The sequence below is a fragment of the Saccopteryx leptura genome, chromosome 3, assembly GCF_036850995.1.
Source record: "Saccopteryx leptura isolate mSacLep1 chromosome 3, mSacLep1_pri_phased_curated, whole genome shotgun sequence".
NCBI classification, from domain to species: domain Eukaryota; kingdom Metazoa; phylum Chordata; class Mammalia; order Chiroptera; family Emballonuridae; genus Saccopteryx; species Saccopteryx leptura.
The window spans coordinates 105,892,616-106,036,794 of NC_089505.1; positions in this window are offsets into that span (position 1 = coordinate 105,892,616).

Here is a 144,179-nt window from a genome sequence, read left to right on the forward strand (position 1 = left end):
AGCAAGCATGGGAGGTCTGTTTATTGAGTACCTGCTTCCTGTGCCCCGCCCAGCCCGTACAATGTTACCATCCCTGCTGCAGGGTAGGGGACACGTGGCACTGAGAGGTGAAGGGACTCCCCAAGATCACACACGGCAGTAAGAGGTGTGGCTGCGATTTGAACCCAGGTCTGGCTGGTGCAAAGACCCCTGCTTCTCTCTCCCTCTTTCTCTTGCTCTCCTCAACAGGAAAAATGAGCAGAGAAAATCAGCCCAGTCCTGGTGGATGCTCACCAGGCTTTGGGTTCAGCCCGGTTCCAGAAGTCTTAAATATAGACCTAAAAAACAAAAATACAAAAACATTGATTAATTAGTGCAACCAACTGTGTTTACAGCTGCAGGATGCCCCAAAGCACAGAAGCCCAGAGAATGGATCTGAAATGGCCCTCTCATCACCTCTGGGGGCAGCACAGCCCACCTGCCTGAGACCAGCACCACTGTCTCCTTAACCCCTCCCTCCCAGCAATCTCTCTGCTGGTCAGAAGGAGGGACTCAGGGGACAGGAGTCCAAGTTTGTCTTTATTCTCTGTATTTCTGTACCTTTACCATCTGTGTTCCTATACCGTAAAGCCAGGGCCACAAGTAACAAGATGGACAGTGGCCTCTGCTGCCTGCAAATGCACCAGAAGCAGAACCTCCTCCCAGCGCAGAGCTCGTGGGGGCTCAGACACCCTCCCCGGAGGTGAAAGGACTTCCTGGGACAGCAAGGGCAGGTAGTCCAGCCCAGGTCTCACAGAGACCCTGAGGGCAGCAGGTGCCCCTCCAGGTGGTTTCTCTGACCTGCCCTTCAGAGTCCACCCATTAATGCCCAGACCCTGAGTGACCATTCGGGAGAAACAGGTGGAGACCTGGAGGACGTGAGACCCAAATGAGTCACACTTGCACTCTTAGAACTGCCCAAACCCCTTCACGGCAGAGGGAGGGACCATGTCTGTTGACAGCCCAGGCTGGAGTCACACTTAGGGCCGGGGTGTCTGTCTATATGCTGGGAAGGACTAGATGGCAGGATAGAGCCAGCCTGGATACCTAAATGAATGGATGCACTGAGAAGAGGAGCAGGAGAGCTGACAGGGAGAGTACATCACGCCTGACTGGACGCTGTGCAGATCCTGAATGGACAGGAGGGTGAATGAGAGAGCCGGAATGAATGGACGCCTGAGGAATGGAAGACACAGGGACGTCTGCGGTCCAAGGAAGCAGAGGTCTTGCAACACTGTCTGTGCTGTTGCCCCATGAGAGAGCTCCATCATCAACCTCACTGCATCCTGGAGGGACATGAGCCACAGAGAGGTTAGGTCACTGGCCCCACGTCACACAGCTCATGGGGGCAGAACTGAGATCCCAGCCCAGACACGGCCTCTACAATGCACCTCAGGCTGCTTTCCCAGATTGTCATGGCCAGTGCCTTGGCCCAGGCTCATCAGAAGACTTGGCCTCCTTTACTCCCCAGTTGATGTTTGAAGACAACTTAATAAAACCCAGCTCTTTATGTCAGAGTAAAACCTTGCCAGATCCTTCTAAATTGCTCCAGTGTTCCAGTGCTGGGTTTCACCATCGAATCAGCCCATGTGATCAGGGCTGGGAGCAAGCGAATCCTGTCTCTCTAATGATTGTTTCTGACATGTCTTTGTTTGACTTTCCTGCCATGCCTGGTCAACAGGGTCCCAGGAGGCCAGGCGGCTGCATTCTGTCCTCAGACTGAGAGGCCAGTTGCCAAACAAGGTGGGGTGTCTTCACAGGAGGCCCCCTCTACCTGCCATGGCCCCCAGCACCCTCACTCCACCCTGTTGACCAGTGATCCAGGGCCCCACTGCCCCCCAGACCACGCCCAGGGCGTTACCAGTCCTTTCCTCGCGGTCATTTCCTGTCTGCCTCTATCCCTGACAGGTCCTCCTCAAGGAGAGGAACAGACAGAGTTCTTCTCTTGCTCATTTTGGTGCACTGAAGTGGTCAAGGTGAGCTGAATGACCCATTCTCATTCCCATGTCCTGGTGCCCAGCTCTGCCGTGGAGGGAGACAGAGAACTGAGCTGAGCTTGTCCAGGTCAAGCTTCTGTGTCCAGTTTACACTGTCCCATGTTCATCTCTCAGGAGGGACCGACAGAGGGGGGTCATGTAGGAACAAATTTAGGCTCAGCATCAGCAGCTGGATGTGCCCAGTGGTGGGGCAGGTTCCCCGGCAGGTGGTGAGCTGCCCGTCCCTACAAGAGTTCACATTATTATAGGACAGTGAAAGGTGCTTCCTGAATAACTGGGGGGAGTTGGACTAAGGTCGCTTCCGGTGCTCAGATTCTGTCTCCAAGATGTCAGTTTCAACTGCACAGTTCTCCAGATTGACCCTGTGATTACGCAGGCCCCGTGAGCTGTGGGAGAGTTCCAGGTCTTCTCCACAGATTTCTTCATTCTGAGACTCTCGGGCCTGTGAGTCCACAAGTGATTCTGTGATCCCAGAATTCTAGGGTTCTGTGGAAGGGACCAGATGCCATGCCCACACCCTGTCCCCCACCAGTGCCTCTCCCCCAGGCTCCTCTCTCACTTCTCACCGGCCTGTTTCCATTCCCGCTGACCCGCCCTTGTTAGAATGAGCTCCTCACAGAGGGATCACCCTCCTGCAGCCCGGCGCCAACAGCACCTCATTATTCTAAGAATTTCTTCAACTCTCCTCCCTCAACAGTGCCCAGCCAGGGTCGTGTGATACATGTGGCAGGTACTCAAAGCACTGGCTGAGTAAGTGCAGGGGCAGCAGACCTACCGAAGGAGAAGGGACAGAGCACTCGTGTGTACATAAACGTGAGTGCGCCCGTGTGAGAACGGGTCAGCGGCAGGAGCTATGGCTGACAGTGAGACCCTCCTGTCACCCATCCCTGCTGCTGGGTGGAAAGGTGTGTCCAGGTGTGCACAGGGAAGGGAGGGTGTGCCAAAGAGAATAGAGTGGAGGTCACTGATGGCACCCCTGCCGTGAGGGCCAGGCTCTGCCCTAGAGAATGTATGTATTCACTCAATAAGCACTTTGCTGGTATGTGGGATACATCAGAAAGCAAAAAAAAAAGATACCAGCCCTCATGCAGTGGGGCAGCCAGATAATAAACAGTAAACCTAAATAAATTATATAGATTTGGGGGGATGTGGGTGGGGCAGGGCTTAAAATTAAATAAGGTGTTTGAGGAAGACACTTTGAGACGGTAAGGTTTGAGCAAGACTTGTCCTCTTGGTTCCCCTTTACAACATGATGAGAAAACAGAGGCTCAGAAAGGTTGAGCATATGCCCAAGGTCACACAGCATGAGACAGAGGCAGGACTTCTGTCCACTCTGCCACATTCTGAGCCCTCACAGATGTTACATGGCAAGTGGATCTTCACTCCAACACTGAAAGAGGACATTGTTGTCCTCTCTTAACCAATGAGAAAATGGAGTCAGGTGACCAGGGACTTCTGTTCACTACTGGTCACGAGAGTGACACCCTCAGGAAACAAGTCGAGGCCGGTGCCAGCGAGAGCATGGCTCACCGTGGGAGGATCGAGGAAGCCCTTCTGCAGCGGAGCCAGCCCTGCGTCTGGGCTCAGAGGCAGCTGGCCTTTGATCCAGACCCAGACACGGGGCTGCCTCTGATGTGAGAAGACAGACACTGTGTGAAGCTGAGCCGTCAGGGGACAGATCAGACCCATGCAGCCTCATTAGCCCTCTGGCCTGATTTTCTCTTCCCTGCGCTGGGAGCCAAGGTGGCTGCCATAGTAACGGCGCAGACAGCTGAGTCTCCACAGGCAGCTCCTGGGACACTGTGTTTTCACCTAAAGGAGGAAAGGCATCTGAGCCATGTGGAACAAACAGGTGGTGTCCAAGTCCCAGTGCTTCCCACTGCACGCCCCTCCTGCCCTCTGAGCCTCACCTCTCTCTTCCATGAAATGGGCTGTCACTGTGCCCACATGCTGAGGTTGTGAGGAATGCAATGCCAACGGTGGGAAGCACTCAGTGCTAGCTGTCACATTTTTTGCATCACTTAACATACGCTGGTGTTGGAGTTTGGCAACATTCACACTCATGACACACATACTGCATGCGGGTCATAGACCAAGGCAGGCTCATGGCAGCATCTCACTGAGCCATCAGGAGAAGCCCAGGAAGCATTTGCCCACTCAGATGGAAGGATGAGGCTCAGAGGAGGACAGGGAATCCCCCAGCGGCTCCTGTGCCGGGTGCTGGAGCAGTCCCCTCACCCAGGCCTGGGCAGAGGCAGGGTGAGCAATCAGAACCCCACCCCCCTGGGGTCTCTTTGAAATGCTGGCTCCAGGACCCTCTCCATTTGATGAATGAGGATCTCAAGGTCAAGTTCTGGGACTTGGGGCCACAGAGACCACATGAGGAGATCTCTAGAGAGGGATCGGCCGGAAGACTTCCAGGGTCTTCTCCAACCTCCTCTTTCCTGGAGTCTGAATACCGGCCCCCAGTGTCCAGCCAGATGCCGTGCCCAGGACCACGGATGGCCTGGCTTGCTGTCAGTATGGTGGTTCACTGATAATTGGGCCCCTCAGCTTGCATCCTCCTGCACACTCTCCAGACTGTTCCCTGGTACAGCCTAGACTCTGTCCATGTCACCTAGTAGGGCAGCCACTTGCACTTTGCAAGGAACAGGAGAGACAGAAAGGAGCCACTTCAGGCCCTGTGAACCTGAGGGACCCGTGGGAGGGGACACGTGCTGACCTGTTCGTAGGTTTCCATCAGGGAGGGAAAGGCAGTGCCTGATCTGGAAGAGCTGCTGCCTCCTCCTGGAAGTCCTGGTGGGGGACCTGTGACCTGAGACACAGCTACTGGGCCCGAACCCTGGCGAAGATACAGTTCCCGCCTTGAAGACAGATGGGACTCAACGCTGCGCTGGGCACTTACACAGTCTCCTTTCCGTCTCCATGCCCCTGCGAGGAAGGAATGTTCTCCCCACTTCCTAGGTGAGCAGACTGAGACCCAGAGGGGCAGTTCCGTGCCCACAGTCACACAGCACACCAGGGACAGTGCCAGGACTCCTCACCCCAGCTCTTTGGGTTGTGAAGTCTGCCTCCTCTTGATGACACTTTTCTTTGGGGGCAGAGGGGGGGACTCAGACATCTCTCTGTGGGCTTCCCAACACTTCGCCTGCCCTGCCCAGGCTGCAGCGTATCCGTGGTGGCAGAGGCAGGCTCCCGGCACCCCTGCCTGTCCCTGCGAAGTGTGCCAGACAGCAAGGCCTAGCCATCCTCTGAAGCTAAGCGGTTCCTCTGGCCAGTCACATACCCCCAAAGTTGGTTAAAGTGGCTAGTGTGACTGCTAAGTGATTGCTTAGTCCCCAGGGAAGAGGCCTGGCTGCCTTGCAGCTTGCTAAAAATAGTGCTGATCCTTGACCCTGGGTCCCTCGGCTGTACGGCAACTCACGGGGAGTGCAGCCCCCTTCTGGACTCAACGCTTCACCCGTGCACCTCGGGGGAGGGCGCTGGCCCTGCAGGGCCCTCGCTCTCGGCTGCGCTGTGAGTCATCTCCTCTGCTGCCCTGATCCCTCCAGCCTCGCCTCCGCTGCCCTGATCCCTCCAGCCTCGCCTCCGCTGCCCTGATCCCTCCAGCCTCGCCTCCTCACGGCACCTGTGCAGCAGCAGCAAATCGACCAGCTGGCCCCCTTGGCCATCTCCCCTTTCTAGTCCTGCCCATTCCTATGAGGCTGGAGTTCTTCCCTGACAGTTTGACTTAGAGACACGTACTACGTGATTTGAGGACAAAAACTTGATCATTTGAAAATAGGAAGTAGAGAGAGTAGGAAATAGCACATACTTCCTTGGAATGTTCCCACTCAGCTCCCACCTCACCCTCAACCATCAGTCTGGGTCAACAGCTCCCTGGTGGCCTCTGGACTGAGCCCAGGGAGAGCAGAGATGGTTCCGAGGCACCTTCAGGCAGGCATTTAGAGTGAGGGGTTGGATGGGTGGCCCAGCTGGACAAAGGAGCTGCCACCCACTCCTGACATTTTTCTTAGGGAGTGTCTAAAGGGATAGTTCTGTCTGCCCCTGTGCCTCAAGTGACAGGGATGACCAGTCCTCTCTGATCATGCCTGTGCCCTCCTTCCAGTGCCAGGGCCTGGGCCCTCCTTCCTGGACTATGAAGCTCCTCTTCACGCCAACCACTCCAGGCACCACTACCTTCTTCAGGGCAGAGTGCACCAAGGGCCATGACAGGCTTCAAGTTCATCTTACTCACTCTCCAGAGCCCATTGCAGAGACGGGGAAACAGTCTCGGGTTCACCAGGCAGCAGCAAAGCAGGAGTAGAAATAGCAGAAAGTTAGAGACGCAGGGTCTGTCCTTGAATTCCAACTCTAATTCCAATTCGAGGGCCATGGACAAGACCTGCAGTCTCTGAGCATCCTTGAACACCTATAAAATGTTCACAACCTGCCCTCTTCGCACTGATCTGTCTGCCTTCATTCCTCTCTCTGACATTTGGGTCTGTAAAATGACCACTGTGAAATTTAAGTTAGAAAATACATGTAAAGCCCCCAGCCCATAGTAGGCGCCCAAGAAATGGAAACTCAATGGAGGCTCAAGGCTGCCCTAACCCAAATACTGAGCTATTTCCTCCCAGCGAGCAGAGCAGTCCCTTCCCAGGCCAACACGTCTGATGCCCGCTGGGCGCTGGTGGCTGAGCCTCCCAGCTCTAAGAAGGAAGGAGATGCACCCTTCTAGCACAGAAGCCAGCCTGCCCCACACCCCTCTTCTTCTTCTTCTTCTTTATCAACTGCATTTGTATATGAAATAGACGGGGCAGTTGGGTCTCTTTCCCCCTCCCTCATTTTTCACAGAGCATTGGTCCAGGAAATAATCATGCATTTAGAAAAGGAGAAATGCAAAAACAATCCTCTTATTAAGACTGTGGACCGCCCCCCATCTCCCCTCCCTTGTAAATCCACTAATGAACTGTAATTGCAAAGACACATTCCATATTGAAATCTGGTAATCAATTCACTGTGAATCAAGAGACTCTCATTGTCGTCCAAGACCCTAGGAAAGAAAGAAAATATCCTAATTAGTTTGGTCCTGTTTATCTATACAAAAATAAAAAAAAAATATTTTGGTTGCAAAGCAATTTGCCGTCTGCCAATAGACCGTGGCTGCCCTGGGGAGATGCTGGCTTTCCTTTCTCTGAGACTTGTTTATAACCTCCTGTTAATCAAACCCAGATCTGAGAGAGACGTGGGAATTACATGGAGAGGGTGAATTGTAGGACTCGGAGCAGATGTGGGAGAGTTGTGATGAGTTAGCGGCAGGCATTTGGGTTTGGAACACCCCCTAGACGCCAGCCTCTGCCTTTCTCAGAGCCTGGAGACATGGTCCTTTTAGACTGGGCCCAGGAGATCTAGGTGGGGACCCAGTATAGGCTGGGTTCACTAGGAACAGTGAGATGGGGACCCATGGGCAAGTGGCTTACAGAGGGAGCCCTCTCAGGAGGGGGTGCTGAGGAATGTAGGGCAGGGAGGAGAGGAGCCAGGCACTGGTGTGGCCTCACCCTGACCCCTGGCGAGCCCTGGAGCATGGATGGCACTACCTGGCTATGCTCCTTGGGCAGTGAGCCAGGCCTTGTGGACCTGTGTCAGCAGGTCATTGATTGCAGTTTGCCCCACAGGGAGTGTAGCCTTCTAGGCATTACCAGCTAGTCAGCAGTCAGTTCCCTTCAGCTGAGGACAATTCTCTAAAAAGTGTCCCACTGTGAGCTGTGAGCAGCCAATAGTCATCGCAGCCAAAGGATGGGTGTGATGACCTTGGATGGGGTCAAAATTCTACCACTCCCATCTCTGATTTGGCTCATGGTGGATATCTGATGGTTCTGCTCACCTATCTTGTGGATAGGACTTGGTAACAGTCTTCTTCATTTTCCTTGGAGAACCACTGCTCAGCCTTGTCCTAAGAGTCCTGCAGAAGTCAATCCACTCCAGATAGAGGGGTGGGCGGGGCCACCGGCCTAGCCAATCAGAATCTTGCATCGTCTCGCCACAGTGATGGCTTCAGGGAAGACCTAATGAGAGCCAATGGGACTGAATTATGGGAATTTCCACACATTGGAGCCGGCAGGGTGTGAGTGAGAGCTGTGGGCAGTCTAGAGGAAAGGAGCTGCCTGAACATGAGGCCTTCGTGTTAGAGACCAGAAGGGGCCATTATGGAGACCAGAGTCAGGAGTACAGAGAAACTGAGGCCTGATCACGCTGCTGACCCCGCCACCTCCCCCAGCACCTTCAGACATGGGGTCCCATCGATTCTGTTCTTGTGCTCTAGCTGGTTGGTGTGGAGTTTCTGTCACTTGCAGCAGAGCACTCTAACTCACCCTGTTCTGACCCGTGTGCCGTAGTCCATTCTCCCAGGCTGCTTCTCCCTCCAGCTGCTTCTTGCACTGTCCTTTGTGCCCTGAGATTCCTCGGGGAGGGGCAAGGAACCCTCCACCTGTCCCTCTCTCCCTCTCCAACCCCCACAAATGAGTGAGTCCTGGAAATACACACCTCACCACACCCACCCCCTCCGTGTGCTGCTTTCATGGAAAATCTTAAAGCATAGACCTGTAGACCCCTAGACTCCTACCCGTGCACAGCTCAGGACAGCCTGGGGACTGATCCAGGTCTGACCAGGTCAGGATTAGGCCCCCCAGCAGCCTTAGGCCCCCCAGTTCTAACCCTCTGAGCTGTCGCAGCCCCCAGCCTTTGTCCCATGGCCTCTCCTTCGCCTTGGGCTCAGATCTTGTTCCTCTGTCCAGGCCCTCTTGCCTTTCATCACCAAGTCGTCCTCTGACCCAGGCCTGCTTGGGGGGCCTTCACTCCCTGCCCTGTCCCCACCAGCCCTTTCTATAGGATCCAATCTTGCCCCTCTGCCCTCAGGACCAGCTTGGCAGAGCTCCAAGCTGGATGTTGCCCTCTGAGCAGGATCTCTGCTGACCCCTAGGCCTGCTAACTGCCTGGAAGAGGGTGGGGCAGAGAGAGACACAACTCTGAACCTCGGGCTTGGCATTCATTATCCCAGGCACCGGCCCACTGGGCTGGTTAATAAGAGCCTTGGCGTTCAGCTGACTGAGAATCAGACTGCACCTTTCAAAGCTAGCTGATTCAACCGGTCAGTTGGTACTCACTCTGAAGAAGATTCCAACTTCCATGACCACCATCCTGCTGGGGTCTTCTGCAGGAAGAGCTGAAGGAGAGCCCCTCCCCCCTTGTGAGCACTGCAGACCAGAGGGGATTCTGTGGCCAGACTCTAGCACCCTCCCTTCCCTTTCCTTTCTCCTCCCCCCACACCATCCCCGCTCCCTCCGAGGCTGTTCAAGCACATTAAATGATGAAGCAGCCTCATTACTGAAGCCTCCGGCTCATTATCCGGCAGCTGGAGGGGTTGGGGGACCACTAAGGAGAGATGGGGGTGGGTCGGGGGGAACAGCCGATCCCAGGCAGTAATAACAGCTGCACAGCGCTTTATGCTGAGTTTGGTGTTTTCAGATTAGTGTACAGATATCCTGGGCTTTTTCTCTTTTTTAATTACTCATGATCCCATTTGAGCTTCACAACAACCTGTGGCACTGGGCTGTCATTAGAAGAGTCCCCCTTTTAGGCTGTGGATATGGGCACAGAGAGGGGGAATGACTTCTTCAAGGTCAGACAGCTGGAGGCAGCAAACCCAGTCCACAGCAGCCCACATTGATTGAGCTTGTCCTCTGTGCTGAGACTGGGATGTTACCTGCGGTAATGGGTGCTTACAATAACCCCACCATGGAGGGAGCATGATTATCCCATTTTATACAACTAGAGGCACAGAGAGGTCGAGGAGTCCAAACATACCAACTAGGAAATAGCAAGGCTGGAATTTGAACCCAAGTGTCTGACTCCAAGCCTGCTTTCCACTGCCGCCTGTCTCCTTTTCTTCCAAACTCCTGGCGAGATCACAACCAAGTCCTTGACCTTCCCACTGGAAGATATGATCTTCCTGCAGCGAGAGGAGCCCCGGGAACCCAATAGGCACGTCACTCAGGAGAGTTGTGTGCGTGCACGGGGATGGGGAATGTGTAAGATGTGTGAGCATGTACATACAAGAGGCCTGGCCATGCCGTGATCCCAGTTGACAATAAAGTCTCATCACCGCTGTGGGTCATAGCAAAGATGATTTTCATGTAGCCTTTTGGAGTGAATCTAATTACTTTCATCTTCCACTTCAGGAGACTGAGGCCGTGTTCAGTGACCCTCCTGGATCTGACTGATTGGTGCTTGTAGTTCTTCCAAGGAGGCCAGGAGGGCAGGAACAGAGCCTGTGACACACCACTGGGGACTGCCGCCTAGGCTAGTGTCCGCTTGTGATGGGTCCTCCTTGGGCAACATGGTCAATCAGGTTGACCAGTTCTGCTCTGTGTATAATCCTCGTTCTGTCTTCCCTGTGGTTTGTTGGTGTCTGACCTGTCCCTCCTTCTCTCTGTCCCTTGTCCCTTTTATTATCTCTCTCTTCTTGTCATTGTCCCTGTACTTTATTCTTCCCCTGTACCCCTCCTCCTCTGTACTTGCCCAATTCTCTCACCCTCTCTCTCTTTTCCTTCCTTACCTCCCTATTCTTCCCTCCACCATCTCTCTCATGTTCATGGTCAAGGTCACAGCCACAGAAGCTTCTCTTTACCTGTGCCCAAAGGGGTCTTTGGCTGTGCCCTGGGCCACAGTGAGGGTGATGCCCAGAGCCCGTGGTTGGGGCTGGGAGCAGGAGGGAGTGCTGCTGTAGGAATAGGGGTCAGAGTGGCTTCACCATTCATTGAGCACCTGCTGTGTGAGAGGTGGGGACCCAGTGACTGAGAGGGACTGATCTGGAGTCACACAGATCTTAGTCATGTGGCCTGGACAAGTCTCTTACCCTCTCTGGGAGTCAACCACCTATAAAATGGGTTACATAGCACGGGACTGCTGTGAAAACTAAATGTGACCATGCATGTGGGTTACTGGTGCTATGTCTGACTCCAGAAAGAGTGTGGGCCATCCTGCCTGGCATTATTTGTATGAGCTGGGCCCCATGCCAGGAGCTTTTCATATGCGACTTCATTAAATCTCTTCTATTTATGATGCAATTTTCCATATGTACAACAGCATCTGTATTACACATCTATCTGCCTATCCATCTAGCTGCATCTGTTATAAGCCATCAGTACACAACGAACACCAGTGAACCTCAGCTTGAAATTTAGAATATCACCAAGAGCACGGAAGTCCCCCAGGGGTCCTCACCAACCACATCCCTCCTACCTCTCAAGAGGCAACCATTGTCTTGCACTTTGTGTTATTTTTATTTCTATGCTTTTGGAGAAAAAAATAGATAGACTATTTTTATGACTTTGGGTAGAAAAGGAAGTATTTACCAAAAAGTGCCAAACACAGAGGAAATGATGGATACATTTGGTGCAATTTAAATAAGGAGTTTCCGTTCCTCCAATGTCACTGTAAATAAGCAAACTGGAAAATGAGCCGCCTGTGGGACTAGACATTATCACACATAAACAGTTCATGATTCTACCTTAAATATATAATGACTTCCTCAAAAAACTAAGAAGCCAATAAGAAAATGCAGCAGAAGATTAGGTAAAAGACATGAACAGGTATTTCAAGAAGAAACCTGACTGGCTAATGAGCATTTGAGAATGTGTGCAATCTCATTAGTAATCAGAGAAATGCAAATTCTAGAACACTGAGAATTCCCGTCTTACACCTGCTGGTCGGACAAAAATGAAGTTGCCGTCTAGGTGGGGAACAATGAAAACTCTCCCACACCGCTGCGTGGAGCGGAAGGGAGGCAGCTCTTTGAAAATCAATTTGGCACTGTCTCGTGAAATCGAACGCACACGTACCCCCTAATTTAGCAGTTCTACTTGGAGACTGTGCCCCAGAGAACCTTCTGTACATGTGCGTTGCCTTCTTTACAAGATTGTTCACAGCAGCTTCGTTTGCAATAACAAAAACCTAGAAACAACCCAATCGATATGTTTGAGTAAGTGAATGAATCTCTCAAGCCATTTCCAACTCCCAGACAGAAGTGTTTGTAACCCCACACCAGACCTTGTGATCAGTGACCGGTGCTTAGTCGCTCTTACTTCCAATCGATGGGGCTCCCTGCAGACTTGACCACTCAGAACAGACACCAGCTGGCTCCTCCCAGAGCTCAGTGTGGGCCAACAGGATCCATGTGGCTGGGATCAGGTATTAAGGACCCTAGGAGGGGGCAGGGCTCCCCCAGCAGCTATTCCACCAGACAGGTCCATTCCCATTCAGGGCCAGGGAGCCCCAATGTGACCTTCCCCAGCTCAGAGACTCACAGGACCCTCAGAGAACCTTCTCTCCAGCCTCCCAATGGGCAGATGGACATGATGAGGCCACAAGGGCTGGGAAGGAGATCCCAGATTCCTAAGGTTCAATCCAACAGTCTTCCCAGCACCCCATGCCACCACTTCAGGATCCCCAACCCCCTCAGCTGGACCAGATGCCCCCAGGTGAGAATGGGTCCCCACACACACACCAGACTGAGTTTCAGTGACAGATGGGCCCCTCCCACCTCTCCACAGTATCTCCTCACCTCCTCTCTCTTCAGTAACTGAGGATGCTGCTCCCCCTTCCTTGCACGTCCAGCTCATATCAAGAAGCCCCTTAGAAACAACAGTTGGCATTCTTCCTCTTGAGGGACCACCATGTTTTTCCACCTGAACCTCCCAAAGGCTTTTGGCTCGCAGCCAGGCCAACCACCTTCTGCTCTGCCTGCAGCAGAGTAAAAGAGGCAGAGCTTCCTGGGCTGTAGGCAGAGAAGGGGGTTTCTAAATGGCTCCTGAGCCCTCAGACCACAGCCAGAGTGGGGCTGGGAACAAGTCACCATCCTGGGCCATGTCCTGAGGCAGGCTCTACCTCCGCCACCCCAGGACAAGCTCCCCTAGCTGCAGACATCAGATCTCAAGTCTCAACCCCAAACTCTCCCATCCTCCCAGCCAAAGCCCCCAAATTACTCATCCTTCCCCGGGCTCAGCGGGGCCTGATCCTGGAGAGGACTGTGCCTGAACTCCACCACCCAGACCTCCAGGCAGGCTGAAAGTAACACCTGAGAGGGAGCACTCACTTCAATGCCACTAGGGGCAGATCACCCACAGGCCTGGTCATGGAGGACAGAGAGCACCCCCAGCGGAGTCCCCAGGCCTTCCCAGATGTACTTTGTCAGGCAGTGGTCTTTATCCTGAGACCTTCAAGGGCCACTGAGCCGCCTCTACTTGTGGCGGCTTGGAGCTTTTTCGAGAGCAGCATGGGAAACTCAGGCTCTGGTGTCAGGCAGACTGGCCTTACTAGCTGTGAGACCCTGAGTAAATCAGCCACCATCTTTCGGCCTCAGTTTTCCATCTGTAAAATGGGGATGATCCTGTTAGGACCAGATGAAGACATGCTTAAGTGCTTTGCACAGTGCCAAGCAAGGGCTCAGTACACAAACACGCAGCAGAGTTGGACAGGCACACCCCTGCTGGAGATGGCCGGCCAGCTGCCCTGAGCCAAGCCATTCCCAGCCCCAGGCTTCCTCAGTGATGGGACTAGGAGGAGGAGTGGGCTGGCTGATAGGGACATGAGTCATTCCTGGCTCTGTCACAAGCTTGTTGTTTGGCCTTGGGCAAGACACTCCCTGTTTGGGGGCCTCAGTTTCTTCATAGGAACACTGGCTTTATGATGACTGATTCTGTTTACACACTGGCTGGCTCTCTGTGCCTCAGTTTCTTCCTTGACCAGAGACTATGACCTGTTCTAAACTTCCTCATGAGCCTATATTACTTAACCTGAAATAAGAATTTATGCAACAGTCTGACCCCATCAGCCAGGCCACAGCTGGCCTCCCCCTGACCTCTAGGGCTCCCCGACAGTTCAAGAACTGGTGGGTATAGTGCAAATCTGTCCCCAGGTAGGAAACCACTCAGTGCACAGGTCATCGGGCAGTGCCTGGCTCAGGTGGGGCTACTTTCCTCCCCACAGGCTCAGGTGGAGTCCACGACCTCTGCTAAGACCTTCCATGGCTCAGTGTTGGGCAGATAAAATGTATTATGCTCACTTTTTTAAAAATGGCACTGCCCATGTGAGGCCCTCGCCCAGGTGATATTAATGTGTGTTGAGAATCCTTGTAGCCTGGGGCTTGGTTTTGGGATTAAGTCTTTCCCACCCTTTTTGATGTGGGGTGGTACAATCCAATCATGCCTCAGAGAAGTGACTTTGTATTAGAGACTTCCCTGTTTTGTATATTGGATTAGAGGTTGTGAAGCTACAATATAAAATGGGGGCAGAACGAGAGTTTGCTCTCTTGGTTCCTGAGATTATCATTAGAGGAGAGAACAGAGCAGAGAGCAGAAGGAGGCCACGTGGAGTAGGCCAGGAGAAGCAGCCAAGATGGCGGAGTGTTGAGTGAGAGGCCAGTTTGTGCAGAGTTTGTATCTGGGATAAGGAAGGAGATGGGGAACTGAGGAGAATAAGGCTGGTGAGCAGTGTGTATTTTTACTTGCTCACCGGGTACAAGCTAGAATTAAAGAAAATGGACTATCAGTTTTTGGCTCCATTGTTTCTTTGCCGACTGTCCGAATCCAATGCGAACCTGCATGGGCCGGGCTGCTGTGATGGTGGCCCTGGCCCTCGCTGCTGGCTTTACACTCAGGAAAACTAAACAGAGGTGGGAACAGGGCAAAGGCTGCCCAGCACTGCAGGGCCTGGCTTGTGTGGCACTTACTCCACCACATCAAGGAGTTCAGGTATCCTACCTGCTCAGGAGCAAACCCCTGTCCCGGCACCACAGAGGTTAATGCCTATGTGTGACCAGGCCTGGGGATACCTGGCGGCTAGGCCCCAAGCACCAATGGGCTCCTGGAGCTGCCACCTGTCAGTTGGAAAGGTGGGCACCCTGGCGTTCCATACCTGTAAAGCCAGCAGGCAGGGCCAGGGCCACCATCACAGCAGCCCGGCCCATGCAGGTTCGCATTTGATTCGGACAGTCGGTAAAGAAACCATGGAGCCAAAAACTGGTGGGCCATAGCCTTTAATCCTACCTTGCACCCGGCGGGCAAGTAAAAACATACACTGGGCTCCAAAACCCAGTCACACTCAGTGCTTACAAAGCCACTGACTTATCCGAGTTTCCTAGAATCAAAGGTTTCTAGCTCACCAGCCTTCTTCTCCTCAGTTCCCCATCTCCTGCCTTATCCCAGATACAAACTCTGTACAAACTGGCATCTCACTCAGCACTCCACCATCTTGGCTGCTTTTCCTGGCCTCCTCCACGTGGCCGCCTTCCGCTGCTGGCTCTACTTTCTCTGCTCTCTCATGCTAATCTCAGGAACCAAGAGCCCAAACTCTCGTTCCGTCCCCATTTTATAGTGTAGAAATCCAAACCCTTAATCCAATATACATAACAGGGAAGTCTCTAATACAAAGTCACTTCTCTGAGGCATGATTGGATTGTACCACCCCACATCAAGACGGGTGGGAGAGGCTTAATCCCAAAACCAAGCCCCAGGCTACAATGATCCTGTCTGCCTCCAACACACATTAATATCACCTGGGCGATGGCATCTTTAACAAAGTGAGCATAATACATTTTATCCGCCCAACAATGCCCATGTGCACCTGAGTGCATTCCTGCTGCCTCCTTTGCTATTCTGGCTCCCCACCCAGGCTGCCCATCAGGGACGTGTTCCCACGTGGGACCCTCACTGGGAAGGGCATAGGAGGAGGCAGCTGTCAGTGATGGAGCCTCAATGGGGCAGGCGTGCTGTCATCATAAAGGCAATGCTTTCAACAACCCTCTGAGAGGAAGATGATGATGCAGAGGGAGAAACAGAGCTCAGAGAGGGTGAACATTTTGCCTCTATCACACAGCCAGAGGTAGCAGAGCCAGGATTCAAACCCAGGTCTACTCCAGAGCCCATGCTCTTACCCACTGCTCCACAGAGCAGCGTGAAGCCAAGACCAGCAGGGCCTCCCCTGTGGCATCACCGCCTTGCAGACACGAGTTTTGCCAGCGCCTGCGCAGCACACCCGCCTGCACTGTCTTCTTCATTGCCGGTGGCATCATCTGAGATGGGAAGTGCCATCTCCATCTGATAGATAAGGAGACTGAGTCACAGAGAGGTAAGGGAATTTGCTCTAGGTCATCAGCTGGATGTAAATAGCACAGCTGGGACTCCAAGTCTGCGTGACACCAGCGCCCGGGTCTGGGATGATGGGGGCTTGTCCTTGGCCAGCCCTGCCAATCCCTGCTCTGTCGACACTCCTCCACTCCTGCCCCTTCCATCGATGCCCTCAGTTCTCACCAGCCCATGATCTCAGCTGCCCTCTGGGCCTGCTCCCCTCTGGATTTGGGGCAGGGTCTACTGAATGTCAGCTACACTTTCTGCCACCCAGGAAGCATCCGTCTGCCTGGGGGCAGGAGTCCTGTAGCATCATTATTTACTAGGCAGCCCTTCAGATTTCACGATTTTTCTTTTCTTTTCTTTTTTTTTTTTTTTTTTTTTTAATACTTTCTTTTGTTTAAACCACACAGTCTGTGGTATTTTTTTTAAGCTTCATTTATTGATTGATTGGTTTTAGAGAGGGGGAAGGTAGACAGAGAGAGAGAGAGAGAGACATTAATCTGTGTTCCATTCATCTATGCAATCGTTAACTGATTTTTGTTTGTACCCTGACCAGGGATCAAACCTGCAACCTTTGTGTATTGGGGCGATGCTCTCAGACACCCGGCCAGGGCTCAGATGACAGGTTCCTGGAGGAAGAGCAAGCACTTTGGGTGGCAGATCAGAGCAGCAAGAAAAGCCCCCACAGGCTGGAGCCTCAGAGGGAGACTCAGAGGATGGGATTTCATATACAAATGTGAATTTAGCATTCCGTGCAAAGTTCTGAGATGAGATGAGATAAATAAATCAACAGCTCAGGTACAGAGGAGAGACGCAGCCCATGATATGAGAGCTGACAGAGAGCTCGGTATGAGCCCACAAGGTGAAAAGTATCTCATGTCACCTGTCCCTTCACTCCTCCCCTCCTCCCAGTCCAGTCCGTTCCCAACCAAGGCTCATCTGATGAGATGGAATGTCTTAAAACCTGGCTAGCATAAGAACAACAATAATGAATGCTATTGGTAACAATGGAAATAAATTTATCAACAGAAAAAATTACCTTGACTCTGAACATTTTCTAAATGCTTACTCTGTGGTATGTACTCATGTAATCTCTATCTTCACAAGTTTGCAGGGTTGTGTCATTGGCACCATTTATGCAAGAGGAAATTGAAGCTTAGAAAAGCTAAATAATACAGATCTAGTAAATGGCAGAGCTGAGATTTAAACTTTAGTCTATCTGACTTGAAAGCAAACATTCTGTGGACATGGTCTTTTAGACCAGTGGTCCCCAACCCCCAGACCGCGGACTGGTACTAGTCTGTGGGCCATTTGGCACCAGTCCGCAGAGAAAGAATAAATAACTTACATTATTTCCGTTTTATTTATATTTAAGTCGAACGGTGTTTTATTTATTAAAAAAATGACCAGATTCCCTCTGTTACATCTGTCTAAGACTCACTTTTGACGCTTATCTCTTATGTTCGACAATTATATTTAAAAATACCACAGTTTTTACACCAGTCGCATAATTTTATTTTGTGCATTTATCTGTCCCACCCTAAAGGCCGGTCCATGAAAATATTTTCTGACATTAAACCGGTCCATGGCCCAAAAAAGGTCTTAGACCATGTTAATAGAGGTACAGAGTCTAGCAAAAGGGAGGTGAAAATCCTGTTCAACTGGAGGGTTCAGATTCTTCTGCCATTCTAAGAAACAAATGTAGAATGTCATGGATTAGCTGACTCTTGTCTAAAAGCAGGGTCCCTAGTCTGAGAGGGGCATGGGAACCAGGTCTCATGGATTAATTAGTTCATTCATTAATTCAGCAGTTTTATTAGAATCTTATTCTGTTCTAGGCCCTCTTCTAAGCCCTGAAGACATAGAGGGGTGAAGAAGACTGACAACATCTTTGCTTTCAGAAATCCACATTCCAATAGAAAAGACAGTTAATAAATAAATAAGTATATACAGGCAATTATACATTCTATGAAGGAAAACAGTGAATAGAAAAGGACGAGGGATAAGAGGGCTGTATTAGAGAGGGTGGTCAGGGAAGGCCTTTCTGAGAAGGTGACATTTGAGCAGAGACCTGAATAAAGATAAGGTGTGAAGCTTGCTGGTAACTGTCAAAAAAAATAATAATCATCATCATCTCTGGTCACAGAGAGTAGCAGATACAAAGTCCCTGAGGCAGGAATGAGCATCATGTGCAAAAGGAACAACAGAGAAGCCAGTGTCAGGGGAGAGAAGTGAGCAGTGGGTACTAGATAAATTTTGAGGGGTCCGCAGGGAGAAGATCATTTAAGATCTATAGGCCATGGTAGACTTTGAATTTTCTTTTTAACACTGTGGGAACTTAATTGCAGTTTTGAATATGATAGTGACATGTTCTGATCCGACCTAAAAAGATCACTGTAGCTCTGGGTGGAAAAGAGGAATAGCAGGCAAAAGTGGAAACAGGGAGACCAGGCAGAAGGATCACACAAGTCCAGGTGGACCAGGAGGAGCCCGAGGGGAGATTTGAAGGAATCAGATGTTTATCCTAAAAAATAAGAGGTGAAAGCAGGCATGAAAGCTGCCTTCTAACATCAGAAGGACTGTTACAAGGACCAAACAGACCCTTTCTGCATGGACCAAGAGGTCGGGGCCAGGAACAATGGGTGAAGCTAAGGGGAAGCTGGCTTCCCTTTGATGAGGGATACTGACTCAAGATGGAGCATCCTTCCTGGTGGGGGCAGTGACCTCTCTACCACTGGAGGGGCATAGCTGAAGTCAGCTCTCAGAGCTCCAAGGTATAGTGGACACAGATTAACCTTTGTGAGAAGATAGACCTGCATCCAAAATCTTCTTCTTCTGCTAATTGTCTGTGTTGCTTTGGGTACTTCACCTGTCTGAGCTTGGTTTCCTCATCTCTAAATTCCTACTTAATTAGATTGTCATGAAAAGTTAGTGCAATCAAGTACATAAAGTGTCCGGTACTGTGCTTGGCACAAAGATGGCACTCAATAAATACCAGTGGTAATAATAATGGTAATGATGATGATCATGATGATCATGGTGATGATGGTGATGACAATAAGATGGTGATGACAATGCTAGTGAGTATGGCGATGACAATGGTGACGATGGTGACTGTCACGATGGTAATGATCATGATAACGATGATGATAAGAATGATCATGCTGATGATGGTGGTGACAATGAGATGGTGATGATGATGATGATGATAGCAGAGGTGATGAAGAAGATGTGATCAATCATGATGGTCCTCTTGTGTGAATCAGTGGTGGTTCTTGAAGAAGAAATGCGAGCATCAGGGAAGGGGATGGACTAGAAGGCCACTAAGGTAGCTTCCACTTCTAAAATTTGATGAGACAGTGCTCCATAAAGTGGGTCATCGCTGTCAGGCAGGGCTCTCGCTCTATTGACATCATCTCTCCCTTTCCTGATGCCTCCCTGGGAATTCACTAGCCCAGAAGGAGCAGTGGAAGCCCTGTCTGCCTCAACTTCTGGACCATGGAGGGAGCTCAGTACCTCAGCTGTTCTCTGTGCAACTATGGGAACTGGAGAGGAAGTTGAGGGTAAGTGGCGGTGAGGATGTGTGTGGGGAGGGGCAGAGACCCTCGCTTCTGTTGACATTTCCCCCTCTCCCATATATCCATAGAATCATCCAGCTCAGGTTATGATCAGAGATCCCTGAAGTCATGAAAAACCTTAGATTGTCTGGTCCCACTACCCCTTTCCCATTAACAGATGAGAAATGGTCCAGAAAGGGAGAATGATTTTCTTAAGGTCACAAGCGAAGTCCAGGTCTCCTGACTTCCACTTTAACTCTCTGCTTCGCCATGCTTTATTTTTTTACTTTATGTCCTTATAAGTAATCAACACCTACTCTCTTGGCCCAGCCGTCCCAACAATAATACACCTTCTTGCGACATGAGGCTGGTCTACATTTATAGGTAAACAGTCCGGTAACCTAGGCCAGCTTGTTGTATTATTTTATAAGTATTATTTCTTTTTACAGATTTCTCCGCTCGGGTCATCTTAGCCTAGGCCTACTCTCCCTTGTTCCAACAGAAGCTGCTATTTTCTTACCACTGCCGTGGGGAGTTCTGTGCACTGCCTAGAGCTTGCCTCCTCTCCGCCATCCTTGACTGCCCCCCGGTGTATCTTTCAGGAACTGCATTCAGCTACTCGGAACAGGAATCTGAACAATTAGACAAATTGAGAATTATTATTTACATCTCTTGTTGAAGACAATTTGGGACACAGGAAGTCCCCAGTCCGCTGTTAGCTCCACCGATTTTGTCAGCGTTCCTGTCTCCTTTATTTCACTTTACCGTCTGTGGCACATGACCTCATCCTGAAGTTTACCTGTTGCTCATATGATGGATGTTGGAGCCCCTGAAATTACCATAGCATTTTGGACAAGAAGAAAAAAGAAGGGACAGGACAGAGAAGCAAACAAGGTTCTTTCAGCTATGAAGTTCCCATCAAAGAGCTTTCTGGGAAGCCACACTTGACACTTCTATCCATATTCCATCGGACATCCCTATCTGCACAGGGTGGGTTGGAGGATAGTAAATATAGCCCTTAAGCAGGACACATATGCACCTCTGATGACTTCGGTATCTACTGCTAAAGAAGAGGAGACAGGGTTCTGAGTGACAGTCTGCAGCCTGGGCCCCACCCGGCAACTGTAAGTTTTCAGTTAGGACTAGAGATTCTAAGATTTAAGTTCTGGGCCCGGAGCTAAATCCAAGAATTCTCCTGTGAGAAAGAAGGGTGAAGAGGTCCTTTCATACCTACCTTCATTTAAAAACAAATTAAAAATCATCATTTATCAGTAGATGAACACTGCAGAAAAGATTTCAAGCACGGAAAATGTTTTAAATATTAAAATTCTTTGTAATCCCCTATGTGGAGATACCATCAGTCCGTATTTTTGCATATATCCTTCTGGGTTTTATTTTTCCTTTGCTTGTATTAGCAGCAAAATTAGGAATTTTCTTTATGTTCAGTGTTATACTCTGCTTTTATTTCCTGCCTTTGTTTTTCTAAGCACCTTCCCAGCTAATTATCTGTTGAAGTTCTCGCTGTTAATGGCCACACAGCAATGGGTTGTTCTGACAGAGCTAATCCACCAGTTAGGCATCTAGAGCAGTGGTAGTCAACCTGGTCCCTACCGCCCACTAGTGGGCGTTCCAGCTTTCATGGTGGGTGGTAGCGGAGCAACCAAAGTATAAATAAAAAGGTAGATTTAACTATAGTAAACTGTTTTATAAAGATTTATTCTACCAAACTTAGCAAAAATCCGACATAAAGTACTTGGTAAGTAATTATTATTATATGCTTTAACTTGCTGTAACTCTGCTTTATAAATTTTATAAAGTTACTTCCCTACTTTATAAATCACCATTACTATGGAACCGGTGGGCAATTAGAAAACTTTACTACTAACAGAGATACAAAAGTGGGCGGTAGGTATAAAAAGATTGACTACCCCCGATCTAGAATGGTTCCCAGCCTTTGGCCGTTATCAATGACGCTGGATGACTCACAGCATGTAGATCTTGTCTCCATATCTGATTATTTCCTTACGACAGATCTCTTGTCTCACCGAGTCAAAGGGTATGGACGTTTGTAAGGCTTTTGACAAATATTGTAAAATTACCCTCCTGGGAAGATGGCTTGGGGTCCACTTCCCACGACAGGTCTAAGCATGTCCTCAAATGTGTTTCTGACATCTCCCTCCCCTTTTATTCAGTGTCTTCCCAATTCAGCCTCCTGTCTCCCTTGAAAACAATGGGGGAAAGAAAGCTTATATTGTGAAATATCTAAGCATGTATTTATCCTTAAGTACTTTTAAAAGTCAACATAATTATTCGAGTCCCATTAAGCTTAATTTGCAGCAAATTATGCATTGAGCATGAAGTGGGGGTTGTGTTGCTGGTTGGAGTGGAGAGAGGGTCTGGCTGTTTATAACAGGAGCCAGGGATAACAACAGCACGTGGGGAAGCTGCGTCAGGCCTTTTCAGAGAAGTGGGTGTTCCCAGTGGGAACCTCCGGGCCTTGGAGCTCTGGAACTGTGCCAATGCCCCAGCCAGATGAATGTCCCAGGGGACTGGGAGAGGCAGGGAGGAGGGCATGGCTGTCTGGATTACTGGACACACTGCGGTTTGAAGCCCCGGTGTCTGCAGAGCTGAAAGGCACAGGCCGGCTGGTGGCACACGTCATACCAGATCCAATCCTGAAACAGAGATAAGGATCTTGGGTCTTCTCCCAAAAACCAGGAGGAACTGTTGAAGGGATTTAAGCAGGAGTTACCTCTTAGGAAGGCCTCTCACAGCCTTGGGGGTAGATGGGAAGGGCACGAGGGATAGCAGGGAAGTGGAGGGCATGGACTCCTCCCCCAGTGAGGGATGACAGCTGTGGCAGAAGCTCTGAGTACCCACCCCATGTTCCCTGGGCCAACTCTGCATTCACCTGCCCCTGTGGTGGGCAGTTCCCTGGGCATCAAGCACTCCTGGCTCAAGCCCTGCTCCCCTCCGCTTCTCCCCAGTGGGGCTCTCCAGTGTCCTGGGTCTTGGCCAGCTGTGAGCAGGACAGCCAAGAAGTGCCAGGATTTAACAACCCAGGGCCACCGGTCAACCAGTGAAGGAGGGAGTGAGTGAATAAGTACCCCGCTTCCCTCTGAGGGACAAGTCTGAGGCACCTCCCTCACACTTCCACAGGGGGTCCCCAGCAGGACTGAGCCTACAGTGCTCTCTGACTCAGCCTTTAGGGCTTTTATCCCTCCTCACTGAGTCCCTTGGGATCACATCCCACTTAAACCACCTGCGCGTTTGGAGGAACCCAAACTCAACACTGGGTCACACAGAGGGACAGGACGGATGGAGCACAGGGTTGAGGGGTATCAGGAGACGGAGGGCAGGACTGGGATGGGCAGAATGAGATGGTGAGGAGGAGGGAAGGGTCAGTGTGACTTAGATTGATCAACTAGCAAATGATGCTCTTTTCCTAATTTATGTACATGTGCAATACACGTACATAATTTGTATACATTTATCTAACCAATGCCTTCTTAAGATATCCTGTTCCCATTACCCCAATAATATCTCTTAGGCTCTATTGCAATCAGTCCCCCACTCAACCCCTTTCTGTCATTGTACATTAATTTTGCATGCTCAGAATTCATATAATTGGAATCTCATGGTAGACATCTGGAGTCATTTGTTAAGCATAAACTTTGAGATTTATCGAGGTTTCTGACTATTAGCAGGTCATTCTTGCTTGTTGCTCAGTATTAGTTCATTATAGAGAATATATATATATATAATTTATTTATCCATTAACCTGTTGATGGACAATTAATTCCAGTTTGGAGCTATTATAAATAAAGTTGCTGTTAAAATACCCATGCAGTCTGTTATTTACAGACGAAAGTTTTCATTACTTTGGGGTACTTAAAAGTGGAATTTCTAAGTCATAGCGGGGATGTATATTTTACATTATAACAAACTGACCATCTATTTTCCAAAGTGACCATATTATTCCATAATCTCTCCAGAAATGTATCGCATTTTCTTTTACCTTACATTTCTCACCAATACTAGATATTGTCAGTCTTTTAAATTTTATCCATAATGCAGATCCTTGATAAATAATCATGTTGAGCATTCTTCATGTATGTTTGGCCATTAGTATCTCTTCTAATGTGAAGTGTGTATGTTTGAGTCTTTTGCTCCTTATTTTGAGTTTTCTTTTCATGATTAATTTCTGAAAGTTCTTTATATTTTCTGAGTACATGTCAGAGGTATGTATTGTAATTAGATTTCCCAATCTATGTTTTGAAAGTTCCTATTCTTAATGACATCTTTTAAAGAACAGAAGACTCTTACACTGATAAACTCCAATTTATCATTTTTATAGCTATTACGGATAGTGCTTTTTTGTGCACATCTTAAGAAAGCTTGGTCTATACCCAAAATCAAAATGATACTTCCCAAAGATTTTTCTCTTATCTTGTTTTTTAGTTTTTATGTCTACATCTGGTTCATCTGAAATTTATTTTTATATAAGGTGTGCCTGTGGGTCTAAGTTTCTAATTTTTCCATATGGATACTGTTTTTACAGCAATATTTGTTGAAAAGATGGTCCTTTCCCTCACTGAAATCTCTCTCGGTCTTAGCAACGGATACATGTGTGGGTTTACTCTGGTCTCTCTAGTCTGTTTTATTGATCCATTCTATTCTTGCTCTGTCTTGATTATTGCTCCTTCATAATCTTGAAATCAGAACCTGGCCTCCATATCATGTCTAATTTTAGAAATGGCTTGTTGATTTCTACAAAAATACACAGCAAACAAATTTGCCATAGATGAATGAGTATGCAAACAAATGACCTTTGGCTGTGTTCCAATAGAAGTTTATTTATAGACAGTGAAATTTGGTTTTTGTATAATGTTTCATGTCACAGATGGATTGTTTTCTATTGAACCCATTTGTTCTTGGTTTGCTTTTTTATTTATTTTTTATTGATTTAAGAGAGAGAGAGAAAAGGAGAGAGGAATAAAGAGAGAGAAAGAGATCAATTTGTTGTTCCACTTCTCTGTACACTCACTGGTTGTTTCTTGTATGTGCCCTGACTAGGAATAGAACCCGCAACTTAGGCACATCTAGACCACGTCTAACCAACTGAGCTATGCGGCCAGGGTGTCCTTTGTTTCTTTGTTTTTTACACTCCTGTCTTCTTTGAGTTAACTGAGTATTTTTCAGTATTCCAATTTATCTCCTTTATTGGTGTTTTAATTATACTTCTTTGCGTTATTATTAGTACTTGCTTTAGTGATGACAATATGTTGTTTTCCCCTTGGGCTCATTGAAGTCTTACTTGCACATGCCAGTTCAGCGGTCAGCAAGCATCCTTAGTTTATCTCGGTATAACATAAATTAATACAATAGTGCTTTATTTACATCAGAACCTTATAACAGTGCAACTCCACTTACCCTCTTATTCATTGGCTATTATAGTCATATATTTTATTTCTACCTGTGTTGTAAACTCCACAATACCTTGTTATGATTATTCTGTAAAGCAGTAACTAAGTTTTACAGAATTGAAGAGAAAATGATTTTATACTTCCCATTTACAGTGCTTCTTTTTATTTTCAGTCGCTCTGGAATTTTATCTCAACTATTTTCCTTTAGACTAAAGAATTCATTTAGAATAGTTTGTCAGGTTGGTCTGCTGACAATAAATATCATCATCTTTAATTTCTCTGATAATGTTTTTAATTCATCCTAATGTATTAAAAATGTTTTTGTTGGATAAAAATATTCTAAGTTAAAAGTTGGGTTTATTTTTTTTTCTTTCCTAACTTTAAAGATGGTTACATTGTCTTAAGCCCTCCATCTGTTATCAAATCAGCCTCCATTATTATCCTTGTTCCCTGGTTAACGTTTCCTCCTCTGATCTTTTTTTAATCTTTGTTTTGTAGCAGTTGCAGTATGATGTTCCGAGATATGATTTTCTCTGTAATTATCCTTCTTGAGCTTTCTGATCTGTGGGTTGCTGTCTTTTACCAATTTTTGAAATTATTTTTCTAATATTTCTTCAAATGTTTGCTTTTCTGTCCCATTATTTCTCTCCTCTTAAAAGTCATGAAAGACTCTGTTTTCAACATTTTTGACACACACAGTTTTCTCCTCTTATTAACATCTTAATATCGGTATGATCCATTTGTTATAATAAGGAACTAATATTGATAAACATTTTTTTTTATTTTTAAAAGGATTTTATTTATTAAATTTAGAGAGAGGAGAGAGAAATGGGTGTGTGTGGGGTGGGGGCAGGAAGTATCAACTCATAGTAGTTACTTCTCATATGTGCCTTGCTTGACCAGGCAAGCCCAGGATTTCCAACCAGCAACCTCAACATTCCAGATTGATGCTTTATGCACTGCATTGCCATAGGTCAGGCCATTGGTTGATTCTTGTATGTGCCCTGACAGGAATAACCCACAATCTTGGTGTATTAAGATGATATTCTAATAAGGTGACCAATCGTCCTCCTTTAGGGAGGACAGTCCTTCTTTTGTAAGTTCTGTCCTCCCTCGAAAAGTATCCTCCTACATGTCCTCCTTTTTGATATTGGAAGACTAATCTGTAAATGTCCATATTTGATTGATGCAGAGTCAATCCATTGCGTGTGATGTGACATATTTATATTTGACATGACAATTCGTCAAGGATCAGTACAATGCGGTAAGACGTGATTATGAGATGCATGCGCTCCACACAGGAGACCTTGAGAGAGCACGCGATATAGCAAGTGCGCAAATGGCTTTGTGTACTTCTTACTGAAACACGACACGGCACATATGACATTGTAGACTCACGATTATTTCTTTCTCAGTGAATATTCAATCATAAACAGGTAAGCATAATTCACGTAAAATTCAATATGAAGGATATTTCTTGTTCAGATATTTCCAATATATTGTTACAAGATGATACATTGACAAAAAATATTCATTTAATGGAAAAGTACTCAATGGAAAAGTACTCATTTAAATGAGTGATACACAATTATTAACTAAAGTTTGTAGCTTATTGAGATCCTTCGTTTTTTTTCTTTGTTTTTTTTCTTTTTTCTTTTTTGATTTTCTTGTCCTGCTCCAGGGTTCCACTCAGAGCACCACATTTTTATATAGTGATCACATCTCCTTAGGCTCCTCTGGGCTGTGACAGTTTCTCAAACTTTCCTTGTTTTCAATTATGAGCTTGACAATTTTGAGGAATATTGATCAGGTATCTCATTGGATGGCCTTCCATTGAAATCTGGCAGATGTTATTCTCATGATTAGACTGCAGGCATGGGTGTTTAGGAGAGGCAGATCACATAGGCAAAGTGTCACACGTTTCATGTCAATGGTACAACTACTGACATGATTTATGACTGTTGATATTGACCTGCATCCCCTGGCCAAGGTAATGTTTGTCAGGTTTTTCTACTGTAAAGTTACTTTATACTCTTTGGCAGGAAATCATTAAGAGCAGCCCACACTTAAGAAGTAGAGAGTTATGTTCTACCTCAGGGGTCGGGAACCTATGGCTCGCAAGCCAGATATGGCTCTTCTGATGGCTGCATCTGGCTCGCAGACAAGTCTTTAATTAAAAGAAAATAAAGTTAAAAATATAAAATATTCTCATGTATTACAATCCATTCATTTCCTACCACTCATGTTCATGGTTGCGGGTGGCTGGAGCCAATCACAACTGTCCTCTAGGACAACACCAAATTTTTATTTAATAATGTGTAACATACACGGGTCGTTGTGAGGTCAGGAAGTAAACTTCCCTCCTTTTAATCAAGTAATCAGCTAGCTAATTGCAGAAACCCTTTTGATGAAGAAGATGGCTAAAAGAAAAAAAGATGAGGAGTATCGTACTTTTCAGCAGGAATGGACAGAGAGGAATTCTCCTTTGGGAGAGAGCAGGTTCTGCAGTGTGTCTAATATACAATGATAAAATTGCATCAATGAAATGGTCAAATATAAAGTGGCATATCGACACACAACACACTGCATTTGCATCAAAATATCCAGCGGGGGACAGCAGGAAGAAAGCATGTCAAGAGCTACTGTGCAGAGTGCAAGCTAGTCAGCAGCAACTCCGTGTTTGGACCCAACAAGGTGACTGGAATTCGGCTAGCTTTGCTGGTGCTTTAGCAATTGTGAGAAATAGAAAGCCATTCACAGATGGGGAGTATGCCAAAACATGTTGCCAATGAACTTCTTGATGACTTTTCGGATAAAGACAAGATAATCAAATGAATAAAAGACATGCCTCTGTCGGCAAAACTGTTCATGATCGTACCATCATGATGGCAAATCAAACTGAAGCAACACAAGTGAAGTACATAAATGCAGCACCATTCTTTTCTCTCGCTTTGGATAAGTCAACAGATGTAAGCCATTTATCCCAGTTTAGCATGATTGCAAGGTATGCTGTCGGTGACACACTACGTGAGGAATGTCTTGCTGTTTTGCCTATGAAAGAGACAACAAGAGGGGAGGATTTATTCAAGTCTTGCACTGAGTTTGCTAAAGAAAAAAATCTACCGATGGATAAACTTATTTCGGTGTGTACTGATGGTGCTCCATGCATGGTGGGGAAAAACAGAGGATTCGTAACGCTTCTTCATGAACATGAAAAGAGACCCATCCTAAGTTTTCACTGCATCCTACATCAGGATGTGCTTTGTGCTCAGATGTGTGACGAGCAGCTTGATGAGGTGATGTCGCTGGTCATTCAAGTGGTCAACTTTATTGTTGCCCGAGCTTTAAATGATCGCCAGTTTAAAACACACTGCTGGATGAAGTTGGGAATAATTATCTTGGTCTGCTTCTGCACAGCAATGTACATTGGTTGTCAAGAGGGAAGGTGCTCAGCCATTTTGTGGCTTGTCTGAGCGAAATCTGAACTTTTCTTGAAATGAAAAATGTCGAGCATCCTGAGTTAGCTAACACTGAGTGGCTCCTGAAGTTCTACTATCTTGTGGACATGACTGAACATCTGAACCAGCTCAATGTGAAAATGCAAGGTGTTGGAAATACAGTCTTCTCCCTTCAACAAGCAGTGTTTGCATTTGAAAACAAGCTGGAACTCTTCATCACCAACATTGAATCAGGTTGTTTACTACACTTTGAAAAACTGGGAGAGTTTAAAGATGCATGCACAGCAAGTGACCCTGCTCAACATCTTGATCTCCAGCAGCTAGCAGGCTTCACATCTAATCTCCTGCAGTCATTCAAAGCGCACTTTGGAGAATTTCATGAGCGCACTCGTCTTTTTAAGTTCATCACCCATCCACATGAGTGTGCAGTGGACAGTGCCCACCTGAGTTACATCCCAGTGTCTCTATCAGAGATTTTGAGCTACAAACTGCTGACCTGAAGGCCTCAGACATGTGGGTGAATAAGTTCAAGTCACTGAATGAAGATTTGGAAAGACTTGCACGACAGCAAGCAGAGTTGGCGAGCAAACACAAGTGGGGAGAAATGAAAAAACTTCAACCCTTGGACCAGCTGATTGTCAAAACTTGGAACACGCTTCCCATCACATACCACACAATGCAGTGTGTGAATATTGCTGTATGACAATGTTTGGCTCTACGTATGCATGTGAGCAGTCTTTCTCATATCTAAAGAACGTTAAGACCAACCTACAATCACGTTTAACAGATGAAGTCTCAATGCCTGCATGAAGCTTAACCTCACCACATATCAACCAGACTACAAAGCCATCAGCAAAACCATGCAGCACCAGAAGTCGGATTAATGGTAAGAAGTACTTTATTCATCACTGGTTAGCAATAGCATAACAACATTATTAAAAAGAATTCAAGACTTATTGTACTTTAAAAGTGTTGGTCTTTCATAAAATGCACACAGTTACTTGTATTTAGTGTTAAACATATTGTATGGCTCTCATGGAATTAAATATGTGGCGTTCATGGTTCTCTCAGCCAAAATGGTTCCCGACCCCTGTTCAATCTCCTTGAGGTTGCAAAGTATATATATAAATTATATGAAATTCTCTGACCAAAAGATTGGCATCTTCTCCACAGTTTTTTTTAATTTATCTAATCATTTATTTATTTAAGTATAGAACCATCAACATTTGTCTTATACTTTGGGCTATAATCCAATTTGATTTTATTTTGCTGTTCAAATTTTTCAACCTTTGACCATCTTGTTCAAGCTTTGGCCATCTTTTCAAGCTAGCCATCTCTGTAAGCTAGCATATTTGTTATAGTTATTATAAAGTCCTTGTCTGCTAATTCTAACATCAGAGCCATCTGTGAATTTTTTTCATTGGCTGATTTTTCTCTTGACTATAAGTCTCATTTTCTTCTTTCTTTACAGAAATGTCTAGTCATTTTTTATTGTGTATTAGACACTGTAAAGATATTTTCTCGAGATTTGATTTGATTATCTCATGAAGAGTAAAAAGTTTAGTTTTGGCCATCAGTTAAATTATTGGATAATCTTTAACTTATGACTTGTTAATTTTATGCTTTGTTTATTCAGGTCTAGTTCTGTTTTGTTCCTGATTTAAGGATGAATCTGTCTATTATGAGATGCAGTCTTCACCCCTGATGAGTGGCCCCCTACTGAGGAGTTAGTGGAATGCCCGCACACTTGGTTGAATGCAAACTCCGAATTCTGTTTCCCCTGCATTGGGCAGATTCTGAAATCTCTTCTCAGCTATTCGTCTTTCTAGCTATTGTTTTCTGTTTGGGTTCTTGGAAGTGTTGCCTGCAAAACTATCAAGAAGAAACATCTGGTAGCCTGAAGACTGAGAAAGCTGGAAAGCAGACAAGAGAACTGCAGGGGAGAGCAGGCTGGGCCCTGAGTGTGGAGAAACGGTTGAAGTAGACACCCTGTGATTTAAACATGTAAGGTGATGGTGCAAAGCAAAACTAAACTTATGCTCCACAGTCCACAATCTAGAAATAAGGGAATGTGAGGTACATTTTCTTCATTTGTTTTAAAACTAGTCAATTCAATTTAAGGGTTTTTTTTTAATTTTTATTTATTGATTTTTAAAGAGAGAGAAAGGGAGAGAGACAGAGAGAAAGAAACATCAATTTGTTGTTCCACTCATCCATGTGTCATTGGTTGATTTTATTGTTGATTCTTGCCTGGGCCCCAACTGGGATTGAACCCACAACCTCGGCATGTCTGGATAATTTTCTAACCAACAGAGCTACTCAGCTAGAGCCTAAAATAGATTGGTTCAATTAATGAAAGTAAGCAGAAGAAATAGAACTCATGGCCCTGTCTAAGAATTTCAACGTCATCCTGCCATGCCAAGGTTACAGGTTTGATCCCAAGTCAGGGTACACACAAAAATCAACCAATGATGAAATGAATGAGTGGAACAATAGTTATGTGTGTGTTTGTCTGTCTGTCTGTCTGTCTCCCCCTCTCTCTAAAAAGATTTATTTTTAATTTTAAGAAAAAGAAATAGAAATCACCTGCCATCTTAGAGGAATGCCTCCTTAAGGACTGTGTGGCATATGCAAATGTTAGTTTTGCTTTTTCATTCCTGGGTCATGAAATGTACTTCAAAGCTATGACTTTGTTGGCTGCATAATATTTCATCATATAGACATACACTATTTACATAGCTATTCCCCTATTGGGCATGTTTCTGTATATTGGCTGTTAGCAATACCCTACAGTGACCATCCTTGTGTGTGAGCCTGCATGCTCTGCCCTGACTATGTGTCCTGATGGTAGAATTACTGGCACAAAAGTCTGAGCATTTTAAGGTGGGTTTTTTTTTAATATGCACTGTGAAATTTATACACTCAGAAGCTGGTTATTAAGGTCTTTTAGGTGCAAAATTAATCAGAACACAGTGAATAGAGAAATAAAACTCATTATAGAACAGCCCCTGGTGTAACTTTGCATCCTCGGATAGTAACTGGCTGGTGTCTCCCAGATGGACAATTGTGTTTGCGTGTGTGAGTATACACATTTCCCATGCCCCATTTCACTTGTACTATTCAACTACCACAGGAGCTATAGAGGATGTATGTTGTCACTCCCATTTTATGGATGAAGAAACAGGCTCAGAGGGCATGTGTAGTATTATAAAAGGAATGTGAACAGATGTTTCTGGGTTTGAACCCCAGCTCTGACACTGGGCAAGCTTTACCAGTGTCTCACACCTCAGTCCTCTTCTGTATAAATGACGATAGAGACACCCGCCTCACAGGAGGATGAAATGAGAGGACAGATGGGACGTGTCTGGTACAGGCCGGGCACACAGTAGGTGCTCATGCAACGGTATTTGTGGTCATTGTCAGGGAAGTCACATGTCAGGGTTACAGAGGCAGAACTGAACCCACACCTCCTAACCATGAGCAGTGTACATACTCTGAGATTCTGGGTATCATCTGCCTTTGAACCACATGCCTAAACTGAGGAGGGGAGATTATGGATTCATCTCCGTGTGGGGATATTATTGTTGGGTCCCCAGGATCCTGCCCTCTATGACTCCAAAAGAGACAGAGGTCTCCATCTGGGCCAACTTTAAGAATAATATAGCCTATAAAGTGAACAGCTATCAACTTGTGGTCCAGTAAGATTTGGAGGTCCTTTTCCTATTGAGCTAAGCCCCAGCTTGTGCAATGTCATCTCAGCCAGGCATCTGGGCACCCACCCTCAGCCCCTAAATCTCTGCAACTTTGATGACAGCAGAGTTGAAAGACTGCTTTCCTCGTTTGGTTATGTCTCTGGGAAAGTTGTTCCAGCTGTCAGGTCAGACCACCTGGGTAAAACGAGTGACCGCTCTTTACTGCTGTCTAGGACCCCTCCTTAACCTGCTGCAGTGTCACTGAGAGATACAATGTTTGCTCTGTGGAGCTCCTGATGGCCTTTAGAAACTTCAAGTTCAGCACTAACCAGGAAAGGCTGCTTAAGGCTTACCCTCCCCTTCCCGGCACCGGCCAGGGCCTCAGTCAGGTGGGTCTACAGATCGCTGGCCTGGGCCCCCTTTCCAGGCTCTTCTCAGCATGGGGGTGTGAGCACAGAGGGAGGACAGGGAAGAAAAGGGATCCTTGAGGCTCTCTGTTTCAGTGTTTGTACACAGAGGCCCCTCCCCCAGCCCCAATAGAGAGCGAGCACTGGGGGGCCTGTGCCAGGGGCTGGGTGACAGGCCCACTCTCTTAACTTCTTTGTGCCAGGTGCCTACAGGGTGGAGAGGCTGAAGGGGTCTCCCCACTTCAAGGTTCTAGGGTCTGTGTTTCATGGCAAGAAGAGCTTGATGGTCTGCCACAAGAGGGGGGACCTGTTCACAGTCCCCCCAGGTTCCTGCACTGAAATCTGCTGTCCTTTAGGACCACATGTGACCAAGTCAAGAGGCCATCTGTGGGGACAAAAGGGGCCAGGTCACCTGAATGAACTGACAGAGAGGAAGGAAGCCCTGTTACTGAGGATCCTGAGAGCCCAGCACTATGCTGGGACCACCTCCGCTAAACACACACATGCACACACACACACACACACACACCAGCCTCACAACTCAAGAGAGCGGTCTCACCTTGACCCATCTCCTTCCTACTTCCCTGATTTTACACCTGCAGTCTCCCCATCCTAGCATACCTTCCCCTCCTCTGTCCAAACCCTACCTAGCATAAGACCTGCCTTCTCCATGAAGTACTCCCTGATGTCTGACAGCCAAACACCCAGCTGGTCATCTGGTCATTCGATTTCCCAACACAGTTTTAGATTTTGCTGCCACGAGGCCCAGACACAAGCATGAGCTCATTTCATTATCTCACCAGGTAATCAACATTTACTGGGCACTGACTTGGAGCCAGGCACTGTGAGGCTTGCAGAGGGGATGGAACAAACATCCAGGAAGTACCTGCAGATGCCCCCACCCCCATGCCTGGTGGGAACCCATGTGGGATCCTGGCAGGCTCCTCCCCCTGTTGAGAAGATGAGGAATCTGAGACCCAGAGTCAGGGAGGAGGCTGCTCACTTCCCACAGTGAGTCAGGGGCTGGGATTCAAAACCAAGCTAGACTCCAAACTCCGCGCCACCTTGTTACCTGCCCCAGAACTCTTTAAACTACCCCCCTGTTGGAGCAGGATTTGTTCTTTAGTCTTAAACCCTCTGGTCATACAAGCTGGGCTCAGGTGGCCACAGCTGTGTGAAGAAAGCGGGGAGCAGTAAGGCAGGTCCATCACACCACCCCTCAGTGACACGCAGGGCCCTTACCTCATCGCTCTGAAGTGACTCTCAGGAGCCTGTCATCCCTCGGTGACATGCTCATCATCTCTGTTTACTTTCAGTTTGGCCCTAGGGTCTCTGTCCACCCAGTGGCGATTTAACGGTGGGCACAGTGGGCACGCGCCCTGGGCCCCAACCTCTCAAGGGACCCGCAAAACCCCAACTTTACACTTTTTTCTAATATAAGGGGCCCAATATTTTCTTCTGCACCCAGGACCTCAACTGACCTTAATCTGCCTCTGCGTCCATCCCTTCCTCCAAACTGTCCCCAGGGCCCTGCTCTTGCTGAGAAGCCACAGGGTGTAAATTAATCCGCCTTTAGGCTTCTGGCTCCAGATGCTCTTTCTCTGGTCTTCCAGGGCTGGTCTCTCTCACCAGCTAAATGCCCAGAGGAATATTCGGGGAACAGTTGGCGCTGCTGGTCCGGGGCTGTGGGAGGGTGCGGTCTGGCCCTGGGACTGGTGCTCGGTGGTGCAGCCCATCCTCGGAGCTGGTGACGACGTGCCCCAGTGCAAAAGTGGTGTGCATGCCTGTGAGCAAAAGGGTAGGAAAGCCTTCTGGACTGGAGCTCCGCCCGTGTGGGCGTCTAGGGTGAGTTCCCTGTCTGCTGACAGAGGCCTCGCTTGATAAGGAGTGTCACCTTATGGGCATCCTTGGGTGACCTCCCAGACTTTATTTTTTTCAGTCAGCCTTGATTAGAAAGGAGGGAGAGGCTGAGGAAGAGAAAATCAAATTCCAAGATAATCTCAATTGCAAGTGGCTCGGGAAATGGAGTCTGTCTCACTTGTTACAGATAGAGAAACTGAGGCTCTGGGAAGAAGCCAAGCATTCACACTGGTCAGCAGCAGAGCTGGCCTCTCACAGGACAACCCAGGACTGACCATCAGTGCATCTGTATGAAACGGGGTGTGTGTGTGTGTGTGTGTGTGTGTGTGTGTGCGTGTGCGTACCTGTATGTGGACTTACATGTATGTCCATGTCCGTGTGCACCTGTGTGTTCCATATCTGTGCCTGTATGTCTGGCTGGGTGTGCCTGTCTGTACCTGTGTGCCTATGTCTCTGTGTATGTGTGTGCCTGCCTGCCCTGTGGGTGTGTATGTAGACTTTATTAAGGTATGGCTGTGACTGTCTTAAGTTGTATGTTCTCAGGACACACATGAGAAGGTCACATTTGTCCCAGGTTGTGGGTGTGCATTAGTGTGAATGGGTGTGTGAGAAAGAGATGCGGGAAGGTCACCGACCCCGGGGCCCTGCTGGAGGGTGTGAGTGCCTGTCTGAGCAGGGCCCCTGTGCCCTGAGCCATCGGGCTGGAGTGTGACCCTCCCCCTAGCTGATGCCTCCACCCCAGAGAATGTCTGGCTTTTGGCCAGAGCCAGCAAAGAACTCAATTGTTTCTATTTGGTTTTTAGATTATGAAACAAAAATTAAATTTAAACTCTTTGCAAGAAGGTAATTTTTCCTAATCATTCATCCTGCTGCACATATCTCCAAAACTTGATTATGTCTAATTAGATTTAATTGGATGGAGAGTGATTTCTTTTTTCAGAGATGAACCACGAAGAAGGGGACCATTTGAGGCCTGGTGACTCCCTGCCTCCAATAAGACCCCCCCCTACCCCGGAGCTCCAGAGCTTGGGCAGACCCCCCGCCCCCACCCCGGAGCTCCAGAGCTTGGGCCTGCTGAAGGAGAGCCAGGGGAACCGGGCCCAGGGGCTGAGTCTGAGGCTTCCCTCTCTCTGCTTCCCTGCCCTTGTCACTTGCTCTTTCTGTCACAGAGACCCTCTCACTGTGTTTGTCTCCTGTTGTCCCCAAAGCTCCCCTGGATTGGGCTTCTGTGGCCCTTGATGTGAGTCCTGTCACCCTCCCTGCACTCCTTCTCTTGGCCGGGGGATGCCCCGGCGGTTTTCCCTACGTTACTGGGAGGTCGTGTTCACTCGTGTGACGTGGAGGAAAGAGGCACAGTGTGACTTGGTCAAGGTCGCCTTCCATGGCAGCTGGGGTTGAGGTGTGTGAATGGGGCCCGGGGCAGTCACACAGCGGGCAGCAGCCTGAGTACCCACAGAGGGCAGCATGCAGGCCAGGCTGGGCCCCGCCAGCTCTGGGGCCCAGGAGGCTCTGGCTGGATCAGGATATGGGGCAGTTCACAGGGCAGCAGGGCTGGCCATGCTGGGCCAGAGGGTGGCTAAAGGGTGTGGCTGTCCCCTTCTTCCCCTGGCCCAGGCTGAGCACTTCCCTTCACCAGGGCCTGTGGCAGAAAACCCTGGTCCCAGACACTGCTCTTTCCCAAAGTCCTGGCCCCAGCCCAGCACCCTCCGTTCCTCGCATTGCCTGAGCCAGAAAACTGGGTAGGTCCTCATCTGTCACCTTCCTGCAGCCTCAACTGAGGGGTGCCCCAGACCTGCCCTCCCTGCTGTCTCTCCCCCCACCCTATGCCCTGTCTGCACTGTCCTCACCTGGCCCAAAGATTTGGCCTTCATCCTCAGAAGTCGTACACCCCCCATCTCCTACCCCCAGACCCCACATTCAGTGCACTGTCTGTAGCTCCTATGAACACACCAAGCTCCCTCTCAAAGACTTCCCATGGCTCCCCACTGCTCTGAGGACCAAAATCTCAACAGTTCCTGTGGACAACAAGGCCCTCGTGAATTAACGGCTAGGGCCGCCCCAACCCCATCACTCAACCCCCAACCACACTCTGACTCCACAGACCCCACTGTGTGCAGCCCTTTGCATGTGCTGGTCCAGCTTCCTGGAACACCTTTCCCAGCCCCCCCCCCCCCAGCCTGACACCAGCTCTCTTTACAGCTGTGCTCATGGTCAACAATAACGGCTGGTGTACTGAGTGTTTACTACGCTCCAGACACTGTGCTGGGGGCGTTGCAGAATTATCTCATTTTGTACCCCAACAACCTTTGGAGATCATTATTATCCCTATTTTACAGAAGGTGAAAGTGAGGTTCAGAGACATGGAACACTTGGCCAAGGTCACTAGGCTGGGAAGTGGTAGAGCTAGAATTGGAACCCAGGTCATTTGCATGATGTCAACTCTCTCCGTCTCACCCACCTCCTGCCAGGTTAGGGCCCTTCCTCCATACTCCCATTTCCCTCCATACAAGCATTTGCGTTACTGTTTCTCCACCTCCTCTCAGGTTCGGCCAGGGTCTGGCCTGGGAGCTCCTCACAGTCAACCTGGGTCTCAGCTGTCTTTGTTCCCAGAGCCTAGAGTGGAGACAGGCATATGGTGGATGCTTGGCCAGGTTTTGCTGCCCAAGGAGCAGGGGATGGCATCCCTGCTGGTTCCTGGGCCTCTCCCTCTCATGCCTTCCCTTCCCACCACTTGATATTTCAGTAAGCAAAGCCTTCAAACTAAAAAACAAAAAAAACAAAAACAAAAAACAGTTCATTTGACTTTATTACAGCTGCACTTTCTAGAAACTCCCTTCCCCAAATTGTCTCCAGAGAGGCAAGTGACCCACCGAGTAGTCCCCCTTCCAACCTGTCATCATATAGCCCTGGAATCACAGGAGGCAGTGGGCAGTGGGAAGTATGGAAACCTTAGGAATTCGAGTCAGTTGTCACGGTCTGTGCCAGGTGCTGTGATGGGCACTGGGGCAAAGCAGTGAGCAAGACAGACCCAGTCCCCACCATTGTGGAACTCACCGTGTAATGAAGAGACCAACTTTAAACAATCATGAAAGTGATTGTATAGTTGTTGTGCTGTAATAAGTTAATCATTCTAAGTTAATAATACTAACTATACAGCTCTGGCAACTTATTAAACCTCTTAAAGCCTCAGTTTTCTCATCTATGAAATGAAGATTCTCGTGGCATCTTTCTCAAGGGGGTTTGTGAGGACCCAGCCCTTTAACCTAGTATCCAGAACTTAGTTGGTGTTTAACGAACATCAAGGGATGTATTTCTTTGCTAAGGCTGCCATAACAAAATACCATAGCCTGGGGAGCTTAAACAACAGAAATTTATTTTCTTACCATGCTGGAGGTTAGAAATCTGAGATCAAGACTCAACCAAGTTGGCTTCTTCTGAGGCCTCTCTCCTTGGCTTGTAAGTGGCCTTTCCTCCTTATATCTTTACATGGTCTTTCCTTTGCATGTGTGTCTGCCCTTATCACCTCTTTTTATAAGGATACTAATCTATTAGATTAGGGCCCACCCATACAACTTCATTTTAACTTAATTAACTTTTTCAAGATCCTATCTCCAAATACAGTCACATTCTGAGGTCCTGGGGATTAATTAATACTTCAACATATGAATTTGGGGAGGGGATACAATTCATCTCAGAACAGTATATATCCAAGAGAATTTAGTGTATATATCCACAGGTCACTTACATGTCAGTGTTCCTAGAAGTTTTATTTATTTAAAATGTCCATGTATAAAAGAATGGATAAATTGTAGTAGACTGAAGAAAGTGGAACTACACAGAATTTTTTTAAAAAAATGAACAAACTACTAATACAAACAAAAAAATTGTATGAATGTCACAGACATGGTGAGGAAATAAACAGGCAAAAAAAACCCACACACTATACGGTTTCATTAATATTAACTTCTTATCTTAATAGAAGTCAGAATGCCTAGAAATGAAAACAAAGAAACTTTCTGGGGTACTATAGTGTTCTCTACCTTGATCTGGGTAGAGGTAACAGGCGTACACTCAGATTGCAGAAATGGAGAAATAGAATTCTATTCCTGATAGGAGAATCTGAAATGGCACATCGGAAAGGCATAGAGAAAGGAAGGGAAAGAGCTTGTATTTTTACAATCTACCACATGTACACTTAATACCACATGTATTTTACTATATGCAAGTTATATCTTAATATAACAAACAGAAAAAATCTTGGGTCAAATGATTGCAGAAGGTAAGTTTAACCCCACAATGTATCTAGATTTTCTTATATTCTATTCTCACCAATCCCTTCCTTAAGAAAATCAGCATTCTGTAGAGACAGAGGCTGCTACAAGATGTGTGTGGCAGGGGAAGTTCTAGGAGCTTCAGCATTGGCAGCCTCAGTCAGCTTTTGCTCAGGTGGGGTGAAGTAAGCAGATAAGATTATCAATGGACTGAATTGTGAGGAGCTGGGCTTGGGGAAATCAGGCTGACGAATGGGCTGCGGAAGGGCAACTTCCTGGATCAGCTAGTGCAGCTCATGATGGATTGATTTTCAGCACCATGGAGAGTCCCAGTGACAGATGGAAGGCTTTCGTCTTTAAGAGTCCGGGGACCACTCATTTCCCTTTGTCTGATAGGTAGAATTGTCTGGATAGTAAATAAAATTTACTCTTGCAAACTGCCAGAAGTGAGTGCCTGGGCTCTGGAAGCAGATTGAGTTCAAGTCTGGGCTGAACCACACAAGCTGTGTGACTTTGTGGAAGTTATTTAAATTAACCTCTGTGCCATGGCTGCTTGTCTGCCAAATGAGAGCGACCATAGCTGCCTCATAGGTTGTGGCAAGGACTGAATCAAAATAAGAAAAGTAAAGACATTATTAACACAGTAGCTGATACGTGGCAGGAGCTAAAAAGTTGGCTTCTCGTTCTCATTAGTATTATCTCCAAGAGCGTTTTTTTTTAAAAAAAAAATACTATATAGAAAGGATTCAGAAGGCTTCCATGACCTCAGATGTCTGGCAACTTGTTATATGACTTTAGGTGAGCTCTATCCCCAACCTGGCCCCCATTCCCATTCTGCAAAATGAAGCTATTTGGGGTTTTTTTCCATTAGATTTTATCTTTTTACTAAGAGAATGTATTCATATATCACTTGGCAAAATAAATAAAACACTAAAACAAAACAGTAAGATAAAATAGAAAAGATTTTACACTTTGTGGCACTTGTGATCCTTATAAGCACTCTCTGTTCCGAGTCTTCAATTCAGGACTTGGGGAGTAAACAAGATTAGGTGTGGGGGTTAAATGAAAAGTGAGGACAATGTTGCGATGGGCTGAGAGAATTCTGACTCCAAAGAAGGCTCAAAAAGAATGCATTGAGCATGTCAAGACTTTTAGCTTTTACATTATCTCTCTCTCTCTCACACACACACACACACACACACACACACACACACACACACACACACGCGCGCGCGCGCGCGCGCGCGCGCGCGCTCAACTGTGCTCAGGCTCTTGGCCCCTCCGAGCCCTTACACACAGGCACTCACCCTTTCACGATCTTAGCTTCTTAACTTGACCACATTTCTTCTCTCCTTGTAGCCTTCTCCTGTGCCCTTTGCCAGGAGAGAGCAATCTCATTCAGAGTCTTATAAATAAAGACTGAAGCCAGTTTAAAGAAAATAAATAAAAAAGGGAATTAGTTGGTTTGTTCACCTGACAAATCCAGGAGTTGATAGCTTCAGGCATGGCTGGATCCCCAAATAACATCATTTCACAACATGGCCTTCCCATCTCTTCTGCCTTGGCATCATCCAGTCACGCTCTCCCCAGGTGGGAAATGGATCCTGGAAGTGTCAGGCTATGTCACACTGGCTACACACCCTTCTTTCCCAATAGTTTTAACAAAGCTTCTGCTATGATTCTCATTGGCCTGGACTGAGTTATCTGCCCATGACTGAAACATCATTGTAACCAGCAGGCGAAGTTAACTGGGTGGCCAAGCCTGAGTGGCAGGAGCCAAGGGGTGAGCCCCCTCTGGATGGACTGAGAGTGATCAGAGAGTTGTTTTCAAAGGAAAATTGGGAGTGGTCTTGCCAGAAGAAAAGTGATGGACACAGGGCAGGTAAATAAACAGAAGCCCACTACACATTCTTATTGACTCCTTGGTCTCAGCACAGGTGGCACTTCTTCAAAGAAGACCCATCTTATATCAGAACCCACTATCCTTTCCCTTTGCTCTTTAGCTCTTATTATTCAAAGCAGTGCTAAATATGTACATGATCATACACATATTCAATCACACACGTGTGCACTCAAATACTCATTCACAAACACTCATACATGTGTGTACTTGCACATACATTCAAACATGCATATGCAAAGTCACAGGTATGTACAAATCACAAGCACAAATGTGTGAATAGTTCTCAATGCCTAGTTTCTGAACTCTACTGTGAACCGACAGAGTCATTCTTTGTGGGATTCCCAGCACCCATCATGATGCACCATCACTTGGTGTCCTCACTTTTCCAATGGGCAGAATGAGGCTGCCCAAGCCTGTCTTCCATACAAGGGAGGGGGGGCTTTGGAAAGTCAAATACAGACAAATGACTGCATCTTTCCTCTTCCCCCTTCCTTGCTCACTCTCTCTGTCCTTCTCTCCCCCCCTCCTTCCAGCAATCCCTCTCTGTGCCCTCCCCTAACCTATCATCCTCACCCTCACCCTTCTCTGCTTCTATCCCATGACATCACCCACTTCTTTGCATCCCTCTCCACCTTCTGAAGCTAATTAAATGATACCATAGGATGTATTTCATTTGCATTAGGTTCAAAAGAGCCACAGAGCACCAACACATGCTCATTAACTAGCTCTGGGTAGAGAGCTGTAATGAACCAGTTTTATTACAACCATCATGTGGGCCTAACCCGTGAAGCTATTTTGTATTAGTTGGGAAGGAAGATAACCACAAACCTGAGTGCGTGGGGATGGAGCGGTGAGTGGGGAAGGTTCTGAGCCCTGGCTGGGCTATTATTGTGCCACTGCTGTTACTAGGAGCATCAGAAATCCACTGCAGCTATAACTAGAGCTCAGACCAAGGTTCCCAGCCTGGGCCTACAGAATTCCTGGGGGTGCTTGGTGCAAGGGGCCTCCTGAACTTACCTGTGTACCAAGCATTATCTCTCGATGGGATAATTAGCCTGGCACATAACAGAGCCCCATTTTATTCTATGTGCATGCTTTTCATTCCCATGGCAGAAAAACTTGCTTAGAAGCATGTCTGCATCTGTAGTCTCTGTCTAGTGTGCATTCTTCTGATGTTGAGGTCTAACAGCAGTGGTACAGCCAGTGACATAATGAAAACAGCCACCATCTCTTGAGCACCTGCTATGTGCCTGGCACTGGGCTTAGTGATTTACCTGGATTATCTTCTTTAATCTTCACAGCCCCCTTGGAGGTGGGAGATGTCATTATCCTCATTTGATGGTTGAGGAAACTGAAGATCAGGGATTTACATGCTGTGTCCAAAGACACACAGCCTGAATGTGATGCATTGAGGATGCGAACCTAGGTACCATCTCCATAGTCTCACCACTGCTCTCTACCACCTGTTATTTAAAAGTGCAGCTCATCGCCTGCAAGACACCTCATATTTGCATTAATGTTTTTTTTTTAAATCTGTCCTTATCTTCCAAATATTATGACTAACTGGGCTTTCTGTGTGCCCAGTTTTATTCTAGAACTTTACACATATTATCTCATACAATCCTCACAACAACCCTACGAAGGAAGTACTATTATTATTGCATTTTCCAGATGAGAAAACTGAGGCACAAAAAGGTTGGTCACTGCCACAATCCACAGCACTGGAGTGGGCCAGGCAGGGGTGGAGTCCGGCAGGCGGGCTCCCATGTGCATGCCTGGCCCAACTCTGCCCCTCCTGGAGCCAGGACACGGTCTCACCCGTGTGTTAGTTTTTGTTTTTTTTTTAAATAAATTTTTATTAATGGTAATGGGATGACATTAATAAATCAGGGTACATATATTCAAAGAAAACATATCTAGGTTATTTTGTCATTAAATTATGTTGCATACCCCTCGCCCAAAGTCAGATTGTCCTTCGCCACCCTCTATCTAGTTCTCTGTGCCCCTCCCCCTCCCCCTAACTCTCCCCCTGTCCTCCCTCCCCCCACCCCTGGTAACCACCACACTCTTGTCCATGTCTCTTAGTCTCATTTTTATGTTCCACCAATGTATGGAATCATGTAGTTCTTGTTTTTTTCTGATTTACTTATTTCACTCCTTATAATGTTATCAAGATCCCACCATTTTGCTGTAAATGATCTGATGTCATCGTTTCTTATGGCTGAGTAGTATTCCATAGTGTATATGTGCCACATCTTCTTTATCCAGTCTTCTATTGAAGGGCTTTTTGGTTGTTTCCATGTCTTGGCCACTGTGAACAGTGCTGCAATGAACATGGGGCTACATGTGTCTTCACGTATCAATGTTTCTGAGGTTTTGGGGTATATACCCAGTAGAGGGATTGCTGGGTCATAAGGTAGTTCTATTTGCAGTTTTTTGAGGAACCACCATACTTTCCTCCATAATGGTTGTACTACTTTACAGTCCCACCAACAGTGAATGAGGGTTCCTTTTTCTCCACAGCCTCTCCAACATTTGCTATTACCCGTCTTGTTGATCATAGCTAATCTAACAGGGGTGAGGTGGTATCTCATTGTAGTTTTGATTTGCATTTCCCTAATAACTAATGAAGCTGAGCATTTTTTCATATATCTGTTGGCCATTTGTATCTCTTCCTGGGAGAAGTGTCTATTCATGTCTTCTTCCCATTTTTTTATTGGATTGTTTGTTTGTTTGTTGTTGAGTTTTATGAGTTCTTTGTAAATTTTGGAAATTAGGCCCTTATCTGAGCTGTTGTTTGAAAATATCATTTCCCATTTAGTTGGCTGTCTGTTTATTTTGATATCAGTTTCTCTTGCTGAGCAAAAACTTTTTATTCTGATGTAGTCCCATTCATTTATCTTTGCCTTCACTTCTCTTGCCATTGGAGTCAAGTTCATAAAATGTTCTTTAAAACCCAGGTCCATGAGTTTAGTACCTATGTCTTCTTCTATGTACTTTATTGTTTCAGGTCTTATATTTAGGTCTTTGATCCATTTTGAATTAATTTTAGTACACGGGGACAGGCTGTAGTCGAGTTTCATTCTTTTGCATGTGGCTTTCCAGTTTTCCCAACACCATTTGTTGAAGAGGCTTTCTTTTCTCCATTGTGTGTTGTTGGCCCCTTTATCAAAGATTATTTGACCATATATATGTGGTTTTATTTCTGGGCTTTCTATTCTGTTCCATTGGTCTGAGTGTCTATTTTTCTGCCAATACCATGCTGTTTTGATTATTGTGGCCCTATAATATAGTTTAAAGTCAGGTATTGTAATGCCCCCAGCTTCATTCTTTTTCCTTAGGATTGTTTTGGCTATTCGGGGTTTTTTATAGTTCCATATAAATCTGATGATTTTTTGTTCCATTTCTTTAAAAAATCTCATAGGGATTTTGATGGGAATTGCATTAAATTTGTATATTGCTTTGGGTAATATGGCCATTTTGATTATATTTATTCTTCCTATCCAAGAACAAGGAATATTTTTCCATCTCATTGTATCTTTTTCGATTTCCCTTAACAATGCTTTGTAATTTTCATTATATAGGTCCTTTACATTCTTTGTTATGTTTATTCCTAGGTATTTTATTTTTTTTGTTGCAATCGTGAAGGGGATTATTTTTTTGAGTTCGTTTTCTAATATTTCATTGTTGGCATAGAGAAAGGCTATGGACTTCTGTATGTTAATTTTGTATTCTGCGACCTTACTGTATTGGTTTATTGTTTCTAATAATCTTTTTGTGGAGTCCTTCGGGTTTTCGATGTATAGGATCATATCATCAGCAAAAAGTGATACCTTTACTTCTTCTTTTCCAATATGGATGCCTTTTATTTCTTTGTCTTGTCTGATTGCTCTGGCCAGAACTTCTAGCACCACGTTAAATAAGAGTGGAGAGAGTGGACAACCCTGTCTTGTTCCTGATTTAAGGTAGAAAGTCCTCAGTTTTTTGCCGTTTAAAATGATGTTGGCTGATGGTTTATCATATATGGCCTTTATCATGTTGAGATATTTTCCTTCTATACCTATTTTGTTGAGAGTCTTAAACATAAAATTGTGTTGTATTTTATCAAAAGCCTTTTCTGCATCTATTGATAAGATCATGTGGTTTTTGTTCTTTGTTTTGTTGATATGGTGTATTACGTTAACCGTTTTGCGTATGTTGAACCATCCTTGAGATTCTGGGATGAATCCCACTTGATCATGATGTATTATTTTTTTAATATGTTGTTGTATTCGGTTTGCCAGTATTTTGTTTAGAATTTTAGCATCTGTATTCATTAGAGATATTGGTCTGTAGTTTTCTTTCTTTGTGCCATCCTTGCCAGGTTTTGGTATGAGGGTTATGTTGGCCTCATAAAATGTGTTTGGAAGTATTGCTTCTTCTTCAATTTTTTGGAAGACTTTGAGTAGAATAGGAACCAAGTCTTCTTTGAATGTTTGATAGAATTCACTAGTATAACCATCTGGGCCTGGACTTTTATTTTTGGGGAGGTTTTTAATAGTTTTTTCTATTTCCTCCCTGCTGATTGGTCTGTTTAGGCTTTCTGCTTCTTCATGACTCAGTCTAGGAAGGTTGTATTGTTCTAGGAATTTATCCATTTCTTCTAGATTGTTGTATTTGGTGGCATATAATTTTTCATAGTATTCTACAATAATTCTTTGTATATCTATGATGTCTGTGGTGATCTCTCCTCTTTCATTTTGGATTTTATTTATTTGAGTCCTGTGCCTTTTTTCCTTGGTGAGTCTTGCTAAGGGTTTGTCAATTTTGTTGATCTTTTCAAAGAACCAGCTCCTTGTTTTATTGATTTTTTCTATAGTTTTTCTGTTCTCTATTTCATTTATTTCTGCTCTGATTTTTATTATCTCCTTTCTTCGGCTGGTTTTGGGTTGTCTTTGTTCTTCTTTTTCTAGTTCCTTAAGGTGTGAAGTTAAGTGGTTTATTTCGGCTCTCTCTTGTTTGTTCATATAGGCCTGAAGTGATATGAACTTTCCTCTTATTACTGCTTTTGCTGCATCCCAGAGATTCTGATATGTCGTATTTTCATTTTCATTTGTCTGTATGTATCTTTTGATCTCTGCACTTATTTCTTCTTTGACCCATTCATTTTTTAGAAGTATGTTGTTTAGTTTCCACATTTTTGTGGGTTTTTCCCCCTCTTTTTTACAGTTGAATTCTAGTTTCAAGGCTTTATGATCAGAAAATATGCTTGGTACAATTTCAATTTTTCTAAATTTGCTGATATTGTCTTTGTGGCCCAAAATATGGTCAATTCTTGAGAATGTTCCATGTACACTAGAGAAAAATGTATACTCTGTCGCTTTGGGATGAAGTGTCCTGTAGATGTCTATCATATCCAGGTGTTCTATTATTTCGTTCAAGGCCACTATATCTTTATTGATTCTCTGTTTGGATGACCGATCTAGAGCCGTCAGCGGAGTATTGAGGTCTCCAAGTATGATTGTATTTTTGTTAGTTTTTGTTTTAAGGTCAATAAGTAGCTGTCTTATATATTTTGGTGCTCCCTGGTTTGGTGCATATATATTAAGGATTGTTATGTCTTCTTGATTCAGTGTCCCCTTAATCATTATGAAGTGACCATTTTTGTCTTTGAGTACTTTTTCTGTCTTGTAGTCAGCATTATCAGATATGAGTATTGCTACACCTGCTTTTTTTTGGGTGTTGTTTGCTTGGAGTATTGTTTTCCAGCCTTTCACTTTGAATTTGTTTTTATCCTTGTTGCTTAGATGTGTTTCTTGTAGGCAGCATATAGTTGGATTTTCTTTTTTAATCCATTCTGCTACTCTGTGTCTTTTTATTGGTAAGTTTAATCCATTTACATTTAGTGTAATTATTGACACTTGTGGGTTCCCTACTGCCATTTTATAAATTGCTTTCTGTTAGTTTTGTATCTAGTTTGATTCTTCTCTTTTCTTTTTCTATCATTTGTTTCTGTTTGTTTGTGTTCCATACTTCTTTCCTCTGTTGCTACCTTTTTTAAGTCATGTGTTTTTGTGGTGGTTTTTTCTAGGGTGGTTACCATTAAGTATTGAAAAGGGTACCTACCATATTCATTGTAGTACCCTATCTTATAAGTATTTCTGCACTTCATCGTCCTTTGCTACTGTTAATCTCCATTCTCTCCCCCCTTTTTTTTTTTCCTTTGTTGTCACAGTTTAAGTTTGGTTTTATTGTGTTCTTGGTGGAGCTGTTACTTGTGGTGTTGTTTTCTTTTGTTCTTTGAATCTGGTTGGAAAACCCCCTTTAGTATTTCCTGGAGTGGGGGCTTTCTGGTGATAAATTCTCTCATCTTTTCTGTATTTGTGAATGTTTTTATATCTCCTTCATACTTGAAGGATAGCTTTGATGGGTATAGTATTCTTGGCTGAAAGTTCCTCTCTTTCAGGGCTTTAAATATTGGGGTCCACTCTCTTCTAGCTTGTAGAGTTTCTGCTGAGAAATCTGATGATAATCTAATAGGCCTTCCTTTATATGTTGTACTCTTCTTTTCCCTGGCTGCCTTGAGAATTTTTTCTTTGTCATTGGTTTGTGTCATCTTTATTATGATGTGCCTTGGAGTGGGTTTGTTGGGGTTAAGAAAACTCGGTGTTCTGTTTGCTTCTTGAATTTGAGGCTTTAGTTCTTTCCACAGGCTTGGGAAGTTCTCGTCTATTATTTGTTTGAGTATATTCTCCATTCCATTTTCTTTCTCTTCTCCCTCTGATATACCTATTATTCTTATGTTATTCTTTCTGATGGAGTCAGATAATTCCTGTAGGGCTTTCTCGTTTTTTATTATTTTTGAGTCTCTTTCTTCTTCTCTCTGTTGTGCCTCAAGTTGTTTGTCTTCTATTTCACTAATCCTATCTTCAATCTGGGTTGTTCTGCTAGCTAAGCTTGTTACCTCGTTTTTCAGCTCGTGAATTGAGTTTTTCATTTCTGTTTGATTTGTTTTTATAGTTTCAATTTCCTTGGTAATATATTCTTTGTGTTCATTGAGTTGTTTTCTGATCTCCCTATATTGCCTTTCCGTGTTTTCTTGTATATCTCTGAGTATTTTTAAGATTTCTATTTTAAATTCTCTGTCATTTAGCTCCAAGGCTTCCAATATGTTAAGTCTTTTCTCCATAGATTTTTCCACATCTATTTGTGTTACCTCTCTTTCTTTTGTATCCATAATATTCGATTTCCTCTTTCTTATTGGCATCTGAGGGTGGTCTTGTTGATAGCACTAATTAGAATTAATAAAGAGTAAAAAGTAAAAAACAAAACACAAAAAAACAAAAAAACAAAAAAAACAAAAACAAAAACAAAAACAAAAAACAAAAAAAACCCCCAAAAAACAAAGGGTAAAACACCCCACAAAAAAAAAGCAGTAATAATTTATTATTTCCCCCTTTTTTTTTTCTTTGTTCTCCTTCCCTTCTCTCCCCTCCTCAGGGAAATATCGTGCCTATAATGGAGGGCCTGGTTTGCGGTGTAGAGTTCAAGGGGGCAAAAAATAAAAAAAATAAATAAAAAAAAATAAAAAATAAAAAAAAAGGAAGAAAATCTTAGACAAGCATAAGTTGATCTGCCTGCGGGTGACGGTCAACCAAGAGATATAATGAGAGGGACAAGAGGGAACCAGAAAAAAAGGACAAAAAAAGGAATAATCAAGAAGAAAAAATAAAAATAATAAGTAAAAATACGTTGTATTAAGTGGAGCAAAGACCAAATACAATGGAGACCTTGGGTTTGGAGGACCCAAAATGCCACAAAAACAAACCAACCAGAAAAAAAACAAAAACAAAACCGAAAAAGAGAAACAAAGCCAAAAAAAACCTTGAGTCCCAAATTAACTAATTTGTTCGTGATTGAGGATTAAATGGGAGGAAAGTAAAACGAGAAAAGAAAAAACGAATAGAAAGGAAAAAATAAGAAAAAGAGAAAAACGAAGGAAGAAATAAAAAAGGAAGAGAAAAAAACAAAATAAGGCAAAAAAAAACAAAAGAGGAGAGAGTGAGAATTAAGTGTCCTGGAGTATAACCCCAAAGGAGGGTGAGGATGAAGAAGAGAAATAAAATGTAACACTTATGGGTAGTGTAGTTCAAGAAAAGGGAAGCATAACATGGGCAGAGAATAGAAGGACTGAGGTGGAGGAAATAAAGGCAATAAGATAGAAGGAACAAACAACAACAACAACAAAAAAAACAAACAAAAAAAAAACAAAAAAAAACAAAAAAAAACAAACAGTGGAACAAGCTGCAAAGTCTGTGGATTTTTCCTGATTTTGAGATGTCAACCTCTTCCTCCTTCTCCTCTCTCCCTCTTCCCGGTCGGCGACTCTGCACCCCAGGCCCTGCCCCTGCGCCACACCCAGGCAGGGACTTGCAATTGATGGGGTTCTATGGCAATGTCACACAATTGGCTTTAGTCTTGCTGGTAGTCAAGGCCTGCCGGCGTCTCCAGGGTCTACCGACGAGAGAGTTCGCCTTCGTGGATTCTCTCTCCCAGTCCCCCCTTCCCGAACCAGCAGCCTGGCGATCCAGCCACAAGGCTGCCACTGCTTCTGTCTGGGGAGTAAGAGGCTCAAAGAGCTGGGAAATCCCCACTCTATCCCCACTCAGTGCAAGGCTCTGGGAAGGGCTCTGACAGTCAGGGCCTCCAGTGTAATCAGGCGGGGGTGGGAGTCAATTGTTGTCAAGGTGATTGTTCAGCGCCTAGCATTCCGTTGGACCTCTCAACCCAGGCTTTCCACACTTTGTAGCCTGTTTTGGCCGGTAAGAAGAGGCACTAGTCTCTGCTTGCGACTAGTGTGCTATAGATCTTATTATCTGCCAAGTCCTTCTTGTTAGCGTTTATCCCTGAATATGGAGGCTCTATCAATCAGAAGTTGCCCCCGCCCCTTTAGCGAGAGGCACCAAAAAATATCAAGCCTCTTGTCTTGGGTCGGTGAACTGAGAGAGATCTTATCAATTAGAACCGAGGGTGCGCAGATTTCACGGGTTAAGTTAATTTTAGTAATTGGGTCGCAGCTGTGCTCCCGAAGGTATTTCAGGCTGCCTGCGCGCGCCCCTCCCCCAACGCTTGATTGTTAGCTTGAATGGCTGGGTGAGGTGCCCCGCCCGCGGAGAGAATCTCCCAAGTAGGGAATACCGCCCTGGGGCCTCTCCCGCTCCCCGTGCGCGGGCCGCTGGGAACCTTAGCGGTGCTCGGTCTGCAATGCTCGGTCTGCAACCAGACCGGGAGCGCGCCAGCAGCTGCTCGCCGCTCGTTCTGCAACCGACCCGGGCTGGCGGCGGCGGCCGGCGGCGGCGGCGGCCGGCAGCGGCTTCCGAGATGACTTACCACAGGCGCACTTTCTCGCGGCTTGAGTGAACGTCCCTGGGGTAGCTTCCTCCACACCCTCGTCTCTCAGATTCGAGTGATAACAGTCCTATTGCTTTCAGTTTGCTCCGAAGATAAATTTTCCTGTTTCTAGTTGATAAATTTGTTGTGATTTTGGGGAGATCTGTCGGACGCGCTGCTCACGGCGCCATTTCCGTGACGTCACCCCATGTGTTAGTTTTATGCTATTCCTGTAACAAATTACCACAAACTTAGTGGCTTACATAATACACACGTATTACCTTACAATTCTGGAGATCAGAAGTCCAAGATGGATCTCACCAGGCTTAAATTAAACTGCCTACAGAGCTGTTCCCTCTGGAGGTTCAATGAGATATAGGAACAGATCAATGTTTCTTGACTTTCCAGCTTCTAGAAGCTTCCCACGTTCCTCAGAGTGTGGCCCCTCCTTTCATCTTCAAACCCAGCCACAGCAGGTCAAATTCTTCTCATCACTCTGACTCCTTCTCTGCCCCTTCTTCCACGTTAAGGCCCACTGTGATAAATGGAAACATGTTGTCCACCTAAATAATCCAGAATAATCCCCATATTTTAAGATCAGCTAATTAGCAATATTAATTCCATCTCCAGCCTTCACTCCCCTTTGCCATGTGAGGTAGAGTAACACATCCACAGGTTCCTGGGATTAGGACATGGACATCTTTAGGGTGATTATTCTGCCTACTTCAATGGAATCAGTTATCTTCTGTGGACAACACACGATATACAAGGGCTTTCCTCACCACATAGCAAGTAAGTGAGGGAGAGATCACAACTCCCACTTTCAGGTGAGAAAACTTAGGGTCAGGAGAAACAGGGGCTTCCAGGATTTCTCAGGGGCCAGCCACTTGTTTGGGGTCCCCTGGGGTCTGACTGGTCTGACTACAAAACCCTTTCTTCCCTGCAGTCTACTGTGAGAATGTAGTGGAGATTTATTTTTGCTTCTGATCAGATTTGGGAATGCCAAAGATGCCTTCAGGAGAGATTGGAGCTGCGTGAGTCCCTCAGCTCAGTTACAATACATCTTGCTCACGCCCACCCTGGTGGTCACACCCCAGCCCAGTTGGACCCAGGTCATCTGAGCGAACTAAGCCAGCGCCCCTCCCTCACCCCACCCGTGTCCCTCTTTACTCTATTAGAATTTAGATGCATTAAAGAATTCTGGCCCTAGCCAGATTGCTGGGTTGGTTGGAACATCGTCCCAATATGCAAAAGTTGCAGGTTTGATCCCTGGTCAGGGCACATATAGGAACAGATCAATGTTTCTCTCTCTCTCTCCCTCTCTCTCTCTCTCTCTCTCTCTCCCTCTCTCTCTCTCTCTCTCTCTCTCTCCTTTCCTCTCTCTTTCTAAAATCAATAAATACATTTTTTAAATACTTTTTAAAAAAGAATTATTATCACAGCAGAACATTGGGGCCCAGAGGCCCCTTACTCCGCCAAATGCCTTTTCCAGAAGTGAAATGTGTTAATTCATTAGCAGGGAGTGGTTACTGCTAACAACCCCTGGGCATATAAGCCATCTGTGCCTGGCATCCTGGTATGGGCAGCTGGGCCATCATACCAGTAGGGCTTCCTCATTTGAGCCACAGGGTGGTGGAACCTGCGAGACTGACAAGGTCTACTCTCCCTGAGGACAGAGGGACAGGTGCTGATGGCACTTGGAGAAAAGCTATGGTAGAGTTCTGGAGGGGGTGGTCTGGACAGGGAAAGGGAGGTGTCAAATGAGCTAGAGGGGAGAATTCAACTTTCCTGAGCACCTACTATGTGCTAGGCATTTGTCTAGACCCCTTGCCCGAACCTCATCACTTTGTACCAACCCCATTGTGTGATTATGTGCATTTTGTAGATGAGGAAATTGAGATCAAGAGAGGTTAAGGTAAGGCAGGGATTCAAACTCAGGCCTTTGATGATCCCTAAATTCATCTTCCTCCTCCTTCTATGCTGTCTACATTTATTCATCACTCTGTGAAGGGTCCCCATTGCTCCTCCACCTCTGTTGTCCCTCCAAAGCCAGTAGGTAGGTTCCTGGGAAAGGAACGCTTCAGCAAATCCCAGCTTTCAACTGGAGGGGCAGGAGGAGGGGCTGAGAGGATAGCCCCTGAGAAACAGACATTTCCTACTGAGTGAATCACCAGCCTCTTAGCCACTGCAGGTGCAGACACCACCCTCCTTCCCCAGGAAGTCTGTAAATCAGAACTGAGATTACAGAACCCGGATTACAGGATCCGCTGAGGGGTGAGTGAGACAGGAAGCAGGGGAGAAGTGCGAGGAGGAGAGCAGCACCCCAAGCCAAGCCCTGGGGGATTCTAGGATGGAGAGGAGGGGCACAGTGAGCAGCTGCTGCTCCCCGCTGTGCCCCCAGGGGGATGGACCAGATGCTGCCTGGGGCCCCAGCCATCCCTGACATTCTGTGGGTCCCTGACCCCGGTGTCTGGGGGCAGCTGGAGCAAGGAGGCTGGGCTCAGGGAAGAGGCTGGAGAAAGGGCTTAGGAGTTGTCAGCAGCTCTGAGCTAAGACCTGGGCAAGGACGACTGGTGGGAAGAAGAGGCTGGTGGTCACAGAGGACTGGCCCAGGGTAGAGGAGCCCAGTAGGAACCCTGGGTCAGGGAAGCTGGGAAAAAGCCAGAGGGGCAGGACTTCCTGGGTGGCAGTCAAGAGCTGGGTCAGTTCTGGTTCGGCTGCTGCCTGGTCACGTGACTTTGGGCAAGTCTTGTGGCCTCTGTTGCCTCACTTGCCTCACCTGCACGGTGGAGGTGGTTATTCCTGCCCTGCATGCAGCACTGTTGGGAGGACTAAAGAGGTAAAGGTAAGAAAAACCATTCAGGAAGGGCCATCTTGTGCACAAGGGGCAGCTTCTGGCCACTCACCTGCGCAGGGTCCAGCCCCGTTCTACCTGCCTCTGCTCCCAACCTCCTGGTAATTGGCCAGACACTGGAGTCCCTGTGCTGAGAGCCCAGCTGATTGGAGGAGGCAGAGTCTTTATGCAAACGAGGCTGCTCCCTCCCTCCACTCCTTTCTCCTCCAAGGTCACCATCACTGCAGCCTCACATTTTTCAGTCTGAGTTTCCCCAGGAAAAGCTGGAGCCTGTAACACGTTGGGTTTATTGTCTGAATGCACAACAGCTTGGCTGTCTCTCCCCAGGGCCCGAGCTGCAGCACAGCCCCGCCCCTGAGCCCCCTTCCCAATCCCCGCCCCCTCACCAGCTCTGTGACTTTAGGCAAGCATTCCATATCTCTGAGCTTTAGTGTCCACTCATTATTTTTACACATTATTTACACTGTGTATTTGCACACTCTTGTAGTCCTTAAACAGTTCTAGGGAGCCTCCTGTGTACCTGCACCGACGCTGGCCTGAACAGTGAGGTGGCGGTGGAGACGAGCCCCCACTCTCTCGGAGCTCTCATCATGGTGGGCTGTCAGGTGGCAGCAGGGAGGAGCTGGCCGGGAAGGTATCTGTAAGTAGTCAAGAGCTGAGGCGATGCAGAGTGAGCAGGTGACACCCAAAGTCACAGGATAAGTCCTCAGCAGAGCCCAGGCCAGGCTAGCCACTGAGTCGACACATAACATTGTGTGAAGGGAGCCACCATGCAGATTTCCAGACCCGCAACCCATCACGGTCACTTCATAGTGCAGGGGAGCCCTGGTCCTGGGGCAAGGCTCAGCGCCTGGTGGAAGTTAAGACCTCCTGGGCCCCCTTGTCTCCTTGGGGCCGCCCAAGGGCTCACAGGCCATACAGGCAAGGGGCATCTGGTCAGGTGGGTCCCCCTGGAAAAGAGTAGCCCTTGGCTCCCTCTTTCTGTGCTCACTATCCTCCCCTCCAGTTTCAGGACACCCAGCAGGACAAGGCTGGAGCGGGCGGTTGGGAGCTGGGTCTCATTATCAGACGCTCTGTCTGTTCACCATCTGAATCAGCCTCTGCGGGGGCAGCACCTTCCCCCACCAGAGCTGATAATAGAATTTTTAATTGTTACAATTATCGCCTGAACTATTGGGTCCTGCCACAAATAATTAAAATGAGGCCCATCTCCTCCTTGTCCATTTCTCCTCTCAGCTTTAAATCTGATGGTGACTTTCAGAGCACCGGGAAACAAGAGTCACTAAGAAAGACATCCTTACAGAAAGGAGGCTGTGGATGCACACCTGGAGATAGGAGGCACCATGTGTGCGTGTGTACACATAAGAGTGTGTGTGTGTGTGTGTGTGTGTGTGTGTACGTACATGCTAGAAGAGTCGGCACCTCGATAGCACTTGAAATGAGATGTAGTGAGTTTATTCAGGATGAGCTCAGGAAATGCCACTGTCGCCATTACTCCTGCCCACCGAAGCTGGCTGGCCCCTGACCTGGGTGCTGCCTGCTGACCCAGCCCCCTCCACAGCACCCCTCCTCCTCCACCCAGGACTCAGAACCCTGCCCTGTCCCCTCTGGATCCCACATCCTTAATCTAGAAAGAAGAGACAACTGTCAGTCTGAGCTCCCTTCCAGTCAGCACTAATTAGCATTCAACTCCACCTGCAGCAGCCCTGAGCTCACCTGTCCAGCAGCTGCGAGGTAGCAGCTTCCCACCTGGGCTGGCTCCCTGGGGCAGAGACAGAAGGTGATGGTGGGGAGGAGGTGGATATGGGGCAAACCAGATCAGGCTGAAAGCAGGGTATTTCTGGCTCCAGAAATGTGTGGTGTTTGCATCAGGAGGAAGCATTTAGATGCTCAAATCCATACCCCCACTTTATTCACTGGAAAGACTGAAGTCAAAGAGGGCAAGGAACTCTCCCAAGCTCACAGTACAGATAAGCAGCAAAGCGGGCTCCTTAGGCCACCCTGAGCCAGGAAATGGAAAGACTTGTTTAAAGGAGAATAAGCTGATGAGTTTCCTGTCGTGTGAGAGAGGGCTGGGAGGGGAAGCGGAAACTATAATTTGTAGTCCCTAAATGCCAGATTGGGGAGTTTTAGTATGAAGGTAAGTGGGAGCTATAGATATGTCTGGATTCCTTCTGCTGCTCTCCGCCTGCACTGCCCACATCCTGCTGCAGGCCCGCAGCTCCCACTGGGACACCTGCAGTGGCTTCTGCCAGGTCCCTCTGCTCCTTTTTGCCCCTCAACACACCATTATCCACAGCAGTAAGTATGGCCTTGTGAAAACGCACATGACTGTGTCGCTCTTTTGCTTAAAGTCATTCAGGAGCTCTGCTGCTCCCAGAATCAACTTCAGAATAAACATGCAAGTCCTTGCATGGCTGCGAGATTGTCTGAGAACTGACAGCCGTCCCCAGCCACTTCCATGGCCTCTTTCCTGTCCTGCAGTTCCTTGTGTACCATGGCTCAGCCACCCAGACTTCGATCATTCTTAGATGGTATGAGGTCTTGGTGTTCACTGTCCCAGTGCTTGGGACATCCTTCTTGTGGCTGCAGGCCCACAGATCTCAGCCTCGAGTCTTAAAGCCTTCTGAGATCCCCGGGTAAAGGACCTCCCAGCCCAGGCGCTCTGTACACATCATCCTGCTTTATTTCCTTTGCTGCATTTGGCACTTTCACAAATTGTTGGGGACCGAAATATAAACAGGGTATGGTTGCAATTTTGATATATCTAGGGGACAGAGGTGCTGGACCCAACCCCCATCTCCCCATCTCACCTGTTCTGTTAACAAAGAGCTATGCCTGATTCTCGCTTGTCCTCCCCCCCACCATGTTCTCCGGAAGAGACTGGAAGCTAGTTTCTTATTGGTGTAAAGTTAGATTTGAATGGTATGGTGGTGGTGGTCTTTGAGTTGTCTTGGAAACAATTGAATTGCTAATGGACCACGTTTTTTCCCTGAATAAAGACTGATGTGTCTTTGGGAGCAGTCTTGTTAGGGCTCAGGAACAGTAGAGACTGTTCTCTGTGCCATCCTCCCGAACCCATCTATATGTATATATCTTTCAGTTTCTATCTATCATTTATTCAATTTCATACCTTTTCCCGTTTGAGACCCCGTAATAGACTCGTCGCGGCTGGACCGTGACAACAAATTATCCTTATTCATTCATTCGTATGTTTATTGTCAGTTTCCCCACAGGCTGCAAGCTCTGTGGGGCAGGGACCTTGTTTTCTGTTGTGTTGTGGGGGTTTTTTTCGGTTTCGGTTTTTGTGCCCTGCTGCATCTGCAGTGCCCTGCAGGGTAAGGTGCTCAGGGACACCTAGTGGGTGGATGGATGGATGGATGGATGGATGGATGGATGGATGAGCCGGGCACAGACCTCCCCCTGTTCCGGATTATTGAGGGGAAAGTGGGTTTAAACAGGGTCAGGGCTATAGGATACTTCTAGGAGTAGGACCCCTTGGGCTCTGGTCCCCCAGCCATAGACTTCCCCATGTGTCATTCCTGCCTCCCCTAGAAGTCTCCCCGGCCTGGACACGCTGACATGACCTCTGGCCCTTGCTTCCATAGACTCTGCCTCCCTGGGACCCAGATAACCTGGTGGGAGGACTCAGCAGTGACGGCCAAGGGGGCAGGCTTGTCCACAGGCCCGCCCTGAGGAGTCTTATAGGGAAGTCAGGAGCCTGTCCTTACAAGACACTGGCCTGCTGGCGGAGACAGTTCTGCCTTTAGAAACATCTAGTCTGACAAGGGAGACCTAGAATTCTCTGAGGTCAGGAGTGCTCTGGGACCTTGTTTTCAGAGACCTGGCACTGCTGAAGAAACCCTGGTCCCTGCAGACTCACAATGGCGCGAGCTCTTTCTGTCCCAACAGAGACCATGGGTAAGGTGGCGCCTCTCGTAGGTGGGCACTGCCTCCCTGAACGCTGGGTGTGAAGCACAGGGACACACTGCAGGTGAAGAGGCAGTGCTTGGGCCCCCAGCAAAGCTCCCTCCAGAGACACATCAGAATCTCCCCCTGACCTGGTGGGGGCAGGAGGGAGGCGAGAGCCCAGCCTCACCATGCCCCCAGCATCCTGTGTCATCATGGATGGACCCTTCCCCTCTCCAGGCCTCTCTCTTCACCTGTGACTTGAAGGCTGGGCCAGGTGACAGCTAATGCTGCCTCTGGAATCTCCTCTCTCATCTCCCCATCCCCTTGCCCCTGCTCCTCTTACCCCGGGTTCATGATCTTACAATTTTAGAAACAAACCTGGCTAATTTCTTGGCTAATTTTGCCCAATGGGGAGGCCAGGTGGGCACCCTGCTTCCACTCCATCACCCACCCTAATGCATTGTCTGACACTTCCAATTTATTTTTCAATTCCTCTACCATCAGAAATGACGATTAAATTTCCAGCATAAATACAGCTTTACCAAACTGAATTAATCTCAGTGAGGAGAGGCAGACAGGCAGCCCTCCCCTCAAAGCCTCTCAGGCATTAACCCTTCAGTGCCCACAGAGGCCTCGCAGGGAGCCGGACGGAGGCTCAGGGGGCCTCCCTGGAAGCTGTCACTCGGAGCCTCGCTGGGGCCACCTGACCCTGCGCCTTCGCCCTCTTGAAGCCCCTTGCCTGTGGGGAGTCCAGAAGAGCAGTCTTGTCCCAGGTCACCCTCCCCACCAGGGCAGAGTCAGGAGACACCAACCCTTCATCCCCTAGCCTAGCTCCTTCCTGACACTCTTGCAATCCTCCCAGGGTGGGTGCTCCCCACTGAGAGAGGACGTGATGTGGGGCATATCCAGGGTTTGACATTTTCAGACCATATATGAGGCCAGGGGCACAAGAGCAGAGCCCCTGTGATCACAGAACCTGGACCGGTGGGGCAGCTCACCATCCCCTCCCACATAACCATCTCCACCACCTCTGTCTGTCGTGGCCACTCACATCAATCCAACCAGCAGCCGCATTTAACCTGGTCGCCCTTCTCCTCCACATCATTGAGCCAACCCTAGCCCAGCACCACCCCAGTGACTCCCACGGCCTCCCCCATGATCTCCCTACTTCCACACCTGCCCCCCTATCCATCCCCTACACATCAGCATCAAAATGCGAGCATTGCCCCCATCATTTCCTGGCCCAGAACACTTGAGTGCTTCCCTCTGCTCCCAGATCAGGTCCCCGCCCTTTAAGGCCACGGTAGCGATGGGGGTGACCTGGCCTCCATGGGTCCTCTGCCTCCCTCTTCCTGGCTGGGTTAACTTATCCTTATCATTCAAGCTTTTCTTTTTAAACCTCACCTCCTCCTAGAACTTTCTCTGATCACCAACTCCCAATCTAAATTAGTTTCTCCCTCTGAAGATTCTCTCTCAAATCCATTTCTTTTTCTTTAGAGTGCTTAACATGAGTTATAATTACACACTAATTTGTGGGTTTGTCTAAAAGAATGTTCCAGGGAGGAACCTGAGCTCACTGGCTCGATGCTGCAGCCCCTAGAACTGTGATGGTGAACCTTTTTATAAAAACCGCCCACTTTTGCTGTGCTGGTCAACCTGGTCCATCCCGTCCACTAGTGAGCGGTCCAGCTTTCATTGTGGGCCAATCACAGCACTGTTTGGTGGTGGGGGGGAACAGGAGGGACCCGTGAAAGCTGGAACACCCACTAGTGGACGGGATGGACCAGGTTGACCAGCACAGCAAAAGTGGGCGGTTTTTATAAAAAGGTTCACCATCACGGCCCTAGAACATGGCCTAGAATGTAGTTGAATGCTTAGTACGGACTTTTGAATGAATGAGGGAGCAAATGAATGAATGAAGGAAAGAGTAACAAACCCTTTTTGTGGCCACATGTGCCAAGCTGAGGCTGGACCCTGAGTCTGGAGTGATGGGTGGGCATGGCCTCCCTAGCTGGGCTCTCAGGAATGAGCAGGGGGTTGCCCAGTGTTGAAGATGGGATTGGTATGCCATGTTCGGAGAAGCCCATGTGCCTCTGGTTGGCCCCTTCCCAGCCACCCTGAGAGGAAACCTTGGCCCTTTCGAGTGATTGATTCCAGTGGTTCAGTTCAATGGGTGTTCCTATGAGTAGGTAAGAGCCCAAGCCTCAGGGTCAGCCCTACCTGGGTTGAATCCTGATTATACTGTTGACACTATGTGACTCTAGGCAGGTCACTCAGACCCTCTGAGCGTCCACCTCCCATTCTGTGAACAGATGACTCCTTTATCGGTGCTCACTCAAAGTTCCATTGACCCTGAGGAGGTAGACATGCCACAGTGTCTCTCCTCCAGGCGGGGGAGACACACTCAGGCTCAGCCAGCCAGCTTGGGGCAGAGGTGTCCCCCCGGGAATGGGAGTTGTGGGGGGTCAGAGTAAGGGCACCAGGAGCCCAGCCCAAGGGGAGGTCAGGGAGGCCTTCCTGGAGGAAAAAACCAGTCAGAGTTCCCCGCTGCTCGCTCCTGTGCCTCTGTGCGTGTGCACGCACATGTGTTTGTAAATGCGCGCTTTTCCTCTCCTCCCGTTCTCTCTCCCCAAGGCCTTGCTCTGCCCATTTCCTCACCTCGGTCTCTCTATGCCCTACAGGAGGCCTCAGGGACACAACCCTGTTCTAAAGAATGGCCTGCAAGCAGGCCCAGAAAGCCCCTCTGTATGTCTTCACACACGCCTCCCAGAGCCCGCGGCCCCAGCCCAGCCCTGGGCGGCAGCCGCGCAACAATGGGGGAGCTGGAACCAGGATCAGCTGAAGGAGTTAGAGCCCGTGTTCCCGCAACAGCCTGGGAAGCAGCAGGGAGCCTGCAGGAATGGACCCCTGTCCCTGCCCGGGGGGCAGGTCAGGGGTGGCAGCAGCCCTGGGTGTCACCAGCCTTGAACCTCTACCTCCCAGAGGCTCCTTCCCAACCCACCTTGGCCCAAAGAGTGGGTCAGTTCCCTCCTTTCTCTGAGTCTCCCTCTTCTTATCTGACAAATAGGCTCAGTGAGGCTTCTTCTGAGGGTCGAAATAAGACAAAGAATAAAAACAACGTGATTGACAGAAAGGATTTGCAAACGTTTGGGTGTCGTGCCCACATCAGGGCACTGGTGATGCTGAGGGAGGAGAGCTAACAGACTCAGTTCCAGGCCCAGCTATGTAACTCAGCAACTGAGCCAGGTCCCCTTAGTCCTTCCTAAACTCACCAACCTAATCTAAAGATCTTTATTAAGCACCTACTGTGAGCCATGCTTTGTGCAAGAGACTAGGACACCGTGGTGAGCGGAGCTAGACCCGAGCCAGCCCCGGCCTCAGTTTCCTCCTCTGTGAGAGGGGATCACCTGGATGACCCAAGGACCTCAGCTAGAGTGACTCGCTGGGGCCAGGCCCAGGGGCAGCCAGTGTAGCCTGGCCTGGGCGGGGCCTGAGCAGGGGGTGGACAAGAGACTGCAGACTGCAGAGCGGCTGGGCAGGACTAGTGAGTCTCCAGAGAAGAGGGCATGTTCCCCACCCCCAGCCTCGGCTCCACTGTGACCTCCTGGTCAGTGGCTGGTGTGACCTCATTCTCCTCAAGGAGCCCCAGCCTTGGGAAGGAGCCCTGGGCCCACCATCGACTTGAAGCCTGATCCCATGTCTGAGTGTGAGCCCCCTTATCCCTCTGTGTTCAGTTGGGGAAACTGAGGACAATAAGGAAACAGCTTGCCAAGGCCACACAGAAAACTTGTAATGACTAGTTCCCACTGATGCGCCTGCTTCTGATGAAGAAACTTGAAATTATCATCATCATCATCATCATCATCATCATCACCATCATAACCAGTGCTGGACACCTACTGTGGGCCGGCACGCTCTGAGCACCTTACAGGTGAGATTTATTTCACCCTCACTACCTGCCCGTGGGGTGGATGCATGACTGGCCCCATTTTACAGACAAGGAAACAGGTGCAGAGAGAGACGGAGCTGGTCCAAGCTCACTCCCATTGAAGCCCTTCCAACCCCCCCCCCATCCCCTGCAGCACTTTTCCAGTGGCCATGTCTGTGTTATGGGTGATTATTTTAGTCACACCTACCCTTCCTGCTGGTCTCTGACCTCCAGTGGTCAGTGGCCATGTCTGTGTCACTCCCATGATTCCTCAGCCCCAGCATGGTGCCCATTAGGTAGCCAGCATTCAATAAAGATTTATGAGAGGGGATAATGAGAACTCTCAGGGAAACCAAGTCACCCAGAGTCTGCCCCTCCCTGTCCTGACCTTGGCATCGGGCAGACCCCGACCCCCGCTCCTGCTGGCACTGCCCCCCCCCACTTGCCCACATCTGTTGCTAAGGGACTGGCTGACTCAGAAGGAGTTAACAGCCCAAGTCGCAGGATCCCGGGCCTGCCTGGTTGGCTGAACCCCTTGAACAAACCCTGCACAGGGACAGCGGCTGCTAGAGGGTGGGTGGTGGGCAGGCAACCTTCTCAAGAGTCCTGTGCACTCTAGGGAGAGTCGAAGTGAGCTCTTGCCTCTCCAGAACCCTGTGCACTGACTGGTTCAAAGTGCCCACACATCCTTACCTCCTTCAAAGCAGCCCTGGGGCAGGCTGCTGTTTACACAGGAAGAATAGGCCCTAGAACAGAACTGATGGTTGGGGGAGAGGGAGGGGGTGGACCGACCGAAGGTCATGCAACAGTTTGGTGGTGGAGCTGAACCCTGCATCCCTTCCTCTGATTCTGGCTGCATCCTTCACCCTCCTGCCAGGTCTGTGGGGACAGTAGAGCACAACTAGGCTGTTAAAGTACCTGCGTGCTCCCCACTCGCCCGGCCACTCTGCGGGGCGCTCTGCCTGTCCACCAGCACAGATGCGTCGGTGAGGTTCCCACCAGGAGATGGAAACCACACGGGAATATGACACAAAGATGCTTAAGTGCAGCCGTGAATCAGAGTAACAAGGGATGGGGTGCTAAGCGGAGAGAAGGCTGTAGTGTGCAAGAAAGCGAAGAGAAGGACCAGCTAGCTACCACCTCTCGGGCTGAGGCAGGGCGCCCAAGCAAGCAGCCCCCGGGCTGAGATCCAGGCCCTGACCTAGGGGGCAGAGTGGTGGCTCACTGAGAGCAGGGAAGTCGCTGGGTTGCGAGAAACTTGTCAAAGATTCACTCTTTGGATGCCAGGGAAAGTTGTTTCTATGGAGGTGACTTGCTGGATGCATTCTGCTATGAAACCATTTTAGGGGTTGTTGGGAGAAACTGCTGGCCGCTGGGTGCTGTGGACCACTGTGCATTGCCAAGGTGGGGTCCCCAGGGAAACATCTTAAACTGCAGGAGTGGGGTCCTGGCGAAGCTTGGTCTACAGCAGGTGCATGCTGGAGAAGCCACCTGTGTGTGTCCCAGGGGCTTCCTTTTACTAAAACATCCGTGTGCCCAGTGAGACCTGGGCTTCCCCAGAGCTTTCGCAATAGCCTGCTGAGCAAAGCAGTACCCCAGAAATAGGAAGGAAACTACCCTCCACTTGATGTGTGTCTCCACTGCCCCCTACTGACTAAATTTAACATTACACCAACTGGAAAAGAGAAAAAATATTCAGGGTGGGGCGCGTTTCCACTTCCACAGATCAGTCAACAAAGAGTGAATTGGAGCTGACAGGCAATAAATTGTAACCAGCATGGTGCACACTTCAGATACTCATCTTCTGTATGCACACTTATACACATCTCTAAATTCCCTTACGACAGCAAAAGAACTGTGCCTCTACCTAACAAGAGGCAGATATGTGTCTTACAAGTAAATGAGATCTTTCTCCAATATAAGGAGACCCACAGTCCCCAGACTCATTGCATCCAGCGCTAGTTATAACTTACTCCTCAAATTCATTCACAGTTCACTGACTGTTGTTACCAGAGACTAAATTGCCAAGTTAACTTGAAACTCCTTGTATATAAAATTAAAATTGGGCAAAGGGAAGAGAAGGAGAAAGTGGCCAGCATACATAAGTAAGAAGGAACATGCAGTCAGAGCTGTGATGGTGGTGGGCCTGGGTGTCTGCTGGGTTTGTTGCCCACACTCTAGCTTGGATAGATCTGACAAGAGCATTAAAGGACTCGCTACGTCCTGTTTCTCAGATCCAGTCAGCACGAGTGCAGGGGACCAATGTGTCATTTTGTGAAGACAATCAAGTTCTCCATAAGACTATCTGCGGCACATCAGGGGGACTCATTCAGACTATGAAGCTGGTCACCAGGCCCCAGTTACTCCCCTCCCCCCCCCAGGCTTATGAAGGGACAAGAGATTACGGAAGTTTTCCCCAGAAGAGCTGTCCCCAGCAAAGCCTATAGAAAAAATACATTAGCTCATATCCCAGTTCTTGTATTTCCCAACTTTTCATTGATTCATTCACTCATCACCCATACTCCCACCCACACATCGCTGGACCGCGGTGGCTGTGGCCGGGCCCTGTTCTGGACATGGGAGCCCAGCAGTGGGCGGAAAAGACCCGGCCCTTTGCCTCATGGGCCCACTCAGCAATGGGGAGAAGTGACAGACACAGGCCAGGTGATGACGAGGGGGTAAAGCTAGCCCCAACCACAGAAGAAGAGAAGAGGCCCAGGGATAGTGTGGGGACAAGAACAGTGCCGAGCCAGTGCCTAACTGGGGGTGGGGCCAAGACTTCAGGGCAGGCGACACCTCTGAGCTGAGACCTGAAGTGGAAGAGTTAACCTATTCAGAGGCCCTCGAATGGGGTGGGGGATGTCATTCTTAGAGAGTATTCTTTGTTATCTCAGTGAGAGGACAAAGCAGGTGGGTGGTCATTTCTCATTAGGGTTAAACAAGATCATGTCCATAAAATCCTAGTTTGGGCCCAACACACAGTAAGGGTTCAGTACACAAGAGCTGTGATATCATCGCCATTGTTACACTTGGGTTATTATTGTCTAAACACGCAAGTGCTTCCCATTCACCTCCTGTCCTGTGTCTCAGAAACCACCACCGACAGGTGCTTGGGGTGAGCGCTGCCTGCCCTGGAGGGCCCTGCCCCCCACCTTCTGCACCCAGGGCTGTCGTTGTGACTGAGCACCCTGAGCTCCCGTGGGGGAAAGCGCTTCTCCCTCATCCTTGCAGACTCCGCGGGCAGCACCTGCCGACAGACTGCCATGTCAGGAATCTGGGGAAGGTCTAATTAATTATGGTAATTGACACCTTTGCCAGATGTCTACCACATAAAGCCTGCTCTGATGATAAAAGAGTTCGGATCATTCTGTTTGAACAGCACTTTCCAAACAATACATTTTACATTTGAGTCACCAGGAAATGGTTTCTTTTCGAGGACATTGCCTGGGGTGGCCTGGATGGTGCGTGGCCCCATTTGCTCCCATCCTGGAGTGTCTCAGAGGGTCCTGGAGCTGAATGATGGCCGGGCCGGCCCTGAGGCTGACCTCGGGGCAGGAGGCCTGGCTGTATTTATGAGGATCAGGGAGAGCTGAGATTTAGAGAGCACAGACTATGACGTGAATCTGAGGGCAGCTGGTCCACACTCATTTCACCTTCACATCGGGTCCTGAGGGAGGACGAGTCTTAGCTCTGACTTCTCAGGTCAGGAAAGCAAGTTTCAGAGGGATTTACCCAGGGTCACTCCTGCCCTGCCACCTTCACCTGTCACATGCTGGACCCTTGGCCCCTCAGTGTCTTCCACTTCTAGCTCAAAGCCTGAGATGACACTTCAGAGCCCCCAGAGCAGGGGTCCCCAAACTACGGCCCGCGGGCCACATGCAGCCCCCTGAGGCCATTTATCCAGTCCCCACCGCACTTCCAGAAGGGACACCTCTTTCATTGGTGGTCAGTGAGAGGAGCATAGTTCCCATTGAAATACTTGTCAGTTTGTTGATTTAAATTTACTTGTTCTTTATTTTAAATATTGTATTTGTTCCTGTTTTGTTTTTTTACTTTAAAATAAGATATGTGCAGTGTGCACAGGGATTTGTTCATATTTTTTTTATAGTCTGGCCCTCCAACAGTCTGAGGGACAGTGAACTGGCCCCCTGTGTAAAAATTTTGGGGACCCCTGCCCCAGAGTGTGGTCAGCAGCCTCCTAAATGGGGGAGGAGCTTGTTAACATGAAGAAGATTCCCCAGACCCTCCCCAGGCCTCAGAACCAGACTTCTGGGGTGAGGTGGGGGCCAGGGAATCTGTGTCCACCCACTTCCTTGGGTGAGTCCAAACTCTGGGAACCACTGCCCATGTTGGTTCACTCCTTTCCCACTGCCCCCAAGCCCCTGCTCTGTGCCAGGCCCGGGCTGACCTCCACCCCACCTGCCCCGTGCCATCGCCCCAGCAGTGCGCGGCCAGAACCCCACTGCCCCGCGTCAAGTGAGGCCCAGAATGGAATGACTTGTCCAGGCTCTGCCCTCGGCTCTGGCCCTACCCCACATCCCTCCCTCAATCCTCAAACCCCCGGGACCAAGAACACAGCTGGACACAGTATTTAGGGGTCTTGGGTGGGGGGAGCCTGGGGCTTTCAGCTTCCAGTCCTGCACCCACAAGAACAAACCCGGAAACCCCTCAGGTGTCTGTCACTCGACTGACCTAGCGGTGCTGACCCGGTCCTCAGCCCCTCCCTGTCCAGCCCCAGGCCACAGGGTCCCAGCAGACCCGTGGGAACCCTCAGTCAGGGCTGGAGGGCAGCTATTCCTTCCATGACACTTCCCACCTTCCCCTCAGGGCTCCAGATCCTGTTTGTGGTTCAGGGAGAAACAAAATTACCTGCCAGCATTTGTCTCCTCACTTTCCATTACCAGGAGACTGAGATCTGATAGAAAGTTCTGGAACTCCAGTTCGAGGTCCCTGAAAGCTGACTTTGTGCCAAGCACACAGACTTCATCTGCCTCACTTCATTGACCTCTCACAACAGCCACACGGGGTATTGTTACTCATTCCATGTTGTGGATGAGGAAACTGAGGCACAGGAGGTCTGAGGTTTGGCCCACAGCCCCACGTGGGTGTGCTGGGTGCAGACAGTGAGCCCTCACCGCCCGGTGCTGTCCTCTGGCACCCCCGCTCTGCCCAGGCCCCGGAGCCACCACCAGCTCCTCAGTGATCACGACACATCTGGGAAAGAGGAACCACGTCCAACCGCCCGATGTGGCCGTAGCTGCAACGTGGGTCCTGGCTGCTGGACGCGCTCCAGGGAAAGGTAATTCAGAGCCGCTAAATCAGACCCGCGGGCTCCGTGTGAACCCGGTAACTTATTCTAATGATCGTGCTGTACCTACTCTTCCCTGTGTAAATTTTGAAGTGGCCTTTGGCCAAAAGCAATAAGACTCTGACCCAGAACAGTTAAAAGGAATGTGAGAGTCCGAGCCCGAGCCCAGGCCTGACGGCTGGATGAGGAAGGAGGACCGCGGCGCAGAGGAGAAGAGGGAGAAAGCCCAGCAGCAATTTCCCTCCGCCGTCCCCTCCCGGCTCCCATTAACCTCCCAGCCCAGCGCCCTGACCCGCGGTGGAGCAGGAGACGAGCTGGGCCGTGGCGGGAGCGAGCCCGGCACCGGGAGGGGCACTCGCGGGGTCACTTTGCCCTTGAGGACTCCCAGCCACTTCCAGCGGGGCAGTCCTTCGGCCACGCGGCCCAGAGCGGAAGAGCTAAGGGCAGCTGCTGATCCCCCAAAATCTTGGACTCCAAATGCTGCTTCTCTACGTATTGAGGGTTGTGCCACCGTGGAAATTTTAGCTGCCCAGTTGAAAATACCCAGAGCCTCAAAGACCACCAAGTCTCCCCCACACGGGGCCCCCATGGTTACATCTCCTTAACAATACCACATTTTGCCACATCCAACAGAGGCCGCTTTCCCATTGGTGTGTTGATCTCTGCTCCAAATCTTAACGTGAGTACCCCTCCTGCTGCCTCGATGGTGCCACTTCTCTCTTGGTGCATCAGAGGCAGTGACAGGAAGTGGAAGACAGGGTTGTGGGGTAGGGGCCAGGACCCTGGCACCAGTGGCTGTCCACTCAGTGACTCAGGCCTTGAGGATGAACCTGATTAGCAAGGTCTCCTCCTGTGGGTTGGGGGTGGCCAGGAAGGTGGTAGGAAAGGTCCTGCCTCCTCCATCAGTCACATTTGCACCTGTCACTGGTGCCTTGCTCATAATCCCTTGGCACTCACCATTGAATGGCATGAGAATAGGCGCTGCTGTAAGCACTGGTGTTTCCCACTCGTGGGGCTGGCTGGAAGTGCTGGGGCGTCAGCAACCCTGGGTGCAGCCTCAGTCATACAGATGAGAACTTGGAAGAGACACCCCATAGATGGGATGAACCTGAGGGTCTCCTTGGGGGTGACTATCCCTGCACTGGGGGCCTTTCTGAGTCTCAGAACTTCAAGCCAAGGGTTTTGGACAAACCATTCACATCTCAGACATGGAACTTTGAGGAAGTTTGGGTGAGTTTTTAGCTCCTCATTTACTCTGGCCTAAATTTCACAGTTCCTGACAGAAATGCTTCATATTGCATGAATGAAGTTGTAGCCGATTTCTGTTCTAAACAATAAGGGAAACAAACACTCCCCTCCCTATTGTTCATTCTACGCTGTCTTCCATTTGTTTTTGAGAGAGTGGAATTGTGTTTAAGGACCATTCTCCATTATTTCACCTGGACACCAGGTGCCTTCTCATCCATGAGCTCTTTCAACCCATTTCAACTCAGGGAAGTGGCAAGGCAGTATCTCCTTGGAGCAGACGGCCCAGAGCCAGAGAGTAGAGCAAGACTGCATGGCCACCAGTGGCAAGAGCAGGCAGCATTCACTGGGCCCTGTCCGACCTCAGGGACAAATCCTAACATGTGACCTGGTGGGTTTTGGCACATGCGGGGCTTCAGCAGGAGTGGCAGGGGCAGGGCACTCATTTCCTACCTACTCACTCTTGTTGCAGACATCACTAATCAATCACAGAACTCTTCCTTTCTGACCTTGAACTCAGCCCCAAACTCCTTTTGGAGGCTGCATATCGAGGAAATACAACCAACCAATGAGCATGTTTTGTGAGATGAACCTGTTCCCCTGACCAGTACTATGAACCCTCCAGCAACACAAATGTTGGTTATGGAGTCAGAGAGCCCTGCTTTTGAATTCCAGCTCTGTGAATGCTCAGCAGAGTGGCTTTCGACAAGCGTTTTTGTCATTCTGAGCCTCATTTTTCTCATCTGTCAGTTGGGATGACTGACATCAAGTAAGGCTGTTGAGAGGATTATATGAGAAAACTCTGATCCACCATGTGGCACACAGCAGGTGTTCAATGACAGGATTAAACTGAAGGGAGGTTCTTCTTTTGCCACATGGATGTTTCTTGATCACCTGATGACCTGGTTCCTGATCACACCCTAGAAGGTCACTGTCAGTCCTCATAGAGTTAATGGGCACAGACCTGTCTCCAATTTAATGCAAATCTCAGCCCGTCTTAATGTTCAGAATTCCATTCATTTGTACTTTCTTGGTGACACAACCTGTCCCTGTCTCCAATTGAGTCTCTAATCCCTGCAATTTCCATGGTGCTAGTAATTATGAAAAAACATCTGAAGCAGAGAAATTCTGCACCCTATCTATGAGATTACACACTTTAATGGAGTTTATTAAATTTATTTTGCAGTTACTGAGGAGATTAAACTCACTGTACAACTTCAGAGGACAAAACAAGGACCAGTGGCAGAACCTTCCAGAAGGCAGGATGGACTCCAAAGGGAAGAAGCCCTTTCTGAGGGTCAGAGCCAGTTGCACTGAGTGAGCCCCAGGAGGCTGAGGGGCGAGTCCAGGAGGGTCCTTGCCTGGTATGGTCACCGTGGAGGGTGGTGAAGAGGAGGAGACACGGGTGACACCTGGGACCATTTCCCGAGCCCCAGTTCCCAGGGCTTTGGGAGAGTGAGTGGCTTTTTCTAAATCTCCGATGGTGACACCATGCCTTAAAAACAAAGTGATGCTCAGTGCGTTGTCACGCTATTATTTTGTTATACAGAGCTGGAGGAAGCTTCCTTCAACTTCTAGTGTCCGCAGGAAGGGGTGCCCCCAGACGCTCTGGCCTCCGCCTCCCCAGAGCTGGGTGGACATGAGGAGGAGCAGGGCCAGTTGTCTAGGTGCCACCCTCTCACTCCCTGTTTGGGAGTCTGGCTGCCCACGGGGACTTTGCTGGCTTACCTGCTCTCCAACATAGACAGAGGTTTATACCAACAACCCCTAATACCCTGAACGTGGGGAAGCCTGTGGGAATCTAGTGCTGCCTCCAGTGCTGGGGTCGCTCCTACCTGATCCTGGGGTCTGCAGCAGGGGTTCCATATGCCCTCAGGTATAATCCCCATCTTCCAGCAACAGCTCTGTCAGTGACAACAGGCAGGCTCCTCTCTTATCCGTCACATCCTGCGTCCTCTGGTTGGTTCAGAATCAGGGCAGCAGATGCTGCTGTCAGACCTGTACAGCTCAGCGTTATCATCTGAGAGTTTGAGACATCGCTGGCAAAGCAGCTGACGTCAGGTCTCTGTGTCTAGCACATCTACTCCCCAAAGGCAAGAACCGTGTCACACATCTTCACCGCTGTAACTCTGGCCCCAGCAAGTGCCCAGCACACTGTAGACGTTTGATAAATAATGCTGAACAAGTTCATTTTACCACCATGACAAAGATATGAATATAGGGCTCTGGAAACACAGAAAGGAGTCTCAGACCTCATATGAGGGGACAGGGAGGACAGCTCCTGAGCAGAAATCGTCAAGGAGAGGCTGGAGAAACTGATCAAGTCAGAGGTGACAGTGAAACCAGGTGTTTAAGAAACTAGAGGACAGCTTCAGGGTCAGAAGTGAGAGGAATGAAGTGGAGAGTCTGCATGAGCCACGTGATGAGGAACAAGGAAAGCCAAGCCAAAGGGACTAGCGTGTTCCTGAGGCCAACGGAGCGCATCTCCCTAATATTTATGGAATATGTACTATGCACCAGACACGGTCCTATGTACCTTACCTACATAAATGCATTCAACAAGAAGCCTTGAAGGTAGGGGTCACTAGCCTCTTGGCAGATGTGGAGACTGAGGCAGAGAGAGCTTAGGTACGTTACCAAAGGCCACACAGCCATTGGGTGGTGGAGCTGAGATTTGAACCTGGGTGTATAGATTCTGGAACCCAAGCTGTCAGCCACTACAGTAGGAATAATACAAGGGCCAGGAGTGGAGTGCAGAAAGAGCACTCTGAAGGCCAGTCTAAGGACCTGACTTGAGCGTCAAAAGAACTGAACCCATTGAGCCATGCATGAGTGAGTGATTTTCATCAGGAGAGAGGACAAGTGGATCAGGTCTGACTGTGGAGCATCGAGGCAGTAGCCTCCCTGGGGCCAGAGCTCTTTAGAGATTCTCAACATCCCACTGAACCAAAATCTCATGTCAAGCTTCTTTATCCCCAAAGGCCCGGGACTCTTCTCTGCAGCTCACAGGCACCAGTAATGGAATTCCACCACCTCCCTCTCCCACCCAAAGACACCTCGCAGTCCACCCTGTGTCTCCTCGGTCATTCTCTACAGAGACCCCAGTGGGAACCATGGAAGCATCAGAAAAATAATTTTATACTCATAAAATAGAAGAATTGGGACAATTCCTCAAAAACCTCAAACTACTTGAGCTAAACCAAGGTGAAAGAAATAATCTGAATAACTCTATAGTCATCACACATATTAAATTCATAATTTTTTTAATTCCTGAAAAAATGGTTTCAGGAGAGTTCTGTCAAATATTTAAAGAAGAATTAACAATAATTTTATGCCATCTTTATCAAGAAAATAAAGGACATTTTTACAAAACCTACAGCTCACTTACTTAGTGGTGAAACATTGAATGCTTTCTGCCCAAGATTAGAAACAAGACAAGAATGTCTGCTCATCTTTTATCCCACGTAGTATTGAAGTTTATAGCCAGTGTAATAAGGCAAGAAAAAGAAATAAAAGGCATGTAGTTTGGAAAAGAAGAAATAAAACTATCTATATTTGCAGATATGTATGCAGATATGTTGTCTATGTAGAAAATTCCAAGGAATCTACAAAATATCTCTCCCAGAACTAAGTGTATTCAAGAAAGTCTCAGGATACAAAATTAGTGTAGAAAAGCAATCATATTTTCATATTTCTATAAGCTAACAAAACAAGCAGAAACCAAAATTAAAAGCACAATACCATCTACAATTATAACAAAGAAAACAAACTACTTAGCTCAGCAATATACTTAGCAAACCATGTCCAGAATCTATATATTGAAAATTATAAATTACTGATAAAAAGATATGTTAAGAGACCTAAACAAATAGAGGAACAAACTGTGTTCATGGATGCAAATACTCAACATGGTCAAGATGTCATTTCTCACCAAACTGATTTACAGATTTAACACAATCCTTATCAAAATCTCAGCAACTTTTTTTTTATTACAGGCAAGCTTATTCAAAAATTTATATATATATAAAAAACACAGACCCTAGAGGAGCTAAAACAATCTTGACAGGGAAGAAAGTGAGAGGAATCACTCTACCTGGTGTTAAGGCTTGCTACGTAGCTACATTAATCAAGAAACCCAGACGTTAGTAGGGAGATAGACACATAGATCAATGGAACAGAAGAGAGAATCCAGAAATAGACCCACATAGATATGCTCAATTGATTTTTGACAAAGGTGCAAAAGCAATTTAATGGAGGAAGGATAGCCTATTCAACAAGCCTTGCTGGAGCAATTTCACATCCATAGGCAAAAAAAATTAGCCTTGACACATTCATATATAACTCAAAATGGATCATATACATAACTGTAAAGCCTAAAACTTTTAGAAGAAAATATAGGAGAAAATCTTCATGATCTAAGGCTAGGCAAAGAGTTCTTAGACTTGACATCAAAAGCATGATTTATAATATATTTTTAAATGATGAATTAGACCTCATTGAAATTAAAACTTTGCTTTTGTGAAAGTCCATGTGAAGATCCTCTGACAATGTGAAAAATAGCCTTTGTTGTAAGGAAGCAAACTCAGGAGACACAGAGTGTGAGCAGGGACAGTGGGGACTCTTCAGGGGATGGTTTGTAGAACTTGAACCAGGCGAAACAGAGGAAGGCAGAAAACTTTTCAAGCCGCACCTGGATGAAAGGTTTTCTCTCCATTGCTTAATGAAGAAACACTGGAAATTCATGTAGAAATAATGAAATTCATCATTTCATTCATTCATCTCTTCATGCATCATGTATCTATTGGATACCTTCTGGGTGCCTCCTCTTTTTCTATGTGTATGGACCAGAAATTGACAAGGTAGATAAACAAGGTCTGTCTCTCCCGTCTGGGTCATGTGGCCCTTGTAGTAACCACTGCAGAGGGACAGGAAAGGAAGCATCACACCCACTCTTAACTGCCTCGGGCCAGAAATGATCCATGTCACTTCTGCTCTCAGTCACATGGCCAGAATAAGTCCCATGGTTACAACTTAACAACAAGGAAGGTTGGGAAATACAGGGATATTAAATGTATTCTGTCTTGGACACAGCTCTGCTGAGTATTGTTCAAAGTTTGTTGCGCTAAATTACCCATATGGTGAGTTGTCTGGAGTTTTCTTTTAAGTTGACTTGACATCATCTTCTCAAAGAACTCTTCAATCTCTTTCTTAAATCTCTGATTCAAGAAGCCACTGCAGGTAATGTCACACGCAGCCATATGGATTAGCCAGGTACCATACGGTGATCACAGTTAAGATTCCTTCAGAAACACAGCCCCTTAGAGGAGAATTTTACCTCAACAAGGCTTAACTCTTCCCCTGGCTGCCAGACACCTTGAATGCCACTTTCTCCCAGATGTGACAGGAAGGGCGAAGAGAAACAGGATTGGGGGAGGGCTGGAGTCTCTGAGAAGAGCCTCGTGAGTGGGAAGGATTCCAGTGCTCACTCTGAGTGTGGGGCTTGATGACAGTGACTGAGTGGCCAGGCTTGGAGCCTGCATTCAGTGTGACAGCAAACAAACCAGGAGACACGGCCAATTCTTCACATGTCCACACCTGGCGGAGGGGGGGGGGGGGTAACGTTTCTGAGTGACCTTCTCAGGAGGCTGAAGGAACCAGGAAATCAAACAGCAGAGTCATGGGCTGGCAGGAACCCCAGAACAGTAATCAGCCTGGGCCCTTCAGCTTAACAATGGCTCACGACTGTGCTATGCTCACACATTCACTGCCTAATTATCTAAAAACTCAGGTGAGGGGTGTTATAGGTTGAACAGTCCCTTAAAATGATACAGTGAGACCCTAACCCCAGTACCTATAAATGAGACCTTATTTGGAAATAGGGTCTATGCAGGTGTAATCAAATTAAGATGAGGTCATTAGGGTGGGCACTAATCCAATAAGACCAGTGTCCTTGTAAGAAAAGGGATATTTGGGCACAGAGCCGACAAGAACACCATGCGCAGGTGTTCAGAGGCTGGGCTGATGCGTCTACATGGAATGCCCAGGGCTGCAGAAGCTGGAAGGGGCAAGGGCAGTGCCTCCCCTAGAGGCAGCAAAAGCAGCACAGCCCACTGACTCTTTGATTTTGTACTTCTAGCTTCTAGACTGTGAGACAATACATTCATGTTGTTTTAAGTCTTTCGGTTTGTGGTACTTTCTCCCAGCAGCTCCAGGAAACTAATACAGTACACAGGTTGTTGTGCCTACTTGTTAGCCAAGGTCAGCTGAGCCACAGAGAGGGCAATGCCTGGCCCAGGATCACACAGCCATAAGTGAAGGACCAGGCTGAGGAACCAGCCTGAGGAACTTCTAGGGCTACTCAGCGAGTGTGGGCTCCTGCAAGGACCCAGATGCGATTTTGTCCTCGCCAGAGCTCTCTGCTGTGAGAAATGGATCTGTTCCCGGGTACAGAGGTAATTCTAGCACAGTTTAAAGGCTGATATCTCACTGACTACTCAAGTGGGGGTCGCAGGTAGGTGACTGAGAATTCAAGGCTGAGGGAGGAGAGCCACCTCGAAGGTCCTCGGATTCCTGGGACAGACCCTGAAGCATGCAGAGGGGGGAGTGGTGGGCTGACCACAGGTCTCCTGCTGAGTACCCCTCATCCCCGTGGCCACTACCTAAGTAAGCCCCAACCCTCCGCCTTCTGAATATGTGTCAGAACCTCCCAGTTTCTACTAACCACTTCCTCCTTCACCAAACATTTATGGAGCATCTACTGTATACATGAGCATGTGCTTGGTGCTGAGGGGCCAGTTCTAGGCAACACTGAGCTGGGTGGGGTGAGCATCCATGAAGAGGGGCGCTGAACTCAGTTTTGATGCTTAGGAGATATAGATCAGAAAGTGAAAGAGACAGGGGTGTTCCAGGTGGCAGGAACAGCACGTGCAAATGTGCGGAGTCATGACCAGCATGCTGTGTTGAGGAAACCAGGCCACGGTAACAGATTCAGGGATGGATACCTGACTCAGGCCTGACCAATGAGATTCCATCCTGGAATTTGTTGAAATGCTGGGAAAAGTGCTCTTTTCTGCTGCAGTTGCTGGAGGGCTCAGGGAAGAGAGGGGCTGGCCACTGAAAGAAAGCTGAGCCAAGAGATAGGGTGTGATGGGTGCCTGACAACCTCATCTCAGGACCTGGATCCAGCCATACCTGAATTCCCTTGAACTACTCAGTTACATGAGCCTAGAAATTCCCTTTGCTGGTTTAAATGATTTCAATGTCTGTCCCTTGTAACAGAAATGGACCCAATTAAAACAATTCTTATCCCCATTTTGCCACCCCACCATGAAGTAACGTGCTGGCACTGATACACCAGTCAGTTACCGCCCAGGGATACAAGCCCAGATCCGGCTGTCTCTAATGGAGACGGTCTTGGAGCAGAGTTTTAGGAGATGGAGTCTGAGAGAAGCACAGTGACAGGTCCTGCCGAGGGTCAGGGGAAGAAGAGTTCGCCATGCAATTTGCAGAGCCTGAAATCGCTCACCAAGGCAATCTAATTTGCGATGGCCCACGCTGCAGACAATCTCCACGATTTCCGGGAATCCTCATTGCTTACCTCCTAAGGACAGTCTGACCGTGACAGTTCTGTTATCAGGTTTGGCAGGCCGGAGATGTGGCTTTGCCCACCTGCTAGATCAAACAAGGGGGAGGAGGAGAAGTAATTTGTCTTCCAGCATACCTGGGGCATCGAGCTGCTCCTCAGCTGCCATCAGGACTGTCGGTGAGGAGGGGGGGGGGGTTAAACCTAGACTGATAATCAGTCCCCAGCGCAGCAGGTAGCTGTGATCAGCACTTTCTCCTGGCTGGAGAAGGAAGTGGCCCTGTCTCTGCCGTCCCGTCCCCGTAGGACTCTGGCTTGGGAACTGTTTAAACCAGTGCGGGAGAGGTGAGGCACCTGAGTGCTATGGGATCCTCTTTCTGTTACCGTCCAGGATCTTCCACCAAAAGGCCCTTCTACATTGGTCTCTGCTCACTGTTTGAGGGTTACAGGTCAAGATGAAAGCAATGTCTCTCCTTCTACACCAAGAACTTCTGGGAGCAGAAATCAAATCTCATTCATTTTGGATCCCCACAACCTGGCCTGGTACAGTGCTGGCACATTATAGGGGCTTATTACATATTTCTTACATAATTGGATAAATTGCATTTATAACCAATGGAGGGACAGGGTGACACATGGGTCATGGAGGTCCTTTCAAGGCCTTGAAAGAGCAGCATGGGAAGGGGTCACCCACTACAGGGGAACTGGGGGTAGAATGCTTTAGCTAGTTTGGGGGAACCTTGCTGGAGGAGATGGTTCTCAGCTGGACCCCTCAAGTATGGGGAAGATTTGGGAACCAGAGAGGAGGAAGGAACGCACTCTAGGTGTGTTCTAGGGGTGTGTGCATATATGCTGTGTGTGTGCATATGTGTGTGTGCATGTATGTGTATGGTATGTGTATACATGTATGTCTGTGCATTTGATTAGAAAATGGTAGAATTTGTAAGGTAGGTGGGTAATGGGGAATGGTCATGTGGGGAACTCAGGCTCTCCCGGAAACTTTGGCTAGGACAGCCCACAACCAAGTACGCCAAGAGAAACTTCCCAGGAACCCTTTGGAAAAGAGCGACACCTCTGTTGGCCAGTGAGATTTCACCACGTCATATTAGCTTGACCACCCTAGGGACCCTTTAAATCTCTCTCACGTGGGTCACCCCTTGTGACTTCCTTGGCCTCCATATTTCCTCAGGGCCAGGGAACCTCATCAGGCGGGAAGCAGTCTGTACTTAATAAAGCCTTTTATTATTCCACACTTCATGGCTCCGGCCCCTTCCTTCCTTCTCGGTGGGGAAAAATACCTTACAGAATTGACCTGTAGGAACAAAAATGAGATGCTAAAATTTAAAGGGACCCACTAAGTTCTCATAACAATCCTGGGAGAAAGGTGTCGTTATATTTGCTCTGCAGATGGGGGTGCCAAGGCTCAGGGAGGTGGCTGATCCACCATAAGTCAGGCAGTGGCAGGGCCCAATCTGACTAAGGTCTGAACAAGGTCTGTCCAGCTTGTCCCATGTCCCCACACTACCCTTCCTCACCCCAGTTTACCCAGGAAATCAGGCCCGCTCTCTGCAGAGGCCTGGAGGAGTCAGCTTCTGGGTGAGGAGACAGGTCTGTGCTCTGGGCGCAGGCGTGGGGCTAGCCTCTCCCTCTCCCCCGTGGAGAGGGAAGGGAAGAAATGGAAGAACTACAATCTGTGATGAGGTCCAGGATGGGGCAAGGCAACCACAAGTCCCACTTAGCCTGAGATATAATTATCCTATTTCTCCATGGATAAGACATGCCTTTTTTTGAAAAATTTGGGGTCCAGAAACTGGGTGTGTCTTATACAGCAGTTGTAGGTTTTTTACAGTGATTCATCATCAGACACAGATGAGGACAAACTAACGGATGGAGTTTTGACAGTGATAAGTAAGGAGTTGACTATGAATTTTATGATGAATAAAACTTGAGTTCAATAATTTTATGTAATACATTTTTTTTCAAATTTTAGGCCCCAAAATTAAGGTGTGTCTCATACATGAGTGTCTTATACATGGGGAAATATGGTAAAAGCAGTGTCCACTTGAGCTCTCCAATGTCCTGGCTGGGATGATAATCATAGAAGCGGTTTCTCTAAAAGCAAAGGAGCACTAACACTGACTGGGTTCCGATCAGTGCCCAGGGGCTCTGACACAATTTCCATCACTTAATCCTCACAAGCACCTTCAATCCTCCAGGCTCTTCCCACACCATCCACTGTCAGATGATAGGTGATAGATGTTCCAGGAAAGAGCCTTTCTGAGCCAAGTACACTTTTCATGTGCTAATATGCACAGCAGGATGGAAGAAAACTCCGTGCTTGGGGCCTGCTGGAGGGCTGGTGGGAGATAACCCTTTGCAGAATTCTCCTTGGCTTGCACAGATAGGTTGGGTGTGGGGGGTGCAGAAGGTCATCATGCTGGAGGCAAAGCAACAATAATAACGATAATAATAAAATCTCAATAGAGTTTTGTAATACTACTAAAGGATGCAAACTCAAAATAGATGGCCCTTTATTTAGCCAGGCAGGAGGGAGGGCTGGGAAATTTGAGCCTGGATACTAAGCTTAGTGCAGGGTGGGCGGAGAGAAACAGCATGGGAAGGAGAAGGATCACATTCAGCTAAATCAGAAAACCAGATGCTTAGAGAGCCCCCCCCCCTCCAGACATCCAAGGGAGTGGGGCTCAAGCCAGTTCACATATTAAAGAGAAGAAGTCAGGAGGACGTGGGGACCCCACGAGACACCTGGAGCCTGGGGCCTCGTAGATTCTGCCAGAGGCACTGAGTCTGCAGTGCTAAGGCAGCACATGGGGTTTGTTACCGATTTCTTTCCCCCCAGCCCCCCATGTGACCTTGCAGACAAGGTGCTGCAGGAGGCAAAATGCATTTCCTGGGCCCTCTAATGTTGGGCGCGGCCATGCGACTCGTGTTGGCCAATGGAGCATGGGTGGAAGTGACGGCTGCAAGTTCTGAGGTGAGGCCTTAATAGGCATCGCTCACTCGTGCACTTGACCTTCTTTCATCTCAACTGTGGGGCCATGAGAAGAACATGGAGCCACGGGTTCCAGGGGTGGCCTGAGGAGCAGCCACGGAGCTCAGCTGAAGCCAGAAGCAGCCCCGCCCAGCGGCGGCCCACAGACCAACGGGCGAGAAAGAGAACTGTGTGCTGCCATGTGCCCCTGAGATTTTAGGTTGTTATGAAACAAACAAAAAAGTAAATTAATGCAGTTCCCCAAGCAGATTTCGCAATGGAATCCTTTTCCTGGAAGCATCTGTTAGCACTTCTCAGCACACAGTATCCCTCTGAACTTCCTGCTCTCAGAAGAGTAGTTTCTTCTCTTTGTAATTAGAATGTCTCAGAGCAAGAAATTAAAGGGCCATGTTCATATCAGATGATAGCCCTTCACCTGCCCGCTGAACAGACCTCACTTTCTGCTTCAGTCCCCACCCCCACTCCCGCCCCGTTATATCTGGGCAGGACTCACGCTCAGGGTTCTGTTTGCCTTCCACCATTCTCTCTGTTATTTTCATGGACAGACCCTAACAGGTCACCAGCCCAGCCTTCCACCTCTGGCACCAGTGTCTCTGGAGGGGAGCGCCACCCCATGGATAGAAGGAGCGAGTACAGGGAAAGATGGAAGGCAGAAAGATGACAGGCAGCACAGAAAGAAAAGTGAGGAGAGAAAAAAGATTCACACAGAGTCGGGGGAACAAAAACAAAAAAAAAACAAAGAAAAAGAGACACCTGGAGGGAGATAAAGGCAGAAAAATACACATACAAAGCAAGATACAGAAGTACATACACAAGAATGCATGTGCACAGATAAAGAAAGAGGGCCTTTGGGAGAGGTTTAAAAACGGGAGTGTGACAGAGGCGATGAGATGATGAGAAATGGCCTCGCACCCCCAGCGCTGCTCCAACACACCCAGAGAGAGATGGAGGGAGCGAGATACCGTTCCGACAGGCGGTGGGGAAAATGGAGTGTAGGGATAGAGAAGAAAAAAAAAGAGGACACAGATACCATACCAAGACAGCAAAAAGATAGGGAGAGATTAATATGCCGAGAGAGAGAGAGAGAGAGAGAGAGAGAGAGAGAGAGGCAGGAGGGAAGCTGGAGATGAGGGAGCCCGAGGGAGGCAGGAGCTGGCGGCCTGAGCATCCACGCGGGAGCCCGCACCCCTCTCCTCCCCCGCGCACCTCTTTCCTCCACCACCTCCTAACTTGTTCCACAAGAGCCCCGAGTGGAGAAGTTGATTCTCCCCGGCCCAGTTACCCACATGCACTCTGCCTTCGGTCCGTGTGCCCTGAATGCAAAGGGGTTGAATGGAGTCCATCTGCATTGAGCAGGGGGTTTTCTCTTCCGTCTTTACCTTGAACCAGATGCACTGATGGAAGGAGAGAGAGACCTGCCTGACATTTGCTCACCAAGCCCAGGCCTCAGAACCCCTTGGTTCTCTCAGCTGCTTCTGAGTCCCAGAGACTGGAGGTGGGCATGATCCATATTCCCTCAGCCAGCCTCTGCCAGGTGCCCACCATGAGCAAGACGTAGCTCCCGCCCAGGAAACCTCACGTGGGCAGCAGGCAGCCCCAGCTCAGATGCCCAGAACTGGCTGTGTGACTGTGCTTGGTGAGTAAGCTCTCTAAGCCTCAACATCCACCTCTGTGAAATGGGGACAATTGTCCTACCTCTCACAAATGCTCCTACTCCTGGCTAAGCAAGAACAGGAGGAGAGTTGTTAACTCACCTCTTCTTCTGGGATTAAAGAAGAAAAGAGTCAAATATCCCATCCAGAGTCCCCCAAACCGCATCCCCAGAGGGCCCGCCTGCCTGGTGTTTTGCAGGGCAGCAGGCTTCTCAGATGCAGGGAACCAAGGCTGAAAACATATCAAGCATCCCCGTTATGGCCAATTCTGTCTTTGTCTTTGTTGTTTAATTCTTCCTGGAGAACAAAGATTGGAACGACAGTGCTAATTTAATTTGCCAGAATGAATGAATAAAGATAGGTCAGTAACAGAGAGTGATGAAGTGCTGGGAACACATAATTCACATCCCGATACCCCACGCTGAAGCCGATGGAGCCAGAACCACCTCCGTCTGCTTTCTCCCTCTGCTGAAGGAAGGCTGGCTCCCCGGCCAGGCGGCGGGTAGGAGGGAGTTTGCAAGTAGGCATATGAGATCAAGGGGGGAGGTAGGGCAGAGGTCAGTGGGTCTTCTGGTGTCATGGTCCCCATGGTAATGTCCCCATGGGGCATTCAGGGAACATGTTGGTAACTGATCGTGTCGCCAAACGGCCCCCTGGGCCTGGAGGGAGGCACAGGTGGAGGGTGTTATTGGGTGTACTTGCAGGTAGGTCTGTCACTAAATCCAAAGGCTGTCCTAACAGGCTGCATATGGAATACCTGGTAACCAGGATCAGTAATGTTTGTGGGGAGGGTGTGGCTAGAACAGACAGGGGCACATGCATCCTGTGCTCCTGAAGGTTTTTCATTAGAGTACATAGGGATGGTGTCATGGATGTGACGAGGAGTGTGTCCTTGGAGCCACGGGCAAGGCTTGTTGATATGGAGACCCCGGGTACACACAGGGCTGGTGCATCAACATGCACAGGGGTGTGACATGCTTTGTTGCTTACTAGCTGTGTGAGCTAGGGCGAGCATCTTACTTTTCTCTAAGTCTCAGTGGCTTCATGTGAGGAGTGGGGACAGTAACAGCACCCACTTTACAGAGGTCCAGGGAGGACTGAGAAATAGTGCCTGGAAGGAGCCCAGCTCAGCGCCCGGGGCCACAGGAAGGGCTCCCTGATCACAGTTACCACCCATGTGATGACTGTGAGGCTTGCACGGCTCCTTCTCAGGTGATTGTGGGGCACATGTTCATCTGTGAACGTGGGAAGTGGGCTCTCTGCACTGGTTCACGCACTGCATGAACAATGACACTTATGTCCATAAGGGAGACCTTTCTGTCACCTCCAAGGTGCCATTTCACCTTTCTTAGTGGCTCAGACAAGGACGTGGTGCCTGGCTGGGAGGAGGGGAAAGCAGGTGGAAAGCTGTCCTCCAGGGCCAGAGAGTTTGGACTTTATGTAAAACTGGAGATCTGCTTTGCTGGAACCGAAAACAATTTGCAGCAACACAAAAAGAGGCATTAGAGAGAGAGAGAGGTGGGGCCCCAGCAACAAAACGGGAGAGCTGATTGTGCAAGAGCAATCTCAATGCAGCCGAAACCTGGGCACATCTGCCAGGACCGGACCGGGCTTTCATCTACGGGAAGGAAGGCTCCACAGGCAGGAGCCTTGCCCGCTGGTGGAAAGGGAAGCAAACCCCCCAGGGCTGTCGAGACTCCGTAGCGGGGCCACCAGAATGAGTCTGGGAGCTCATGTCCCTTGTTGTACAGTCTGCAGTGAGAGCAGCTGGGTCTCTCTATCATGCCTGTGTGTAGGGCTGGGGGGTGATGTGGGCACTTGGGGTCTGGGACAGAATAGAAAGGGAAACTGAGTCATAGCCAGTTTCAGGAAGGGCCCTGGAGCTGGGAACCAGGCCAGCCTCAAATTCAAGGGATAAACTGAGGCTGTGAGCCCAAGAGCATGTCACAGGCTTCAAGGCTGCAGGGAGGGGGTGGAGAGGCCAAATGGAACAGGATGGTTTAGAGGAAAGACGCAGGAGAGAGACTGTGAACAGGACAGGACGCAGTGCCTCCTGGGAGGCGGGCGTGCCAGCAGCTCAGAGACACAGGAGACTGGATCTCAGGCCTCTCCGGGCAGAGCTGTGGACCCCTGACCTCTCAGGGGTCACGGTCATCCTGAATTGTGAAAATGTAATGAAACCCTTGTAAAAGGCCAGGGTCTCATAGGAAATTGGGGCTGGGAAGGCTCCTGAGAATAACCCAGCCTCATCAGCTGCTGTCAGCGATACGGAGGTCTGGACAGTGGTGTGGCCTGTCCCAGCTCCCCCAGCAAGTCAGAGGCTGCGCCGGACCAAATTCCGGGCAGCCCACGGAGAATAAAAGACTCTTCTGTGCCGCCTCTGTCTCCCAAAAACATGAAGCCTGTAACAACATGATAGCTGAAGTCTCACTCTAAAGAGGCTGTGATGGACACTCCCACTGCATGGGCACCTTCGAGAGAAACCCTGTTAGAGGCCCAGGCTACCTGGAAGGGAGCTGCCACCCCCCTCCCTGCACTGTCAGCCCTGCAAGAGGTCATCTTAGACCAGGCAAATCGACACTGCCTCCATCCGTGGCAATCAGAGGCAAGCCTGGAGGAGGCAGCTCCTGAGGGCTGGGAGTGGGGAGGAGGCTGGGAGGGAGCAGGTGCAGGCACCTGGTGGGCATGCGTCTCAGGGACCACTCTCCTGCAGGACGGGCTCTTGGGTGCGGGGTGAGCATACGGGACTGAGTGCAGCCTGCTCCAGGCACACTTCTCTGTGACCCAGGTTGGTGGCTTCACTGCTCTGAGCCAAGAAAGGAACAATAACACCCCCCTTGGGCTGCAGTAAGGAGTCATATGTCCCAAAATGTGAAACACACCCAGGCCAGTGCCTGGCGATGACCATCCCTGATAGACGGGGCTCTCCCCGCCTCGCCCCTGTCAGGTCACACAGACCAGGGACATGGGCTCTGTCGTAAGATTTCTGGGACCTAAGTCTTGCTTCACTGCCTCCTGGAGGCATGACCCTGGACCAGCCCCTCCTCTTTCCTGAGCCTCAGTGTCCTCATCAGCAAAATGAGAATAATAATAGCCCCTTCCTACAAGTCGAGGGGAAGACGCAGTGAGACAACCCTCGTAAAGTGCCGGGCACAGACCTAGCACAGAAGATGCCCTGGATCAGTGGCAGCAGGTGTCGCCTCGAGACGGCGCTCTGCAGGGGCCTTTTAGACAGGAAACCCTGGACCACAGGAGGGCTGTTCATGCTTACACTATCATTAATTCCAAATGTCCTTTTCAGAATCCCACATGGCGGGGTCTGAGAGCGCCCCTCTCCGGTCCTGTCATCTCATGTGTCTGCCCAACTTTGAGAGGGCAGTCTGGCCTGAACTCAGGCTACAGAAGTGGATTCTCTGTGCTCATGAAACTGCCCCATTTACCTCGAGAATCTCACTAAAAGCCTTATTCCCCTGCACCTGCTTAATGACAGGACATGAGAGTCTCAGCATTCTTTCTCTAGGCTTTTATGAACAAATAGTGGTAAGAGGCTCATCGCCAGCTATCTGGCCAAATGTAGCACTTCCTTTTAAGCCACATTATGTTAAAATCAGAATTTCCTCTCTACTCGCTGATAACCTTTTCCCCTTTCTTTTCTTTTACATGAAAGTATCACTCGTTCATTCTCGTGGAAGATCCATTAAGGGAGATAAATCTAGCAAAGTCATGAACTGCTGAGAAGATATGGCTCTTTACGGTGTATTTATTTGTGGAATGAGTGTGAGTGTCTACAGCATGGGTCTTACAGGGCAGGATGAATTGTTTCACTTTGAATGAACTATAGATCTGTCTGCAAGTACCTGCTCCTAACTGGTGCTCAAGCTTCTGTTTCAAGCTGGGATACTCAAGGAAGTGGCCCTGCAGGCTGGTGAGACAAATAGGTCCACCTGGACCTTCTCACCTGGACAGGTGGAAGGCTGACGGACACTTCAGTTCTGGATGCTCCTCCCTAATTCCCATCTGCTTGAGCACAGGCCCCTTTCTGACCACTTCTGTCCTTACCTGGTGACCAACTGTCTCAACTTGCCCAGCACTAAGAGCATTTGGGGAAAACCAGAATGAGTTGTTCACCCTTTCCCTTGGGGCTCTAGGCCCTAAGTCTGGTGCTGTCTCTGGATATCGGTCCATGGATTTGGCATTGGGTCTGTGAGTCTCACTCTTTGAAGTGTCTTGCTCCAGCCTTTGGGTCATTCCCACTGCAGAACTGGGCAGGCTGGGTGGCAGGTAGAACAGGGCTGGACTTCATACAAACCTCTGACCTGGGCAAAAGGCTGCACTTGGGGTCTTGCACTTCAGAGGACCCCACTCTGGCCCTCCTCCTTCTGTACTACACCCACGGGGTGAGAAGTCTGACAGGTAAAGAGCTGTGTCCATCTAGGTTCGAGCTCTGTCATTCCAGACCATGGTTCAGGTACCCGGGATCCTGCAGTTCCCCACCCAGATGGCCTGGGGCCCACTTCCCAAGTCCAGTGAGGGGCCTCTTCCTTAGTTTGTCCTCCTGAGCATGGACTCTGTGCCCATGTGAGCACCCAGGCTGCAGCTGGCAAAGGTGTGGCATGCGTGTGTGAGGGCCCTCGTGGTTTTGGGGGGACCTGGGGAGGAAAGGAGGAGCCAAGGCTGGCTCCGCCCATGCCTCTGCACCCCAGGGAGGAACTTTTAGGTATTAGAAGCTTTAAAATCAAAGCTGGCTTTTTGGGCAGTTATAAAATTATAGTCATCAAAGTCACAGAACAGGATATCTTCTATTTATCAACACGTTCCAGTTTTTAGATATTCATACGGTATACAGACAACTGATTGTGATCCTGTCCGGGGTCCAACCAACGTCTGAAATGGCCTGACGCATCTACTGTGCGTGGGCAACGTGCTCAGCCTGGAGTCGGAGAGAAGGACCGAGGTCAAGCAATGACAGCCTGACACGGTCACCAGTGAGCCAAGAGCTCTGAGGAGGGGTGGGCCCATCTTCACCTCTGCTGCCCCGTGCTCTACCTGCCCGACTAGCCCGGTGCAGCGTTTGTTGAGTGGCACGCTCTGGGGGAAAGCAGCGCCCAGGGGGAGGCGTGGCCGGAGCCTCGTGGCTGGGTTCACAGGGCTCCTTCCTCTTCCCGCACTGTCTCATTGATTCCTCATTCCCAGGAAACGACACGGAGGCTCGGAGAGGTGAAGGCACCTGCCCCAGGTCACACAGGCCGCACCTGCACCCCCACCCTCGACTGCCTCCTAAGGCAGTTTCTTAGTCATTCCTTGGGTGCCCACACTATTTCTGGCACAAAATGAACTCCCACGAGGCAAGTACTATTCTTCGTCCAAGTGTCTTCATTCACTCAGCACACACTGAGTGATTTACCGAGAGGCAGGCAGCAGCCTGGTTGATGAGCACCACCTCCCCTGTCCCACAAATGGGGAACAGACTCAGAGAGGGAGGAGCAGCAGGAAGTGGGGAGCCCACTGGGAAGTAGAGAGATGGGGCATCTGAAGAAGCAGCTGTGACTGGAAATGCAGGGTGGGGCTTCCCCAGAAGCAAGAAAGCGTTCAAGGTCACAGCTTTGCGCAATGCCCCCAGCCAACTGGAGTCCAGTTGGTGGAATTCATTTGTATATTGAATCACAACTGTGTTGCATTGGATATCCCACCCTCGGCTATCAACAGCCAGCTCCTGCCCCTCTGTCGGGGCTCCGACCTCGCTGCCGATCTCCAGAGGTACCTCATCCAGACCACCCACAGCATGGCCGGCAGTCTCCACAGAAACTCTACAGACTGCGGCCCACACTTAGATGAGCAGGTCCACTCCTGCCCTATGATGGCCAATATTGTGGGGGGAGGGGTGATAGGGCACAGGAGGTGAGGGAGTGTGTGTGGGTGATGCACTGTGAATCCAGTATCCATGGCCACTATCACAGCAGCCTGGCCCATGCAGGTTCACATTAGATTCGGACAATCGGTAAAGAAACAACGGAGCCAAAAACTGGTGGGCCATCATCTTTAATCCTAGCTTGCACCCGGCGGGCAAGTAAAAACACACACTGGGCTCCAGAACCCACTCATTCAGTGCTCACAAAGCTACTGACTTATCCTAGTTTCCTAGAATCAAAGGTTTCTAGCTCACCAGACTTATTCACCTCTGTTCCCCATTTCCTTCCTTCTCCCTGCACAAACTCTGCACAAATTGGCTTCTCCCTCAGCACTCCACCATCTTGGCTGCTTCTCCTAGCCTCCTCCACGTGGCCTTTCTCTGCTCTCTGCTCTCTAATGCTAATCTCAGGAACCGAGAGAGCAAGTTCCCGTTCTGCCCCCATTTTATAGTGTAGAAATCAAAACCTTTAATCCAATATACAAAATAAGGAAGTCTCTAATACAAAGTCACTTATCTGGGGCATAATGGGATTGCACCACCCCACATCAAAAAGGGTGGGAAAGGCTTAGTCCTAAAACCAAGCCCCAGGCTACAAGGATCCTGCCTGCCCACAGCCCGCCCCCAACACACATTAACATCACCTGGGCAACCACTTCCACGTGGGCAGCACCATCTTTAACAAAGTGAGCATAATATATTTTATCTGCCCAACATGCACACAGAAGCCAGGACAGCCTACAGGTACAGGGAGAAGGGCTGGTGCTGCCCAGAGCCTCCGAGTGTCCTGCTCCCCCTCCTCCAAGGCTCCCAGCACCCAGCCAGAGCCTGGAACACTCTTGGTGGCCAATATATATTATTTGAATAAATACATATCATCCATTCATTAGGCACCTACTATGTGCCAGGCTCTGGGGGTGCAGCACTGAGTAAGACTGCAGGCTCAATACCCTGGGAAAGGGTCATGGCTGTATACAGAGCAGGGCAGACAGTCCGGCATGGGGGAGTCGGGGCTTCCCGGGGGAAGCGGTGTTTCAGGCAGGTCGGGAGGATGAGCAGGGGTAGCCAGGCCACAGGAGGGGAAGCCTGGGAGGACAGAGGAGGTCAAAGGGTCCAGTAGAGTCTGCGTCAATGAAAATTCCAGGAACTAAGCTGCCCCAAGGCTGGGCAGCCTGAGCTATTTTACCCAGAAGGAAGCCAAAGGTCAAAGAGACTAACAGGCTGCCCAAGTCATCTGGAGCCGGCGATGGCATGGCTGGGCTGGAAGCCCACCGCCCCGGCCCCTGGCCGGCCTCCTTGGCCTTGGATTTTTATCTGCCTCCCGGTTCGCTGCAGCCTTTGTCTAGCTGATCATTTTTCCTTTTCACCAGCAATTTCTCTTTCACCTTTTACATTGGTTCCTGAGAGAATTTTTCAGTGTCCAGCTGAAGGGATAATACTTATTGGATGTGATTTAAGTAATAAAATACTTGCTGGTCAGGTCAGTCAGGTCCAGAGAGCTGGGAACGTCAGGGCCCAGCTGCAGACACAGGCATCAATCTCACTGCCTTCCTAGAAAGAGACCTCAGAGGGGCTGATGGGGGCTTCAGGGCCAGGCGGTCCTGGGCATGGATCTGCTGTTTCCTGTGGGAATCTGGGTATCTCACTTCACCTCTGGGAGCCTCAGCTCGCTCCCACCTAAAGTGGGGCACCACTGTGTCCCCCATGGGGGGGTCACTGTGAGGACTGAACACTCTGGGAAGCCACAGCACTGCCTGCATGAGAATCCTCCTCTTCCTGGGGTTACATTGTGGCTGCAGCGGCCCCAGTACTGGCATCTGGTTGGCCGAGAGGTCATAAGACTCACCACTGAAGCAGCCTCAGCTGGCTGTGACCTGTGGCCAGGAAGGTAGAGGTCAAGATCGGGCAGAGAAAGACTAGAGACACAACATTCATGGGGCTGGGTCTTGAGGAGTGAATAAGAGCTCACCCGATCAACAGGGATTGCAGAGCATTCGAGCAGAGGGAAGGGCAGGTGCAAAAGCAGGAATAGGCACTTGTCTGGTGGGTACCTGGCTAATGTCCCCGCCTCTGTGTGGGTGCTGCAGGGCTGAGGCATATGAGCTGTAACCCAAGGTCGCTGTGGAGCCTAGGAAGGGTTTCCAGCAGGGAGGGACGCAGTCACCTTTGTGCTGTGGAGGGGACAGACGTGAGAGCAAAGGTGCTGTTAGTGCATAGAGCTGAGGCATGCGGGGGGTTAGCCAGAGGACCAAGGTGGGGCTCTGTGGTGAGGATGGGCCCCAGGTTAGCTTGGGAGAAGCAGCCAGGCCAGCGGGTTTGACATGGAAATATCTCTGCTACAGAACAAGCCTTCTTCAACTCTCAACTCACATCAGGGTCCCCCCTCTGTGGGCAGAGCTGCACTGACAGGTGCAGCTTGGTGGCTGTGGAGTCGGAGTGCTGGGGTAGAGAGAAGGTCAGCCAGGGCATTGCCATGCAGGAGGGAGTGGGGGGCGGGCCTGAGAATGGAACGTTCCATCAACCAGAACCGGCCCGGGGAAAGCTGACAGGACTAGAGAGAAGTTTCCTCCCACCAGAAAGTCAAAGGGGAAACACATTTGTTTTCATGACACATTTGTATTTTTCGAGAGACAAGGAGATTGTTTTTGCACCAGAAAGCCGTGCACGGAAAATTCCACCTGCCTCCTCCAGACGCTGAACAATAAAGGAAGCTTCTGTCCCCAGATTCCCGGTGCCTGAAATTCCACCATTGGAGCTTCGTTCCTATAGCTTAAGCTTTGTTCTTTGATAAGACAGAAACATCTTCCCAGAAGTTATATCTTCAACACAGACTTATTTTCATTAGTTCAGCAAATATTTATTGACTTCCAGGTAGCAGGCAGTACCTAGAAGCTGGGAATGCAGAGAGTAATTAAGACTTGTCCATTACCTTCAAGGAGCTGGCCAGCTCTGTGTGTATGGGGGTGACGCTGGGATCAGGGTGCTGTGGGAGCCCCCGGCAGAGGTGGCTCATTCCATAGATGCAAAATGTTCCACCGTCAGAGCTCAGGGGCCTCCTAAGTCTGGAATTGTAAGTGCTGTGCCTTTCATTTCTTGGCTTTTCTTCCTAAAAACGTCTACAAAATGTGCCTAGTACATCCTTCCTCCCAGACGGCTTTCTAAGTGAAGGCGTTTCAGTGGGAGAAGCAAAGTTGTCATGGCCTCCCGGGATGTGACCTCCAGCACGGCTGCTCCTCCAACAGTCACCAGCAGCGCGTGGGCCACATTGGGTGCACAGCTCTGGGGTGAGCCCCACCTGTGCAGCAGGCCTTGTGACCGTCCTGTTCCGAAGAGCAGGAGCTCGGTGAGGTGCAGACACATGCCCAAAGTCACACAGCTGGTGACTGGCAGGCTCGAATTCAAGGGCTGCAGGACTCCAGAGTCCCATAACCTGACCAGGACATCCCACGGACTGTCAGCTGTCAGGACCTCAGAGACCAGCCCCACTGAGGTGCTCAAGCCCCCGGGCCTCCAATTCTCCATCTGTACAGTGAGGCAGTTGATGTGACTCAGTGGTTCTCAAACCTGACTCCACATCAGAATCTCCTGGGGTTTTTCAGCAATATTGAGGTCTGAGTCCCAACTAGGTGTTTTTTTTTTAAAGTATCTAGATTCTTGGAAGCCCCACCCCATTCCAGGATATTCTAACTCAACCCGCTTGTGTGGCGTCACATTGCCATCAGAGGGTCTGGAACCTGCACCCCGTCTCCGGTGAAATCTCAAGGTACGTATTTATAGAACCCGTCACCAGAGATGAATGAGGAGGCGGAATCGGCTGTTGCATCCATGGCAGCCCAGAAGGGGGTCCTGTGAAACATAGCGTGTCCCGTGTTCCCACCTCGAGGCGTCTTTTGCCCCCTCCATCTTCCTCAATGAAGTTCACCCCCATCTAAGCCAGGCTTTGAGGGACGATGATGGATCGCTGCTGTCCCCGGCTGCAGATGGCTCATCCACCACCCTGTGCCAGGGTGCAGATGGCGGCTCACCTTCCCACCCTTCCGAATGGGAAGAAGATGGGGATGCCTGGGGAGGGGGCGCTCCAACTCAGGGATGCCACAGGAGAAATGCCAAACCAGCTTCTTCTTGTGGTCTTTTTAGAGGTCTGGTGCTATGGTTTTCTAATGATCAAGTGAAACACACACGCACTCACACACATCTTTGTGGCCTTTTCTTCCCTAAGGACAAAGTGGATTTAGAGGAAAAGAGTTTTACCCCCTGAATCTACAGGCCTCGGACCTGGACCCTAAGGAACAAACATCCTGCCCCGTGACCCTCCTGGTCTCCAAGGAAATGGGCTTCTGAGTACCTGTTCTTCTGGTGCCCAGACCTGAGGCCTCCCTGGACCAGGACTACAGAACTGGGCAGTGGTCAGAGCACAGGAGCACCTTCTGGGAGCCTCGGAATCTGCAGAAAGCTGGAGGGGGAGGGGGAGAAAGGGGGGGAGGGGTAGACACAGCAGAGGGAGTGTGGCTCCAGTCAGGTCCACATTACCTCTGATGTTAGTCCTGACTCGGCTTCTGGTCCTGGGCATGGTCAGGCTAGTAACTCTGGGAAAACTACTGAGGACTGGGGACAGAAGGGACTCAGACAGCCCCGTGGGCACCTGATAATGACAATGCTGCTGATGTGACCAGGATGGTGATGATCATGTGTGCCCAGCACTGAGCCCACTCCACATTCTCTAGCTCCCCAATCCTCACAACAACCCCAGAAGGAAGGGTCCCATTTTAGATAAAGAGAGACTGAGAGTCAGGGAGGAGCTGTCACTTGCTTGTTCCCAATTTGGGTCCCTCTCGGCTCTGGAGCTGCCTGCAAATGCTTGCTGTTCATCCCCCTTTATCTGTACAATGTGAAGTCTGCCCGTGTTCTGAGGGCGTCATGGCTGTGACAAGTGTCCCCTTACAGAACAAGTTTTGGAGGCAGGTGTCAGCGAGGATGGAGGATTGTGTCCTCCAAGACCAGCCTTGTCTGAGGTGCCCATTAGGGAACAAATGTGGCCTGGCTGCACAGCGGCTCGGGAAATTGCTACAAGGACAATGGAGTGAAGGGAGAATCCATCAGCCTGGGCAGGGCGGGGCTGCCCACAGTCTCAGAGCCCTGCTTGCAGGGGTGAGGGGTGAGGGGTGAGGGGTGAAGGGTGAGGGGTGAGGGGAGGACAGGGCCTCTCAGGGACTCTTCCTAAGACAAGAACTGCTGGGTTCAGAAGTGTCTCCTGACTCAAATTTGTCCCATGAGATCCAGCTCCAGGTCTTAGGACTGCTGGCAATAATCTCTCTCCTTCTTGTGAACTCAGAATGGTGAGGTCGGTCTGGAGCTGTGGGCGTCTTCGGGAGAAGAGCTGCCTCAAGGTCAAGTCTAAGTGGACTGGGACACTGAGCTTACTTGACATTGCCTCAGTCAGGAGGGCCAGCCCCTCATCTGTCCAGCCACCCACGCCCGCCCTAGCTCAATGCATCGTGACCTTCCCAGTCCCAGCTCCTCCGACCTCAGAGCCCTCGTGAGTCCCAGGGCTCGAGCTATCTCCCTCCTCGATCTGTGTGACTTCTCACGTTTGAGTTGCTCTTGAGGTGAGACAGAGCTTGGTATACTCGGGGCAGAAAGAACAGGGTTCAAATCCTACCTCCTCTCTGTACCAGTTGTATGAGCTTGGACAAGTCATTTCACCTCTCTGAGCTTTGAGTTTCTCGCCTATAAAACAGAAATGACCATATGGATCCTACACAGTGTTGGAGGCTGAAATGTGACAAATGGTAAACCCTGTGTGCATAGTAGAGGCTCAGTAAATGGTCATAGTGCTGTCAAAGCAACCACAATTATAATGCATTGGTCCCCCTCCTGTACTGCAGGCTTCTAAGGGCAGAGACTGCACCTGGTTCAATGCCACATCGCCAGGGCCTAGCTCAGGGCCCAGAACACAGTAGGTGCTCAAGAAAGATGCTTATTATACGGCCAATATATTCCACAAAACAGAGATTGGCAGGCACTCTCTGAGATGTGGCAATGCAGTGATAAATAAAACAGACACAAATTCTTGTTCCTGAGGATCTAGACAGCTCTGGAGGAAGAACCTGGAGATGAGTTGCCTGGAGAGGCGTGAGAATCCCAGAGTGTTAGAGTGGGGCAGGGAGTGGAGAATTAGGAGACGTAGCCGAGGCCCCTCAGGACACACCTGAGCCCACCTGCAGCTGCACCGGGCAGTTCCCAGAACCCTCCAGCCTCCTGCTGCAAGTAGCGTGTTGCTTTCTCCAGGCTGCCACGGCTTTCTCAGCCCAGAAGCCTGCTCAGTCCAGGAGCAGGGCTGACTGGAGGGGGCAGGCTCTGATGCTCATAAATGGGGCCCTCAACCAAATGGGGGCAGGAGGCAGCCGAGGCATGAACCACATGGTTCCTCGGAGGGTCCCAGCGGAGGGACCCCATCGCCCAGAGCAGTATATGTCCTTGACATAGCTCTACCTGCCCTTTCTCTCCTGCCTGGCCCTCCTTCTGTACACTTACACATTCTGTTGTGAGATCATCTCCCAAACAAACCACAAGCAACTCAAAATCTTGCTTCCAGGCCGTGGCCGGTTGGCTCAGTGGTAGAGCATCAGCCCAGCATGTGGAAGTCCCGGGTTCGATTCCCAGCCAGGGCACACAGGATAGGCGCCCATCTGCTTCTCCACCCTTCCTTCTCTCCTTTCTCTCTATCTCTCTCTTCCCCTCCCGCAGCCAAGGCTCCATTGGAACAAAGTTGGCCCAGGCGCTGAGGAAAGCTGCACATTCTCCACCTCAGGCACTAGAATGGCTCCAGTTGGAGCAGGGCAATGTCCCAGAAGGGCCAAGCACTTCCCCCTGGTGGAAAAAACAGCTGGATCCCAGTCGGCCGCATGCGGGAGTCTGTCTCCCTGTCTACCTGTTTCTAACTTCGGAAAAAAAGAAAATCTTTCTTCCAGAACTAGTTGGAAATAGCCATACTAAGAGCCCATCTAAGTCCAAGCCCACCATTGTGCCGATGAGAAAACATGTTCAGAGGGGTCCAGTAAGTCACTGCATTCACACAGCCGCCTGAGGCAGACTGGCTCCCCACCATGACCACCCACCGTGGCCACCACAAAGGACAGAGGCCTCAAAACCAACCGGGGTTCAGCCTTCCCTTCCTTGGGCCACAAGCTTAGCATTTAAAACTTCGTCTGTTTTGCAATTCAAAGATTCAGAGACCAGGTGATGGGGTTACTTTTACACAAAAATGTTCAGGACCTACGTGTTCGCAGCCACCATACAGACTCAGATGGAGCCTGTGTTTGCTTCCAGAGTCCCTTCCCGGCCATCAGTCTGGGCCGCTAAGCTGTGCTGTACCCTCCGCCACATCCTGCCCTGCTTTCCAGGGGACCTGGGGCACTTCCTGCGGGCCTGGCCTTAGCAGAACATTCAGGTTTCATCAGGCCCCACTGCCTGAGTCAAGAAGCAGAGGTGTGACTTTCTCTGTCCTAAAGGGTCCATGGAGGGTCACGGAGGGGCAGCGACTAACCCAAGGTATACAGAAGGTGGCCGGGGCAGCGGACAGCGTGCAGTCACGGGCTCCTCAGGCTTCTGGCCTCAATGTCCCTCTGTCCTACTGCACAGTTGGAAGCCAGGCCTCACTGTCCCTCAAACACACACTAAGTGCATTCCTACCTCGGGACCTCTGCGCTCGCTGTTCCCTCTGTCTGGAATGTTTTGGTTTTTTTAATGCTTTGCTCCTTTTCTCACTTAGGTCCTGCTGAAAGGTCTTCTTAATAGGATGATGAGGAGTCACGGAAGGCTGCCCTAAGGAGGTGGCCCCGGGATAGATCAGAAGCCTAGAGGCCACTTGTTGGAACATGGTGGAGGAGACTCGGGGGCTGGTCAAGGGTCTGGCCAAGATAATGATTAAATCTTAAAATTCTGTGATTCTGACTTGAAATACTATGGTCTTAAGATTCTATTAAAGCCCTGTCTGATTAGCTCAGTCGGTTAAGAGCACTGTCCCAAAACAACAGGGTTGTGGGTTCGATCCCCAGTCAGGGCACACACAGGAAACACCTTAGGACTGTTGAGCGCTAAAGTACTAGCATTGTCACATATGGACTTTTGTTACTGGAGAAGGGGCTTCCCTCTTCCTTCACCCTCCCTTCAGCACGCCCCACCCCCACCCCCACTCCCCGGCCCCTGTGCTGCATGAATGAAGCTTTGGTGACTTAGAGAATGCAAATTTATCCTGGTTCCAGTGCTGCCTTATCTGCATGTTCCAGTCTCCAGAATAAATGTTAGAAGACAAGTAAGCCTGCGAAGACTTTGTGTGTGTTTGCAAATTAATTCCTCCAGCAGGGCTCATTGGGATGCAGATCTTAACACAGGTGCCCTTCCTGCACTCCCTGCAAGGCAGGGCTGGTCCTGGGGCTGCAGGGAGTCCCGCAGAGAGAGCTGCCTCCCTGACCCCCCTCCCTGTGTCCCTGGGAAGGGACTGAGTGGGAAGGTTCCTCGGAGTAAGAAGGTTCTGGAGAGGTGGGACAAGGCACGAAGGAGGGAGAGTGTCCCCCAGCGGGTCTGGGGCATAGATGGCCCTTCTTCACTTGAACACTGGGTCTGGGCTCATAGAGTAGTGCTCTAGGAGCCTCCCCAATGGGGTGGGAGGGAGAGCAGCACCCACCACAGGTCAGACACTGCTCTGGGCACCGGTTGGTCTCCGAAGTCAGACAGATGGGACAGATCTCAGCTCCCTGCTCACCAGCTCAGCCCTGTGACCTCGAAGAAGCACTTCACCTCCTGGGATTCAGTTTCTTCAAAAGGACCAGTGGTCTTACCACGGCACCCTCCTGGTCTTCTGAGGATTAGAGGGACCCACAGGCTCGGGGCACCCAATCAGCATCAATCCCAACAACCATTCCCACAATGCTTGTGGGGGCCAGGCGCCCTTGACTCACTTCGCACAGCCTCACCGTTCACGAGTTGGAGTCCCCCCTGGCCTCATGCCTCATGCCATTTCCTCTGCCCTGGGGTGGGTAGAGCCTAGACAGTGTCTGTCTCCTGGTTCTGAGAATGTCCCTCCTCCAGGGCCGGATACGTCTTGGACCGCAGAGACTCAGGCCTCTCCACACAGCTATCAGAGCTGTTCAGACTAAACCAGACTTGGGAGCCATTGTAGACATCTCAGGCCAAAAACCATTCCTTTCCCTTCTCTGTCCCCCCCATATGGCCCCCCATTGCCCGCATCCACATGCTATGTACATCACCTGCAAACCCGACGATGCTGAGTGCGGACAGGTCTGGACCCCACAAGCAGAAGCACCATAGGGGACTCACACTCCGCCATGGCACTTAGCAATCCCCCTCCTCTCTCTGGGCCTCCACCTTTTCACAGTTGAATGAAGGGCATTTCACCAGATGATGTCTCCAGACTCTAACATTCTGTGATCTCTGAGGTGGGTGATAGGTGATAATAACGTTGTTCTTAGTACTACGATGATGATGATGGCAGTTCTGGGTGTTGGTGGAGCACAGAGTTGGCTGGCACGCACCAGGTGCCTCTTGCACGCCTTCTCGTACCACACAGCAGCCTGTGCAAGAGGCTCTTCATCCCACCTGCCAGGTGAGAAGACTGAGGCACCGAGAGGTCGAGCATCCTGAAAGGTCACACAGTGCCAGCCAAGGAGGCTGCAGTGCTCCTGCGGCCCATGCCTCAACTCTTCCAGGCTGGCGTTATCCAGACACATTGAGACCCCGGCCCTCGAGCCCTCTTCCCTGCCTGTACTTGGGCAGAGAATGAATGGCTCACTGTTGACTTCCTTGAAACTGATCCAGTTTTGCCTGCTGGGTGCTGGGGGCTCATCTTTCTCTCGGCCTCAAATACCTTTCGTGTCATGCTTCATGTCACATTTAGTTAAGCATCCAAACCATGGATAGGACACGCAGTGATCCTGAGGGCTCGCTTGGCATCCTCTTCACAACTGCGTTGTCATGGCTGAGGTGGCGAGACTGCTCTGGGACCTGGGCCCAGGCGGGGCACAAATGAGAGGCCCCCAGCCCCATCTTGTCCCTGCCCGAGCCCAGGTGCCTGGGGCCTCCTCTGACCACAGCCAGAGCAGCCTCTGCTCCCAGAACACTGCCTGGAGCAGAAGGCTACTTAGTAAATATATGATATGATTAATAATGACTATAACCTTCTGTTAAAATGAAGTTATAAGTAATAGCAAGAAAGGAACCCTTTCAGAGATAAGCTCCTGCCCTCTTAATGGCCAGCTCCGAATTTAAACGGCCTGCCCCAGCACTTTCCCTGCAGGGACACGTTTGGGGCTCCTGTCCAAGCAGGACTCTTGCTGTCTCCCTTTTATTGGCTCCTCCTTCAGCTCTCCCAGCTTAGTGCACAGCCCCACCCCCCACCCCCACTAACCTAAGCCGGAGCCCTGGAGGCCCCTGTCCTCTGTCCCCTTATCTGACCTGTCAGTTCTGAGGTTCTCCCTCCAAAATATACCTTACTCTGGCCATGGCTCTTTATCTCCCGACTGCCCTGGTACAGGCCTCTCTCTTCTCTACACCCCTGCTCACCTGGCCCCGTGCCTCCGCCCCTGCCTGGCCCCAAGCCGTTCTCCCCACAGAGGGGTTGGAGACATCACTCCTCTGCTTAAAACTTACACATTGCCTCCCACTAAACTTAAACTAAAACTCCAGCTCCTGCCACATGGCCCGTGGGGTAGGGCCCCTGCCGGCCTCTGTACCCTTTTGCCCCTGCCGTTCCCCCTTCTCATTCAGATATCAACTCCAATGTCATCTCCACTAAGTTATCTGTCCCCAGCACAATGCTGAATTAATACTGCTCCCCTGTGCTGGGGGGTCCCTCATGTGCACCCCCAAATTCTCACTCCACCCTTGTCCCCTTGCTCTGTGCTCCAGAGGATTTGACCATACCAGCCACATCAAGGGGCCCCCGTGCCCTTGTGACTTCCAGGTGGGCTCAGTCAAGGGGGAGCCCTAGCAGGAGATCGGAGAAGCCGAGGAGGAACGTCACGGTGTTTATTCCGGGGCTGGCTCTGCCCCAGTGGGGAGGTTTCAGTTCCCATCAGGTAAGCCCTCCTCAGACGGCCCCTCCGCCCAGCAATCTCCTTCTCTGGGTTCCAGTAACTGCTCCAGTTCTTGCCCTGCTGAGACTGAGGGGGCAATGCAGCCCCTTTTCTGGGATTTCCTTACTCCCTGCCCAGCCTTCATAAACAGTCTCCCTCTCAAACTCTCCTCAGCTGCCTGATTTGACTGTCATGGCATCTGTCCCCTGCTGGGACCCCAGCAGATGAGCTAATTCTCTCCTCACTTCTGCTTTACAGTTAGATTTCCCCACAGAACTTCCATTGCCTGAAATCATTGCCTGTTCATTGTCTGTGTTCCTTCTATCAGAATCCAAGTTCCATCTGAGACGGGAAATTATTACATCATATGTCAGAGGAACAGAGCAGGCGCAAGCTCGCACCACCAACACCATGCTCACACTCTCAAGAAAGTCCAGCCAATTCTGCAAAAGTTCCTGGCTAAATCACACTGACTTTTAAATGCCTTCACATGACATTTCCCGAACTGGGATCAGGTGACACTTATTTTAGAGGTGTTAAGAGTTGGCAACCTTATACCGACAGTCGATAGTGGCCTGATTTTTTTTATTTCACTGTCAGCCTGCAGAAATGTTGTGCCAGGCTGTCATGGCACCAAGTCGATCCATCGACCCCAATCAGGACAAGGAGGCCCTCATTCATGGTGCCCTCCAGGACCCCGGGGGGGGGGGCAGCATGGTCCGTTTATTCCATGGGCTTGATTTCATTACCCTCTACCCAGATCCGCACCTCCTGCCCAAACTCGCCTCTCCCTTGCCTCTTCCAGGCTTGGGATTCTGGACTATGACCCAGACCTGAGACCCATTAGACTAAGGCAGAGCTGAGAGTATCAACCACAGGCCAGGAGTTCAAATCCTGATCTTTGTTCTGTCACCAACTCATCTCAGGCAAGTTGCCTCCTCACTCTGGGCCTCAGTTTCCCCAGCTGCTCTCACCGTCCGTTCTATGTGGGATTCCTTCCCAGGTGGATTCCTGAGCAGGGTGGACCATATGCTCTCCTCACACCCTCTCTGCTCTGGTGGTGAGATCTCGCCCAGTGACACGGGTCCTATCAATGCTCACCTCTCTCTGGGAGGTAAGAAGAGAAGGGGGAAATGTCAGATTCTTATATGTAATTACTTAAAACCACTCCTCTTCTCCCTTAATCTTATTTCACTCTAACCAAGCCTTACTCTGTGGGGAATCCTTCTGCTGTTCACTAGGTGAGTAATAAACTTTACTTCACATCCATTGGTACCTGTGTGTCATTTGTCCTAACATTCCTAAATTCTTGTATGGGAGCATCCATTATGGCAGGCTGAGTGCTAAACAAAGCAGGATTTTATTGACTCGATAGATTAACATAGGGAGAATCGACATTTTAACACTGTGGAGTTCTGACCCATGAACACAATATTGTTCTCCATTTATTTAGTTCTTCGATTTCCCTCAGCAAATTTTATAGTGTTAAATGTACAAGTTTTTTACATCTCTGACCAGATTTCTCTTTAAGTAATTCATGTTTTTATGCTACTGAAAATAGCATTTTTAATTTCATTTCCCAATTGTTCACTGCTACTATAGATGGGAATACATTCATTTTTTTTTTTTTTTTTTTTTGTATATCAATCTTAAATCCTGCAACTTTGCTAAAGTCACTAATTAGGTATAACTTTTTGTGGATCCCATTAGATTTTTGACATAGACAATCATTTTGTCTGTGAATAAAGACAATTTTATCTCATGTTTTCTCATCTAAACATCTTTTGTTTTTCTTGTCCTATTGTATTGTCTAGAATCTCCAGTGCAATGCTGAATACAGGTTGTGAGAGCAATTTGTTTCACATTCCTAATCATAGGAGGAAGGTATTCAATCTTTTACTATGAAATATGTTAGTTGTAGGTCTTTAGCAAATGCCCTTTAGCAGATGAGAAAATACCATTCTACTCCCACTTCCCAGAGAGATTTAACCAGATATGAATGTTGGCATTTGTCAAATGCTGCTTCTGAATCTCTTGAGATGATTACATGTTTTTTTCTTTTTTAGTTTGTTTTGAAAACTAATCTTCAGATGGTACATAACCACGCATTCCCTATATAAACCACACTTAGTCATGATGATAATATGCCATTCTTATATATTTTTGGCTTCAACTTGCTAAAATTTTATATAGAAACTTTGCATTTGTGTTCATGATAGCTACTGCTTGTAGCTTTCTTTATCTGTAAAATCTTTTTCCGGTTTTGGTGTCAGAGTGATGCTAGTTTCATAGAATGCGTTTGGAAGTAGCCCCTTCCTTTCAATTTAATGGAAGAGTTTGTTTAAAATTGGTATTATTTCTTTCTTAAATATTTGACAGAGTCACCAGTGAAGCCATATGGGCCCAATGTTTTTCTTCTGAGAAGCTTTTCAACTACTATTACAATTTTGAAAACAGAAAAGGGCTACCTTCAGGTTATATATTTCTTCTTCACTAAGCTGTAGTAGTTTATGTCTTGCAAGGACATTGTCCATTTCATTTAAGTTATTGAATTTAATGGCATAAAGTTACTCATAATGTTCCCTTTTTATGCTTTTAACATCTGTGAATCTCAGATGTTTCTTCCTCCAGGAAGCTCTCCCTGATCCTCAGGGCCAATTGCCTTTCTGTTTTGCTTCCATAGGCCTTGAAGGTGTCTGTGGATTGTCAGTGCTGATCCCTGTGCTGCCCCTACCCCCCACTCCAGGGTCCCATGAGGGAGCCAGACTCTAGAGGTCAGGTGGATCACATCTTGACCTTCTGTCATCTTCCTCCCACAGAGGAGGCTCTAAGTTACTTCCCTGGACCAGAACCTTGCGGAACTCACAGCAGAAGTTGTGATAGAAGGAAGAAGGGGCAGGGAGACTAAAGGGCCGTGCTTCAGAGCCACCAGAAGTGAAGTGCAGAGAAGAAAACTAGAAACTAGTAGGTTGTGGGATCGAGAAAATCAGAAAAGATTCAGCATGAAAAAATGGTCACATGGTGACCTGTGACATTGTGCTTACCCAGGTAGAACTTGCTCTGCACCCCAGTACATCTGAAAGGTTTCTGGAGCAGAACATTCCTTACATTTCTTGTGCTTCGTGCTGAGCTGGACACGTCCCAGATTCCAGGAGCCAGAGAGAAACCCCAGCACCCGGGTCCGGGAGAGAGCAGAGGCCCCAACATGGGGTCTGAGCACTGTGCTCGCCTCACAGCCATGTGAATGTTCATAGTTCCTGTCTAGCAGACAGTCATCCCAGCATTGGTGGAATCAGAGAGATGGATGTAGGACCAGAGACACAAGGTCTGTGAACGTTGGAGCTCAGGAAACCTCTATGGGGTATAGAATGACAGCAGAGATGGGCCCAATGTCGGAGGTCTCAGAGGCCCTGGCTCACCTCCTGTCCCTCACTCCTTGCTCCTACCTTGAGGGTTGGAGCTGCTCCCCCACAGACATAAAGAAACTGAGGCTCAGAGAGGTCAAGTGCATTGCCCCAGGGCACACAGCTAACCTGAGAGGCCCAACTCATATTCTGGCCCCATGTTCTCCCATGACTCCAGACTGCATTTTTAGCCTCACAGACACCTACCTTCTGAAGCCCTGGGGGTCATATCCCTGCAGGTCTCAAGGGTCTTCCTGGCTGTTTCACATGACCTTGAGCTCGGCTCAGCCAAGTTGCCAAGCTCTTTTTCCTCCCGAGTCCGACCCATCTGCTACAAGAAGGCAGATTGATCCCAGCAGGTCCCTTCCTGGCTATGTGACTTAGCCAATTTGTTCCTCCTGCCTGGAGCCTCAGTCCCTTTCCCTATAAAACTGGACAATTTGGGGACTTACTTATCTGTTACAATGCAATACCAATGTGTCCCTCTGGTGGGGCTACTGGGAGGATATGATGATATAACCTGTGTCCACTTCTGAACAGAGAGCCTGGCACATGGTCACTGCTCAATATTTGGGAGTTTTTAACAACCTTAAAAACAATATTCCTGCCTCACTCCATACAGCCTTAGAAGTAGGGCTTCCTTGTTGTCAGATGTCATGGCCTCAGGCTCCACTCACAATCAAATACATTCTGGCATCAAGGGTCACATATGGGCTCCCCCAATCCTGGTCCCCTTTTTCCCTCCATTGAGTATTCTTGAGCTTCTGTTGTGAGTTTTTTCAAGATTCTGGATGAAGCTTAACAATGTGTGCACTATAAAGAATCAATGCAGCCCTGGCCGGTTGGCTCAGCGGTAGAGCGTCGGCCTGGCGTGCAGGGGACCCGGGTTCGATTCCCAGCCAGGGCACATAGGAGAAGCGCCCATTTGCTTCTCCACGCCCCCCCCCTTCCTCTCTGTCTCTCTCTTCCCCTCCCACAGCCAAGGCTCCTTTGGAGCAAAGATGGCCCGGGTGCTGGGGATGGCTCCTTGGCCTCTGCCCCAGGCGCTAGAGTGGCTCTGGTCGCGGCAGAGTGACCCCCCCCCAGGGGCAGAGCATCGCCCCCTGGTGGGCAGAGCGTCGCCCCTGGTGGGCGTGCCAGGTGGATCCCGGTCGGGGGCATGCGGGAGTCTGTCTGACTGTCTCTCCCCGTTTCCAGCTTCAGAAAAATACAAAAAAAAAAAAAAAACAGCAAAAAGAATAATTCCTTAAAAGAATCAATGCTTAAAGATTCCAATCCATCATTGCAGAGCAGATACTGAAAGATAAATTTTAAATTGAGAGGCAACATATTGACAACTGATACAGTCCACTCGTTCGGCTGCTCAGCTTCCATAAGTTTCTCCCCACATTTGAACATCACACTACAACTAACTGACTACTCTCTATTGTTACCCGGTAAGACATACCTCTCCTTGGTTTTTAAGTGAGGAAATGCTCACCCTTCCCCACACTGGGAAGTTGTGTAATCCCCACACTCATTGTGTTCATCGCTAGCAATATTAATTGCTGCTGAAATTTAGTGATGGTTTCACTGAATATTCTCTGACCTAAAAAATTAAGTTGTAAAGTTAACCTTAAACAGCTTGTATATAAAATAAAAAATAGGAAAAAAGGACGTCAAAGGAGAAAATGTTTCATATTACAAATAAGCACACACATAAAACAAACTAGGAAGAAATATGCAAAGTTACTGGAGTCCTCCATTCTGGAGTTGATCATGGGGCTGTCATTGATATTTATGGCTTCCTTTTCCAACCTTTCATTTTATTTTTCCGTTGCTCTCAGTTAAAATCTCAGGGCTCTTTACCTGGTAGTGTGTCCCAGACCTTAATTTCTGAAGGCTCTGAGATCCATTTAGTCCACTTTTGTGCTTGTTGTATTCCATTAACTTTAGCTATTGTGCATGTAAGTATGAAAAAGCACCCCAGAGAATCCCCTGGGTTGCAGACATAGTCCTTCTTGTTTTTGCTCTGTAGCAACAACCCAAATTCTCCTTGGTAACTGGGATAAATAAAGCATCCCAGATAGCAGATTAACCCTCTCTTGGAATGTTGGTTCAGTAGCACAGGGAGCCTAAAATGACCAAGTGAAGTCTCATCTTTTAATTCAGTGGAATCACTGTCATTCTCCTCCTTGTTCCCGCTTCATTTTTCATCGCTTGAGGACTAACCTCTTTAAATCAGAAAAGCTCAAAGTTGCCAAGACTGGAAGCAAAATCTCTGTGAGTGGTTATTAAATGCAACAGTGGCAAGAGCCTCTTTCTTCCACATCAACCCACGCGTCCCAGCCTTGGGGCAGGGGCACAGCCACAGATAATGGTCTCAGATCCAAGACATATTCTGCATCCTGTAAGAGAACCCCTCATCTTTCCCGGGTGTGGTCTCCCAGTTAGCTCCGCCACAGTCTTCAGTACCAGTGCACGTTTCAGGTAGGCCTGACTTCAGGGATGTATATAGCAAGACCCGTTGATCCCGTGGACACCGCTGATGACTGCATTCCCTTGCTGTGGCATGAGTTCCCTGGTCACAGATGCTGCTGCTGCAAGAAGAGTTATGGGCAGGAAAGACAAACCCAAATCCAGAATGCGTGTCTGTTATTATGAGGATGCACCTCTGACACAGACACCGTGCCATCCAGCCCGCACGCTCACGGGAGCATCGGATACCCTCTGTGTGCCTGTCCCCCAACCTCAGCTTACCTGAACCCCAGAAGGCTTTTCCTGCTTACTTGGGAACTGCGGTGAACAACCCAGTGAACGTCTCTGCCACCCGGTGGCTCCAAACACACCTTCTCCAACGAAGTCTGAAGCCCTTCACAAAGGAGGCCCCTTCCACGAGTCTCCTTGCTTGAATACTCTCCCAACAGCCCTAGTGGACCTTCAAAGTCACCTTTTAAACTTTATAATTACTCCCTTGTTGGAGTAAATTATTTCCTGTTTAAATTACTGTGCGGTTTGTTCCCTGATTGGACCCAGACGAATGTAGGTCCTTGCCTCACAGTGATACGCTGAGGAAAGAAAGAAGTGACTAGGCTCATGGAAATCACTCAGCAAATATTTGCAATTTCTATCTTAAACCAAAAAAAATCTATTTATTATGCTGCAGTGTATCCAGTGGGTCGGCACTTGGCTTGTTTTTGTTTTGTTTTGCTTTGTTTTCTCTGTAAGAAAAACCATTGAACCATGGCCATGGAGGATGGTGGGGTTTAGAATGGGTTATTTTCCTAAATAGCCCAGGGCCTTCTGGGAGGGAATATACAAGCAGATCAATTCCTATTCTCTGAGATTTTAAAACACATCAGGAAGGTCCAAGTCACTCCACTGGAGACCTGGTGGTAAGAGAGACAGACCTCACTTTGGGGAGAAGGGGGAGCTAGCACAGGCTTGCCCCCTAAGGCAAATCACATGAGTGGCTAAAGACGCTGAGAGTGGTGAGTGTGTTGAGAAGGGATTGGGAAGAAATGAATGGCCCCCCTGTTGGCAACCTTGTATGTTCTGAAAGGTGCCGTGGGGTGGTGCTGAAGGATTGCCCCATTGGGAGCCCACATGGGTCAAGAGAGAGCAGCCTCTGCAGTGAGCAGGAGGCCACACTCATGGATGTGTCCCGTACGACAGAGACTGGACCCTGTGGTTGTTCAGGGTTCAGCTGCCTTCAACTCTGGGATCAGAACCCATGACCATTGCTCAGATGAAGACATGGAGGCTCAGAGATCGGAAATAACTGAGCAAAGGCCACTGAGCAAGTTAGCCATAAACCTTGGGCTCAGCTTTGCTGTTCAACTCCCATGCAGGCCAGGCAGGAAGAGGGGTGTGTTCAGAGGTTTGTTGGGAGCAAGATATTTTTAAATGCCTAAATAAAACTTCTAAAGAGGAAAAATTCATTGTTCGACGTGAACGATATATGGGGTAAGGTTAACCGCAGAAGGAAGACTAGTGGACTCAAAGGCATAACAATAGAAATTAGTCAAAACGAAAAAATTAGAACTATGAACAGTGCATCAGTATTCTCTGAGACAGCTGAAGCCGCCTCGGTAGAGTTCCCCCAAAAGGAGGATTGGAAAGAAAAAAATACGTGAATAAATATTGATCCAAACTTCTCCAGAGTTGATAAAAATAACTATAACACCACAGGCCCAAGAATTGGTGAGACAAAGCAAAGCACAAGAAGCAGGAAAAAAACTATCCCAGGTCACATCATAATCCACTTGAATTAATTATGGTTTGGGGGACAGCACACTGAAGATGAATGACACTGTGTTTCTCAGAACACAGACCTATTCATCTGACACGGACCAGGCATGATAGAGATATCTCTGCCAGTCAATAGGTATCGCTCCTGGTCCACTGATGTGGGCATTGCAGACATGGTTGGCCTCTTGCTCTGACATAGAGCATCTTAAGACACTGAGACTCTAGTCTTTCTCAGGGTCAACACCAAAGACCTTCTGCTCAGATCCCAGGGCTGCCAACCTCACCCTGAGCGCGTGGCTCTACTCCAGCGGGGCGCCGCCCTGCATCGCTTCTTTTTCACACGCCTCTCACTACTTGTGGGAGCTTGGCACACAGACGGGGAAGAGAGGAGGGTGGGAGCAGGCACACTGATTCAGCCTGAAGGATCTATTTTGCAGACAGGGAGCGGATGACAAAGGGAACGAACTGGCAGGGACAAAACGACAAAAAGGCTTATCAGGGGATGCGGTGGCCCCGTTACTTCATGGTGGATGCCAGACATGAGGACGCGAAGGCAACGCTCCTGCCACACTCACTGCTGCCTTCTCCTTCTCCCCGGAACAGGGACTCAGGCCGGGAAGCCTGACGTCATCTTCCAGTGGGAGGGCCGGGGGTTGCTCTCACCTTCTCTCTTCACCTGCTTTTATTTTTCAAAACATAAAGAAGGCTCCTAATGTCAGTTCTCCAAAATGTCTCCATTCTATGGTTTCTACTATTATGTATCTCTCACACGTGTCCTTTTTTCCCCCTCTCTTACCATCTTAAATGTCAAGGATCTCTTCTCTAGAAGCACTGAACTGATGAAGATTAGGGGATATTTTCATTCCTTCTAAAGATAACCTGGAGCTAATGGGAGTAAACACACCCACTGGGAGGATTCACCTCATTTCACTTCTCTCTCCTGGCTCCAGCCCTCCCCCTTCCTCAAAGGCGCCCTGGGGGCTCCTGACAGGGAGGGTTGAGTGCAGCCCCCAGGACCTGCTGTGCAGGCGTCCTGCTCCCACCTGAACCCGCATCAGAAGTGAGTCACAACAGGCTCTGGTTTTCTGGAAAATTGAAGGACGGGGCCTGGTGGGCAGAATGAAGGCCTTTGTGCCTTGAAATGGAATTCCTGCACCAGCTCCTGGGTGGCGACTCCTTGGAAGACAGACACCTCCAGACCCCTTGGGGCCACCTGAGAAGATAGCGCACTTGGAATGGGTCAGCAGCAGGATGTTAAACTCAGCCGACAAGAGCTCAGTAGGATTTTATTCACTTTTAATGCAGAGCAGACAAGCCAGCTTAAATATTTAAAAGTTCAATTAATCACTTGAAAGGCCAGTTAGGGCCGCAGAGTGATGTCGGTCTTCTGGGACCTTCAGTACCAGGATTTGAGCTATCTTGCACGAAGTGCTCATTCAGAATAATACTTTTTATTTATTGAACACCTACTATGTGCCAGGCACTATGTGATACACTTTACATGCACGATTTCATTTCATCTCCACGATAACTCTGAGAGGCAGAGACTGTTACCGGTTTCGTATATAAGAAAATCCAGGTTCAGAGAGGCTGAGCGGCGTGTCCAAGGTAAGGAAGTAATAAAACATTCCTTATAGGGAAATCTGTACCTTTAATTACTTAGGAGAGTATTAAGTGGATAAAATTAATGACCACAGTTTCTACAATAAAAGCTAAAAGGGAAAGAAAAAGTAAATTAAATCCAAAATAATGAGAAAAACAGAATAGATATGAAAAGAAATTATTTTTTTGATGACAGACATAGAGAAAAATTAATAAAACCCAAAACTGGTTCTTTGAGATTAATAAACTGATAAATGCTTAGGTAGATTGATCAAGAGAAAGAAAGAGAATTCCCAGATCACAAGTATCAAGAATGAAATGAGGGACATTACTACAGATTTATCAAAATTAAAAGGATAATAAGAGATTATCACGAATAATAATAATGTCAATAAATCTGACAAGTTAGGTAAGATGATTGAATTCTTTTAAAGACACAAACCACCAAAGAAGGGGGTGCAGTCTAGGCAACGGGAACAGCATTGGCAAAGGTGCAGAGTGTAAAAGCCGTGGTAGGGAAGGAAGTCGAAGGAGCTCGTGGGGGCTGGAGCACAGAGTATGGGCCAGAGATGGAAAGGCCAGGACAGGAGATAAGGAGCAGGTTAACAAAAGGTACTTGTTAGCCTGACCAGGCAGTGGCGCAGTGGATAGAGTGTCAGACTGGGATGCAGAGGACCCAGGTTCGAGACGCTGAGGTCACTAGTTTGAGCGCAGGCTCATCTGTTTGAGCAAAAGCTCACCAGCTTGGACCCAAGGTCGCTGGCTCAAGCAAGGGGTTACTCAGTCTGCTGAAGGCCCACGGTCAAGGCACATATGAGAAAGCAATCAATGAACAGCTAAGGTCTCGCAACGAAAAACTGATGATTGATGCTTCTCATCTCTCTCTCTGTTCCTGTCTGTCTATTCCTGTCTATCCCTCTCTCTGACTCTCTCTCTCTCTGTCCCTGTAAAAAAAAAAAAAAAAGGCACTCTTTAAACTCTCAGATAAGGAGGCTAAATTTGTTCCAAAGGCCAGAGGTATGAACTGAGGTGCTGGCCTTGGCCTTGAGATGCCTAAGGAGCCAGAGCAGTGGGGAGGGGAAGGTCAGGGCCAAGTTGGCCCCTCCTCACTTCCACCTGGGAAGCCCTGTTGCTGTTAGTTCTGGGTCTGGGGGTTCCACCTTATTTCACATTTGGGGGGAAAAGGAAAATGATCCTTAGTAATACTATCTAGAGTGTGGGCACACAAGATGCAGGGCTGGGGTGACCAATGACCTTTACCCAGGTTCCTGAGCATAAGATGAATGCCTTCGTGTAGAGCGGTGGAGCCGGGAGACAGGCACAGGGCATAGAGACCGACTAACTATTGATTAGAATCTCACCACCCCCCCTGACCAGGAGCGACTGAACACGGGCTGCTGGATTATACTGTGCTGAGAGACAGGCAGTGTCCCTTTCAGAACCCAGCACCCTCTGGGCCAGAGGAGATCCAGTAGGCACACTGACCATAATACCTGGCTGAGGCTTTGGATGGGGCTCAGCCCATCACTCAGTGGAAGCTCAGCTCCCACGGGGTGGGCCCAGGATCAGTGTTTTCATTCTCTGGGGCCCTGGGGCTTCTCCTGCCACTGCCTCAGCCACTTACACTGGGCAGAGGGCTCCAGGACCCACCCTCACCGCGAGAGGCCAAGGGCCTTTGTAACAGGGAGTTTCCCGTAACTGGAAATACCTGTAACATGTGGAGTGGGGATTATTAGTCCCAAAGCTCCTTCTGTGCCTATTTCATGAATATCTGCTGCAGAGTGAACCCCATTTTACAGACAAGGAAACTGAGGTTCAGGGCAATTATGTGGTTCAGCTTCTCAGACTTCTGGGTCCCCCTGCCAGAGCCAGATCCAGCTCCCACATTAACCACAGGGTACCTGTGGACAAGTCAGCTCACTGCTGTGTGTCTCAGTGTCCCCACCTCTACATGGAAACCATAGCACCTGCTAATTCCAGGCTTGGTACAAAGAAGGGGCTCCAAAGCTGGTGTGGAAAATTGTTAGTCCTAGGATTTGAACTCGGGTTCTAGGCAGAGCTAGGCCTGTCCCTCTGCCTCAGCTGCCTGTGTCTCTGCAGCAAAACCCACACCGTTACTATCTTCCTGACACTCCCATGGGGAAAAAAGCATAGTCATTATTCATATGAGAATATGACCAGGACAGCTGACCAAATAGCCTTCTTAAAACATAAAATGGATAAGGCAAGATTTGGAGCTTCTGTGTGATATGTGATGTCCCCACAGGGCAGCTGGCTCTGTCTCAGAACTGCTACTGCCAGAAAAAGCCACACTCAGCCCCAATCTGCATATACCTTGTGTCAGGCACAGTGCCAGTGGCTCTCACTTAATAGGTACAGCAACCCTAAGATGGAGAAATTGTTGCTATCTCCACATTACAGGTGAGGAAACGGGCACAGAAGAGTTCGTTCGGTAAGGTTGCCTTACTCAAGGTTCCATGGCAACAGATCTGCGATGTAGGCCATGTGCCTCGTGCCTGGTACAAACTACACACGTACACTCAGGAGGCCCCACATGCTCGAACCCAGGCTGCCCAGCTGGCTCCTGGTGGTTTACCCTCCTCCACCTGCTTCCTACATGGCACATAGGCCTTGTCCCCAGCTGATCCAGTTCTAAGCTCCCACGGAAATGTTGGGTCCCGAAAAGCGCACGTAGTTTGGTGTCAGAGAGACCTGAGTTCCAGTCCTCATACTGGCTCTTCTCAGCTTTGAGAGTTCAGTGGACAGAGATCTCTTAATGTCCCTGAGCCTCTGCTTCCTTATCTGAAAAACGGGATAAGGAAAGTTTCTTTGCACTGTGGTGACTGAGAGAACACAAGGTCAGGGAGGTGATTTACACTCCACGGGTGTTCCTTCCCTGGTCCACAAAGCAGGGGAAGGCTGGTTTGGGGTTGTCCCTGGAGTGGACTAGGCAGGCACAGGGCCTCAGGGATCTTTTAAGTGAGGTTGATGAATTCGGACAGACTGCGAGAGAGAGAAGTTAAGGAGCGATTCAAAGTCACCACCTTATTTGAGCACCAACTTTGTGTCCAGATGGTGATAAGCACTTAACCTGTACTATCTCGTTTAATCTTCTCAGCAGTTCCACGAGGTAGGTTCCATTATCTTGATCCGACCCAGGATGGGACTGGAGCCAACAGACACACAGTGACTTTCCCCAGGTCATCTTCTGATACTTAGTAGAGTCAGAATTTGAACACAGGTCTGCATAACTCGTAAGCCTGTGGTCTTACCTCCTCCACTCCTCCACTCAGCTATCTCCATCATCCTTCACCCAGTGCCTGAAATTCTACTATTCATTTCTTTGAGAAAAAAATAATAAAAAGTGTGAAAATGCAACCCAAGGCCTGGAACTTAACAAATCCCCCACGTAAGGCCTGGTGGATTTCATAATGTGGGCCAAAGAGGCTTGTGAGCCGCATCGGAGGTTACAGACTCATGACTTGTTGGTGAAATACAGCTGAGACCGGGGGAACCCACCTGGACAAAGTCTGCCCTGTGACTGTTTTGTGGCCCCTCAGGACTCCCACCCACACCTTTGGTTGGCAGAACATATGCAGCAGGTCAGGCCTTGTGAGTTGAGATGGTGTTTGAAGGGTCATTTCTCTTAAGAAATGAAGACCACCTGCCTCGATGGGGGACAAGTCTCTGGCATGGCTCACAGAAAGCGGGGCCCCATCTGTTCCTTAACAGGCAGCATTCTGAGATCGGTTGAAGTCAGTGCATTTTCATTCTTTGAAACCAGGTTAAGTATGTCAGCTAAATAAATCTGGCACATTTGTTGGATGGGAATGTAGAGTAGCAAGTGCCTACTATTTGCCTTTATAAAGCAATATGAATACAAAATGCATTCATTAGCTTGGATCTGGGGTAGGTTTCAATCCATCACTGCATTAACATGTATCAATTACTACATACAAAGTTAAATTCAAAGCCTCAGAGGAAAGAGTTCAGCTCCCGAGAAAACAGCAAAAGCTTAATAATGTAAAACTTTACAGAATATCAGCATTAAAACAGTACCGATTGACAGTGACCCTTGGAAGCCGCCCTTACAGACATAAGGAGAATCACAGAAGTTTTGGGTATTACCAAACTGCTTTAATGGCCTTACAGATTTGGTGATTCACAATGAAACATTTCCATTCCACAGTCCATCCTTTTTCTCTAAATTTATGAGGTGAAATTGATTCTCATTTTCAAGGTAGAGTTTTAAGAGTCCATGTTCCTTAAACCCTGATCTGTCCCCTAACATTGGCTGTTAGCTCTTCCTTCAGCCTCGTATGCAATTCCTGCGGACTCACTATCATGCCAAACTCTTCAGGTGCTCTTCCATCCAGTTTGATGTCCTCAACATTGCATCGATAAAATATGGAGTTGTGTTAGTAGACTTGATATTTTCCTTAACACTGGACATCCAGAGTTATTTGGGTTGAGTTTTCAAAGATGAGTTGGGAAAACGGAAATGTTTCTTGGCCTGTGTCTCTTAAAAGTAGAGATGGAGAAGAACGGAGGCGAGGGAAGCCACGAGGACACTGATTGTAGACTGCAAGGCGTTGTCACTGCTACTTTCACTGGTGGCCGGGGCGGCACCAGGGCTGGCAGGTTTGGCCGCAGTAGGATTTGAATAAACCTGCTGGAGTACGAGCAGGGTCAGAAGCAGTAGTCCCAGCTGCAGCGTGATCAACATCCCTTTTCCCATGTCTGCTCTCTCTGTGATTGGAGCTCTGGAAGCTGAAGGACCATGAGCCCCAAGAGACTGCAGGTGAAGTAGCAGGTGCGATCCCCACAGGGGCCTTATATTCCAGAGTGTCACAATGCAGTGACATGGCGCTCAGCCATCAGTGTCACAATGCATGACATGTCACTCCAGAGTGTCACAATGCCCTGACCTGATGCTCACCTGCCCACCTACCTGCCCAATACCTTGCTTTTGAAACAAAACTTTTATAAGGTTGTTTAGAGTGCCTGGGCTCCACTACTTAGAAATGTACATTTCCCACGGTCTTTCCTCCATGTGGCACTATTTATTTCCTGATCCTTAAGAGGGATGCATGTTTATCATTCAGACTTGGCAGTACAAGATAGGACAAGAGGTTTATACCCAGAGATAATCCCCATTGATATTTGGTATGTGTTTATACAACACACACAGAGTTTTCACTCAGTAGAGGTTTGGGGCCCAGAAATTTTGCTCAATATTTATCATGAACATTTTCCTGTTATTAAAATCTTTTTTAAAAAACATGGTTTAATTAGTTTCTTTAAAAGACAGCACTGAACTGTATATGTGGTTAACCTTATCTTGTTTTTATACTTCTGGATTTATACAAAGAATACAGCATGGTATTCATCTTGGTTGTTTGTAGTGATTTGATCAGCAGAATAAGATTTTTCTACACTAGTTATATCTACAGAGGTTGAACTAGTAGTTTTGGGGGTTTGGTTTTGGTTTTATTGAGGAGTAGGGTTGGTGAAATTCACATTAGAATAAGTGGAAGTGGAAATTGCTTCTTAGGAAGACTGTAGAAAGTTGATAGTAAAAATTACAGAAAGTGACAAGAGCTTCATGGTAAATCATGGAACACTTACAGTCTGAATGGGAACTGATCCTTTTGAGAGGCGAGAGTAGGTAGCAATAATACATTTGACTGACGTTTGGAACAGAGTACGACATAAATGAAAGATTTAACAACCTTTGGCTTGGATTCTCTTACGAAGTTGAAGAAGAACTTTAAATTTATTCAATATCCTGTTTGTCCCTTGTTTTCAAGAATATAAAAGCTTTATATTCTAGAAAATGAAAACTTACTTTCTTTGTGTGGACTAGGCTACTGCTTCTTGCTTCTTCAGGAATCTGATTTCTTCTTCTTCTGAATTTTTAGGGGACCGCCTGAAGAATTCTCTCATCAATAAACAACTAAGGTGCTGCAACTATGAGTTGATGCTTCTCATCTCTCTCCCTTCCTGTCTGTCTGTCTGTCTGTCTGTCTCTCTCTCTCTCTCTCTTTCTCTTTCTTTAAAAAAAAAAAGAATTCTCTCATTCCTTTCTGCCATTTGGGAATTGAGCCCATGCAAACTGGATTCCCTCTTCCTGACTTATTTTTATGGAGAACTGTATAGAGGTAGTCCAGACGTGGAGAAAGCAGGAACCTTCCTGGGTGCTGGAAAGGCCACCACATCCTGGTAGGTGTTTGTGTACACTTTGGTCCACACCATTGTCAAACAATAGGAGATGAAGGCAAAGAAGAAATGTTTCAAAAACAAAGACCCTCATGATAGTTGGGACCCTCCCCAGCCCCAGCATCCTTCACTTTTCTAACAGCTCATTTGGAACCATGATGCAGATATCGTCTAGGGGTATTGGTTAGGATTGTTGACCATAAAAATAAATTGGTCACTTATTTTTACCAGCAAAATGGGTTTATTCAAGAACAGCAAAGAATTGTGATTCTAGACAAGCTATAGGAAAAGCCACAGGCAAGTCCAACAAACAAAGGAGAGGAATGTTATTTTATGAAGAAAAAGAAGGAAGTTGGGAGGGGTTGTTTTGAATGAAAGTCCATTGGAGAAAAGTGAAAGCTTTCTCAATGGTTAGTTGCTGGAGTAGTTGATTTTTTTGTAGGAGATGCAATGAACTTTTTTTTCCCATTGGGACCACCTATAATTGCAGATTCTTGACTTGTGAGGATTCCACTCTTGGGGTCTCTGACAATGCTTCCTGTAATTGACATGGAATGGTACTGTGTGAGAGCTCCCCCTGCTGGCCCCTGGACTCCATTTTAGTGAAGTTTCCTTGTATTCATTTTCACAAGATAGAACTTCATGCTGTCTTTCTGTTCCAACCAAACAGAGGGACTCCCCAAATGTGTCTGGAACTTTTTCTTCCTGCACGAGGGGGTTTGCGACCTCTCTGCTCAAGTGTCCTCCTTTAACAATGTGGAGTAAGCATCTAGCATTGTTGGTGGTCACCTAGCAACAGAATTGTTTATGGAATTCCCTATTTTGAGAGAGAGAACCTAAACATGCCAGGGGCTTTTTTTTCCAAACTCTTTTCCCAGGAGGATGCAGTCATGTGACAAGTTTTCTCCAATCAGAGGCACATCAGTCTCCACTTTGTAAAGAAAGTCCCTGACAACTTTTCTGCTAAATTGACCGGAGTGAATTTGTATTGTATGATATAACCCTGTGGGATAGTTACAGTTTTGCCTATTCAAAAATTCCCTGCCTGTTGGGCAAATAAGTTTGTAAAATGTGATTTTTATGCTCTCTTTGTTTAAAATGGCGCTGCCCACATGAATGATGCTGCCCAGGTGAAATGGCTAATCACCTTCCTACTTGGGAAGAGCCATTGTTATGCTAATGTGTGCTGGAGGAGGGGTTTTTGCGCCAAAACATTTTAAGAAGAAAGGAGAAAAAGGAGGCCATGTTTTTGCAGAGAAGGCAGCCAAGATGGCAGCGTGCTGAAGGAGAAGCATGTTTGTGCAATGCTTGTGCAGAGTTTGTGCAGAGAGAAGGAGATGGGAAACCAGAGGGGACTGAGACTGGTGGGGGGCCTTTGATTCTAGGAAAAACTGGAAAAGGTTCTCCTGGTTGTGGAACCAGAGAGCATGTGAGTGGATTTTGGTGCCCCGTGTGTTTGTGTTTACTCACCAGCTGGTTGTGAGGCTAGAATAAAGGTATGGCCCCCCAGTTTTTGGCTCTGCTGTTTCTCTACTGTCTGACTGAATTTAATGTGAACCTACATGTGCATGGCCATGATGGTGGTGGCTCCTGGCCTTACACTGCCTCTTAGGACTTAGTTAAAATGCTGCCTCCTCAAGGAAGCCTTCCCTGATGCCAGAGTCAGAAATGATCTCTCGCTTCATCCAGTTGGCCTGTGGATTTTTACTTCATGGCATTGAAGACACATTAGAGCACTAGCTTCATAGTTACCTCCTCAAATAATGGTTAAGAGCAGGAACTATTGCATAAGTTTAAGCCCCAGCTTTGCCACTACCTTGCTGTGGACCTTGGACAAGTTATTAAACCACTCTGTCTCATCTGCAAAATGGGGTGAAAATAGAACAGACCTCATAGAGCTGCTGTGAGGATTATTACATGTGCCCATGTAAAGCACTAAAGACAGTGCCTATGTCATCAACACCATGCAAGTGTTTTCATCACCTTCCTTCACATCTCACCACTGTCACTTGCGGTCCCCAGGCCTATGAAGTGCTCCCCACCGCATGGGAGTCATCCCTTACAAAATGGCCTTTCAGGGACATGATTATCTTTTCTGCTGGTGGCCTGTAGAGCACTTGACCAATGTAGTCAGCTTTTTCCACACTACCTGTCCCCTGTGATGTAAACAATGCTAGGCCCTTCACTGGCCCCAAGTCCTCTCAGCCCCCCTGGGGCCACTCTTATCCGCTGACCTCCTGCCATCTCCATCGAGGCTGCCCTGCTCTCATCTGCACCTGAACAATGGTGGAGGCCTCCTAACTGATCTCTTTTTGCCTACATCTAAAGCCTCCATCAAAGGCAGGAGGCACATTAGCTGTGCCCTCCTCAGCTCCTCCAAAACCAGCTCTGTTAGCTCTTTAATGAGGAGCCCAAGAGTGTCCACACAGCTTTCAGGCTGGACTCAAATCACAGTGATTATTTGAGTTATCAGTCATCCCCTTCAGAGGCTCCTGGGTCCTCAGGTAACACCGTGCCACATGTCAGCGCCTCCCACACCCGCCACAGCTCCCTTCTTCTTGGATGGATGTGGACTAGTTGGCGAGGGAGCAAACCATTCTGAACCAGGGCCAGCAGGATGGGCCCAGGGCAGGAGACAAAGGGACTTCGGGTCCATGAGTGTCCTGGGCCAGGCAAGATTTTACTGCCATGAGTAGCATGTGACCGTGAAACACAGACTCGAGGAAGAAGTGTCTTTGTCAGTTGTGACAAGTTGTGGTGGTTTGCATCCACCACCCAGACCAGAGGCTCATCCTGACAGGCCTGGGTTTGAAGCTGGTTCTGCCATCTCCAGGCTGGGCTGACTTGGGCTCATCTGGTGGCCTCTCTGAACCTCAGTTCCCACGCACAGGACTCTGTGAGCAGGGCTGGAGTGGGCAGGGCAGGAGCTGGGCCCCACAGGGCCTTGAAAGCCAGGCTCTAGGTTGAGTCTTTGCTCCAGGAGCAGTGGGCCCTCCGTGAGCTCTAACCAGCTGGAGGACAGGAGGTTTGCATTTCAAATGAACCAAGGGCTTTATCTCAGCCCCACTGTGGGTCGTGGAGACAGAAAGATCAAACGTTGCTGCAGAGCTGAGACCAGTGATGGCTCAGCTGCATTCTAGGAAATAGCAGCAAAGGTCATGGGGGTGGGAAAGGTGAGACTCAGCCGTGGCTCTGGACCGAGGTCACTCCCCTTCAGGCCCCAGCACCCATCTCCGCATTTTGTCCTCATAGCCTCAAGGAGGAGGATATCATTGACCACCCCATTTTACAGAAGGAGAAACTGAGGTTCAGAGAAAGGCAATAGGTTGCCCAAAGGAAGCAGCCCTGATGAAACAATTAAATGAAATATATCACACAAAACCCCTTGTGTCTGGGATTTGTCATGTCTCTGAGGTTCAATAAACAGCAGTTTCTTCTTTGCTTCCCTCGAGTTGCAGGTTGAGAGAAACGAGGACATGGCTTCTGGGCACCAGTGCCACTGTAAGGCCAGTGGCTTCCACCATGGCCATGCAGATTCTCATTGGATTCGGGCAGACGATAAAGGAACTGTGGAACTAATAAATGGCGCCTGGAACTGGAGCGATCTACGGGTTCGTGAGATGCAGTTTGTGGTGGAAGTTGAATGTTGGCAGCAGCAGCTGTTGAAAGAACAACTGTGGGTTCAGCTTCAGGCCGAGAGCCGGCAGCCACCGGAGCTGAAGGTGGAGCTGCGCCGGGGGAGTGGCTCTGAGTCGGCAGGAGCAGGCGTTTCCAGCTCCTCTTCTGCTCACTAATAAATGGCCATTCCATTTCTTCAAGTCTTGTAACAGCAGATGAGCAAACAGGCAGGGCTCCCAAGCCCTCAGCATTCTGGACTCACCCGGACTCATAGGCCCCCACCAGCCTCAGCAGACTCAGCAGGGCTCCCAAGCTTTCCTCTCTCTCTCTTTCTCTCTCTCTCTCTCTCTCTCCACTCCCCAGAAAAACAGGCTGGGGTGGGGACCTTCTCCAGCAAACAATGGCCCCTCTCAAGCAGGAAGGCAATCCACAATTTACAACCTGCTGCCCTGAGGACAGACACCCACAGCCTTCCATAGACTGTGCACACATGGCGCTGCCCCAATACAAGCAAGCAAACCTAAAAAAAAGCACTTGTTTACCCAACATTCTACCCCTTTCGCCTGTTTCACAATCTACACCTCAGGTATCCCTGTGCTTGGAATGAGGAAACAAACTATAGCAACAGCACAAGTTATGTAATTGCAACAATTAGAAAGGTGCCCTTCACAATGTCTCTCTAAGCACTCTGCCCAAAGCATGAACTGGAGGCCCATCTCTAGCCCCCTACCCCACGGTAGGTAGGAGGGCCTGTATCATCCAGGGCTGTGTCCATGAAAACCTTAAAGTGTCCTTGGTGCAGCTCTCCAAATGGATGAGAGCAGCTTCCCAGTGCAGGAAGGCCTCTATCAGAGCTTCCCCCCAAATCAGGGTCTCTCATACTGTCCAAAAGTGGCATGTCCATTCAACAAGGGAGCCGGTGCCCTCTCTGGCTGCAGTCCAAGAGTCTCAATGATCAGTCCACGATAGACAGCCCAGCTGTCTGTGAAATCACCAAGGTAAAGGTCCATTACAGGCAAGTAGATTCACATAGGGCCTCAGGCCTCCCCCCACCATCCCTGCCATCACGGCAGCTCTGAAGATGCTGCCCCAAGGAGGAGCACATGGCAACCTCTCCACCTCTGCTCCAGAGAGCATGATGCCATCCACCCCTAGGTCCCACAATCGCAGCAAGCCTACCAGGGGCTCAGTAGGTACTCTTTGCTGCTGGGTTTCTACCTTCTGAATGACCACTGGCCAAGCTGAGTGTGCAGATGGCAGCTGCAGCCTGAGCCTCCTCACCCTCAGAAGAGGAGCTGGAAACGCCTGCTCCTGCCGACTCAGAGCCACTCCGCCAGAACAGCTCCATCTTCAGCTCCGGTGGCTGCCGGCTCTCGGCCTGAAGCTGAACCCACAGTTGTTCTTTCAACAGCTGCTGCTGCCAACATTCAACTTCCACCACAAACTGCATCTCACGAACCTGTAGATCGCTCCAGTTCCAGGCGCCATTGGTGCTCGACAGCTCTCACACCCGGTCAGCTTCCTTTTCCAGCGCTTGCTCCAGTTCAAGCCATTGCTGGTTCTCTGTTGATAGCTCATTCTGGAACTCTCGACCTTGGGCGGTCTCTTGGCAGGGCAGTAAAAGACAGCCAGCCCACAGTCCCCAAAAGGAGTGCCATGGGGAACCATAACAACAACCAGTCCTACACCACCCCTCAAGGGTGGCTGCGGCTCCATACCAATCTAACCTGGACCCTGCTCACTGCTCCAGATGTAAGGCCAGTGACCATTGCTGTGGCCATGCAGATTTGCTTTGAATTTGGGCAGACAGTAAAGGAACAGCGGAGCCGGAGGATGGTGGGCCATCCCAATTTATTGAAGATTCCCCAAGACAGGCAAGCCAAAAGAAGACAAAGGAAAAAGGAAAACCCTGTTTTTCACATTGGAGGGCAAGGGATCAGGGAAAAAAACCAACCTCTCAGTGACAGGCACATCTCTCTTATCCTCCCTGAGGGGAAGTATTTACATCCTTACAAGAGTGCTGTCACGTGCTCCTGCACTGTTGGCACAAAGGGCTTGCACCAGTAAACCTATGAGCAAGCTTAACACAGCCGTTTTCCCCACGGCCACTATCCAGCCTCTGACTGGGACTGAACCCTCTCTGACACAGGTGCGAGACAGTTCTCCCCCAGCCAGAGTGAAGCCTGGCCCATCCACTGCCTGGTGAAGCAATGGGTTGAAGCATAAAGAGAATGGGTGTGGACTGTTTTGTCTCAGGTGGTCAAGAAGGACCTCTTGGGGAAGCTGACTTTTGAGCTGAGATAGTCGTAGACTTTTAGAGCTGATTGTTGGGCAAACCAATGTGTTTCAAGTGTGAAACGAGTGAGTTAGGTTTGCTCGCTTGTATTTTGCATTGTATTGGGGCAGCACCATGTGTGTACAGTCTACAGGAAGGCTGCGAGTGCTTCCCCTCAGGGCGGCAGATTGCAAATTGCAGATTGCCTTCCTGCTTGGGAGGATTGTTTGCTGGAGGAGGGTTTTTTTTTTTGCCCAGCCTGTTTTGTCAGGGAGTGCAGAGGGAGAGAGAGAGAGCTGAGGGGCTTAGGGTGCCCTGATTTAGTCCTGGCTTGTTTGGCTGGGGAGTGTTGTTTTGCAAATGTAGGGGACCGAATCTAAGCAGAGAGCCTAAATGAGGCTTTCTGTGGACAAGAAGCTGCCCACCTCCAGCCACTGTCCAGGCAACACCCAGTGTGGCCAGACCTCCCAATTATTCAGGCGGAAAGGAAATCAGATTTTCATGTATAATATCCCAATTTTTAAACTGTGGGCCTCCATCTCCACTCCCTGTTTTCTCTCCCACCTCCCTTTCCTCCCTTTCATGCAGAATGTTTATTTTCATACATTTTTTCAAGCCTCTGACATTTAAAGTTTGAAATTAGAATATTTTCTATTTCTTTTCCCCAGAGTGAGGCTGCTGAGCGAGACTTTCCCGGAACTCACGCCTGCCCTTCTGGAGGTGAAGGACCAGGGCAGCGCTGGCTTTGTGAGCCAACCACAGCCTCCGATTCTCGCTGAGCACCTACTGCACACCGGGCCTCCGCTCCTGAATGGTCGGTTTCACCCACTTCAGCAGAACCCTGCAAGGTTGGTGTCACCATCTGCACGTGCCTGATGGGCAAACCCAGGCTCAGAGCCGTTAGGGAACAAGTCTGGAGAGCCACGCAGGGGTCCCCAAACTTTTTACACAGGGGCCAGTTTACTGTCCCTCAGACCATTGGAGGGCCGCCACATACAGTGCTCCTCTCACTGACCACCAATGAAAGAGGTGCCCCTTCAGGAAGTGCAGAGGGGGGCCGGATAAATGGCCTCAGGGGGCCGCATGAGGTCCCCGGGCTGTAGTTTGGGGATGCCTGAGGGGTGGAGCACACACAAAATCCACTGTCTCTGCCACAAAGCCTTTTGTTTCCCCTGTACCAGTAGTTCTCAGTGGTAAGGGGAGGGGGGGGGAGGGGATTTGGTGATTTTGTCCCTCCCCCAGGAGACTTTTAGAAATTCCTGGAGATATTTTCAATTGTCACAACTCAGGGATGCTACCAGCGTGTAGGGGGCAGAGGCCAGGGATGCTGCAAAACATCCTACAATGCCTCGAACAGCTGACTTCCCATTAACAGCCTAACATGTTCATAGAGCTGCGTCCAAGAAACTCCAATCTAAGCTTCAAGGTCTGTAAGCTTACAGGGGCACTGAAGGACATGCAGCACTTGGATGGGACCAGAATTTGTGAGGGGCCATTCCAGACAGAGATAATGACACAAGCAAAGCACAGAGTAAGAAATAGGACACGTTGAGGGGCCCGTTCGTGGGTCTAAGTAGAAAGCTCAAGTCCAGGAGCAGGAAGGGACAAGCACGGCTGGAGAGGCTGACTTGGCCTGTGGGGGTCAAAGCTCTGCGGTTGCAAGTGACAGAAAACCCAGCTCATTCTGGCTGAATTTTAAAGGAAATTCACTGGCTTCTCTGAGTGGTCAATCCAAGGGTGGACAGGCAGGGATGGGAGGAGGGCCTGACCAAAGGAAAAAATGTTAACTAGACAAAAAGAAAAACGATATGCACAAGGGTCAGCACACAGTCAGAACTTAAATGCATCGGACCCTGTTCTGGGCATTCTGAATGGATTATCTCATTTCTCCTCACAACAATCCTATGAGGTGGATATTATTATTTACAGTTTATAGATGAGGAAATTAAGGCTCAAAGAGGTTAAATACCATGCCCAGGGTCACACAGCTAGTAGTAGGTGGCAGAGACCAGATTTGTATTGGAAGCCACAGTTTGGGTCCTAACCACTATATGCCCTGCCCTCCTGCTGACACAGGTCTGATCATGGTGGCTTGACCCGTGAAACTAAGTGGCTTATTCCCTTAAGAAATGAAGAGTTAGCAAATGCAGTAGGGGGTGACACCATCAGCCTGTGCTTTAGAAACACACTCAGATGCAGTACAGGGGCTGTCCTGGGGGGGATGAGGAGGACAGGGCAGTGTCCAGACAGGGACCTGGGAGGCCTGACTCTACAGTGGGGAGGGCAGGGGACACCATGTAAGATGTTCACTAAAATTCCCTTGGCCACTTGGCCCGTGCTGGTGAAACAAGTGGTGGGTAGAGGGCGGGGCTCGTGGATGATTGATGACCTGGCTCTGAAGGTGCCTCTGGGTTTGCGTCATTTTCCAGCTCATCTCCCTCACTCCGGCAGATGGAAACTAGACATGAAGTCATCCATCTCCTGCTGCCTGAAGGGGGGTGGGAGGGGTAGGTGTTGGTGGCAGGGAAGGCCAGGGCGGCTCCTTTCCCTGATGCATTTGGGGAGCAGCAGGCTGTCATCCTTCCTCATTACTGTCCTGCAGGAATTCTGGTCCAGGAGCTTCTGGAGGCCAAGATGCCCAGGAATCAATAAGGGCTATTGGCCAATGATGTCCCGTTCCTTCGTCTTAGAGGGGCTCTGGAATGCCCGGTTCAACCTCGCTGCTGGACTCAGCTGTCCGCATCCTATCCCCTCAGATCAAAGCCCCACTCCTCACTGCCACCATCACCGCCCTGGGGCTGGCTGGCGGCCAGGCACAGAGTCACAGCCCAGAGTCACAGCCCAGCTCCATGACTGACCTGCGCCAGGAACCGGGGAGGGAAGGCAGGAAAGCAGATGCTCCCGCACCATCCACCGCCACTGCCCCCTCCCAGCACCAGGGCCAGCCCCTGCCCTGTCCCAGCTGAGAGCCTCAGACACTGACTCAATGAGACCAGCCTCACAGAGTTGCCTCTTTAACAACCACGTGCTGCTCCACGAGGCTTCATTCCTTCCTCCCTTCACTCCTTTTCTTTCTAACCTCCCTCCTCCCTTTTTTTCTTTTTCCAGAAAACTCAGGGTGAACCCCATGCTGTGCTGAACCCTGAGGAGCACAGTGAACTGGACAGACCAAGGCCTGTTCTCAAGGGGCTCATGGTCCAGCTTTACCCACAAAGGACTCAGCGCCCACCGTGGCCCCTCCCCTCCCCTTCCCACCCCACTCCTCCTCCTGTGTCCCCATCTCATTAGTGGCCCTGTCAGTCAGCCACCTAACCAGACCCCAGGCCCAACACTAGCAGTCATCCTCACTTCTCCCTCTCCTTTGAGATCAGTAATGAAGGCCATCGACTCTGAATCCTAAATGTTCCTGAAAGCCACCCTCCCCCTGCCCTAGCGCCGTTCTCCACCACCTCCTGGGGAGCTGGGCCAGTCCCTCTCTGGTCTCCTGCTTCCAATTTCTCCCACTCCAGAGCCAGAGCATTCGTTTTTATTTTTTTTATTTTTTTATTGATTTGAGAGACAGAGAGAAGCATTCATTTTGTTGTTACATTTATTTATGCATTTACTGGTTGATTCTTACATGTGCCCTAACCAGGGATCAAACCTACAACCTTGGCACATTGGGACAATGCTTCCAACAAATTGAGCTACCCGACCAGGGTCCAGAGGCTTTATTTTAATTCAAATCTGACCATATGGTTAAAACTCTTTGATAGCCACTAATGCACAAAGGATAATTCACAAACTCCACCATTTCGCACAAGGACCACTTCAGATTCAGTTTCCACTCCCTTCTCCAGATTCACTCTTGTTTCTCTCCTGTGACAAGAATCACTCAACTCCACTGAACCTCTTCGGGTTCCTAATGCATCGTGCCCTCTGCCTGTGGATTTCCCCCTCTTCTTCCTGATGGTGATCTAACATCTTTTTCAGCATTCAGCTCAGGCATCCAGCCCTCTGGGAAGCCTTTTCAGATCCCTAGGCTGAGTCAGACACCCCCCCCCATTCAGGCACTCACTCACTGTCCCCAGTGCCCACCTCTAACAGCGCCAGCCAGCAGGTGGCTTTCCTCCTGAGGTCAGTCAGGGCCCCAGGCTCCTTCCGTCTCGTGGCTCCACCCTCCTCCAAGGCCCCTGCTTCCAGCTGGCCCAGGGAACAAAGTAGTGGAGAAGAGGATTATTTATTTTTTGTTTAGAAAATTAAATTTAACAAGGTGACATTGATCAATAAGAGTACATAGGTTTCAGGTAAATGTTTCTGTAGCATTTGAACTGTTGATTGTTTTGTCTGCCGATCATCCAAAGCCCAATCATTTTCTGTCACCATGTATTTGTTCCTTTTTACTTCCTTCCCCCCACCCTCTCCCCCATGTTGCCCTCCCCACATTCCCCTCCCCCTGGTAACCACTTCACTTTTTTTTTTTAGATTTACTTATCCATTTTTATAGAGAGAGGATAGAGAGAAAGAGAAGGGGAGGAGTAGGAAGCAACAACTCTCATATGTGCCCTTACCAGGCAAGTCCAGGGTCTCGAACTGGCAACCTCAATGTTCCAGGTCAATGCTTTATCCATTGCACCACCACAGGTCAGGCCATTTCGCTTTTATCTATGTCCATGAGTCTCAGTTTTCTATCCACTTATGTGCAAAATCATATAGTTCTTAGCTTTTTCTGATTTACTATTTCACTCAGTATAATGTTCTCAAGGTCTATCCATGTTGTCATAAATGGCAATGTGTCATCATTTCTTATGGCTCAGTAGTATTCCATTGTATATATGTACCACATCTTCTTTATCCAGTTCTCTCCTGAGGGACACTTTGGTTGTTTCCATGTCTTGGCCACTGTGAATAATGTTGCCGTGAACAAGGATTATTTCTTAATCACCTTGGCCTAGAAGGGACACACTCATCACTACTCCCAATCCACTGATTAGAACTGGTTGTATGGCCCCACCTATATGCAAGGGGAGCTGGGAAATGTAGTCTCACCTGGGCAGCCCCTTCCCAGAAACATCCTGCACAGCCCCTCACGGTCATCACCACCTTGTCTTCATCAGCATTCCCGTGGCCCCAGCACCATTGTCTTAGCATCTAACTGTGGGGTCCCGGAGGAGGGTGGAGGATGGTTAAGTGCCCAGGCAGAGGTGGTTTTAAATCCTGGCCTTGTCCCTTCATGGCTGTGTGGATTGGGCAGGTCCCATCAGCCCCTGAGCCTCAGGTTCTCATCTGATGCCCATCAACAAGGTTTTCTGAGGTTCTGACGCAGCACCTCCTGGATGGTGGTCAGTGCAGGGCCTGGGCCTTGGTGACTCAACACTTCCCTCCATGGGAGTGGATGTCATGGGGGAGACCAGCTTACTGTGGGGCGGGAGAGGGGTTGGGAGGATACTGAGGAAAAGGTGTAAGCTTCAAGTGTGGCCTCCCCAGCTGGAGATTTATGTGGCATGGTTTGCAATTTGATTCAAAAACAAGAGGATTTTATGAATTCTTGCTGTATTGGCCAAGAGTTTGCTTAAAGGCTTTAATCACTGTAAAAAAAAAAAAAATAGAAGACTGGATAAAGAAGATGTGGCACATATACACCATGGTATACTATTCAGAAATGATGACATTGGATTACTTACAACAAAATGATGGGATCTTGATAACATTATACGCAATGAAATAAGTAAAGCCGAAAAAAACAAGAACTGCAGGATTCCATACATTGGTGGGACATAAAAACAAAACTAAGAGACATGGACAAGAGTGTGGTGGTTACGGGGGGGGGGGGGGGGGCGGGAAGGAGGGAGGGGGGAGGGGGTGGGGAGGGGCACAAAGAAAACTAGATAGAAGGTGACGGAGGACAATCTGACTTTGGGTGATGGGTATGCAACAGAATTGAATGACAAGATAACCTGGACATGTTTTCTTTGAATATATGTACCCTGATTTATTGATGTCACCCCATTAAAATAAATATTTATTAAAAAAAAAGCAAGAGGAAAGCCTCCATTGAAATGGGAATATATTATGACAGGTAATACAAGAGAGAATGAAAACTGTGCCTTCCTTAGGCAGGTTTTGTATCTCTCCCAGAAGAAAATCATCAGTACAACCCACATACCCATCAACTGATGCATGAATACACAAAATGTGACATAGACATCCAACAGAATAGTATTCAATCTTAAAAAGGAACAAAGTTCTGTTATGTGCTACAACATGGATGAACCTTGAAAACTTTATGCTGCCTGACCTGTGGTGGCGCAGTGGATAAAGCGTCAACCTGGAACGCTGCAGTTGCTGCTTCGAAACCCTGGGCTTGCCTGGTCAGGACACATATGGGAGTTGATGGTTCCTGCTCCTCCCCCTTTTCTCTCCTCTATAAAATGAATAAATCAATCAATTAAAAAACATATGCTAAGTGAAAGAAGCCAGACAACAAAAGGTCAAGTATTGTATAATTTTATTGACTTACAACATCCAGAGTGGGCGAGTATATGGAGACAGGAGTAGGCAAATTGCCTAGGGCCGGGAGGAATAGGAGGAATTGGGATGCAGGGTTTCCATCTGAAGTGATGAAAGTGTTCTGAGATTTATGGTGCTGATGGTCGCACAATTCTGTGAATACAGTGAAAAGTATTGAATTGTATGCTTTAATGGGTGAATTATATCTCAATGAAGCTGTTACCAAAAAATATAAAATCTATTTTATATAAAAGCAGCCCCAATACTAACTGAGCCGATGGAGAAGAGAGAGCATGAAGTCTGGGTGGAACGATGCCAACAGGGATTGTGGCCAATTGCTGTAAATCCTGGGGACTTGGCTGAGAGAGGGTCTCACGCCAACAGTGGGGACGGAGCCTGGAAGGAGCAGGAGCCCTGCACTGACTTGCCCTGGGGGGTCATTAGGGACTCCGAACTCCCTTTCCTCACTTGCCTCCAGCAGCCACAGTCTCCCCAACCTCCCTCCAGTGGGGAAGGTAAAGGGCCATGGGGTGGGCCATGTGACTGTGCAGGAGATGAGGAGCCACTGGGGACTCGGTGACATTGCAGGAACCTGGGAAGCAGTCAGATGTCACTCCCACAGGTGTTAGCTCTGGCTCCCTGCGTCCCTGTTAGAGGTTCTGGTGCTCCCCCAGACATTACCACCCAGCAGGCAGCTTTCCTCCAGGTAGTGTTTCAGGACCAGGGACCAGGGCAGCCTCTTCCCTTCTGACAGTCCCTGTAGGAAACAAACAGCAAGTCTGCAGTTCATTCTGTGGGGAAGGCCTGGACAGGAGACTCACAGTTTCACAGGAACCACCCTGTGCATTTCTCCACACAGGGTAGCTCATCCATCCCTCACAGCAAACCCACACTATCTCCGTTTTACAGATGAGGAAACTGAAGCTGGTTAGGTTATGTGCTCAAGTCACACACAGCAGGAGAGTGGAGGGCTGGGGCACAAACCCAAAGCCGGTTCTTGTCCTGGCTCACACTGGCCCTCCTGACGAGCGGCCGTCTCCCTTCCAGCCGATAGTCTCTTTCAGGATCACAGCTCTGCTTCCTTCAACTCTGAGTCCCTGTTGTGCTGGTTCCCAAACCCCAGGCCAAGGAACCCCTGCATTAGCCTCCCTGGGAAACTCATTCAAGATGCAGGTTCCCGGGCCCACCCACAGCTGCTGCATCACCTCTCTGGGGGTGAGGGCCCCACATCTGCTGCATGAACTCTAGAGCAAGATGGCTTGTGTCCAAATCTCAGCTCATTAACCCGGTAACACTGAGCAAATTACTTAACCAGCCTAGGTCGCAAATACCTTGTCTGTAAAATGGGGGCATCATAATGGTAACAACAACAGCATGTATATGTAATTTCCAGCTGTGGGCCAGATGTGCATGGTGCTGGGAAGGGAAGTCAGGGAATAGGTAGCCTAGCTGAGCACTGAAAAATGACTGGGAGTTCACCAGGGGAAGAAAGGAGCAGAGAGCATGCTGGTAGAGGACACAGCATGTGCAAAGCCCTATAGTGGGGACCAGCACAGTGAGGACAAACGAAGGCTTTACATCCCTGTGACTGTTTTGCATGGGAAATATAGTCAACCATATTGTAATAAGTATGAATGGTTCCAGCTGGGTACTTGAAATATCAGGGGGATCACTTTGTAAATTATATGATTGTCTAACCACTATGCTGTATTCCTGAAACTAATATAAGTTATGATAATATTGAATGTCAATTATAATTGAATACAAAATTTAAATAAAAAAGGAGGAAATGCTGCTGGGACAGACAGCACACGGAAGGAGTGAGAGAGAGTGAGGAAGGTAAGCTGAGGCCAGGTGGGGTCTGCGGGGCCATCCTGAGAAATTCCCTCTTCATCAGATCAGCCACAGAAGGCCTTCAAAGGTATGTGGGCAGGGGAGTGTATGGATCACTCACTCAAATGCTACGCGACCTTGAGCAAACTCCTTTGCTTCCATGAACCTGTTTCCTCGTGTGCACAATTGGATAATAACAGCCTCTAGCTCCCAGGTTGCCATGAGGCCCAATGAGATGATCTGCGAATTTCTCTATATGGCACCAAGTGGGCAGTGAGCGCTCAGTAAATGCCAGCTCTTATTAATGTTGATGCCTCCATGTGGTTGTCTGCAGGCTGTTGGTGACTCCCCTGGTTCCTGAATTTCCTGGTTCCACTGGCTCCTGAAGGAATGAACAAGGCTTTTTAGGAATCGTTATTAGTTCCTGAGTGTGGATACAGCACTCTCAGGAACTAAACTTGAAACTTTTGGGTGGGTTCCACTAACTTGGCATATCCCAGAGCTAAACTTTTATAAGCAGAAAGCCAAATTAGGACAGAAGTAAAGAATTACATCAGTGTCAAGGCTGAGAAAGTGCACAAGAGCAGAAAGAAGACTCTGAGGAGGGAGGCAAGAAAAATAAGACAAATGGACCCATCTCCTTCCTCTTCTCACTACCAATTCCCACCTCAATTACCAAAAAGACTATGGCAGAACCAACTTATTGCCCATCACTATGCACTCATCTTCCTTTGATACCAGAACCTCAAATCTCAGTTCATTACATGGTTCCAGATTCTCTTTTAAACTACATTTCCCAGCATCCCCTGAAGCAAGGCAAGATCATGTGACTAAGTTTGGCCAATGGTATGTGAGAAGTCATGTGGATGTGTACAAGTATGTGTGCATGGGTGTATGTGTGTGCGCACACACGTGAACCTTTTAGGTTGTGTCCTTGCAAGCAAGGGTCCTCTATGTCCTCTCACAGATGAAATGTGCATGTCCTTTCATTCTCCCCTCCTTCTGGCTGAAATGTGGTTGAAGAGGTGATGCATATCTGATCAAGTGAATAGGATAAACACTTCAGGAAGTCAAAGTAACAAAATGGAAGGAGCTTGTTCCTCAACATAATGGAGTCATCACATTAGCCTTAAAAAGCTAACACGAGGGATTTACCTAAAAAAGAATTACACCTCTACCTTATCTAAGCCACTGGTGTTTTGAATCCTATTAGCCTTCCTAATATGCTGATCAGGGAAGGAACTTGGCAGCTTTGCGCAGTAATTGCGCTCTCAGGAAAACCTATGCCAAGATGCTGTGTGTCAGTTACCTACTGCTGCAGACTGAACTGCCCCAAATCTTAGTAGTTTAATTAATTATTTTTATTTATTTTATTTTATTTTTTTACAGAGACAGAGAGAGAGTCAGAGTGAGGGATAGACAGGGACAGACAGACAGGAACGGAGAGATGAGAAGCATCAATCCTTAGTTTTTTTTCGTTGCGCATTGCAACACCTTAGTTGTTCATTGATTGCTTTCTCATATGTGCCTTGACCACAGGCCTTCAGCAGACTGAGTAACCCCTTGCTGGAGCCAGCGACCTTGGGTCCAAGCTGGTGAATTTTTGCTCAAACCAGATGAGCCCACGCTCAAGTTGGCAACCTTGGGGTCTCGAACCTGGGTCTTCCGCATCCCAGTCCAATGCTCTATCCACTGCACCACCGCCTGGTCAGGCCCAAATCTTAGTAGTTTAAACAGCAGTCTTTTATTTAGTTCACATTTCCAAAAGTCAGCAATTTAGGTGGGGTTCAGCTGGGCAGTTGTCTCCTGCAGATTGGCAGGGGGGTGGCTGGGACAAATGGGCACCATGGTTTCTCACCCTCCAGCAGGCTAACCCGGGCTTACTCTCTGAGCAGTGACAGCGTTTCGGGGCAGGGAAAACATACACAAGGGCACATGGGTTCTGGCACCTCACTATTTGCGCTATGTTCTATTGGCCAGAGCAAGTCAAGGGATTGACAAGAGACACTACCTCTTGATGGGAGGAGCCACACACTTCCTTAGGAAAGCCTTCCATAATCTAATCTGGTCCCTGTTCTCAGAGCTTCTTCACAGCCCCTCTTGCAAAACTCTTTGCATTTTACTATTATGACTTTCCATGTTCTGTCTTCTTTGCTTGACTCTGAGCTTCATATATGCAAAACTCTTGTCTTCTTCACCTCAGACCCACCAATTCTCACCTAAAGCCAGATTTGTAGCAGGCACTCAATGTAGCCTTATGAATGAATGAGTGAATGAATGAGTGAATGAATGAGAGCAACAGGTACTGCTGCTTGGCCACGCCTCCCCCACTATGGACACAGACAATGGGCTGTGAAGATCAATGCTCAGGAACTTCCACTCACACATTTGTTTTTCCACTCTCCTGCAGAGGGGTGTGGGTCTTCTGCCTGAGCTGGAATTCCAGGGAGGCCATTTCTTGTCTCTGTATCCTTGGACATTGGGGCCCCCCTGTCTGTGCCTGAGTTCCAAATTGGAAAGGAAGTAAAATTATCTCTGTCCACAGATGAAATAATCTTGTATGTAGAAAACCCTAGAGATACTACTAAAACAGAAAAGCTGTTAGAAGTAATAAATAAATTAATCAAGTTGCATGATACAAAATCAACATGCAGAAAATCGATTGTTTCTATACACTAACAATAAACAATTTGAAAAAGAAATTAAGAAGACAATTCCATTTACAATAGCATCAAAATTAATAAAATACTTTAGGATAAATTTAACCTAGGAAGTAAAATACTTGCACACTGAAAACTACAGAACACTGATGAAAGACATTAAATAATACATAAATAAATGGAGAAACATCCTGTGTTCAGGGAATAAAAGATTTAATATAGTTTAAATGTCCATACTACCCAAAGCAATCAATAGACTCAATGCAATCTTTGACAAATTCGCAGTGACTTTTTTTTTTCAGAAATCGGAAAACCCATCCTAAATTTCATATGGAATTTCAAGGGACCCCAAATAACCAAAACAACCATAAAAATAACAAAGTTAGAGGCCTCACATATTCAGATTTTAAGACCTATTACAGAGTACAATAGTCAAACAGTATGGTATTGGCTAAACATAAGCCTCTTAGAAGAAAAGCTTTATAATATTAGATTGGACAATGATTTCTTGGGTATGACAGCAAAGGCATAGGATACAAAAGCAAAAATATACAAATGGGACTACACCCATCAAACCTTAAAACTTCTGCCCCTCAAAGGAAACAACAGAGTGAAAAGGCAGTGTACAGAATGTGAGGGAATATTTGCAACTCATATACCTAATAAGAGACTGATATCCAGAATATATAAATAACTCCTATAATTCAACAACAAAAACAAATAACCTGATTTTTAAATAAAAATGATCAAAGGCGTTGAATGACAGTTCTTCAAAGAGGTATACAAATAAGGCAATTCTACTCCATATTGAGGTACTCCTAACATCCTCACTTCCACCTGTCTTGTCTGCACTCAAGACTCATTGCCCCAAACCCATTCTGAACAAAAGACAAAGGAAAAGAGATTAAAAAGGAAGGAATTGCAGCCTGCCCCGTGGAACCACAATCTTCCAAATCCAGAGACATAAGTGGGTTCAAAAACGGGGTGAATGACCTTGCGGGTGGCATACATTACAGGGAATATGCCTACTTGCTGGGGGGCTGCAAATCTCTAGAGGTGCCATCACTCCTCGCCTGCCTTCTCGGGTCATACCTGCAACTCATGCTCGCAGGCTTTCCTCTAACGATGGGGACACGAGCGATGATGGGAAAAGAGAGCGGAAGAGCTGTTGTCCTTCCCCTCCTCCTATCGCAGACCTCCTGGCCTCCCCACCAGCCTGGGACTGCAGGGGCACCTCTCCAGCCTCAACTGCTGCTTGGATCTGGGGACAATGCTGAGGGTTTTGCAGAGTCACCCCTGACAACAGCTTCCCAGGCACATTTGTCTTTCAGAGTCAGCCTGTGAGAGCACCACAGAGTCCATCTCCCTTTGAGCCTGGAGCTTAGCCATTGTTGCTCCCCAGCCGTACTCTGCACAGTGCCCAGCACTTAATAGGAACTGAGAAAAATATTGCCTGAATCAAACAGAACTTGAAACAGAAATTGAACACGGCTTTAAGGTTGCATCGGAGCATAGAAAGAAAATGTTTGAAAGCCCAAATCCACTTCTGTTGCTCCCCGGAGAGCCGGCACTTCAAGGGAGCCTTTGGCAAATCCTTTTGTAAAGGGCAGAAGTGTAGACTTCTTTTGTACAGTAAACACCCCTCACTCGTGACCCTGTGTAGGTATGTATGCATATGTATATATGTGCGTATAATATTAATGTTAATGTTGAATATAGAATATTAATGTATACATTAATATTAAATAGTTCAACAGTAAATAAAGTATTCGATGACATATGAAACCTTTCCGGTCCCACCCCCAGGATACCCACTATTTGTCTTAGAGATTTTATTGAAGATCTGCTCAGATTAAAAATAGTTTATCCTCTCAGAATCAGATAAACTTTGATAATTTTTTTTATCATGAGACAGAAAATTCAGGAAACCAAGAAACAGAATCTGGCCCCAAGAATTTCTCTATCCTTCTATTCCCTAGGAAAAACAGTGCCTAAAGTATATGGCTGCTGCCCCACGGTTCCTGCGCTCAGTCTATAGCGGGGAGTTGCCATGTATGCAACTGGTCTGAAGCCCAGAATCGCTAGCTCACATCACAGATCGGGGCGGAGGATGTAACTGGGTAGGCAGCTACCTTGGACTGGTCCTCTGCCAGCAATTTGGACAACTGCTCTCAGAACAGGGGTTCTGACCACGGAGCAGAAATGAGGCCCAGGTCCACATCGACTCAAATCTCTCTTATCTCCTTTGGGACACTGAGAAGCAAGAATTATCTCATTTTCCAACCTTCGTAGAAATGTTAAAAAGCAGGTAGGCCCTGGCCGATTGGCTCAGTGGTAGAGCATCGGCCTGGCGTGCGGAAGTCCCGGGTTCGATTCCCGGCCAGGGCACACAGGAGAAGCACCCATCTGCTTCTCCACCCCTCCCCCTCTCCTTCTTCTCTGTCTCTCTCTTCCCCTCCCTCAGCCAAGGCTCCATTGGAGCAAAGATGGCCCAGGCACTGGGGATGGCTCCTTGGCCTCTGCCTCAGGCGCTAGAATGGCTCTGGTCGCAACAGAGCAACACCCCAGATGGGCAGAGCATCACCTCCTGGTGGGCGTGCCAGGTGGATCTCAGTCGGGCACATGCGGGAGTCTGACTGCCTCCCAGTTTCCAGCTTCAGAAAAATACCCAAAAAAAGGCAGAGAGACACTCCAAATTCTGTAGAACTTTGCAAGAGAATGATATATGTGAGCTGTGGCAGTTTTAAACCATGTCTGCCAATTCCCTGACACTCCTCCCATTGAGAGGTGGGTCATATGTCCCTTTCCCTGGATCTGGGCTGAGCTTTGGTGAGTGGTCGACCAGTAGACACTGGCAGAACATCCTCACCCTTCCCTAGTTCCCCAAAGGCTCATGGAGGATGTCATCGAGCTCAAGGCCCAGGATCTCCTTATCTAAGGCAGTTCCAGGTGCAGATGAGCCCCTCAGGTACAGCTCAGTGAGTACAGGTATCCTAGGGCAGGAGGAGGGGAGAGGAACCATGTAGAAATTCTTTCAAGGAACATGACTATAAAATGAAGAGTGAGATGAGGGTGTAGCAGGACTGAGTTTTCTTGTGGCTGAAGAATGAATGACATGCTTATGCACTAATGGAATTGACCCCACAGAGAAGGGGACTTTGATGACTGGGGAAGGGAAGTGTTACTACAGCCAGGTCACTGAGCAATAAAAAAGGGGTGGAACCTTGTGCACAAGTGGCCTTGTTGGGTCACAAATAGCTTCTTTCAGAGAGTCCCTGACCCATGACAGATTTTCCCCAGGGTTCCCAACACAGGAGAACACGCTTCCTTTGACAGGAGGCTGATTTTAGCTGGGAAAGCACTGGCCAGTTTGGGAGCCAAGTGAGTATCCATCATGCAGAGCCATGTAGACTTGAGACCGGAGCTGAGAGAGGACTTAAAGGTCATTTAGTTAAAGCCTGTAGTTCTGCAGACATGAAGTTCAAGGCCCAGGTCCCACAGTGACTTTGAGGCCGTCTGGCCCAGAACCCCGATCTTCCAGCTATGAATTCAGTCATTCTTTCTCAAAGACTAGATCTGCTTCCTGCCCAGGCCCCCAGCCTTTCTCCTTCCCTTTATACTGTGATTCTCTTGTAAAGTTAGTCCTCATGGCATCTCCACCCCTGTATGCCTTGAAATGTCTGGGTCCATGCCACACCGACCACCCCCAGGTACCCATCAAATCCTCCAGTCCTTTCTCCCAGGTGTCTCCTGTTACCGACCTACACCCCAGCTCCTGGGTCACTGTCCCAGTTACAACCCTCGCTGGACCATCACCCCGGATCCCACTCGCCCCCCGGTCCCATCAGTTATAACCCTCGCTGGACCATCACCCCGGATCCCACTAGCCCCCCGGTCCCATCAGTTATAACCCTCACTGGACCATCACCCCGGATCCCACTCGCCCCCCGGTCCCATCAGTTATAACCCTCGCTGGACCATCACCCCGGATCCCACTCGCCCCCCGGTCCCATCAGTTATAACCCTCACTGGACCATCACCCCGGATCCCACTCGCCCCCCGGTCCCATCAGTTATAACCCTCACTGGACCATCACCCCGGATCCCACTCGCCCCCCGGTCCCATCAGTTATAACCCTCACTGGACCATCACCCCGGATCCCACTCGCCCCCCGGTCCCATCAGTTATAACCCTCACTGGACCATCACCCCGGATTCCACTCGCCCCCCGGTCCCATCAGTTATAACCCTCACTGGACCATCACCCCGGATCCCACTCGCCCCCCCGGTCCCATCAGTTATAACCCTCACTGGACCATCACCCCGGATCCCACTCGCCCCCCGGTCCCATCAGTTATAACCCTCACTGGACCATCACCCCGGATCCCACTCGCCCCCCGGTCCCATCAGTTATAACCCTCACTGGACCATCACCCCGGATCCCACTAGCCCCCCGGTCCCATCAGTTATAACCCTCGCTGGACCATCACCCCAGATCCCACTCGCCCCCCGGTCCCATCAGTTATAACCCTCACTGGACCATCACCCCGGATCCCACTCGCCCCCCGGTCCCATCAGTTATAACCCTCACTGGACCATCACCCCGGATCCCACTCGCCCCCCGGTCCCATCAGTTATAACCCTCGCTGGACCATCACCCCGGATCCCACTCGCCCCCCGGTCCCATCAGTTATAACCCTCGCTGGACCATCACCCCGGATCCCACTCGCCCCCCGGTCCCATCAGTTATAACCCTCGCTGGACCATCACCCCAGATCCCACTCGCCCCCCGGTCCCATCAGTTATAACCCTCACTGGACCATCACCCCGGATCCCACTCGCCCCCCGGTCCCATCAGTTATAACCCTCGCTGGACCATCACCCCGGATCCCACTCGCCCCCCGGTCCCATCAGTTATAACCCTCGCTGGACCATCACCCCAGATCCCACTCGCCCCCCGGTCCCATCAGTTATAACCCTCACTGGACCATCACCCCGGATCCCACTCGCCCCCCGGTCCCATCAGTTATAACCCTCGCTGGACCATCACCCCAGATCCCACTCGCCCCCCGGTCCCATCAGTTATAACCCTCACTGGACCATCACCCCGGATCCCACTCGCCCCCCGGTCCCATCAGTTATAACCCTCGCTGGACCATCACCCCGGATCCCACTCGCCCCCCAGTCCCATCAGCCCTTTTCCAGCGTTAGGGAAATGTGGCTTATCCCTGCATCTGTAGGGAGAGTTTGGGACAAATGGGAGAAATTCCTTTCAGAGCTGGAGTTTTACAGCCTCTATGCAGGTGTCCCCAAGCTGGTTCCCATGACGGGATCCAGAGAGATGCTCAGAGCAGAGGAGCCCTTAGCACTTGTGTTTGGGAAAGCTGCAACCAGCTGGTTCTGGGCCTCAGGGCTTCTCCAAGCCTTTAGCGGCTGGGAACAGGAGATAGGCCCCAAGTCAGCCTGGATGCTGCTGGTCTTCACCCTTCAGCTTGCTACTTAACCTTTGTGTGCCTCAGTTTCCTCCTCTATAAAATGAGACCATAATAGCGCTCATACCACAGGGTTGTCTTGAAGATGAAATGAGTACATTTACAAATGAATCCTGCCTGACAGAGAGGAGGTGCCTGTGACAACTTCTGCTGTTCCCATGCTTACTCCATCACCATCACCGTCACCGTCACCATCACTGTCACTGTCCTTGGGGTGCAATGAGGGGCTTCTGCCTTGCTCCCACCGGACCCTTGCCTGGTTCCAGGATCCCTATGACTTGGGGCGCAGTGTTGCTTCCGCTGGGCTCACTCCACCCCTCACACCCCTGTCTCAGCTTCCCCAGAAGCAGACCCTGAGGCCAGGATTTGAGGGGGAACTATTATTTGGCAGGTGGTCAAGGGTAACATCAGAAGGACTGGGGAAGTGAGGCAGGAAGGAGAAGGAAGCTGATAAAAGGTGCACATGGATCAGGTGGTTGCGGGCAGCAGGGCCTCAGTCCCAAGGGGGCAACCCAAGGGGCACAGACCTGCCCCAGGGCTGCCCCACCGGAGGGACAAGGAAGCAGGGGGACTTACCCCAACCCCAGACTTCACTGGCTGAGGGCTGGCCCTGGGCATCACTGCCCAATGTCCCCCGGCCCCCTCATGGATAAAGCTGTTCCTGTCTGCCAGGCACACCTGCACACTACCCACTGCTGGGACACTGGCCTGGCCCACACAGCTATCTCTCACTTGTCACCAGATTCTCTGAGTGATGGGTCCTGTCTCCTATCACCTGTCACCTTCCTGCCTAACTTGGTGGGACATTATGCTGTTCGGACCCTTGTTCTTACCAATCTTTCCCATCTCCATGTCGACCCACCCTCCCACTGCCGAGTGGTACCCAGAGCCTCCTCAGATGATCGTGATGGGACAGGTGACAGCTGGGAACCAGGGCTCGGCGTCACTACCTCAGCCAGCTCAACAAGTCTTCCAGGAAACCAACTCAAGTTAAAGGCCACATGCTTATCCGGGCACCTACTGTGTGCCAGACACCAGGCTGACAGCTTCCCACAGCCCCTCCCCTGTGACACACACAACCGCCTGAGAGAAGGGTTCATTCGGTCTACCCTCACATGGGTAAACTGAGGCTCTGAGAGGTTACAAAACTGCCCCAAGACCACCCTCCTGACCGTAGGAACCTGAAGGGGATACACATACAGCCCTGCCCTCCCCCTGCCCTATCTGCAGGGATGTGGTTTTCAGTAACCTCCAAGCACAACCCGCACTACAACCCCCATTCTAATTCCTTCCTGACTGTTGTTTATCTGGAATCGATGCCAAGTAAACATCAGAGTCCGTCTCCTGGACCCGGAGGCCGGGGCCGCGTGGCTGGCAGACGCCCAGCCGGATCCTGAGACGGCCTTGTTCAGCGGACGGTCCCTGCTCTGCTGTGTCCGCGGGCGGCCTGCCCCACTCGGGACCTTGCGGCAACCACAGGAGGGCTTGTTATCAAATCTGATCTGTGGAGGTTGAAAGGCTTCCGGGGGAGAGCTCGGAAGAAATGCAAGGCCCTCAATGAGCTGTTTGGGTAAAACAAAATGACCACCATAAAATTTTAATTAATTTCTTAGTTGTGTTAAATAATTGAGCTCTGAGTGCCCAGGCCCATCTCTGGAAAAAATGCCAGGGCCTGCCTTTTCCGGAGGAAGGGGGATTGCAAATGTCACAGGTGCCACATGGGAGGAGGCGGTATATGGACCTGCCCACTTGCCAGCCAGTGGTCACCGCTCCCCTGGGGAAGTCAGCTGCTGTTTCCTGCTCTGGTCATCCCGGCCGAAGTGAGTGGGTAGCAAGCCACAGAGAGCTCCGGCAGGGCCGCTGTGGAGAGACCGCGAAGAGCCGGTCCCGCAACACAGGATGCGGATCCTCAATCTGCAACTCGCCAATTGCGACATCGCAGCAGGTCCCTGTACTTCTCAGTCTGTTTTCCCGTCTACAAAGTGGGGACCGTGGATCCCGTCTGCATAGAAATGCCAATTACTTTTCCCCTGTACAGCTCTCCTTGTCAGCCCACAAGTCTGATAAGTTCTCCCTCAACCCCTGCAGCTGAACAGGCCCAGAGTGGACAGACATTTCACCCAGCCTGGAAGAAAATCAGATCCTCTCTTAGGAATCTCGGTTTGGAACATAGGGACCAAGTCTAACAGCTTTTAAACATTTTTATTTATTTATTTATTTATTTTTTTTTTTCATTTTTCTGAAGCTAGAAACAGGGAGAGACAGTCAGACAGACTCCCGCATGCGCCCGACCGGGATCCACCCGGCACGCCCACCATGGGGCGGCGCTCTGCCCACCAGGGGGCGATGCTCTGCCCATCCTGGGCGTCGCCATATTGCGACCAGAGCCACTCTAGCGCCTGGGGCAGAGGCCGAGGAGCCATCCCCAGCGCCCGGGCCATCTTTGCTCCAATGGAGCCTTGGCTGCGGGAGGGGAAGAGAGAGACAGAGAGGAAAGCGCGGCGGAGGGGTGGAGAAGCAAATGGGCGCTTCTCCTGTGTGCCCTGGCCGGGAATCGAACCCGGGTCCTCCGCACCTAACAGCTTTTAGAACCAATCACATCAGCTCAGTAGAAGCCATCACTTAGGTGTGGCCACACTGGGGCGTCAGTGAGCAGAGAAGTCGGACTGCCAGGGAAATAAAGAGCACGGGCTAAGGGAACCAGAGCCGAGTCATCCTGCAGGCCCAGCCAGGGAGAAAGGCAGAGAGAGGCACGGGAGCATCTCTGCCGGGTGACTCTCAGGTCCCCGTGCGTCTGGTGGGCTTCTCCAGTGGGGATCTGAGACATCCCTGTAGTCTCATCCTACATCCAGTTTCTATGCAAGCTTCTTTACACGGGCTTCTGATCCAGTTAGGTCTTCTTTCTGGCTCAGGCAAAAAGAGAATTATTTCAATGATGCCGTAATGGGGAACTTGCAGGGGTAGAGTTAAGTCAGGAGTGACTTGGTGGGGCCTCTAATGATGTCGTGAAGACCAGAACTCTCTCTCTCTCTGTTTTCTTCCACGTGTTGTCTTCATTCTCAGGCTACATCTGAGACGGTAGCAACAGCTCCAGAGTATGAATTTTCAGGTTCAAGTTCAGTGGGAAGAGCAAGAGTCTATTTCTCAGAAGACCCAGTAAAAGACTCAATGTAAAACAGTGTCTCTGGTTGGATCACATGGCCATCCCTGAACCAGGTACTATAGCCAGAGGAACGATCTGAATTAATAGGTTTAAACCTAGATCATGTGATACAAAGTCCCTTGTGAAATGGGTCTATAAAAACACTGGCACTTAATAAATTCTGATTTCCCCTCGGCATTTCCCTGGTGAACACCCCCCTCTGCCTCCCAGTGAGGAAGCCCTTCATTTCCCCTGTGGCACATGCTGCCCCCGAGGACACCTCTCGAGAAAGTGTAATTCACTTCGGGCGCTCTGATGGTTGTCTCATGTCTCCAAAGCCTACTTCACAGAAGACTCCGTGGAAGGTGAAGTCGTGAACAAATGCTAAGTGGCCAATCTCAAAGGGGCTTTTGACTGAGGCCAAGAAATGATCAAAGCTCTGGCTGGCCACTCTGCTGGGAGCCCTAGAGCGCCATTGACAATAAGGCTTTACAAGTCTTCATTATTTTTTCTCCAGCTAAAATTAAATTTCATTTCTGAGTCCGGAGAGGGTGATTCAGGGAGACTCATCAGACAGCAGATCAGCCTCCTGTCATGGATGGAGGGGCCCCTCTCAGATCATCTTCAAAGGGGTTCCTGTTCCTCAAACCCAGTGAATACGTCAGGGAACGGCCTCTGGTTCCCACAGCCCCCCTACCCACCCCACAGTTTGGGCATTGGGCAGCAGACCTGAAATGCCACCTGAGTACCACAGTCCATCAGGAAAGGGAGCCCCGTGCAGAGTAGGAAGGACAGGGCTTCCTGAGCACCCCCTGTGTGTCAAGGTCCTTTCTTTAACAGTTCATTTAGGCCCCACAACAAGCCTGTGGAGTAGGAATTAGCCATTTGTGTTTTATTGCTAAGGAAATTGATTCGATAACTTGGCCAAGGGTTCATGGGTGGTCAGCTCCCGGGCCAGGGTCTGTACCCAAGTCAGGTTGGCTCCTAGGTGCACACAATTTCCTCCACACCTTGTTATTTCTTGTGTAGTCCCATGGAGACTCTTCAGCATCCAGCTAGCATTGTGGTTCTACAGTCCCTTAGAGGGTAAGAGTTGGGTGGGGCTTTAAAGACAGCCTACTCAAGAGAGGGGTCCATGTGGTCTGTGAGAGGGTCTCTTCTCCCCAAGTCACGCTGACCTGGGTTTAAGGTCAGTTGGCTCACTTAAAACTGGGTAGCCTTGTTCTTGTCCAGGTAGCTCAGTTGGCTAGAGCATTGTACTGATATGCCAAGGTGATAGGTTCAATCCCCGGTCAGGGCACACACAGGAGTCAACCAGTGAACTCATAAATAAGTGGAATGACAAGTCAATACCTATCTATCTATATATCTCTTCTCCTTCCTCTCTTTCTAAAATCAACCAATTAAAAAAAACTGGGTGACCTTGCATGTGTCTCTTAATGCTTTTCAGCTTCCTTGTATTCAATACTGGGCAAAAATACCTCACTGGATGTCTTTGGGCTGCCACACATATGTTGTTCTACATGTATGTTCCTTCTATATGCATGTTTCATGACATTTGTATATACATGTTGTTTGGCTCAGTAAAGGCTGGCTGAGCCTGGAACTGGGTACCCGACCCCAACCCCTGCCACCCTGCCTTGGGCCCAGAGGGTAAAGCCAGCTTCGACAGTCTTAGAAACAGCAGGAAGTAACATCACACAAGGATCCTCCTTTACTCACAGGTCCTTTGTTACGTAGTCAAAAATATCTAACTTGCCCTGGCCGGTTGGCTCAGCGGTAGAGCGTCGGCCTAGCGTGCGGAGGACCCGGGTTCGATTCCTGGCCAGGGCACATAGGAGAAGCGCCCATTTGCTTCTCCACCCCTCCGCCGCGCTTTCCTCTCTGTCTCTCTCTTCCCCTCCCGCAGCCAAGGCTCCATTGGAGCAAACATGGCCCGGGCGCTGGGGATGGCTCTGTGGCCTCTGCCTCAGGCGCTAGAGTGGCTCTGGTCGCAATATGGCGACGCCCAGGATGGGCAGAGCATCGCCCCCTGGTGGGCAGAGCGTCGCCCCTGGTGGGCGTGCCGGGTGGATCCCGGTCGGGCGCATGCGGGAGTCTGTCTGACTGTCTCTCCCTGTTTCCAGCTTCAGAAAAATGAAAAAAAAGAAAAAAGAAAAAAAAAATCTAACTTAATCAGGCAATATCAGTCACAGGGACAGCAAAGACTCCAGCAGTGTGTCCGGTTTCTTCTGTCTCTCTGTGTCCTGTTCCCCATCTCCCACTCTCCCTTGATTCCATCCCTTGTACAACGGCTGAGAGCATTTGCAGAGAATTCTTAATGGCTGGTTGGGTCCCTCTGAGAATTACTGCACATTCCCTACAATGACATTCATTAGTCTGTCTGACATCAATACTGTTCTCAGGTTAATATGTTTCACTTAATGAGGCATTTATTTTCAGTTTGAAAACTATTGAAGAGGCATGTTTTCTTCCTATGAGCTAAACTGATTAATAGATTAGTCCTAGACTAAGAAAATGAATCTAACTAGCTCATTTCTATTCTTCAGTTACAACGAGACTTGAATTAATTTGAGTTAAGCTGGTTGTTTCTTATGGGAAGAAACAACATGTTTCCACCTGTTTTCTCTCTTTCTACCAGCTCTGAGGGGGAGGAAAATAAAACTAGTACCAGCATATAATTTGGAGGGGTGGGAGGAAAAATGCCTGAAATTGAGTAGCCAGAGACTCAAAAAATGGCTTTTATTTATTCAAAGAATCCCATGATCTCAGTGTCTCAGATACACCTAGTGGGTGAGCCCATGTGCATGGCTCCTGGCCCAAAACCAAAAATGACCTACCTGAAGGCCAATTTTCTTTGCTGACCTGACCAGCATCTACACCATGTCTCTGTCCCTACATCCTCTATGAGCCACTGGAGCCATAGATGCCAGACAGACAGCACCTATTCCCCTCCCTCGGGCATGGGCTGCCAGGCCACACCAATCTAATACCGGGCCAAAGTCTGACAGCACAACAGGGCTCTGTGCCCTTCTCTGTCTGCCCTTCGCCCCCAGCCCTGCTTGCTCAATGACCAGAACTCACTCTGGTGGCCAGGCCAGCCCTGCTTTTATTGTGTTGGTAGGTGGGGGAGGGCTGTAGGTAACAAAAGTAGGCTTCACAGACGGAACAGCAGATTTCCAATCTCAAGTAAAGAGGCTTTGCCAGCTGAGAGGCTGTGGCAACTCCCTTCACCTCCGAGGCGCCATACCTAAGTTTAAAAGGGTGTTGACATTTTTCTTTCTTAGGCTGTTAACATGATTTTTAAAAAAATAAATGTATAAACTGGCTAGCTCAGTGAATGCTCAGTGACTGTGTAGAATGGATTTGAAAAGAAGAAGATTTGTGATCATCAAGCACACCTGGTATTTTCCCTACATTCTCTCCAAGTCTATCTTCCCTGCTGCTGGTTTGCTCTCTGACTTCATCTGATTCCAAACTTCAAGTCTGATCAGTTGGGTTCTCCCTGTCCTTCTTGACCTAGATCCCTCACTTTCCAGGATGTTCACCATGGTTCTGACAGCCCATCTAGGATCTTGGATAATAGCCTGACCATGACGCCTGGATGTTACTTCTTTCTGATTTTTCCAGCACCTGTTGAGGGAAGGTCACATCCAGTCCCCTTCACCCTCTGGGAGGCCGACTCTTCCCCCAGACCAGACGTCACAAAAGGGTGCTGTATCAAATGAAAGAAAGCTTGGCTTTGGTGTCCCCATGCTAGACTATCCCTAACCTCAGAGAGACACAGCCAGGAAAGCACAGTGCACGAGGCCTCCCTATCCACCATTTGGAAGCCCCAGGGCATCATGGGGCTTTGGTCCTGTTTCCAAAGGTACCTACCATCTTCTGTCCTTAAGGCTATGGGAAGTGGGGATGTGGTGGTTTGGTAGGGTGGGTCAAAAGAGGAAGGGATTTCAGAGTAAAGGCAGTGCCTCCTTCCCCCACCCGCCACCCCACCAGCCCCATTGGTGTTGAATGCCCTGTGGTAGGGCCTGGCCCACTGGCTGATTCAGAACCTTGGACAGCAGCCACAAAGCCCTAAGCCAGGGGTCCCTAAACTTTTTACACAGGGGGCCAGTTCACTGTCCCTCAGACCATTGGAGGGCCAGACTATAAAAAAAAAAAAAACTATGAACAAATCCCTATGCACACTGCACATATCTTATTTTACAGTAAAAAAACAAAACGGGAACAAATAACAATATTTAAAATAAAGAACAAGTAAATTTAAATCAACAAACTGACCAGTATTTCAATGGGAATTACGCTCCTCTCACTGACCACCAATGAAAGAGGTGCCTCTTCTGGAAGTGCGGTGGGGGCCGGATAAATGGCCTCAGGGGGCCACATGCGGCCCGCGGGCCGTAGTTTGGAGACCCCTGCCCTAAGCTCTGACTCCAGAGACTAACTTGGTGGAAAGAAATCTCAAAGACCATCTCAGTTCAACATACACTTTTCCCCTACATTTTGAAAGTGAACAAGTCCTACAGGTGTTGAATTGAGTACTGACCTAGTTTGATGATAAAAAAAAAAAAAACACTCACTGGCTTAGAAAGCTCAAGCCTTGAGTTTGCTGGATGACCTTGAGCAAAGTACTTTATCTCCATGAGCCCCAGCACCCTTAAATCTTATGATTCTGGGATGCCTGCTTTGAGGCACAAGAGGCAGATAACAGCTCACCGCTCAAATCCTGACCCTATACGGGGAAAAGTGCCCCACCAGCCTTGTGGATCTACTCATGACTTACCGTGTTTTTGCCTTACAAGCATTTTTACCCCTTCTGTCCTACACAGCAGCAGTTTGATGGATGGTTAATCAATATAGCTATGTCCATCAATGCCAAACTAATTAGAGATTTCCTAAAAAGCTTCTTCATAAGGGACTGAATGAAAATCGAAGAGACTTCCGAGTCAAAAAAAAAGCAGCTCCAAGACTCAGAGAATATTCCAGCCAGAAGGGCTTTGCAATTGCTCCATCCACCCCCTATATCTTCTGGATTGGGAAACAGAGAGAGGGAATGTTTTCAGTTAGTGGCAGAGCTGGAACCAGAAGTGGGATTGACTTGTGGCCTCCAGCCACTAGCCATGAATATAGATGGTACGTAAACTGACCCAAAACATTTTAATCATGTAACTGTGCTGAGGACCCAGTGATGCTACCCTCTGACTATTTGCCATGTAAGTCTCACAACAACCACAATAAGGAGGCACTGTCCTTGGCTCTACCACAAAGATGAAGAATCTTAGGCTCAAACAGACTTATAAATATAATTAGCAGGAGAGATGAGCAAAATACCTGGGTCTTGCTTACAGCAAAGTTCATGTTCTTAACCACTATGTCCTACCCACTCCCAAGGGGACTGTAGCTAACTCTAGACTCACCCATCCTTTAACTGCAATCACATCACTAACTCAGCCCGCTTCGCCTCAGACTTTTTTGGTGTTAGCACAGCAGGTCTTGCATCCCAGGAAATCCCTCAGCCCTGGGCATTCCTACATCTCTGCTTTTCTGGCTGGTGGAGTGTCAGGCATGGGATATCTCCCCAGGGCATAAATATTACTTAAAGATTTGGAGGGCAACATTTTTACCAAAGTAAATACAGTTATGTTATGGAGTCAACTGTAAAATTCACAGGGCTTTTTAAGATACACTAGCAGTCTTTAGAATGTTTTATTTGTGGGGAGGGTTATCTCTGCTTATGCCCTTAGACCCCCAGAGGAGCATTTGCCCTGCTAGGAGATGCATCTTCACTAGAGGGGTCTCCCTGGTGCTAACCTCAAGCTTGCTCTATGCACTGACTCAGCCCTTACCCCTGTCCTTCACTAACCCCAGTTTACAATCCCTAAGCAAAGATTTTCCCCACCTCTATCCATGAGGCTGATCCTGACTTTACCCTTGAGCTGATCCTAATCTGTCTCAACCCAAAGCCATCCTGGGACTCCCGAATCTAAGAGATTGACTTTGGCATTAGACAGCTGCATGTGAGGACCAGCTCTGCTGCCAACAAAAGATGTCACCTAAGTTTCCATTTTCTCATCTTTTAATGAGGGTAATGACTTACTTCATCCTAATACGTTACATAGTAGTTGTGAGGATACATCAGATGGGATCATTCACACAGAGCTTTCAGGACAGGGCCTGACACGTGTCAAGGAGTCCATAAAATTCTTGATGGCAATCTAACCTTCACTTTAAACTTAGCCCGACCCTGTCCCAGCCCTTCCCCAGCCTGATGCCAGCATTCACTGTGACAGTGACACATTCAGACCCTCTCTGTTGTAGCCCCTGGATTTATCACACAGGTGACCCGCACTCCACATTGAGTCAAGACACTGTCACTCTTTGCCCCACATGCACTCTGTCTTGTCAGAAATCTGTCCAGAAAATAAATATATAAACAAATCCCCAACAGAGCACACAGCTTTGAGGGAGCAACCACTAGGTGATTGGAGAGGACTGATGTCAGGAGCTCGGAGGGGACCGATGTCAGGAGCTCGGAGGGGACTGATGCCAGGAGCTCGGAGGGGACTGATGCCAGGAGCTTGGAGGGGACTGATGC